This window comes from Haliotis rubra, unplaced genomic scaffold, assembly GCF_003918875.1.
Source record: "Haliotis rubra isolate DU_JTF1 unplaced genomic scaffold, ASM391887v1 Scf321, whole genome shotgun sequence".
Classification (NCBI taxonomy): Eukaryota; Metazoa; Mollusca; class Gastropoda; order Lepetellida; family Haliotidae; genus Haliotis; species Haliotis rubra.
The window spans coordinates 533370-660203 of NW_025766993.1; the positions used below are offsets into that span (position 1 = coordinate 533370).

The window sequence follows — 126834 nt, forward strand, 5'->3', positions numbered from 1 at the left end:
TTGTCCTTTAGTAGTTCTTGTCGTGGCTGCAGTAGTAGAGAAATGACAGCGGTAGAAGAGCGATAGTACTAGTAGCACAACAGGGGCAGTAGTAGACGTAGTAACAACTGTAGTAGTAGAGGTAGTAGTAGCAACAGATGCAGATGCCGTAGCTGTATGGATGACTTACAGGTAACACTATTTAAGTCTTGCCTTTGCGTTAAGGGCAATGCCATGTTTAAACACAGAACCTTTTGGTTTTGCACTCTTTAAACATAAAAGGTAGTTATCAAATAGAATCATAGCCCAAACAGTACATACAGTACAACTAGAAATTATTGAGAATTTAAAGATTTTAATTTTTTAATTTGTTTCACTGTAAATATTAGCAGAACATAACTCCAGATTCAAAGACAGGTGAACAGTTAGGATTTTGTCAAGTCACCATGGGCAGCAATGCAGGCTTCAATGCGGCGGGGCATACTACTGATCAAAGAAGTTAGAAAGTCGTGGTCCATGCTGTCCCAGTATCGGACCACCTCTTCTTTCATTTCAGCAATATTTGTCAGATTTGTCTTATTGACACTTTCCTTCATAAGTCCCCAAACATTTTCTATTGGATTTAGGTCAGGGCTATAGCTTGGCCAATATCTAATAATGTCATATTTTGGGTCCGAAGCCAGGCCTGTGAATGCTTTGAACGATGTTTTGGGTCGTTGTCCTGCTGGAAAATCAAAATATTTCCATAGAACACGTGAGCAGAAGGAAGTAAATGTCCCTCGAGAATATCTGTGTACCGCTAACTGTTCATATTCCCTTCAAATACACAGAGGGACGTTGCTCCTAACACAGATATGCCACCCACCGCGTTAAATTTCGGACTGTACTTTGGGCGCTGATACAAAGGTGTTTCAGTTTGTTTGGTCCAGAATTTCAGTGTATTAGGAAACAGCCAAACAGAACTTTCATCTGAGAAAATAACATTGTCCAAGTTAAAATTTCTATGCTGTAAGCACCAGTTCAACCTTCGCTCCTTTTGTTCAGGTTTCATGATCGGTGATGGAATTCCTCGACTTTTCTGCAAACCCATTGCATGCAGCTCAGTTCTAATTGTCTCATTACAGACAGCCACAGTTGCTCTATCAATTATATCCAGCCTTGAGTTTTCTAACCTCCTTTGTTTGTTTTTAGAAACAAGAATACCAAGCCGCCTCCTGTCACCGACAGTCCCTTTTCTGGGCCTGCCTGCGCCCCCCTGGTGCTCAATGCCATATCCATTTGCAATATTTTTCAAAACACGATAAACAGTGGACAAAGGGATGCCTGTTCTACTTGAAATCACTTTAGCTGATCTGATGTCCTTGTTAGAATACTCTACTCTAACATCAACTTCCTCTTCTCTAAATCATCCATACTGAGGATCACTGAAAACGTCGTCTCCTAGCAAGTAAACAAAGGGGAATAACATCTTCACAAACTAATGAAAAAAGGATTAAAGGAGTTCATTCTCTTGAATGAAACCAAGCACTTGATAGCTGGTCAAGGTTGTTTATACTAGAAATCCAATTAAACATATTCCTAAAATTCTCAATAATGTCTGGTCATACTATATATCACAAGTAACTATTTTATATATTGAAGTATTTTGATTGATATTCACACATTTACCGAGAGTGTTTTTTTTCCAAAGTAAACAAATCATGGTGTGTGCCCCTTGCAATGTGACGTCACTGGTGCAAAATGATAAACGAATGACGTCATTAGACCTTCTTAGATTTTCATTATGCGTGGTATGCATACAGGTGTGTGGTTCTTGTCTCGATGTGCAGCCTGCTGTTTAACCGGCATGGTACCCTACGGCCAGCTGGCTTAAATTGAGTGTGGCTGAAGGGGTTGTCGTCGTACACCCAGGTACGTTTCTGTAAACAGAAATGCACCTTTAACAAAGTCCACATAAAGAAATATATCCTGTTCCTTAAACGTGGACCAGTTCATGTTCTTCAACCCAAAACCGTGTGTTTGTTTCTTGTGTAATGTTTCACTCCAGTATTCCACCTATATGGCGGCGGTCTGTAAATAATCGGGCCAGACAATCCATGGATCAACAGCATTACCATCGATCAACGCAATTGGGATAATGATGACATGAGTCATCCAAGTCAGCGAGCCTGATCGTGACCAGCCGATCCCGTCAGTCGCCTCCTACGACAAGCATGGGTTGCTGAAGATTTTCACGGTTCAACCCAAAACCGAAACCGTAATAGTTGTTCGCGAAACTATTCGTTGGGCCTTATAATGACGTAACATTTCACTTATATAGAGAATTCTACTTTTAATGTGAGAAAAATGTGTGTATATTTTCAAACATTGATATTAACTATTTCTAAAATGCCGTTTCGGTTAACATAAAATATGTGATTTCACATCGTGAACAGTATTCCCCTTTATCCATACTAAATCCTCTGTAATCCTGTATGTCTAAACTTGGAGGGAATACATTGCAGAAACCAGTTTGTTTCCGTTGCTCGTGACCAAGCTGATGGAAATATATTTCTAATAACACATCAACATTGCTTAAAGCCATTGAAAATTACTTCTGCCTTTCACTTGACAGTATTTATGGTATATTGTGAAATGGAGATATATATCACGAACTAAAAATATCTATTAAAACCAAACTTAACCATCATTGTCAGATGTGATTCATGGCGAAAGACAAAATTGGTTTTTTACTATATTCACATTCTGAAAATAGTTGCTTTGGCATTGCTAATTGGGATGCGTTAATAACAATTGTGTACAGGGCTTAGTCATTTCAGATGGTGTGACAGCTGTTTGGCTATTCATCAAACTGATTGAGAGTAATAGATATCTACTGACTGCCGCTGGACACCGAGTTAACATTGTCATTATGGATGGTAATTGGATGTGTGTACTCTTCTGGAAGAATTAGGGATACAGTGCTTTCGAAATATGACACCATTGATGAAGGCTGTATGGTAAATAGAGATAATTACATAAATGTCTGTCAGATATCATTCATCTTAAAATATATGGTATCTGACAGACAAGAGTACAGTAATCTTTTTCTTACATACCATAACATCACCACATTCTAGCTTCGAATTCATTATGTTGCTTGTTTGTATGGGGTTTAACGACATCATGAGCATCGATCTGCGCAATTGGGTACCATGACATGTGTCAACCGGGTCGAGCCTGACCACCCGATCCCGTTAGTCGCCTTTTACGACAAGGATGGGTTGCTGAACACCAATTCTAACCCGGATCTTCACAGGTCAAAGCATTTATACATGTCCTTTGAAATAAGTAACTGAACATCACATGATGAATTTTAAACATGTAAAGATAGGACCGTTCCTACTGTTTTAAGATGGGGTGTATATATACTGAGTCAAAAAAGAAACTTCACATTCTTTCTTCAGGGCACTATAAAAGAACAAGAGATTGTAAGATGGTTAAATTGTTATTATTTCCTTGCTGAGATCTGTGTGATGTACTCGATACACTGACAGTGCCATAATCAGTTCCATTAGGCTACACCGCCGTTCCAAAACAGAATGTCAAGTCAATAAAAAATGCGAAATTTCTCAGTTCAATATCGTGTATGGCCGCCCCGCGCATTCACCACTGCCAAACACCGTCTCCTCATCGACTGCCTGATGCTTGTGAACACGTGGTTGGGGATTCTGCGCCATTGCTCTTGCAAGACAGCGCCAAGTTCCTGCAATTTCTGAGGTTGGTTCCTTAGACAACGAAGCCTTCTCCCAAGTGCATCCTAAACGTGCTCTATTGGATTAAGGTCAGAGGACCTCGATGGCCAGTCCATGACGTTGATTCCAGCGTTTTGCGGTATGCGGCTTAACATTATCATGCTGGAACTGTAGACCTGGGCCATGAACCGCCATGAAAGGAACGAGTTCAGTTCGGTTTCCTCGGATGACGAGAAGTCGGGAACGGTTGTTCCCACAGAAAGTACCCCACACCATGCAACTTCCGCCCCCGAGTCTGTCGACTTCCTATACACAACATTGGTCATACCGTTCACGACGTCGTCTCCAGACTCTATGCCTGCCGTCCGCGAATCTGAGAGTAAACCTAGATTCATCGCTAAAGACGACTCGATTCCAGTCTCTCTGGGTCCATCGGAGGTGACTTTGGGCCCACAGCAGACGTTGACTTTGATGAAACGGCGTCAATATTGGCCCACGATATGGAATGGAGATTGGCAGCCCGCAACCGATTTCGGGTGGTCTGTGAGGACAGTCTTAAACGTTTCAGCCCTGGTTCATGTAGCCGGCAGAAATCTGTCACGTAGGTGACGTAGGACGATTTGACGGTCTTCTGCTCGTGACTTCACACGTGGACGACCCGACCGTGGGCGATCAGGACGGCTGCATCCCATTGCTCTTGCGACGTCAGTAACTGATCTTCCCGCTTGCAACATGCCAACGGCACGTTCACGTTGCATATTTGACAAATGCAATGCAAACACGTGCATATGAAGAAAACTTCGATGCGAAGATCACGTGATCGACTGCACGTGCAAATACTGATTTGGCACTAACGTCATTTGCACGACGAATGGATGGGTTTGAGTGGGTTTTGTTAACGTTATTCTAGAGTCGAAAGATAGGGATCCCATTTCGGATACATAGATGTATTATCAGAGAATAATTATTCATTATTTTTCAAATTACATTTTGTGAAGTTTCTTTCTTGACTCAGTACATATTTGGCATCTTATGTTAAAGAAATAACTTAACTTTTACCAATCGTAAAGAAGAAGTTCCTGAATACCAATTCCACTCATCCCAAAGGTAACCCTCCACAAAAACGAGACAAGTGTACTTCATCAAGGCGATAACGATGATCAAAGAAAAGATGAAAGAAAATGTTATGAACAATTATGCATGTTACGAAGACATGAAAATGCATGTTATGTGTCAGAGGAATATTTGAATGACTAGTGCACCGTGTTTCTAGATGATAGGATTGACTGGATACTACATGTATCCATGCAAACATTTCATGTTGTACAGTGTGTCATGGGCGAAGTTTTACGAATCACGTAGTAGCTCGGGGGCTACTTTCATTAATCAAACCACGGAGCAAATCGATCTCACAATGGACAGGCACTGACGTTATCGTGTCAGGCATTTTTTGGAAGACGATACATGAAACTTGCCGCATCTCCACAGTAAAAGCGCCTGTGTTGTACAATTTGTATGTTCATAGGGAACCACGTTAAAATATGGTACTTGTTGGTCCCTGACTGGCGCTCGGCATTAATGGGTACAACAACGACTGGTCGGCTCGGAGTCAGTATAATGTGTCTGAGTGGGGTATTCATGCTTCACTGCGGCATGGTATCTCAGTGGGCTAGCACTATAAAACCAGCTTCAGTCTGGGCTAGTACAAGCAGCCGCACATACACATACACACGCATGCACGTCGTCATATGAGCGAAATATTCACAAGCACGACGTTAAACCCCACCTCACCTCTCAATTTCACCTCACCTCATAGGGAACCATGCCCTTTGCCAACAACGGCGATAGTCACATACTTGTTTACCCAGGGGTGCATTTATTCAATCCATTTTGAATTGATGACCAGAATCTAAAGTAACAAACGATACGGGAATTAGAAACAAATGGATTCTATTCTAAGTTTGTTTTATTACATAAGTAAATGTTGACGATACAACGGATACAGGTATAAAGGTGTTTGACCCGAGTAACATTAATTGAAGCATGAGTAACGTATCCATGAATTTCAATCAGGAAGTAGTCCTTCACAATCTGACCTTAGGTCATCACCATGGAGTAGACAATCACGGACCTGAAAACAAATCTCAACACATATGTTTGAACACACCAGTTTTTTTGTCATATGGGATTCTCATCCACAGGTGTGTAAGAAATCTAACACTATATCATACTTGCGACCTGTTAAGCTCCGAGTTAGAATAAGTCTTCAGGACTGACTGAGTTTGGTTTTACGCCGCTTTTAGCAATATTCCAGCAACACCACGGCGGGGGACACCAGAAATGGGCTTCACACATTGTACCCATGTGGGGATTCGAACCCGGGTCTTCGGCGTGACGAGCTAACGCTTTAACCATTAGGCTACCCCACCGCCCAAGTCTTCAGGAACCCAAGCTTGCCGTAAGAGGCGACTAACGGAATTAGGTGGTCAGGCGCGCTGGCGTGATAACTGTCATCGTAACTCAGTTGCCTAGATCGATGCTCATGATTTTAATCACTGGATTGTCAGACTCGATTATTTACAGACCAACATCATACAGCTCGAATATTGCTAAGTGCGGCGCTACACAACAGTCGATATTATCTTTGCCTCACGTTATGAAACCAGTCATTTCCACTGATGCCGTCCGATACAAACGGTTCGTTTACAACTAAATCTCATTCCATATAATCTGTGGTATTGTCCACGCAAACGGAGGTCGTTTGTTTGTGAATTCTAGCTTTGTCAAAGTATGAACGGACGTTATATCCGTCAAACCTCAGGTGGCTTTACAACTTAGCACAATGCGTTAAAAATGACACATAAAAACATGACTCTCCATTGTTACCCCTGACCCCCATGGTGAGTGAGTTTAGTTTTTACGCCGCTTTTAGCTATATTCCAGCAATATCACGACGGGGTACACCAGAAATGGGCTTCACACATTGTACCCTTGTGGGGAATCGAACCCTCTTCGGCGTGACGAGCGAACATCTAAACAACTGGGCTACTCCACCGCCCGATACTATAGTAAAATCGTCTATACTATATTCTTTACAGCGAAAACTGTTCATCGCTCTGTTAATCGTGGTCCATCAAAGCACATCGACATATCCGTGTGTGTTTTAAGATAAGCGGAACGCAGTATTAAACTATCGAGAAGGATTCTACCAAACTCATGGGATTACATCGCAAGCGATATACCAGCGTAGACCCAAACGATTACGAGTTGGCAAGGTACCACAGCATCAGTTTCAAAGAGATTAACCAGTTAAGATTATCCATCGGAACAGATCCCTTATTGTCAAAGGCAAAATAGCGATAAAACGTATATCGTATATCACTGAAATCCAGTGTTTTAGCGAAGAGAGGAAGAATAGTCTGCCCTAGAGCTGCAAGTTGGATAAATGTGGAACTCAAATCCAAAATAAAAAAACCTTTTCTAATTAGAGTAAATTACATGCATTAACGCTTTTGTGATATTCATATTTAAACAGACATTGACGCCATGCTCACACAATCCATTCACCGCTAACAAATATTCTATTACCGAAAGGATCACTTGAGTGTCCCATTAACGTGATATTCTATAAATGTGTGCGTGACGTTTATTCGACTGTTTGAATTAATCACCGTCTCCAGCGGCTTGCAGTCTCTGTCCTTTTGAATAAACCATACAGTTTGTGATTTGTCATGGAAGCGAACACATATTAATGGATTCAAATCTGGTCATCCAGAATCCATATATTTTATTCGAACGTTATTTTGAAGCCAGAACAATTGCTGTTATGCAAAGGTTAATAATCAGACACTCGAACCTGTCTAACCTGGTAATATGATATCAATACCGATTGATTCTTTTGTCATGTAGAGCTTTATCAGACCGTATAAAGCCAGAGGGCTTTGTTAACAGAGATACACTACTCTTCAAAACAACCTCCCTTCGATAATCACATTTTTCGATCAGTCGCGGTATAATCACCATGAAATGACCCAAGACTCCCTCTTTCTTTTCAGACTCCCTCTCACCTCAGACGCCCTCTCACCACAGACTCCCTCTCACCCCAGACTCCCTCTCACCCCAGACTCCCTCTCATCTCAGACGCCCTCTCACCCAAGACTCCCTCTCACCCCAGACGCCTTCTCACCCCAGATGTCCTCTCTCCCTCACACCTCAGACGCCCTCTCACCACAAATGCCCTCTCATCTCAGACACCCTCTCATACCAGACGCCCTTTCACCACAGACGCCCTCTCACCCCAGACGCCCTTTCACCACAGAAACCCTCTAGATGTTGACAGAATGATCTGGAAAGTGCTTCAAGGAGCTTATTCCAGAAGCATCTACCTTAGAAAATTATTCAAACTGTGATACAATATTGTTCAGCTGGGTATAGATCCTTACAATACTGACTATTTTGAGTCTCCTTTTCATTTCTGCTGTATAGAGACCAGACAAGTGTTTACCACTCTTTCCTCTCCTGTCACCTTACAGCTCAAGCCGGGTCGGTGGGGTAGCCTAGTGGTTAAACCATTCGCTCGTCACGCCGAAGACCTGGAGTTGGAATCCCCACATGGGTACAATGTGTGAAGCCCACTTCTGGTGTCACCCGCCGTGATATTGCTGGAATATTATTAAAAACTCGCTCATTCGCTACAGCTCAAGCCACAAGAAAATCTACAAATAACAAATTTATATTCAAAATTCTCAGACTAAACCATAGCATCCTCTCGATCCTCTCTCTTCTTGAATTTTAACTCACTCACTTCTTGATGGGGTAGCGTATTCTGAGTTTTATGGACGTATTTATTACATCGACACAATGCTGCGCGACCCTTTACAAGAAGCATCAAATAACCATAGCCAAGTAGTATCCGTTATGACTGAGTGAGTGAGTTTGGTTTTACGCAACTTTTAGCAATATCCGATCAATATGGCGGCTGGAGACACCAGAAACGGGCTTCACACAATGTACGGAATCGAACCCGGGTGTTTAGCGTGACGAGCGAACGCTTTAACCACTAGGCTACCACACAGCCCCTCTACAGTGAATATTGCACAACTCACATATAAAATCCGATTACAACGAACATAAATGAGGTGTTTGGCATGTCGTGATGGAGACTTCGTACACGGGTTTCCTATAGTCAGCATTATAATTTGCACGGACAAGTTGTTTTCATATAAACTACCAGTGAAACTCTAGGTATATGCTTATAACGCTTGATTAGTTGTAAGTCCATGTTCTTACCGTGATGTTGATATTAAAGTCTCTTCAAATATATTCTCTTAAAAGTCTTCTTTACAATTTAACATGAATTCGCTGTTGTGTTTTATACTTTGGGCGTTTCCTGTTTCCTGCCTTTCGTAAACAATTTAAAATGATTTTTTGGACAATGTATATTTAATGACAACGTCAATATTATGTGCATGATAAAAAGGGCACGAAATCTCATCCGTTCGCGGGAAGGTGATTGTGAACACAAAATTATATCGCTTCAGGCAAAGGATACGTCTTGGTATTGTGTTGTCCCAACCTTTATAGCTGTGGTACAATATTGTTCAAGTTATATTGGTATAGAATTTCACAATAATGACGATTTTGAGTTTTCTTTTCATTTCGGCTGTAAACACGTGTTGTTGGTGATCCTTTATATTGTACCCACAGCCCAATATTGATTCGTGACTCAGCAAAAGAGAAGTACGTTCATAGCGGAGGGTCTTTACAATTTCCTTTGCAGCTTTGTGTTATGAAAGTTCTCGGTCAGTTCACAGTACTGCGACGGTACTTAACATAAACTGGGAAGGTACATACGCAGCGAACGTTAGATACACTGCGATAGAACGTAAAATACATTCCAATGGTACCTAAAAGACATTCAGCAACTGTACGAAGTGTATGAGAAACACGCATTCAACGTAATGTAAGATACACTGTGACGGTATGTGAAACACGCTGCGCATTCAACGTAATGTAAGATACACTGCGGCGGTATGTGAAACACGCTGCGCATTCAACGTAAGGTAAGATACACTGCGACGGTATGTGAAACACGCTGCGCATTCAACGTAATGTAAGATACACTGCGACGGTATGTGAAACACGCTGCGCATTCAACGTAATGTAAGATACACTGCGACGGTATGTGAAACACGCTGCGCATTCAACGTAATGTAAGATACACTGCGACGGTATGTGAAACACGCTGCGCATTCAACGTAATGTAAGATACACTGCGACGGTATGTGAAACACGCTGCGCATTCAACGTAATGTAAGATACACTGCGACGGTATGTGAAACACGCTGCGCATTCAACGTAATGTAAGATACACTGCGACGGTATGTGAAACACGCTGCGCATTCAACGTAAGGTAAGATACACTGCGGCGGTATGTGAAACACGCTGCGCATTCAACGTAATGTAAGATACACTGTGACGGTATGTAAATGAAACACGCTGCGTATTCAACGTAATGTAAGATACACTGCGGCGGTATGTGAAACACGTTGCGCATTCAACGTAATGTAAGATACACTGCGGCGGTATGTGAAACACGCTGTGCATTCAACGTAATGTAAGATACACTACGACGGTTCGTGAAACACGCTGCGCATTCAACGTAATGTAAGATACACTACGACGGTTCGTGAAACACGCTGCGCATTCAACGTAAGGTAAGATACACTACGACGGTTCGTGAAACACGCTGCGCATTCAATGTATCGTAAAATACACTAAGCCGCTACGTAACATACATATAGAAATATACAGATTGAATGACATACAATGCAACGGACGTGATATACAATGCGTGTGAAGCGATTCGCACAACATACTGACATTATTCATGTGGCCATATACTGTCGCGATGCCTTGCATACAGTGCAATGGTGACGGTGCATGGAGGAGATACTTTATTCAGTTAGCCACCTGCCCATTACAACATATGTATATACACATAGTTTTATTTCTTTGCACAAGCGTGAACACAATTTCATTTTGGAAGTATGCACAGCTTTCTAAATTTGAAAGCATGGTATATATACATAGCTACATTTTGTATTGTATCAATATTGTACTAAATTAGGCAGTGTACAGTGTTGGTTTGACGGCTTGTGTATATATATTTTTGGGTTTTCATTTCTGTCTTATCTCCCATAAATATTTACAGATCATAAGATAGTGGTATTCATCCACTACATCTCAACATTTGCTTAGCTTACACACCCGTGAAGATTCGGGTTAGAATTGGTCTTCAGTAACCCATGCTTGTCGTAATAAGCGACTAACGGGATGGGGTGGTCAGGCTCGCTGACATGGTTGACACATGTGATCGTATCCTCTATGCGTAGATTGATGCTCATGCGATTGCTCACTGGATTGCCTGGTCCAGATTCGATTATTTACAGACCACCGTCATATAGCTGTAATATTGCTGAGTACGGCGTAAAACTAAACTCACTCACTCAGTTTGAATTGTGTGTAAGAATACAAGATAGCGTCTCCATGCACCTAATATCGCATGCATGTTTTTTCAAAGCCAGCTGTCGGCATCTTTTGCATGCTAAAATTTGTATCTTTTCTACAGTTTCAAATTGTATAAGACCAATATTTCACAGCCATAAGTCAATATTGGAAACATTTTAGTATCCAAATATGGAAAAAAGGTATTACTCTGTAAAACGGTATCCTGACTAAGGACACTTCAAATATTACCAAAAGCCCTTTTCTATTTGTCATTTACAACTGTGAGTTCAGTACTTTTAGAAAGCATTTTTTCTCTAGCTGCTAGTTTTAAGGCTTTTCGGAATACCATTATGTTGGATTGACCCATATTTATATTCTATTACACAACCGATGTTAAAATCTTACAAACAAATACTCATTAAAGATTGAAGCTATTTGTGTCGTTAGCTAGTCCACCTTTGTGTTATGGAGTCATGGTTGTTTCGGACAATTCATCTGTGATACAACCAGACTCAAATATCTTATCAAATATATTCAACAGCAATAATATAAGCAAATCACTGCCTTGTATAAACAATTCTGCAATAAGCTTAATATCATGACCTTTTCATCGAATTTATAGCCTTTCTTATTTCACTTTCAGTTTTAATTAATAAGAGAAAATTGTATTTGCATGAACTTTTACTTAGTCGTTCCAAATGTTTTGCTTAGTTGCCGGATAGACGTTTCAACTCAATCAGGTGAGAAATGAAGAAACCTGAAAAAAAATTAAGACAGCATTTACAGTTCAGCCACCACTCTATTTACCACTCTCCCACAAAACGTCAGCCACCACTAGTCTTGGTCCGGTTTCATGGACAGTCAGGACAGATTCAAAAAGGACTAGGTCCTCAAAAAGGCATTCCCGTTAACGGATAGTGTTTACAGTTCAATGTTTAGATTGATGACATTGTGATGATTGGTTATTAAGTACAGTTTCATGGTCGCTGAGTACAGTTCCATGGCCAGTCAACACAATTTCATAATCGGTGTAGTTCATCGTCAATCAGTGTAGTTTCATGGTCGCTGGGTACAGTTTCATGGTCAGACAATACAGTTTCATGGCCAGTCAACACAATTTCATAATCTGTGTAGTTCATCGTCAATCAGTGCAGTTTCATGGTGGCTGAATACAGTTTCATGGTCAGACAATACAATTCCATGGTCAGTAAACACAATTTCATAATCGGTGTAGTTCATCGTCAATCAGTGTAGTTTCATGGTCGCTGGGTACAGTTTCATGGTCAGACAATACAGTTTCATGGCCAGTAAACACAATTTCATAATCGGTGTAGTTCATCGTCAATCAGTGTAGTTTCATGGTCGCTGAGTACAGCTTCATGGTCAGACAATGCAGTTTCATGGTCAGACAATACATTTTCATGGTCAGACAATACATTTTCATGGTCGCTGAGTAGTTTCATGGTCAGACAATACTGTTTCATTGTGGCCGAGTACAGTTTCATGGTCAGAGATACAGTTTCATGGTCAGACAATGTAGTTTCATGGTCAGACAATACAGTTTCATGGTTAGACAGTACTGTTTCATGGTCAGAGATAGAGTTTCATGGTCAGACAATACAGTTTCATTGTGGCCGAGTACAGTTTCATGGTCAGAGATACAGTTTCATGTGGCCGAGTACAGTTTCATGGTCAGAGATACAGTTTCATGGTGGCCGAGTACAGTTTCATGGTCAGAGATACAGTTTCATGGTCAGACAAAACAGTATCAAGGTCAGACAATACAGTTTCATGGCCGAGTACAGTTTCATGGTCAGAGATACAGTTTCATGGTGGCTATATGCAACTGGTGTACAGGGGAAGATGCTCTCGGCTATAAAATCGCTATACAAGAATGTAGAATGGTGTGTGCAAGTTAACGAGACTAGGACAGAGTTCTTATGTCAACCGAGGACTAAAACAAGGATGTATCTTATCACCACTGCTTTTTAATCTATACATTAATGAAATTTTAGATACTATTACCGCACTGGGAAGAGGCGTACGCGTAGGAAACCAAATACAGTTTCATGGTCAGACAATATGGTTTCATGTAAGACAATACTGTTTCATGGTAAGAGATACAGTTTCATGGTCAGACAATACTGTTTCATGGTGGCCGAGTACAGTTTCATGGTCAGACAATGCAATTCCATGGCCAGTAAACACAATTTCATAATCGGTGTAGTTCATCGTCAATCAGTGTAGTTTCATGGTCGCTGAGTACAGCTTCATGGTCAGACAATACAGTTTCATGGTCAGACAATACAGTTTCATGGTCAGACAATATGGTTTCATGTAAGACAATACTGTTTCATGGTAAGAGATACAGTTTCATGGTCAGACAATACTGTTTCATGGTGGCCGAGTACAGTTTCATGGTCAGACAATGCAATTCCATGGTCAGTAAACACAATTTCATAATCGGTGTAGTTCATCGTCAATCAGTGTAGTTTCATGGTCGCTGAGTACAGCTTCATGGTCAGACAATACAGTTTCATGGTCAGACAATACAGTTTCATGGTCAGACAATACAGTTTGATGGTCAGACAATACATTTTCATGGTCGCTGAGTAGTTTCATGGTCAGACAATACTGTTTTATTGTGGCCGAGTACAGTTTCATGGTCAGAGATACAGTTTCATGGTCAGACAATGTAGTTTCATGGTCAGACAATACAGTTTCATGGTTAGACAGTACTGTTTCATGGTCAGAGATAGAGTTTCATGGTCAGACAATACAGTTTCATTGTGGCCGAGTACAGTTTCATGGTCAGAGATACAGTTTCATGTGGCCGAGTACAGTTTCATGGTCAGAGATACAGTTTCATGGTGGCCGAGTACAGTTTCATGGTCAGAGATACAGTTTCATGGTCAGACAAAACAGTATCAAGGTCAGACAATACAGTTTCATGGCCGAGTACAGTTTCATGGTCAGAGATACAGTTTCATGGTGGCTATATGCAACTGGTGTACAGGGGAAGATGCTCTCGGCTATAAAATCGCTATACAAGAATGTAGAATGGTGTGCAAGTTAACGAGACTAGGACAGAGTTCTTATGTCAACCGAGGACTAAAAAACAAGGATGTATCTTATCACCACTGCTTTTAATCTATACATTAATGAAATTTTAGATACTATTACCGCACTGGGAAGAGGCGTACGCGTAGGAAACCAAATACAGTTTCATGGTCAGACAATATGGTTTCATGTAAGACAATACTGTTTCATGGTAAGAGATACAGTTTCATGGTCAGACAATACTGTTTCATGGTGGCCGAGTACAGTTTCATGGTCAGACAATGCAATTCCATGGCCAGTAAACACAATTTCATAATCGGTGTAGTTCATCGTCAATCAGTGTAGTTTCATGGTCGCTGAGTACAGCTTCATGGTCAGACAATACAGTTTCATGGTCAGACAATACAGTTTCATGGTCAGACAATATGGTTTCATGTAAGACAATACTGTTTCATGGTAAGAGATACAGTTTCATGGTCAGACAATACTGTTTCATGGTGGCCGAGTACAGTTTCATGGTCAGACAATGCAATTCCATGGTCAGTAAACACAATTTCATAATCGGTGTAGTTCATCGTCAATCAGTGTAGTTTCATGGTCGCTGAGTACAGCTTCATGGTCAGACAATACAGTTTCATGGTCAGACAATACAGTTTCATGGTCAGACAATACAGTTTGATGGTCAGACAATACATTTTCATGGTCGCTGAGTAGTTTCATGGTCAGACAATACTGTTTTATTGTGGCCGAGTACAGTTTCATGGTCAGAGATACAGTTTCATGGTCAGACAATACAGTTTCATGGTTAGACAATACAGTTTCATGGTCAGAGATAGAGTTTCATGGTCAGACAATACAGTTTCATTGTGGCCGAGTACAGTTTCATGGTCAGAGATACAGTTTCATGTGGCCGAGTACAGTTTCATGGTCAGAGATACAGTTTCATGGTGGCCGAGTACAGTTTCATGGTCAGAGATACAGTTTCATAGTCAGACAAAAAAAGTTTCAAGGTCAGACAATACAGTTTCATGGCCGAGTACAGTTTCATGGTCAGAGATACAGTTTCATGGTGGCTTTATGCAACTGGTGTACAGGGGGTAGATGCTCTCGGCTATAAAATCGCTATACAAGAATGTAGAAGAGGCGTACACGTAGGAAACGAAGTTATCTCCATCCTCGCCTATGCCGGAGATATTGTGTTAATTGCTGAATCAGAGAATGACCTGAATTTTATGTTATCTATACTACACGGCTGGTGCCATAAGAACACGGTGTCGGTGAACAGGAATAAATAAAAGGTTGTCCACTTCAGAGGACCTTCAGTGCCACAGACTGAAATCGCCTTCAACTTTGAGGGGGGAGAGAACTGGACGTATGTCCTTGGAATCATGCTGTCAGAACATCTGAACTATAACGCAATGGTGAAGTGTGCGGTGAAGTCACCAAACAGAGCCTTAGGTTTACTCACCGCTAAATTCAAGCACCTTGGAGGAATGCCTTTCAATGTATACACTAAGCTTTACGACTCGATGGTTTGGCCGATTCTAGACTACGGTGCGGGGATATGGGGAACCATTTAACATTCTGCAGTCAACGCCCTTCACCACAGAGCGATACGATTTTTTATGGGCGTAGAGAAATACACCTCTAATCTCAGTGTGAACGGTGATTCAGGTTGGACACCCCCAGTTGGGGGACAGTGGACAGCAGTAACCAGAACATCTGCACGGTTAGTCAACATGAACGAAAGAAGGATGAACAAACGCGTATTCATCTGGGCTAAGAACATGAACAGAAAGTGCTGGGCTCGGCGTGTTAGGGAATATCTTGAGGACAATGGAATGGGTCACGTAACAGCCTGTGAAACGTTAGAAAGCCGCCTTTTATCTAAGACAGTTGCAAGAATATCTTTTGAAAACTATACTAGCCACATAAACAAACTGTGCATTGTCAAAATATTATCCCAGTTGATAAGTACGATAACAATGTCAAAGGTACATATAAACTTTAATGGAGGGATCATGAGACCATAACAAGTCGGGAGAATTTCAATTGAAAAGTCAATCACAATGACGTCACGAGTCCAAAAGCGGGACAAGCTCAATAACGGGTATGTCCACCATCGGCATTGAGAACAGCAGTGCATCGACGACGCATAGAGCCTATCAAACGTGCAAGGAAGGCTTGTGGGATGTCACGCCAGATTCTCTCAAGTTCTGTTGCAAGGTCAAGGACGTTATCTGGCGGATGAGGAAGACGGCGTAGACGTCGATCCATCTCGTCCCAAACATGCTCTATCGGGGAGTGATCCGGTGAATTTGCAGAGGGCAGTAAGTCAACGTTGTGGTGTTGCAAGAAATCCATAGCAACCCTTGCCGTATGAGGGCGGGCATTGTCCTGTTGGAATGTTAACCCAGGGCCATGACGTTGCAGAAAAGGAATTGCCACAGGTCGAAGAATCTGATCCATGTAGCCCACACCAGTTAACTTGCCCTGAACAATCACCAAAGGAATTTTTTTTTGGCGTGCTGTTATTCCACCCCAAATCATCACGGAACCACCACCATAGCGATTCCTCTCCAAGACACAGGCCTGTGCATAACGTTCTCCCACGCGTCTATAGGCACGTTGACGTCCATTACTATGGGAAATGTTAAACCTGGACTCATCTGTAAAAACATTTCTCAACCAAAACAAGGGTCTGCGGACATGATTTCGGCACCACATTCGGCGAGCTTGTCGATGACGTTGTGTCAGGATAGGCCGTATGGCGGGACGTCGTGGTCTGATCCCGTGATGACGTAAACGTTGTCGAACTGTGTTGGGGTGGATATGGCCAAGTCCTGGGATGGTTCGGGCAGTCATCACTGCAGTCTGAAACCTGTGACGAAGATGGGTCACCCTTATCCATATGTCCTGTCTTGGTGTGGCCGATCGATGACGTCATTTGTGATCTGGTAGCGTCTCACCAGTGCGGACATGGTGTTCCGGTGGCAGTGGAAATGTGCAGCCACTTGTCGTTGAGACATTCCCCCACGGACCATCCCAATGGCCTCATGACGTTGTGCAGTCGTGAGCCTTGGCATGCTATGCGTTTCAATAGCCGTTTAATTTTTTGAACGATCGCAAGGGCAGGGGTTGAGCTTTCCAAAGTGACAGTATTGTGTGGCATTCATTTGCTCTGTTTCTTATCCCGGAATGCACGTGTAACAACGTATTGCACGTCTCAAGGACGAACCCACTGACGTCACGGAACGTGGCACATGCATGCATGTTGGATACATGTCACTAATCTCTGAGTTTAAATCCTTATGTGTCTACACAGGTTTGATAAATTTAGATTTTAATTTTTTGTATGCACAGTTTCTTTATGTGCCTAGTATATATGTCTAACTGGAGTGATAAACAAAATGCTAATCCTGACCACAACCGTTCATCAACCGGTCTCAGCAATCTTCGACATTAGAGGCAGTTCAAGGAGCAATATCAATATGAGAGCTACCTCACTCACCCTCTACCGAGATCACATAGAGCCGCTCTTGCTAAGTTTAGGTGTGGGGTAGCGCCACTGAGGGTTGAAACAGGACGTTTTGAGAGCCTGCATTTTAACCATAGATACTGTTTTAATTGTGTTAACATTATAGAAGATGAAATGCACGTTTTACTTTTCTGTCCTTTATACGACACCGTTGGGTCTGAACTATTTTTGCCCTGCTGTAGCAAGTTAGAGGGTTTGCATTTTTATCTCCACAGGAACAGTTTTATGCTTTACTTAGCAACCCGGTCCTAACCTTTAATAGTGCCAAGGCCTGCAATAAGATTCTTAATATACGTCGTGATATTTTACACAAATAACGTGTGCATGTATATATATTTTTTATATATTTTATATTATATATGTCTTTAGTTTTTATGCAGAAGTGTCTCTCATAAATCGCTGAGCGATTGGTTGTACAAACAAGTGAGACAAAAATAAAAATATCTGTCTGTCTTCGACATGTGTCTCGCTGAGCCTTCCTCCAATTTAAAACTGGCACACCGTGATATAATTGTTGAAAGGGGTGTTAAACCCAACTCACTCACGCATTCACTCTAATACGATGCGTACTCCTGTTCCATGTTGCATTTATTGTCCTCTGTGTTTGGTTAACCTCAGAACGGCAGGAACGCCTGCTGAAAATCACCAATGTACACTGTACGGCGACAAAATGCAGTCTTGAATGGTCAAATTGCATGGGTCCAACAGTGAAACAATAATACTGGTATCATAAATACGTTAATGGCGTCATTGATTTATTTTTGTAATAATATTTCAGTTGTAACCCATAATGGGTCGAATATCTGATTGTATCCCAATTGTACTGCCGCTATTCTCTGCTACTATGATATTGTTTAACAAGGGCTAGGTTTAGCCGGACGACCAAACAAATGACGGTCGATGACACGGAAAGCTTTAGAACTGGTGCAGCTGATGTTTTACTGATGTGAATAGGGTATAGACTTAATTGTTCCTTATTTCAATCGAGTTACGTCATCAACCAATGACCAATAAGAGTCATTACCACGTTAAGAGATGGAGGTTTTCAACAAGGGTACAACTTTGGAGGCCGGTATCTCGAGTCCCCTGCGGCTATTTTGCTGTAATATTGCTCACAGCTGAATATAACCGTAATACTTTAAGTGAGTGAGTGAGTGAGTTTAGTTTTACGCCGCACTCAGCAATATTCCAGCTATATGGCGGCGGTCTGTAAATAATTGAGTCTGGACCAGACAATCCATTGAACAACAGCATGAGCGTTAATCTGCGCAATTGGGAACCGATAACATGTGTCAACCAAGCCAGCGAGCCTGACCACCCGATCCCGTTAGTCGCCTCTTACGACAAGCATTGGATACTGAAGGCCAATTCTAACCCGGACCTTCACGGGTACGTACTACTTTAAAGTTATAGTAGACGCCATTGCTATGTTATCATTGTATTTAAGGTAAATGCCATTTTTATATAATTATAGTTAAAGTAAACGTCACAGTTTTGTTATCATTATAGTTAAAGTAAACACTATTGTTTTAATTGTATTAAATCAAATGTCAAAATTTTATTATAACTACATTTGTGGTAAACGTCATTGTTTACTTAAAATTGTATGAAATTAAAAGACATAGTCAATATTTCGTTTAACGTTGGCCAACAGTAAAAACATGGTCCATTTGTATTTGAGTTTTTCCCATGCTATATATCAAGTCAATTGGAACCATAATCCGGGTCAGTTGACTGGTACTTGTTCTCAGCTCCGAGACACTGTCGTCAGTATGTTTGTGTAACACGTGCATAACGTGTAAATACATGAAGACATTTGTACAGAATTACATCTTTTCTGGTATTGCAGCAAACCATACAAAGGTTTAGTTCGTGTAAATAGCCCGCTGCAAGCGAAACAGTGAAATATTGATGAGAACATTTTTATGTAAGTTAATGTTTAATTGGTACAGAACGTGAATATGTCAATGAAGTATTGATTTCAAACACGAAACTGGAACTTAAGGTCACAATGACCTCTCTCAACGCTACTAACACTATGCATATGATGTAGACTATCTGTAAGTCAAGACGAAATCGTCTTTTCAGGGATTGTTTTACTTTCATGTGGAGTAAAGTAACGGAAGGTTTCAAATATTTTCAGGAAAATCGTAGGTTTAACGCATTTTACATCCACAAATCAAAATCGGCTGGGGATCACGTTTTGATTATATCAAAATATCATCAAAGAAAAATCTAAGACAATAAGCATTAAACTGTACCGGTACACCATGATTGGGGAACCTCTTAAGGATCTACTCTGAAGGACCTCCTCTGAAGGACCTTACTTTTGAGATGAACGTACGTGGTCATGATTTGCAAAGAGGTCCTTGAAACCTATTTAGATTTATCGTGGCAGAATCGATGCACAGCATTATCAGATAGCACAACAACATTTGCTACTGAGGATTGCAACACCTGGATACACTTATGAACCTTCAGAGACAAAGACGTCGTTTGGCGACAGCAAAATTGGGCAGATGCATAGAAACACCTGTGGAACGCCTGAGACGTTAATGTTTCGGCTCAGACAGTGCGTAATCGTGTGCGAGAGGTGGGTCTGGGATAACGTAGGGCGTGCATTCGCATGCTATTGACCCGACACCACGGACTTGCCAGCTCGTCGTACCCGAATGTGACAAAGACAAGGAGAAACATTTAAGGATTCCTACGTAGCTGAAGTCGGTAACATGGCGGGGACTGAACCATGATGTGGGTGGGATCAGAAGCCTGAAGAACCTATCACCATGTCCGACAGCGGGCACGATACCATGTACAGACGCGTTCTACGCGGACAACAATCTGGTTGTGTCGCGAGAACGTACGATTGTGTATGTGAGAACGTACGGTTGTCTTCGCGAGACCGTACGGTTGTGTGCCTGAGACCGTGTGTTGGAACGCTCGGACTAAGCCTCATCCTCATGGATGACAACGCGCAACCTCATTGCAAAGGGGTCGTTGTTACATACAGGTTTGCTGGTAATAGGTTGGTTGGTTTGTTGTTTAACGACACACTCAGCAACAATAGTCCAGCTATATGGCGGCGGTCGGTAAATAATTGAGTCTGGACTAGACAATCCAATCATCAACAGCATAATCATCGATCTACGCAATTGGGATACGATAACATATGTCAACCAAGTCAGCGAGCGTGACCACCCGATTTAGACAGTCGCCTCTTACGACAAGCATGGGTTGCTGGAGACCAATTCTAACCCAGATCTTCACGGGTCAAAACATTGAAAGATGTCCTTTGAAATATATAACTGAACACCACATGATGTTTTCTAAACATGTAACGATTGGACTATTCTTATTGTTTAAGATGTAGATGTTTGGCATATTCTGTTAAAGAAATAACTGAACTTTATCACATCGTAAAAATAAACTGGCCAGACAAACTGCAAACGCTCTGAAGGACGACATTATACAGAGAGACTTTTACCCGGTGATTCTATTTTAGTCGATACCCGCGTTTGGAGTGCCCATTTGTTGTCTCTTTATAGTATACATGAATTCCATTTAAAATATTCATATCTGCGGAACCATCATTCCGCTCTGTATTACTCTCATCGTTTGTTGATGTAAGTAGGAACAACGACCATTAAGGTTCAGATTTGAATGCAATTTGTACATATGGGATGCTAACATAAAGGATGCTACCAGGTAACGTTCGCAGGAAACAATTAGATATTCTGTAGACATCGATTTCACTGTTCAAATCCTTTTCTCAATTGTTCTCCAGAAACTATTTGTTTTACATATTTGAGTATATTTACACATGGAGTAAGAAAACAAGGCAATCAGATGTTATGTACATACCGTCACAAAAAAACAACATTTTGTAACTTAAAATATTAATGAAATTGGATAATGAAATAAACACGCCGATTCCCTACAGTCTGTTTATTCTCGTAAGGTATGGGACGACACATTGAACTGACACATTGGGTGACAACCATTATTGGCATACTTTAACAAACGAGATTGGGAAGTTTATACTGGTGAGCCAACACGATTAACGGATCCTAAGTAAGAAAGGACAAGTAACTGCAGTTTAAGACGACACCAGACTTGATCTGGCACCTACATGTAGGAATAATAATTTATGCATTACCATAAAATATATTTAACATAAGCTTATTACTTTCTAAAGTCAATCAATATGCCTAGACAGGTTAATAGTTAAAAGGGGTGGTGGGGTAGCCTAGTGGTTAATGCGATCGCTCGCCACGCAGAAGACTCGGGTTCGATTCCCCACATGGGTACTATGTGTGAAGCCCATTTCTGGTGTCCCTCGCCATGATATTGCTGGAATATTTCTAACAGTGGCGTAAAACCATACTCACTCACTCACTGATAGTTAAAAGTTAATGTGCTGCGCCATACCATTCTGTCATTATCATCCATTGGGTAAGCACGGGTAGCCCAGTCGTCTGGGGCAATTCATTATGTAAAGATGAGAGCGCCAAGCATTTAGTGAGTGAGTTTAGTTTTACGCCGCACTCAGCAATATTCCAGCTGCGGTCTGTAAATAATCGAGTCTGGACCAGACAATCCAGTGATCAACAGCATGAGCATCGATCTGCGCAATTGGGAACCAATGACATGTGTCAACCAAGTCAGCGAGCCTGACCACCCGATCCCGTCGTCGCCTCTTACGTCAAGCATAGTTGCCTTTTGTGGCAAGCATGGGTTGCTGAAGACCTATTCTACCCCGGATCTTCACGGGTCGCCAGGCATTTAGGATATGGGTTCGAAACCCGGTTTGCCCCGATTATGTCTATAGGTTTGTCAGCACCAAATCTGTGCATGTGGGTTTCAAAAAAAGTGGTAGATAATTGCGTCACTTCCGGGTTTCCTTCCTTATTCAAATGAAGATGTGATATAACTGGAACAGTATGTAAAGCCGTTAAACGCAACTTTCTCTCTCGCCACGCACACGTGTGAGTGTATTTATAGACAAAGGCCTTCAAACCATTATATTTTGGCACTGTATTCTTTTCACAGTGACTCATTAACAGATGGTCATGTTTTCGTCGGAATGGTACAGCGGACCCTGTTTTAGCAGATATTTCTTGTTATCAGGTAAATGTCAAACCGAAACATGAGTCTCATTAACCTATTCAGACAATGACACGCTGTGACAGAGCACGCTGCACGACGTATTTTCAAGGATTAGAAGAAGCGTAGTGTTGCAATATACAAGTGCTTAGATGTATCAAATAATACTGATTACTTTTTATGTATCCAGTTATATGAATTGGTCTCAAAATTCTGGACTGGTTATTGTTTGTTTGTTTTAAACATATTTTATTCATTCAAGAAAAGGATTGGGCACAAGTTATCCAACTAAGAAAAGCCCTCTCCATCGTTATTGTACTAAGTTGCGCAATAGGACGGGACCCAGTCAGCAGGAAACGAGACTGTTGTGTAATCAATGTTTTGACTTGCGATGTTGTTTGGAAAGACTGACTGACTGACTGAGTTTAGTTTTACGCCGCTTTTAGCAATATTTCAGCAATATCACGGTGGGGGACACCAGAAATGGGCTTAACAACGCTTTAACCTCTAGGCTACCCCATTGCCCGTTGTTTGGAAAGAAACGTATGTAGAGACTATTCCTTAAAGTCATACCAAGAAGTTAGCAAGGGAGTGGCATTGTCCATGTCTGGTCAGGGTTTAAAGCCCAAGTAATAGAAATCTGAGACGTTTAAATTGCCCTGTGATGAAATCAACGATCAGGAACATGGTCTTCAAAAGAGCTCATACAATAGACTATGTTTAGAATTGTGTTCTAGGGTAATGCTTCAGAGTAGATCACACTGTCACCTTATCGTCACACGTGGAATTACAATGTAACATTGTCAAGTCCGAATCCTCGCCATGACTAGACAAATCTTCAATTACTAAGCTCTGAATATATTAGTTCCACTGAGTGAAATACCCTTAATACGTCAGTATTAAATAATTAAACGCAGCAAAGTAGGTTAAAAGGTCTGTCTGCAGTGTGACCATTCACTATTAAATATTTAAAAAACGAAAAATCAATATTAATCTACACAAGAACGTGCTATTAACCACCACCATGTACCTTGGAAGGTACGGAAGGGCGTCCTGTTTACGTCATATAGAAACGGGGCGGTGTGGTAGCCTAGTGGTTAAAGCGTTCGATGGACACGCCGGAGGCCCGGGTTCGATTTCCCACATGCATGCATTGTGTAAAGCCCATTTCTGGTGTCCCACGCCGTGATATTGCTGGAACCTTGCTAAAAGCGGCGTAAAACCATACTCATTCACTCACGCATATAGAAATGGGTTATTTGTCTCTGCGGCACTGGTATGAAATAATTTTATTAATAGAATTTATATTTATATTTACAAATTAATACAAATCCCTACAACGATATTACAGTGGCAGTATATATAAAATTGAGCGGCAGTACGAATTCAAAGGCAGGATAACACAAAAGCAGTGATTATAGCAACAAAGACAATGATGGTGATACTCACCTCACTACAACGATGGTCAAGTTTCCAAAATCAGGCCTCGGCTGAGTATCCAGGGTCAGAATGACCTCCAAACAGTTGCTTGTCTTCTCGTAACTTGAGATGTAATGTGAGATGAGAGGCAGTAATTGGCTCCCCATATAAACATCAGAAAAATAATCAAGAAGATTCTCCATGGGTTAGAATATGGTGGAATGGCATATTGGGTTGTAGTACCCTGGAGTTGTTCAGTCTACACATTCTCCGAAAAGTTCATGATAAGTTCTTTTCTTTTGGGAACGCTTCAAACTTACTATATAGGCTTCTTCAAATACTCAGAACTAATCATTGTGCGCTTCCCGTGATACATGCAGGTGGATATTTAATTTACTTTATTTTTTATCACAACCCGTCCCTTCGCTGACCTGAGCAGTTCTGTCTTGTGCTGATAAATGTTCAATGTGAACAAAACATACAATTGAGCAATAGGTGTTAGCTTGGCCAATCAGTCAGTTGAGCTTCTTGGCATGGGTCAGTCTCTCCCTCTCTCTCTCTCTCTCTGGCGCACGCTAGCGCTAACAGTTATATAAAACTTTGAGCGCAGCGCCATCAAACCCCAATCCATCCATCTATCACTGATAAAATCGTCGTGTCCAAGTGTATATGCAGGTGTTATACAGGTATGGACGCTTGTGCTATACAGATATTTAACATCCGCTTCACTTAGTTCGTATCCTTTCGCTTCAAGCTGGAAGGAAAATCAATCAATAAACACGCCTCCTACAACATACCCATGGTAGTGACTGACTGACTGAGTTTGGTTTTACGCCGCTTTTAGCAATATTCGAGCAATATCACGGCGGGGGACACCAGAAATGGGCTTCACACAATGTACCCATGTGGGGATTCGAACCTGGGTCTTCGGCGTGACGAGCCAACGCTTTAACCACTAGTCACGGAGAAAGCGCAATGGCGTTTTGTGTTCTCAGGCAAACATCCCACTACAGTCATCTCGGTCAATCATCACAGTATAGCCATGGAAGAAAGCGCCATGTACAGCGTTTTGTGTTCTCAGGCAAACATCCCACTACAGTCATCTCGGTCAATCATCACAGTATAGTCATGGAGAAAGCGCAATGGCGTTTTGTGTTCTCAGGCAAACATCCCACTACAGTCATCTCGGTCAATCATCACAGTATAGCCATGAAAGAAAGCGCCATGTACAGCGTTTTGTGTTCTCAGGCAAACATCCCACTACAGTCATCTCGGTCAATCATCACAGTATAGCCATGAAAGAAAGCGCCATGTACAGCGTTTTGTGTTCTCAGGCAAACATCCACTACAGTGATCATCTCGGTCAATCATCACAGTATAGCCATGAAAAGAAAGCGCCATGTACAGCGTTTTGTGTTCCTCAAACAAACATCCCACTCCAGTCATCTCGGTCAATCAAAACAGTATAGTCATGGGAAAGCGCCATGTACAGCGTTTTTGTGTTCTCGAACAAACATCCCCTACAGTCATCTCGGTCAATCATCCCAGTATAGTCATGGAAAGCGTCATGTACAGCGTTTTGTGTTCTCGGGCAAACATCCCACTACAGTCATCTCGGTCAATCATCACAGTATAGTCATGAAAGAAAGCGCCATGTACAGCGTTTTGTGTTCTCAGGCAAACATCCCACTACAGTCATCTCGGTCAATCATCACAGTATAGTCATGGAGAAAGCGCCATGTACAGCGTTTTGTGTTCTCAGGCAAACATCCCACTACAGTCATCTCGGTCAATCATCCCAGTATAGTCATGGAGAAAGCGCCATGTACAGCGTTTTGTGTTCTCAAGCAAACATCCCACTACAGTCATCTCGGTCAATCATCATAGTATAGCCATGAAAGAAAGCGCCATGTACAGCGTTTTGTGTTCTCAGGCAAACATCCCACTCCAGTCATCTCGGTCAATCATCCCAGTATAGTCATGGAGAAAGCGCCATGTACAGCGTTTTGTGTTCTCAAGCAAACATCCCACTCCAGTCATCTCGGTCAATCATCACAGTATAGTCATGGAGAAAGCGCAATGGCGTTTTGTGTTCTCAGGCAAACATCCCACTACAGTCATCTCGGTCAATCATCACAGTATAGTCATGGAGAAAGCGCAATGGCGTTTTGTGTTCTCAGGCAAACATCCCACTACAGTCATCTCGGTCAATCATCCCAGTATAGCCATGAAAGAAAGCGCCATGTACAGCGTTTTGTGTTCTCAAGCAAACATCCCACTCCAGTCATCTCGGTCAATCATCACAGTATAGTCATGGAGAAAGCGCAATGGCGTTTTGTGTTCTCAGGCAAACATCCCACTACAGTCATCTCGGTCAATCATCACAGTATAGCCATGAAAGAAAGCGCCATGTACAGCGTTTTGTGTTCTCAAGCAAACATCCCACTCCAGTCATCTCGGTCAATCATCAGTATAGTCATGGAAGCGCAATGGCGTTTTTGTGTTCTCAGCAAACATCCCACTACAGTCATCTCGGTCAATCATCCCAGTATAGCCATGAAAGAAAGCGCCATGTACAGCGTTTTGTGCGTTTTGTCGGTCATGTTCTCAATAGCGTTTTGTGTGATCTCGCTGCAAACATCCCACTACAGTCATCTCGGTCAATCATCACAGTATATGCATGGAAGCAATACAGCGTCGTGTTCTCAAACTCCAGTCATCTCGGTCAATCAAAACAGAGTCAAGAAAGCGCCATGTACAGCGTTTTGTGTTCTCAGGCAAACATCCCACTACAGTCATCTCGGTCAATCATCCCAGTATAGTCATGGAAGAAAGCGTCATGTACAGCGTTTTGTGTTCTCAGGCAAACATCCCACTACAGTCATCTCGGTCAATCATCACAGTATAGTCATGGATAGCCATGGAGGAAGCGCAATGGCGTTTTGTGTTCTCAGGCAAACATCCCACTACAGTCATCTCGGTCAATCAGCCCAGTATAGTCATGGAGAAAGCATTTTGTTTTCTCAACAATTCTTTTTTAACAAAACAAACTATGTTTTTTAGATTATCAGTATTATTTCGTTGTTTTGATTAACAAGGATGTTTAGAGGAATGCTGAAAAAACCAACAGCGCAGATATTTTATACTCCTGAAGTCCTGGTTCCTCGTCCTGGCAACGTTGAAATGGGCCCTATCAGAACGGAGGTTATCATGAACTGCCTCTGTTAATGTTCAGTTTACCCGATAAATCGCGTTATCCATCGCTGACATAGTGAAACACTGTTGTCTCGGTACACAGTACGAAATTATGTGAAGTCTGGTCTCAGTATACTGATCTCCTTCTTCAAAAATCTTCTAAACTGAAAATAAACGAGTTCTTCTGGTTATATAACTTTCGTTCTCACTTACTGCTGTAGTACGGGTCATGGGGTAGCCTGGATACAATGTGTTAAACCCATTTGTGGTATCCCCTGCTTTGATATTGCTGGGATATTACTAAGACGGCGTAAAAACACACTCACTCACTGAAAGTGTAGGTGAATTATAGGTGTAGGTGAGTTATAGAATGAACCTTCAGTAACCCATGCTTGTCGTAAGAGGTGACTAACGGGATCGGGTCGTCAGGCTCGCTGGCATGACATGTCATCGGTTCCCAATTGCGCAGATCGATGCTCATGCTGTTGATCCCTGGATTGTCTGGTCCAGACTCGACTAGTTACAGACCGCCGCCATATAGCTGGAATATAGCTGGAGTGCGGCGTAAAACTAAACTCACTCACTCATCCGAAACTAATATCTTGCTGCAATACTATTTAAAGTGTCTGTGTTCATGCATGCAACGGTTTGTATCTATTTGAGTGAGAGAGTTTAGTTTCACGCACAAGATTTCGCATGAGACACCAGAAATGGGCTTCAAAGAGTGCCCTTATTTGGAATCAAACCCGGGTCTTCGGCGTGACGAGCAAACGCTTTAACCACTATGCTACCTCCATATGTCCCCTCCCTGATATTGTTGGACTGTTGCAAAAGCGGCGTAAAAATAAATTCACCCATCCCTCCTTTCACAAGGACCGCGTGGAGGAACATGCATGTTGAAACTATTTTAAAGACATTTTTGTGTATATTTTATATCCGATTCAGTTACTTTTTCAAATCTAATCCAAGAAAGGGAACCATGAAGAAGACAAACACAAGAAGAAGGCCCTTTTCCACAAAACGACCGTAGCGACCGCCATAAGTCAATGTTCAAGTATGGGAGTTCCGGTCACCTTAGCTATCATCGCTTATTGGAAAGGCTGGCAGGATCCATGTGTTCCGAAGGCATTTTAACCATTACCACTCACAGAATCTGAGTGAGTGAGTTTAGTTTTACGCCGCGTTTAGCAACATTCCAGCAATATCACGGCGAGGGACACCAGAAATGGGCATCACACATTGTACCATGTGGGGATTCGAACCCGGGTCTACGGCGTCACAGAATCTAAGCACCACAGACATTTGGAAATTGATTTCGAGAAGCGGCTATAAAATATCCTATTCCGGCCAATGGCGCTGTGCTTGACAACGTAGCACCGATTCTGACCGATTAACGAGTTTCACTGCATATACACGCTTGTCCAGAAAACACGCGTGAACGGATTACCGAGGTTCACTGCATATCAGCGTTCGTGGGAAACAAATTGGACGGATTAACGAGGTTAACTGGATATGAGTGTTTGTCAGGAGCGAGAAAAACAATGATTCTAAAACTTTAAAATCCATTAATGGCTCCAAACGACTTGGTAGGTATTTTTCTGAACTCATTAATAGGATAATTAACATATTTTTTACGGACATGTAAAATGTAATTTGAATCCCAAACTGCTGTGGAAATCGTGTGCGATAATCAGTGTGCACGTTGAACTGAAAGTCGACCCAACCTGGTTTAAACCGAGAATTAACTGCATCGTCACATGTTTTCACGTAGTGAGGTAAAACATATCGCGTTTTGGAATCATGAAGTAGTATCATGAAATATGTCAAGCTTATATCATTTCATGCGTTTTTCATCCCCTTGTAAAACTTGTGAGGGAGGAAATGTGCGGAGGAAAATGCGAAAATAAAAATACGAAAAACATTCGGTTTGAATATAACTGAAAAGTCGTCTGCTCTTCATTCGCTGGAATGATTCATAATTTGGCGATTATTATGCTATATTCCACTAGGGGCCACAGCGTCAGTGTTATTGGTGCTTGAAATAAGAGCGTTTACGAAAGGTGGCTGAAAATCCTCGAGCCTGCGTTGAAGGAGGAAGTGGCACCCTGCTATTCAACAGAATCCTCTCACTTCTATTTACCTGGATCCCTCTGATGTGGAAGGATTTTCCTCGTGGTGTAAAAAGTTTTCTATAGCAGAATCACTTCCACAATGCTTGCCTTCAAGTTTGGAAAGAGATATAAAATGCTGAGGGTACCAAATGTGGGCATTACGGGGGATTTGTAATGAATTCAAAACACAGTCATGACTACAAACCTGTGCAGAAGGTGGTTTGTCCTGATGAAATGAGTGTGAGTGAGTGAGTATGGTTTTACGCCACTTTCAGCAATATTCCAGCAATATCACCACGGGTGACACCAGAAATGGACTTCACTTATTGCACCTATGTGGGGAATCGAACCCGGGTCTTCGGCGTGACGAGCCAACGTTTTAACCACCAGGCTACCCCCCACCGCCCCTTTCCTGGAGAGCACGACGCCCTTAGTGACTTTTGCCCTATGTTTAGTCTTTGATTTTCAACTCAGATGCCTAGGCAAATTTGCCATATATGTCACTTATGCTCTACCCTATCGGGAAGTAGGCAGCCATAGAATCATTTACTTATCCCTGAAAATCGGTGGAGCTAGAGTCTCCTCCTTCCAAGAAGGCAAAGTTTTGCATGGTGTTGGCTTCGGATTTCTGGGGTAACTTCTTAAGGTGGCTTTTTTAGCTGGTATGATGAAGAGGAACAATCTTTACGGATAGACAACTTCTATGTTGCAATAGGTGCGACGTTTCGGTGTAGAACCTAACACCTTTAGGATCTACACCGAAGTTGTCTATCCATAAAAAGTGTTCATCATACCAGCTTCTATATGCCACTTAAAGAAGTTATCCCAGAAAGCCGATCTCAACACGATGCCAAACCTTGCCTTCTCGGAAGGATAAGACTTCAGTTGATTTATGTTTCGTCTCAGGTTGATAGTGGTGAACCCAAGACTTAATCGTTGTTAGAAATCTTTTAATGAAACATGTCGGACGTAAGAAATGTCTCGAATATTCTCACGAGACATGGTGAACCCTGAGCATTTCTGACTTTGAGTCAGACTGACTGACTGACTGAGTTTGGTTTTACGCCGCTTTTAGCAATATTCCAGCAACATCACGGCGGGGACACCAGAAATGGGCTTCACACATTGTACCCATACCTTGAGTCAGAAGCTTTAAAAGCACGAGTGATGAAGATTATCTTTTGCACAGTTCTCTATATGACATGTGCTATATTAGAACTGCTATACTGAATATAACATCTCTTTTTCGTGTGGACTAACCCTTTTTCGTTGTTTTTCATTTGTTTCAGTTTCGAAAGTTAACTTGCTCTGATAGTGGGACAACCTAGGGAAGGACCCAGCTGGCGACGTAGTATTCAACGAGCGGGAATCCCAATCATAACTGAAGAGGTCTCTTTTCTATGATTTCGGCCAACTTCGCCCTATTCCGTCCCTCTCCATATCCACAAAGAAACAGCCTCCGTTGCAACAGAGTGTTGCCTTCGGGCAGCAATACTTTCGACCTTCAGTAAATAATCAGTAATGATTTACACAGGCATGTTATTTATGTTTTATTGGGATAGTTATCGATGAAATGCATGTAACGTGTCTGCTTGCATGTCATCGCTGTTTCACGGAAACGATTTTACGATAGCGACAGCTTCTTTATCTTTGTGTTATACAATATTGGGTAATGCAAACATGACTCTCAGTAACATTTCTGTCCGTCTCTTATCCGCATGGAGATACAGGCGATGTGCGGGGGATAAACTTGATGAATGCTATAAAAGCTTATCTTTAAATGCTAACACAGATATACACATGTACATACCCTATCTCAACAACGTGAATCCAAGCTGCACAGCGCGCGGCAATCGTGCATAGTTAACGTACACTGAAGAGCGCCACGATTAGATATGGACAAACTTTATGGATGCATAACTTCTTTATTCTTCTTTATCCAGGTGATGTTCAGGGGAAGTTCTTCAACCATAAAGTGTGTCCTTATCTGACTCTCCAACTGTTAAACATACCACTCAAAGAAGTGACAAGATTGTTATAACACATGAACTGTACAAGACACATACACCAAGCTGGTGCAAAAACCATTTGTTTGATTTAGTTGAGCATTTACACCTTCGGTAATCAGACAGTTGAGAGATGGTTTAAGTATTTGCGAAGGATACGTAGGGTCGAATCCTTATGCAAGCATATTTCAAACAAATGTATAAAAACATATAATCGGCTTAATGGCGGAACGAATTTGACGCTTCTTTATTGTTCACTTTATAAATGATTGTATTAATAATTCACTTGCTGATGTGGAGATAGTTAGATGTCAATTAAAGGAATATATGTAGATATCAAAAGCTCGAATACTGATGCCACAAAATGTTTCATTCATATGTTCCATTACATTCTGATGTCACCTATATTACTCGATATTTTAATGCATCACTAACTAGACACAAAAGTTATAGCAAAGAACTACATCTAATATACTGTTCACACTTTGCTAAGGATCAAATCATGGATTCAACAGAAAACTACGATGTGGGGTCAAATTTGGTTTAAATATCTAAGCTTATTATAGGCATGGATCCTAGGTTTCAGTATGTCATTGCATGTTGTGCATAAGGTTAGATTAAAGTGGCTGTTTGCCTAAAGAGGTGTTACCATATCATTATTTTTCCAGTTTTAAATGGATACAATTTCAAATTATTCATCTACGTTTCAGTTAAGTTGTGAATTTTTGTGATCCTTAGCAAACTGTGAATAGTATATATCACAAGTTACATGTCGAGATTTCATAAATGTTTTAGTTAGATGTTAAACTCAAATTTGCGACATCCCAAAATAATCTATGATACCATTAATTATTTTATGATATATTAAAATCACATTTTGTAAGTAAAATTGGTCCTCTTAACAAGGCGCCAAGCGTTCACGATATTGGAGAGCCTTGTGAGCTGAGAAATATTTGTTTACAGGATAATTTCAGTCTGAGGCCACTGACATTTCAGGAATGGCCATTAAAAGTCTGAACTGGTTTTTTGTCTCTATTCCAAACTAGATGTCAGTCACAATAAATGACTCTGGGTTCAGTAAAGAAGGTAGGTGAGACCCACCGGAGATGGGCCTTAAATGTCATTGCTTTTGTGGGACAACGCCATTTAACGGCATGCTACGTTATCACATTATGACACGGGGAGTAATGAATCACCGTTGTGATCAACTCCATCTCGTTCACTTGTACTGTACATATATATAACGATAAGTGATATATTCAAGGCTGGAAGCAAGAATAAACCAAAACCATACCAAAGGAATAAATTATATCACAAATTCGTATTATATTTTGATATCATATAAAAACATGCATAACGATAAAATTATACCACAAATTGGAAAAATCTAATTTTGATATCACAAAAAGACATGCAAAACGATAAAATTATACCACAAATTAGAATATCTAATTTTGATATCACAAAAAAACATGCAAAACGATATATAATTATCACAAAAACATACACGATAAATTATGCCACAAATTCGAATATATATTTTGGATACCACAAAATGCATTCTTTATAAATCACCAATTTAAAAATAATTATAAAACATAAAATACATTTTACCATATACATGTATATCTTAAAATCGAATTTGTGAGGAAAATAGCACCTCAAAATGGACGCCAAACGCTCACAAAATTGGAGAGCCTTCCATATATAGATGTGCACAGGATGACTTCACTTTAAGACCATTGACATTTCACAAGTAGCCATTAAACGTCTGAACTGTATTAACTTGATATTGCGTTTGATGTGGGTGTAAAAAGGTTGAAGGTGTCTCTGACAATGAACTTGTTTATGAGCCTGCTAAATAGTCAAAGCACACCGCAAGGATGCCGATGTCGACTTCTTGTTAGTCATTTCAAGGGCCGTTCGAAGTTCGCGGAGTGTCGTTCTGGACGTACTGCAGTAAGAAACCCTTACATCTTATTGTGCGGAGGCAGCGAGTACTAAGATCTCAACCCGATAAATATGCATGAGCGGCACAATCAGATTATGTCTGAGGGGTGAAGGGTGTAGATAAGGACATTAGGTACGTATTAGTTTCATTGGGGCAAAGCGCCGTGTTCTGTCATCACTGTAACGGACATTCACTGGCTGGCCTGCTTGTAAGAACGGGCAAGGGTCCTGAGCAGATGTTGAGTCAGTTAGATTGTGCCATGATCAATTTCTTTGCTGCATTCATATATATGTATCTATAAAGAACAATGATGACGATGATGATGATGATGATGATGGCGATGATGACCTTATGCATACGCATACTACTGGAGTTACTGTGCATTATTTGATGTTAGGACATTTTTACTGCAAAATGATGATTTGTGGTGTTGCCCCTAATCACTGTTTAACTCTGTACAGGATAATAAAAAAATCTGTATGCTTTGACATTAGGCATCGTGACACGCCCTTGAAGAGATGTCGTGTCAAAAGTCAGTTCACAAATTCAGTATCCTGTGTGTCCACCATTGGCGTTGATACATGCTTGACAACGACGACGCATAGACGACACAAAGCGATTGCAGAAAGCTTGGGAAATGTTGTTCCATGTCTGAACCAAAGCTTGTCCCAATTCAGATAACGTCAATGGCTGATTCTGGGCTTGACGTAAACGTCTCTCCATTTAATCCCAGTTGTGCTCGATAGGGGACAGGTCCGGAGAAACATCTGGCCAGGGGAGTAGCGGAATCTTCTGCTGTCTAAGGAAATCTGTCACAAGCGACATATGGACGGACATTATCCTGCTCAGTTACGTCTCTGTCCTTGAATGAACGGCTGCACATAAACCCCAATGATCTCATCCCTGTATCGCAGACCTGTCAGATTGTCATTGACAATACAATGTTGTGTCCGACCATTAGATGTGATGTTTCCCCATATCATAACGCTGTTGCCACCAAACTGTCGACGCTGAACAACGCATGCGTCAGCATACCGTTCCCGTCGACGTTTGTACACCCTTGCACTGCCATCTGAGCTGTCCAGATCTCTACTCATCAGTGAACAAAACACCATCCCAATCTTGTCTTCTGTACCGTAGATGTTGTCAGCATCAGGCAAGACGTGCCTGTCGGTGACGTTGAAGCAAAATTGGACGTATTGCAGGCCGTCGGGGCCGGATGTTGTGCTCCCTCAGTCGGTTCCGTACAGTCCTGGAACTGATTGGACGTAAGCCAGGAATGATCCGAGCAGTCCACTGGCAGTCTGGAATCGATTCCTCAGATGGGTCAGCCGAATGTGGTTGTCAAAGTGAAGTCAAAGTCAAAAGAGTTCCTTGTATTTAAGGCCACCGGCCCACATACAAATATACATTTGTAAATAATATACAGATATTATATACAATACACATAATGGAGAGAACAAAATGACAGGCAATTGTAAAATTTCATTTTAGCGTTTTAAATTGTTTAACAGTTGATTTCTTAGTCTCATACTATATTTGATAAATAGTGACAGATTAAGAATAACATTATCATTCTGAGAAGACATTAAGGATGTAAAAGCTAGAGCAGTTGTTTTTGACAAAAACGGGTGTGGGATGTATTTGCTTCTGAGAATGGAGTAGTATGGACAACCTGGCAGTGGATTTCATTCTCAACTGCAGATTTACATAACGGACAAATTCTCCTGTTTTTTTCTATGGATATTTTTCTGCCTTCGTTTATCATTAGATCTAACAAACCAAGTCTAAATTTGATAAATCTTTGGAATATAAAATAAAAAAATATTTTTTCAGGCTGAAGTAATCTTTAAAAAGGCCTCATATCTTGAGTGAGTGAGTGAGTGAGTTTAGTTTTACGCCGCACTCAGCAATATTCCAGCTATATGGCGGCGGTCTGTAAATAATCGAGTCTGGACCAGACAATCCAGTCATCAACAGCATGAGCATCGATCTGCGCAATTGGGAACCGATGACATGTGTCAACCAAGTCAGCGAAACTGACCACCCGATCCCGTTAGTCGCCTCTTACGACAAGATAGTCGCCTTTTTATGGCAAGCACATGGGTTGCTGAAGACCTATTCTACCCCGGATCTTCACGGGTCCATACCTTGAGCAATCATAAAGGTATCAAAATGCCAATCCTGATAGAACATATCAATAGCTTGGTTTTTAAAACTATATAAACAGAGACTGAAATTTCCAATGGTTTTGTTCATCCAAATAAAATCAAAACCATGAGAGAAAATGTTTCTTACATGGGATGCCCATGTTATTTTACCGATGTTGTCTAAATGTAAAAGCATATTAAAATCCAACTTCATGTCTCCAGCAAACCCACGGCTTGGAGACGCTGATTTTCTGTAAGCCATGGTATGACGTACGCACGGTTTAGATTGAAATTAACTCACTGCCTGACTGAGTTTGGTTTTACGCCGCTTTTAGTATTATTCCAGCAACATCACGGCGGGGGACACCAGAAATGGGCTTCACACATTGTACCCATGTGGGGATTCGAAACCGGGTCTTCGGCATTGCGAGCCAACGCTTTAACCACTAGGCTACCCCAGCGCCCCTGAAATTAACGTGTTTTCCACAGCATTCAGAAGCTTGAGAATAACCAACCCTTCTTCAATTTTCAATATCAAGTGCGTGAACTTCAGGTGTCAAAAATCATGCATAAAGTAAGTTCATTGTGCACAAAGTGCACGTGCGACGCTCGATACGTGACGTCAGATCTAATGCAAAGTGCTATGCTACATGTTTATTTAGAGTTAATTTTATAACTTTTCAAGAAACTTTTATTTTATTTTATGTTATCGACTGTTACGTTTTTCCGTTTATATGTAATGCTACAAATCCGCACCTCGGGTATTCTCAAAACGCTTCACAATTACCGCGGTCAAGGGATACATACAAGTCTGCACTTGGGAGAAAATAACCCAAGCAGCGTGTGAGGCGATGGAAGGTGAACAGGTACCAGCTCACCGTCTTGACAGTTTGTCGCTGAATAAATGTTGAAAAGTTGTCTTTATTTAGCAATAGTCGAGCCACAGCTTCCCTTTCCCTGCGGGCGCTTCCAGCAATGCCTTCGTGGCCATACGCACGTGCAGCACGCACCTTTACGAAGAATGATGTCGGCAATAAATGTAGTCCACGTGATCGAATCTAGAGCTCTCATTGGACGAGAAACATGCGCTTCACTTTAATTTCTGTTGTCAATTTAATACATTATTGATGACCGGTCCCTCGACATCGATTTTCATAACCTGTTGAGAACATGATGAGGTATTTTTATTAACTATGTCTTTTTCGACCGTTGGGATTTCAATGCATGGTGAAGCATTTACCAAAGATGAGGACCTCAGCGCAGCAAGCGTTAGTGCTCATGTATTCCATGTTTTTGTTGTGCGGACACATGCTAAAACTGGTTTACGCGCTTTAATGGTGAAAGTCGGTGAAAGTGTTTGGCAATAGTACATCTGTATAACGACAGCGAATGGAATTCGCGAACTGATTTTACTCATGTTTGGAATCAAACAAAGGCCTACTGCGAGACAAGGTTATACGTTGCCCACTGGTTGACCACACCATCTTGGAAATGCATGGCATATATACTCAGCGTCGTTACTGACGGAATGTGATGACCCGGGTTAAAACTAGTCTTCAGTAACCCATGTGTCACAGACCCTTTAACATCCGGGTTAGAATTGCTGACAGAGTTTAGTTCAGTAACCACAAATGGGCTTCACACATTGTGCCCCCGGGTCTTCGGCTTGTCGTACCCCCAAGAGGTGACTAACGGGGTCGGGTGGTCAGGCTCGAGCTTTGGTTGACCCATGTAATCGCAGCACAATGGCGTAGATCGATGCTCATGTTGTTGATCACTGGTTTGTCTGGCCAAAAGTCGATTATTTACAGACCGCCGCCATATAGCTGACGCATTGCTGAGTGCGGCGTAAAACAACAAACAAACAAATGTATAATATACTACCCATCAAAAGTTTAGACTCACTTAAAGCACTCACTATATGTTATGTATATGTATGTGGTTACATCGAAGATGAATTTCTCCACCAACTTGGGGGAACCAACTGAAAACCTTATGCAGATGAATTGCACAAGGATGATGCTTCAAATTGCGAAAGGCATGAGCAAATGTCGTGCATGTGAACAGATTCGTTTTGGTGTAAAGTTTTGTTAAGAATTCGCCAATTTTCACAGATTTTAATCATTTACTGAACTCATGACAATAATCTTTCAATGTTACGAATATGTTTTACAATACACCAGTTCATAACTAAACAGTACCTTTAAACAGTATGGAATATTTTGCAAAAGCTAGTTTAGAACAGTGGACAAGTAAGTGGCTACATTTACACTAGTGAGTCTAAACTTTTTGATGGGTATAATAGTATCACACATTAACATATGCCAACATGTGTCGGGAGGTCGGAATATGTTGACGATATATGGTTTGCAGTTACTGAACACGTTGCGAATGCCTATGTCACACTGATGAGATGTTTTTAAGAAACTGAAGTGATAAACGAAGTTGAAAATGATACGTTTTATTATCTGCGTGACCTTGAATAATAACGCTGAGTTATATATCAATTATTCGACAGTGAGGGTAGCGGGTTTCCATTTTTTTCGTGCAGTTGGTATAGATATTCCTTTCACTAGAGATGGCTATTACGACAAGACTATATTCAGAGATTTGGTTTTACGATCCGCTTTTAGCAAATGTGCTTATTCCAGCAACATCGTAAGAGGCGACTAACGGCGGGGACACTTGGTTGAGAAATGGGCTTCACATGCTCATGCTGTTTACTAGAGATGACTATTACCACAAGACATATATATATTTTCAGTGCGGGTAAAACTCGATCCACAAAGCGTTAGTAATGTTACGAGCTGTCGTAACTATACCGTTTATCATTAGCTTACGAAAGGCGTATTGCTGTAAACACTTTGTGGATCGAACCCCAGACCTATAGTCTTTTCTTTGACTTAAGATAATTATACGGGGAAGAAAGGTACATTGATAAGAACATTTTTCGTACCAGATGATACCAAACCACAGATTTCTATGTCATACGAAAATCAATTAAGCGTAGCAAGATTTCCTTCTTCAAAGGGACATCATTATACTATGGCGTGCTATTTACGAATCATTTGGAGAGTGGCCTATGTTTTATTTTCTTAATTAAATATTTCCCCGAAACACTAGGGGGCAAATTGATTCAATTTTATCAAAAACAAACAGCTTGTCATATGGATGCACAAACGGCAGAGGTGAGGGGAAAAATGAGTAAAACTGTTAGAATTCTCCTCTCGCAGAACAAATACTATATGTTTTGATGAAGTGGTCGGGAAACTATTTTGACCCCAACAACAATACTACACACTCTCCCGAATATTAAAAGGTTGGCTAGATTTCCGGCAAGTAGCTATGTAACCCCACAGTGACCGGAGTTATTACTAATTAGCCAGGTGATGATTGATGGGAGAGTCAGCTGCCCAAAGCAGTTTAGCATTGACAGTAACGATGATCCCGACACCAGGTTTGTAGTCGGGCAGAGTGGCCATCCAAACACGTGGTCACCGCCGCGTGGTTGTACTATACTGGGCTGGTGTGGTCAACTTCAGTCTTTTGTGTTTCTCAGATCTTGCTCATACTGTAAAAGTCAAACTATATATATACGTGATTTCATGTTCTCGGTGCTTTCGCATGTATGCGTGCGTGCGTGTGTGCGTTTTGTGGTTCGTCCGAGCCTGAGCATCCGATCCTGTTAGTCAAACATGGTGTTGAATGTAGTGCTATAGAGGATCGGGCTGTAGCTGTTGAATGTAGTGCAATAGAGGGTCGTGTTGTAGCTGTTGAATGTAGTGCAATAAAGTGTCGTGTTGTAGCTGTTGAATGTAGTGCTATAGAGGGTCGTGCTGTAGCTGTTGAATGTAGTGCTATAGAGGGCCGTGTTGTAGCTGTTGAATGTAGTGCTATAGAGGGTCGTGTTGTAGCTGTTGAATGTAGTGCTATAGAGGGTCGTGTTGTAGCTGTTGAATGTAGTGCAATAGAGGGTCGTGTTGTAGCTGTTGAATGTAGTGCAATAGAGGGTCGTGTTGTAGCTGTTGAATGTAGTGCAATAGAGGGTCGTGTTGTAGCTGTTGAATGTAGTGCTATAGAGGATCGGGCTGTAGCTGTTGAATGTAGTGCAATAGAGGGTCGTGTTGTAGCTGTTGAATGTAGTGCAATAGAGGGTCGGGCTGTAGCTGTTGAATGTAGTGCAATAGAGGGGCTCGTGTTGTAGCTGTTGAATGTAGTGCAATAGAGGTCGTGTTGTAGCTGTTGAATGTAGTGCTATAGAGTCGGGTCGTTGCTGTAGCTGTTGAATGTAGTGCTATAGAGGGTCGTGTTGTAGCTGTTGAATGTAGTGCTATAGAGGGATCGTGTTGTAGCTGTTGAATGTAGTGCTATAGAGGGTCGTGTTGTAGCTGTTGAATGTAGTGCAATAGAGGGTCGTGTTGTAGCTGTTGAATGTAGTGCAATAGAGGGTCGTGTTGTAGCTGTTGAATGTAGTGCTATGAAGAGGTCAATGTTGTAGCTAGCTGTTGAATGTAGTGCTATAGAGGGTCGTGTTGTAGCTGTTGAATGTAGTGCAATAGAGGGTCGTGTTGTAGCTGTTGAATGTAGTGCAATAGAGGGTCGTGCTGTAGCTGTTGAATGAAGTGCAATATAGAGGGTCGTGTTGTAGCTGTTGAATGTAGTGCAATAGAGGGTCGTGTTGTAGCTGTTGAATGTAGTGCTATAGAGGGTCGTGTTGGAGCTGTTGAATGTAGTGCAATAGGGTCGTGTTGTAGCTGTTGAATGTAGTGCAATAGAGGGTCGTGTTGTAGCTGTTGAATGTAGTGCTATAGAGGGTCGTGTTGTAGCTGTTGAATGTAGTGCAATAGAGGGTCGTGTTGTAGCTGTTGAATGTAGTGCTATAGAGGGTCGTGCTGTAGCTGTTGAATGTAGTGCAATAGAGGGTCGTGTTGTAGCTGTTGAATGTAGTGCAATAGAGGGTCGTGTTGTAGCTGTTGAATGTAGTGCAATAGAGGGTCGTGTTGTAGCTGTTGAATGTAGTGCAATAGAGGGTCGTGTTGGAGCTGTTGAATGTAGTGCAATAGAGGGTCGTGTTGTAGCTGTTGAATGTAGTGCTATAGAGGATCGTGTTGTAGCTGTTGAATGTTTATCGTGTTGTAGCTGTTTCGCTCTAGGGGATCGCTCTACCAGCTGTTTTATGTGTGATATAAGGGATCGTGTTGTAGCCCTGAACTAGTATAGTTAAAGCACGAGGACGCTTGCGTCCGAGTGCTTTAACGTTATAATAGTTCAGGGCGAAAATGTGCTTTATTATACTATACATGGAGGTAGAGCGAACTGTATTCCTTTTCTAAGATGCCAAATTTCATGCTTTTTCTAAGGATAATAACAATTAATCTTAGGCAGAAAACAAACGACGGTATTCTTACCAAAGTTAAGAATCCTCGCACAGGGCTAATTGGCGCGCTGTTCTATTGATGTGTCTGTCCCCCTGCGTTAAGACGAACGTTCCCAGAAAAAACAAATGGTAAACAGTTTGATGACGGTTTACGTTCGGATAAAATATCTTCTCTAAATTATTTCAATTACATCTGTGATTAACGTAAACCATATGGGGCAATATGAACTTCGCATTTCTACTACCAACAAAAGTCAGTACAGTACATCCAGATGAAGCTGAGTAGTCAAGCGACATTCAACGATTGCATTGTGGGAATGTAAACATTGCGAACGTTGCCGTGTCGCTGAATACTTGTGAGTCGAATTGAGACATTTTAACCGTCGGAAAACAAAAACGTAATGAATCCACCAGTGATGTTATCTGCGAGAAGCAACTGCAAACCAAGAAACGGGATGCAACGGGGTAGTTTACTGTAGGAGGCTGTACGAAGCGATGACAACTGACTTGCATCGTGACGTCGCTTACATTGTGACGTAATGCAAAAGTGTTCGATTACGAGGGGCAGACTAGAATGGCGCAGTGACGCCAATACATTGTGCCGTTATGCAAAAAGTGCACATTATCGTCTGATAAAGTACTGTCGGCGCCTTTGATCTTTCACCGAAGCATCTTAGAAAGTGTAATAGAGGGTCGTGTTGTAGCTGTTGAATGTAGTGCTATAGAGGGTCGTGTTGGAGCTGTTGAATGTAGTGCTATGGAGGGTCGTGTTGTAGCTGTTGATTATAGTGCTATGGAGGGTCGTGTTGTAGCTGTTGAATGTAGTGCTATAGGGGTCGTGTTGTAGCTGTTGAATGTAGTGCTATAGAGGGTCGTGTTGTAGCTGTTGAATGTAGTGCTATAGAGGGTCGTGTTGTAGCTGTTGAATGTAGTGCTATAGAGGGTCGTGTTGTAGCTGTTGAATGTAGTGCTATAGAGGATCGTGTTGTAGCTGTTGAATGTAGCGCTATAGAGAGTCGTGTTGTAGCTGTTGAATGTAGTGCTATAGAGGATCGTGTTGTAGCTGTTGAATGTAGTGCTATAGAGGATCGTGTTGTAGCTGTTGAATGTAGTGCTATAGAGGATCGTGTTGTAGCGCTGTAGAGAGTCGTGTTGTGGCTGTTGAATGTAGTGCTCTAGGGGTCGTGTTGTAGCTGTTGAATGTAGTGCTATAGAGGGTCGTGTTGTAGCTGTTGAATGTAGTGCAATAGAGGTCGTGTTGTAGCTGTTGAATGTAGTGCTATAGAGGGTCGTGTTGTAGCTGTTGAATGTAGTGCTATAGAGGGTCGTGTTGTAGCTGTTGAATGTAGTGCTATAGAGGGTCGTGTTGTAGCTGTTGAATGTAGTGCTATAGAGGGTCGTGTTGTAGCTGTTGAATGTAGTGCTATAGAGGGTCGTGTTGTAGCTGTTGAATGTAGTGCTATAGAGGTCGTGTTGTAGCTGTTGAATGTAGTGCTATAGAGGGTCGTGTTGTAGCTGTTGAATGTAGTGCTATATAGAGGGTCGTGTTGTAGCTGTTGAATGTAGTGCTATAGAGGGTCGTGTTGTAGCTGTTGAATGTAGTGCTATAGAGGGTCTGTTGTGTTGTAGCTGTTGAATGTAGTGCTATAGAGGGTCGTGTTGTAGCTGTTGAATGTAGTGCTATAGAGGGTCGTGTTGTAGCTGTTGAATGTAGTGCTATAGAGGGTCGTGTTGTAGCTGTTGAATGCAGTGCTGTAGAGGGTCGTGTTGTAGCTGTTGAGTGTAGTGCAATATAGAGGGTCGGTATCGTTAGGTGTTGAATGTAGTGATTTAGGGTCGGGTTGTAGCTGTTGAATGTAGTGCAATATAGGGTCGTATCGTTGGTGTTGAATGTAGTGATATAGGGGTCGGGTTGTAGCTGTTGAATGTAGTGCTATAGGAGGTCGTGTTGTAGCTGTTGAATGTAGTGTTATTATAAAATGTCGATATAACATGAACATGCAATTCGATGCAGCTGTCGAGTGGGGTCACGTAGCTGTAGAATGTTGTGACATGTTGTTGTAATGATGTAATGTAGCAGGACATCGAGATGTACGTTTACTCGAAGTACACAGTTTATTCGTAGTACACTTGTGTACCCACAGAACACCGCCTTATACCCGTAAAAGGCAGCTAACACACAACGCCTGTTCTACGCTGCGGCGAACTTTCAGAACGTCAAGGAATACTAGACTAGTACACATGTACCTGTAAAACCTACGAAGATGCAGAACGATGCAGTGAATAATGCCTTTGTGTTTTTAATAATTTCTACGATGTTGTTCGATATTCGTGAAGTAGCTGCAATAGTACTTTTAAGTAATCCGTTCACTCACAGCACGACAGACCTTTTTTCCATTCCAGCTGGGAGCTATATATGCGTATCATGATCGAAAACAAATGAAGCAAGATTTTCATCCGCCCATCTCATACGAAATGCATGTTAACGACGTCTATTTTCACAGAAATTCATTTACAATCTGATTGTTTCTATTACAGTTTAATTACGCGATAATTGCAGCGTCCATTTCCCGTTGTAGATGTCCCTGGTCTTCATCCTACCCCGGCCCTATCCCCATAGGTATCACACTATGGGGAGGACACACAGAGTCACATTACCCAAGTGCTTTACAGACACTCTTGGAGAGAACTCGGTTTCGGGACAAGGAACTGTGCAGTGAATTATGCATGTATCTCAATGTAAAACCTAAACATGGCTGTCAACGCTCCAATCAGCAGCTTCCGGACCAACGGGGATGTAGGAAGCTATCAAAGAGGTAATGATTGGTGAGATGCAGTATTTACTAGACTGCCACGACATCCTGGCCCTACACGAAGGTTGGTGGACCCGCTCACCCGCCCGTGTGCTCACGGGTAGGACATTATGCAGAGACGTCGGGCTGACTTGTTTCGTCTTTTTGGGGTCATGCAAACGCCCTGTTCGCTATATGGAAAATCGCTGAGGCAAACACTTTCTTTGTAGAGATTTCCAGAGGCTTGCTCACATTTGTATATATTACTTCCATACAATTCAGCTCATACACGACCGCTTCCATGGTGTAGTGGTTAGAGCGTCCGCCCGGACAGCGGAAGGTCGCGGGTTCGATCCCCGACCGCGTCATACCAAAAGACGTTAAAATATGGTACATGTTGGTCCCTGCCTGGCGCTCGGCATTAATGGGTACAACAAGGACTGGTAGGCTCGGAGTCAGTATAATGTGTCTGAGTGGGGTATCCATGCTTCACTGCGGCATGGTATCTCAGTGGGCTAGCACTATAAAACCAGCTTGGTCTAGTACAAGCAGCCGCACATACACATACACACGCATGCACGTCGTCATATGAGCGAAATATTCTCAAGCACGACGTAAAACCCAATTTCACCTCACCTCCATACAACTCAGCTCATGCAGACTTTTCACCTTTGTTGGAGCCCACACAGTTCATGTAGATTCTTCACCTTCACAAAAGTCATTCAGACTCTTCACGTCTGTTGGGCTCCACAAGAGGGCATGCGGACTCTTTATCTCTGTTGGGCTCCACAGAGGGCATGCCGACTCTTCCCCACAAAAAACATGCAGATTCTCAAGCTCTGTTTTGTCCACAGAGGACATATCTAGACTCTTCACCTCTGTAGGGCTCAACGCAAGACATGCAGACTCTTCGCCTCTGTAGACCTCAACGCAAGACATGCAGACTCTTCGCCTCTGTTACGGTTCCACAAACGGCATGCAGAATACTTCACCTCGGTTGGGCTCCACACGAGGCCTGTACCGTGACAGTTCTGCACAAGGAATGTATAATCTTTATCTGTAGAGCTCCACAAAAGTATGCATGCGTTGACTCTGAAGAGCTCCACACAACTCATGCGTTGGCGTTCTAACCGCTGCACACAAAGCATCCTCTCTCTTTCTCCGAAGAGCTGCACACAAGGCATGCACGCTCGCCTTCTACACCGCTGCACACAAGGCATGCGCATGCTCGCACACAAGGGCGTATGCCTCTACTCTTTCTCTCAAGGCATGCGTACTAGCCTTCTACACCGCTGCACAAGGCATGCGTACTCTTAGCCTTCTACACCGCTGCACACAAGGCACACAAGGCATGCTCTCTCTCTCTACACCGCACACAAGGCATGCATGTTGCTCTCTCTCTTCTGAACAGCTGCACACAAGGCATATTCTCTCTTTCTCTGAAGAGCTGCACACAAGGCAAGCTCTCTCTCTACAGCTTCTCTCTAAGGGAAGAGCTGCACACAAGGCATGTTCTCTCTCTCTGAAAGAGCTGCATGTTCTCTCCTTCTCTGAAGAGCTGCACACAAGGCATGCTCTCTTCTCTAGCTCTTTCTCTGAAAAGTTGCACACATGCATGTCCGCCTTCTACACCGCTGCACACAAGGCATGCTCTCTCTTTCTCCGAAGAGCTGCACACAAGGCATGCATATTCGCCTTCTCTACAAGCTGCTGCACACAATATTCTCTCTCTCTCTCTCTCTGACAGAGCCGCACACAAGTCATGCTCTCTCTCTCTCTGTACAGCTGCACACAAAGCATATTCTCTCTTTCTCTGAAGAGCTGCACAAAGGCAAGCTCTCTCTCTTCTCTGAAGAGCTGCACACAAGGGCATGCTCTATCTCTTTCTCTGTAGAGTTGCACACAAGGCATGCTCTATCTTTCAAGGCATGTAGAGTTGCACACAAGGCATGCTCTATCTTTCTCTGTAGAGTTGCACACAAGGCATGCTCTATCTTTCTCTGTCGAGCTGCACACAAGGCATGCTCTCAGGCTCTGCTCTATCTTTCTCTGTAGAGTTGCACACAAGGCATGCTCTATCTTTCTCTGTAGAGTTGCAAACAAGGCATGCTCTATCTTTCTCTGTAGAGTTGCACACAAGGCATGCTCTATCTTTCTCTGTGAAGAGTTGCACACAAGGCGTGCTCTATCTTTCTCTGTAGAGTTGCACACAAGGCATGCTCTCTCCTTCTCTGAAGAGTTGCACACAAGGCATGCTCTATCTTTCTCTGTAGAGTTGCACACAAGGCATGCTCTATCTTTCTCTGTAGAGTTGCACACAAGGCATGCTCTATCTTTCTCTGTAGAGTTGCACACAAGGCATGCATGCTCTATCTTTCTCTGTAGAGTTGCACACAAGGCATGCTCTATCTTTCTCTGTAGAGTTGCACACAAGGCATGCTCTATCTTTCTCTGAAGAGCTGCACACAAGGCATGCTCTATCTTTCTCTGTAAGAGTTGCACACAAGGCATGCTCTATCTTTCTCTGTAGAGCTGCACACAAGGCATGCTCTCTCTTTCTCTGTAGAGTTGCACACAAGGCATGCTGCACACTCTCTCTCCTTCTCTGAAGAGCTGCACACAAGGCATGCTCTATCTTTCTCTGTAGAGTTGCACACAAGGCATGCTCTATCTTTCTCTGTCGAGTTGCACACAAGGCATGCTCTATCTTTCTCTGTAGAGTTGCACACAAGGCATGCTCTCTCTTTCTCTTTAGAGTTGCACACAAAGTATGTTCTCTTCCTCTGTGTGGATCGACTCAAGGTGCACTCTCCTCTTGCAAGGCGCCACACAACGCATACACTTTCTTCCACTGCATTCTAAGGCATTGTTGCTTTACTGTTGTCACTTATAACCCCTCGTCACTATATGGCCACACAAATATTGCCGAGGTGATGTTAAATTCTAACTCACTCACTCACTTATGTGGTGGTAGTGACGTTTGTGAATTATGTGGTTATGTTGGTGATGTTAATAAGTTGTCGCTGTTGATGATATTAATTGTGGTTTTGCTGTTGCTCGCATTTTTAAGACAGCCATCAACTTCCTTCTTCGCTATTACATACTCCATTTTATTTCACCCTGGAACATAACACTGAAGTAGTACAAAAAGGTTCCTTGTACATGAGAAGCTAAACATAGAAAATCAATAGGGTTTCTGATAGTTAATTGAAATCAATACCCTTCAGTTATAACAATATGTTCAAGTACTTCTTTCTCCCCAAGTACATCTGTGCACTAAAGGACATATACATTTTCAGAAGAGTGCAAATCACTTGACTTTGAGGCATCCTAACCCTTAACCCATTGATCCAATGCTTAAACACTGTCTGCAAATACTCTAGATCCAATAAACCAATACAAATATGTCAACCCAATCACAAGCAGTGCACAATCGTTACAAAGACTTTCTGAGAGACCTTAAGGTGTACTGTAAATGGGCGTTCAGCTTTGATCCAGTTCTATTTTTGTGACAGGTATTTTGCAATCCAGCAATGCTAATGTAAGAATCAGTTAATCACCTAGAGTGTTTTAATTATCTTTATCAATGGGTCTACAAATAATATACTCTGGAAATATGTTTGGCATCATGAAAAACACCTGATGATACCAAGAGAACAAAGGCAAGTGTTGACGTAACATGTATAACGGTAAACATCAAACGACAAACGGCAGGTAAAGCTGAACATTAATATTATTTCTGTTCCACCGAACACCAGAACACATCTGATAATTTGCGCGTGCCGCACGTAGTAGCCCCAGTAGCCCTTGTAGCCTTAGTAGCGTTGGGTGTCACTTCAAGGGAAGGTCGATTTATCTCGTTCGCTCATTATTTCTATCAATCCAATACTGCTTATTATACAGTTGCGACTTTCTTAATTTCGTAGGAGGCGGTGGGGTAGCCTAGTGGTTAAGGCATTTACTCGTCACGCTGAAGACCCGGGTTCGATTGTCCACTTGGGCACAATGTGTGAAGCCCATTTCTGGTGTCCCCCGCCGTGATATTGCTGGAATATTGCTAAAGGCGGCGTAAAACCGAACTCACTCACACGTGCACACTCTTTATTTCATTATTTGTGTATGAACTAGCGATGCAGAGTGTCTACGAGCTACTGGCACACTACGGTTGATCTTGACATCCATGAAGTATCCTGGTTTTCTTATTATCTACGGTTATAACGAACTCAATGGAAAACGAATTTTAGTTCGGTGTAGCCGTAGTCGACTAGCATAAACGGCAAGTGTGGTTATAAACGTAATTCATTTTATATGAAACCTATGTGAGACTTTTTTCAGGAGCATAATCCGCCGCACTCAGCAATATTCCAGCTATATTGGTCTGTAAATAATCGAGCATGGACCACACAATCCAGTGATCAACATGAGCATCGATCTACAAAATTGGATACGATGACATGTGTCAACCAAGTCAGCGAACCTGACCACCCGATCCCGTTAGTCGCCTCTTTCGACAGGCATGGGCTGCTGAAGAGCAATTCTAACCCGGATGTTAAAGGGTCTGTGACACATGAGACACAGTAACCCAAGTTCAAACATGGCGCTCGGTGTTGACAGTGGACACGAACACGGGGGAGAACTTATCTTTAATGGTGTCCACTGGAATGTATTCGTTGTGTGCGTGCGTGCGTGCGTGCGTGCGTGTGTGTGTGTGTGTGTGCGTGCGTGTATACCGGTGCTCGCAAATCGATTAAACATTCCCCTTAATTTCAAACAAGCAAAGAAACTAATAAAGTGCTACGACGTCATGCAACAAGATAACCATGCAGTGACGTAGTAGGTTACATTTCGTTGCGACACAGACCCGTGAAGATCTCCGGGCTAGAAGTGATCTTCAGCAACCCATGCTGGTCGTAAGAGGCGACTCTGACTTGGTTGACATATGTCATCGGTTCCCAATTGCGAAGATCAATGCTCATGCTGTTGATCACTGGATTGTCTGGTCCAGACTCGATTATTTACAGACCACCATCATTTAGCTGGAATATTGCTGAGTGCGACGTAAAACAACAAACCAACCAATCGCTGCAACACAACTACCATTCACATTTTCCCCCATGTCTACCATTGGAACTACCTCCCTTTGTTTAAAACATTGCGCCAAATAAATGAGGAACTGACGCCAGTCAACGAATTTCAGTAGCATTCCTTCTAAACAGTGACAGAACTTCTTTAGACCAAACCAAAAACACCGAGTTGCGCATTGAAATACACAAATTTGAAGTCGACCTATTTTCGGACAGTTCTTTCGGTATATCTCAGCTCACGTACAACTTGAATCATTTCATCAAATATAAAAATATTTTTTTTTTTCAACCATGTTTTTGCCAAACTGACCTTCCTCTTCATAATTACCACAACAAGCACTCTGATAACGGTAACATCCTTTCATTAGACTTCCGAAGACATGTCCTCTCCCTATTAACCTTATATCGTTTTACAGTAGTGTCACAGCAGGCGAGTATCGAATGACTAGCTATACGTCATTTCTGTCTACACAAAATGTCCTCAGCGACAATAAACCCTATGAAGCAGGATTCTCTTCCCTCCCTTCCCCATGCGGTCACTCGACTTTGCTCATGTCAGCGCTATTGAGTTCCATCCGACTCCTCATTAAATCCTATCATTTTCACAAGAAGTTTCAGCGCCACAGAGAGTCGCTTTTTTCTAAGCTAGCCGGTGTTGACATTCTTTAGTCCCTATAAAATCAATCACCCTTCTAATTTTTGCATAAACTGTAAGGAATGTACGGTGCACGTTGGGCGAATTTAGACATGACCGTCCCGCTAGACACACACAGATTCTCCACCCTGCATAGCTAGAGGTCGCCCTAATGCAGGCATGACTGGAGATCTGTATTGAGATGATGAAGATCCAATATAGTTAATTTGTCTCCTGCCTGATTGACTTGAGAATGATAAATACGCATATGGGCCAGAAGAGGCCTACCGTTACTCCTTTCTATCGTAATGAGTCTGCGGGAAAATATCATCACTAGGGATACTTCACTCAAGTGCGATACTTTGTCAAATGTTCCGACGCTTGTCAAAAGCCAAGAACTAATGCGCTTTCCGGCGGATTACGGCCGTTCGCTTCCGCAGATGGACAAAAAATCCCGCATCAATATTATGATTGATGCGTTATTGGTGCTACTCTTTGTCAACACTTAACGCACAGACGCCTTACTCGCGATCCTAATTTGTTATTTTCTACCTTTCTCCACAAAAAGACAAGCCCGGTATGGATTTCTTGACTCGCTCACAACCGGAAACCCTCCGATGATTTGCAAATAGTTCGCCCGAACGAATCATGGGGTATTTTGACGGGATTGTCTGATAAATACGCCTAAATATATCCCCATAAATTTGCCTTCATGAACTCAAAGCAAATACAACGATTGAAATATAAGTCAGGTAAACCGGTCATTATCTCTTAATCTACAAATAATAATGGCATTTGTTTCGGAACGGCACTACCAACAAACTCTCGGATGTTAACGTTATATTCTGACACCATGATCAATGGGCAACCGGAGTAACGTTATGACTGCGGCGATTACAGTATTTGCTATAATTCCCTACGACATTTATGGATCCATAACCTTCAGAAGATCATTGAAATTGCGATAATTATAATTTGATGTTGCAGGGGCTTTTCAAACGTCTTCCAAAATAGCAACGGAAAGTTTACGACATCTAACATGTTGAAACAAGCGACTCAGTGTGACCGTATTCCTAGTTAGAGTTTCTTGTCTATCAATGCTTGCAAATTATGCAAAGAAGGCTGTAAGTGTCTGTGTCATAAAAAAATAACTGGAAATGGGGAGAGGGTTTTTATCGCTGTTTAACGACTGGTTTCGCTGGGTCATCGGTCATCGTAAATAAAAAACACTGGTTTTGGCTGGTCCGGATTGGAACACAGATCGAGTAGTAGTGAGTGAGTGAGTATGGTTTTACGCCGCTTTTAGTAATATTGCACCAATATCACGGCTGGGGACACCAGAAATGGACTTCACACATTGTACCCATGTGGGGAATCGAACCCGGGTCTTCGGCGTTACGCGCCAACGCTTTAACCACTAGGCTACCCACCGCCTCTGTTCGAGGAGTAAAGTTGTAACATTGGCATGAACTATCAAGATGCAACACAGGATGACCTGTGCATCATGACTTGTAATATCTTTACTATATGTATTTATACAACCTTCCATGTGGACTTAAATATGTTGAATTGTAACAATAGTAACCCTTCCTGCTCAGATTCCCTAAAATTTACTTTTAACCAAAAATATACTGGTTCAAAATGATGAATGATTTAAAAAAGGTTTTCATCATTACATACTACTCCAAATAACACCTGATCATTTCACATGACTACAGTTAATCTGTCAGGTCGTGACAGATTAACTTTAATCAAATAAAAATAATCTGAATTTCTTTTTAACTTCTTTTGACTATTACACATTTCATTGGCATTTCCGTTGACGGCAAAAAAAGGAAACAATAAAGATAAAATGTCATTTGCATTTTGTATTCAGCTGATCTTTCTTGTGCGATGATAACATGTTCTTTCCGTATCGCCACAGTTCAATATAAACATCTTCCAAAGTTATATGCATTGATATATCCCTATTACACTTAGTTAGTGAATTTGAAAGCATAATTAAACCCGTACTATACCTGTTATCATCACTGTTTCATTGTCATTCATAAACATGCTTTTGATTCAGTTGGAACTACAAGTACAATGGACAGCTGTTAATACAAATATCTGCATATCATATCATGCATATGGAATGGTTTTGATCGTTTTTATATCGAAGTAAAATGGGCAAATACTGTTTTTGCCAAAACAAATCATTTTTCTCACAGCTTCGCTTGAAATTATACTTAAAGATCGTCTGTATTGAATTGAAGTATGTGCGGCTAGGTAGTATGCCATCCCAACGCCAGTTCTCTGAATCAATTACATCTGTCACGTTTTCGTGCAACCAATTTTAATAGTGCTTGTTAACTATTCATTAGTTTGAGTTTGCCGTACCTACCTCTTCATGATATCTGAAGATGTTTGGTAACGTGTACACAACACAGCTCTTGCCACAACTTTCTAACAGGTTACAGAAAAACAATCTGGAGATGGTATGAATACGTTGTGGGATGGTTTGTTGTTCAACTATAATTGACCAATTGATCGCAATGTGTAAAATCAATTTCAAACAAAGTATATAATTATGATGGGGTGTTTTTAGCTAACAATTGATTTCAAACGATTAAAAATGCCAATTCCGTCATATTTCTTCATTATTACTCAAAGCAAATAATTTCTTTCGATTGACATTTTTATCAGAAATCTCGTTTGGAGAAATTGGTTATTTTTGTCATAAGATTTTATCTTTTCTTATGATTAACTGCTCATTAAATAAATGTTTACATGTACTTTTCTGTTTCGAGATAGAAGTTGGTTTGCCACTGACACTATCTCACCTTGGTATCTTAATCATTAATATTCGACCATAAAATTGATATTGATTTTTTTAAGATTTAGTCCTTAGTACTGCATTGTTGTTGTAAGAACAGACTAAGGTGTAGGTCTGGCATTGAAACTGCGACTTCTTTGATTTTACGTCTCCGTATTCGCACGGCGTAATTCGTGGTCATGCTATCAATCATTGGTTGGTCTGTGAGATGCGATTGTTTACAGAATGAAGCTGACATGTTGCTCTCTGTGACATGAATCAAAGGTGAGGTGAGTTGAGGTGAGGTGAAATTGGGTTTAACGTCTTGTTTGAGAATGTTTCGCTCATATGACTACGTGCATGCGTGTGTATGTGTATGTGCGGCTGCTTGTACTAGCCCAGGCTTAAGCTGGTTTTATAGTGCTAGCTCACTGAGATACCATGCCGCAGTGAAGCATGAATACCCCACTCAGACACATTATACTGACTCCGAGCCGACCAGTCCTTGTTGTACCCATTAATGCCGAGCGCCAGGCAGGGACCAACAAGTACCATATTTTAACGTCTTTTGGTATGGTGCGGTCGGGGATCGAACCCGCGACCTTCCGCTCTCCATGAATGAAAGGTACATGCAGCCAACCATGTATATCGGCAAGTAAGTTCACATACAATATATAGATGTTTAACCCCACGAAGGAATGTATACAGCTATTGGTTCACATCAATCACATATTGCTCAAAGAAAATATACACATTACGCATATAGCATTAATGTTCCATTTTGATCATTTTGTTCCCATGTGGCGTCATCATCAAAGTAACAGCAGAAAAACTAGACGTCTGCTTGAAAATAACACATGCAAAAAAAACCCGATCATACAAAATATGCTCATAATAGAATCATGGTTCGGTTTCGTATTATATACATTCAATTTGACTGAGTGAGTGAGTTTAGTTTTACGCCGCCTTTAGCAATATTCCAGCACTATCACGGCGAGGGACCAGAGATGGGCTTCACACATAGTTGTACCTATATATATAGAATAGAACTCAGGTCTTCGGCGTGACGAGCGAACGCTTTAACTACTAGGCTACCCCGTCCCTATATTGATTGGATGAATAACACATTGGTATATGGTATATGCTTGAAAACGGTGTAAGAATCTATACCGAAACGTCGCCATTGTCAAAATAAAGGAGTTCATCCATAAAGTCTTGTCATCTATACCACCAACTCCTAGAATGCCACTCAATCAAAACATCGGGGTACATGTATATATTTGACATGTGTACGTCAAAGAAGTATTTCCTATTAAGAAGTTGCTCTTCGCAATATGATGTCATTGCATCTCTTGATATTGTAACAACGTTTCCTGCTTTTAATGAGAGGAGGATTGACATGCCTTGAGATCTGTTGAAGCGTTCAATGTTGGCAACACGCAACTCTAATTACCGTACGCCAACGCACTGTATCCACGTGCTGTACCCACGCACTGCAGTCCTTCAGTTCAAGCAAACACTCATATGTTCCTAACACAATAAGCTGATCGCAACCTATCCATACAAAACATCAGATCACTTTATTTACATTTTGCACATGCGTTCATTCGTCTGCGTTCATGTATTGCAATAACACATTACCTTCTGGTTTTCTATATTGCACGTGTGTTTTACAGTCTGTTCTCACACATTTAACGTTCTTCAAACTACCTTGATATATGGCATGTTGCTTGGAGCTTTTAACGCTGCCTACGTCTATTACCATGACGTTCTACAATGTACCTTCACGTACATATTGTATGTTGTACACTCTTCAATTACATATTACAATGATGTTTCCGCTGTATAATGTACCTGGTACTATGACACGATGCACGTTCGTTTGGCATTCGCTTATTACAAAGACGTTCTACTCTGTACCTTGTACTATGACAAAAGTCTACGTTCTACGTTCTATATTCAAATCACTAAGACGTTACTATCTTTTGTACAAGTTTTAATGATTACAGCATCGAGGATGAATTTCATGTCTTGTTCGCTTGTTCAAAGTATCCCAGTTTACGAAAGAAGTTGCCATGTCCATATCAAATTAAGAATATGTATACAATGACAAACCTGTTAAACTCAAAAAAATGTAAATACCCTTAAATCTGTTGCAATATTCCTGAAGCATGTGTTTCGTCTAAGATCCATCACATGATTACATATGTATATACTCTCAGATAACTGTACTCTAGGCCATGTGGCAATACCACTGAATATGCGATTGATTGATTGATTGATTGACTGATTGGTTGATTGATTGATTACTTCGTGCGCATACTTCCAACGCTTTGCTCCCAAATACGGAATAATCTTCAACATTCTGTTTGCGTCCTGCAATGTTCATCTTCATACCACAATTACGTATAAGATTTGTTTTCAAAATAGCACTAACTTTCATTTATAGCACTTACCTTTTGATAGCTTTTGAAATTTCATTCTTCGCTCATAAGGCTGCTGTCACATGTTGTGAAGGGTGTGTTGTGTACATATACTTACATGCTATTGACGTACTGGGTCCCGATTCGATATTGCTGGAATATTGCTGAAAGCAGTGTTTGCGGTGGAAACGTACCGATGAATTTCACTTTGAGCAAAAACGTAAATCAAATAAAGTGAAATTAAGATTGCGAATTCTCATAAGTTTAACTCGCCAAATGAACATATAAATCTGAGAATTTTATTCAGCTTGGGATAAAAGTTTCAAACGATCATATACATCCCATCAAAAGTTTAGACTCACTGAAAATACTCACTATATGTTATGCATATATATATGGTTACATCGAAGATTGATTTCTCAACTAACTTGGGGAAACCAACTGCAAACCCAATGCAGATGAATTGTACGAGGATCATGCATCAAATTGCTGAAAAGCATGATTGTGCAAATATCGTGCATGTGAACAGCTGCGTTTTGGTGTAAAGTTTTGTTAAGAATGCGCCAATTTTCACTGATTTTTATCATTTATTGAACTCATGACAATAATCTTTTCAACGTTACGAATTTGTTTTACAATACATCAGTTCATGTGTAAACAGTAACTGTAAACAGTGCGCAATATTTTGCAAAATTTAGTTTAGAACAGTTGCCTGAAGCAAGTGGCTATATTTACACTAGTGAGTTCTAACTTTTGATAGAAGAAGTATAGTTTCAAATCGCTATTATTGGTTTGTATTACAAGGGGGTAGCCGCAGTAGTTGGAACAGTGAAACAAATGCACGTGCGGTACGTGACGAGCGTTAACTTAGACCAACCCTACTTGTTCTCGGTGTTTCATTTAATGCAATCTTAATTTCACTTTTATTTGATTAACATTTTTGTTTAAAGTGAAATTCATCGGGTACGTTTCTCTGCAAACAGACTATAACTCACTCACTCACTCACTTACTACTGATGTACCTTCCTCCTTTCATTTCAAAACTGCGCTTAAACATTGTTTTCCAGTTACACACATAAACTCAGCGTTAAAGGTTAGGGTTCAAATTGAGATGGAGGTTAGGGGGATGGGGCGGGGACTGGGGTAATATTTGATGCAATACATCTCCTTTTGTACAGATTAGATATATCTATATATTTCTGTACCAAAGTGAGTGAGTGAGTTTAGTTTTACGCCAGTGATCAACAGTATGAGCATCAATCTACGCAATTGGGAACCGATGTCAAACAAGTCAGCGAGCTTGAACACCCGATCCCGTCGGTCGCCTCTTACGACAAGCATGGGTTACTGAAGGAGCCTGACCACCCGATCCCGTTAGTCGCCTCTTACGACAAGCATGGGTTACTGAAGGAGCCTGCCCATATTCCCACCCCACCCCCGATCCCGTTAGTCGCGTCTAACGACAACATGGGTTACTGAAGGAGCCTGACCACCAGATCCCGTTAGTCGCCTCTTCCAGTATTAAAGTAAAAGTGTTGGTAGGGACAGGTAAAGCCAACAGTTGATAGTACCGATGTGTGGTTTTGAAAGATTCCTACTTCGGGTTACATATTAGCCTTATAGGGGTGGTGCGGTAGCCCAGTGGTTAAAGCGTTCGCTTGTCACGCCGAAGACCCGGGTTCGATTGCCCACATGGCTACAATGTGTGAAGCCCATTTCTGGTGTTCCCCGTCGTGATGTTGCTGGAATATTGCGTATATCTCAACTCACTCACTATTAGCCTTATGTGGCATTGTTTGATATGCTAATTTTTCGTAGTTATTTCAGCCAACGATCAATCTAACTGTGCTTATATACATAATGACTTTGATATTTGAGGCCTTCTCAGTACGAAAACAGCAATATGTTCCAAGTTGGGCAGCCAGACTGGATGGCAGCTGGCTAGCTGATTGGTTTGTCTTCATCTCTGTTTCCTCCTTATTCAGTTTATGTATACTGCCAATGACAACAACACCCTGTGACCTACTGCATTCCAAACTTCATTCAGGAGGTTCATCTTCTCATCTTGTGTTTGTTTTTTAGATGAATCCGATCAGCATTCAGCAATTGCTGACTACTCTCAAGCGATTCCCCACCTGCGGTTTAATGCCCCCTAAGCATTCAAATGAAGCATAAACTAATTGTAGCCAAGATTCCTGAGAGGCATTTAGAAGTTGATGAATATATAAGACGAGTATATGGATGACAACGTCTTCTTTATTGTATAACACGACGTCTCTGGGCTACTTCTTGCCCCTTCTCAAGGTTCCCGGAACAACGTTCGGATCCTGTCGGCTAACGTGGTGTCTTCGTTTAAAGAACCACTAAACTTTGTTTTTTGTTACTCTTTTTAACCATTACATATGAAAGATTTGTGGTTAGTCTTATGCGGAACACCAAATTTATTCTTTAAAAACTTGTGGTTAATTAATACCGAGCGATTAAAAGTGGCCAAAGAGTCGCCTGCTTCCCTCTCGCCCGCCAACGAAACCACAGACAGGTTACGTAACTATGTCGCCAGAGCGCTGCAGTGACGTCATATGAGGAACGATTGTCAGTTAGTTGTATAGAAAATGTGTAGCACGCTCATCATTTTGATGATTTCTCGACATCAACGATGACATGCCGAATCGTTGCTTTGTCGCCAATTGCTCCTAGGGGTCGGGCGATGGTGTCCCCATGCACAGATTTCCACAGGACCCCGCAGTTCGTGCTAAATCGGTTATGTTTGTGAGTGCGAAGCAAGCGGTGTGGAAGCCTGAAACGATATCTTACTTGTGTTCAGATCGCTTCACTGAAGTTAAAGAATCAAAACTACTTACTAGTTGTTGTAAAATATGCATATGATTGATGACCATAAAGATTTCTATGACACAACTTGTAACATAACGATTTCTTCCTCGGAAGTGAGGTTGTGGTCGAAGTAACAATAATATTGTAAGTAGTATTATATTGACACCCACCTCGCTGCCACGAGAGAAATTGTTATGTTATACGCTATGTCATGCAAAATCCTATTGGCCATCAATAAAATACATATTTTACTACCAGTAGAAAGTAGTTTTGATTTGTAACTCGGTGAAAACAAACCTAAATACCATTTATCCTCAGACTGGCGGATGTTCCCGACAGGGCGCCGCCATTTTTAAAAATAAAAAATCTGTTAGAATTAATGAGATTATAGTTTGTTTTCATCAAGTTAGATAATCAAGACTACTTTCTACTCGTAGTTAAATATGTATTGGAATCATAACCAAACGGATTTTGCATGACACAACTTATAACATAACGATTTCTTCCACGGAAACGAGGTGGGGGTCGAAGTCACAATACTGCGCGATAAGTTTCTTGCTACATTCCCATGGTTAATGTCCACTCACCAGTATGTAGATACTAGTCAAAGTGCGTCTTTATATTTGGTCTTATAATCCTAATTAGTTTATTATCATACTTGTATGCATTTTGAAACTAAATAAAAAGCAGACAATCTGCTGATACTTATAGTGAATTTATAACAGAACTGTAATATCTAGACATTTTATAGTTTGCCAGTGTGAATCATAATTAGCACACACACCCTAGTGCATGTTGTCTGACTCATTACACTTCACGGCGAAAACAATGATTCTGTTGAATGCTACGACAAATGAATAAAATCAAAATGCAAATATTAAAATTAAAACAGATTAAAGTTATAGGAACAATATCAGGCCATTACCTTGTTCGAGGAATGTATCCATCAATATCCACAAAACTGTTCCAAATGATGTGTCTTTTAACAGTTTAATATACGAAAAAGTGATAAATCTTTTCAGGTATTGGTGTATAGTCTCATTGGTCACCCAAGATAGCACACCTGGCAACTAATTGCATAATGTCCGCCTTTCTTTAAAAACAGTAATTTAGTTAGCCAATAATGGGCAATCAATCAATGTATTGCCGGTTAATCCTTTGAAAGAAGGACGTTGTTTTTACTCAGATACCGACACGACAGAGTGTATTCAGTATAGATTAGTAAATCTACATACATAAACACTACCTTTTGACAATTCCGCTGTGTAAGATAAAAGTAATTAATCAATCAGCGTGTTATCGGTTAATCCTTTGATCGATGTTTATAATGTTGAATATTTACTCCAGACACAAGAAATGCCAAATGGGAACCTTTGTCGGGTAATCTGAGTGTGTTACCACTAATTATACCTGTTATAAATTCATTAACTGACCATCAAGTGAATGATGACAAATAACATGTGTAGGTTTATACCACCTAACGCGGGTTACAACAAGGGAGTATTAATTGCTGTATTGCATGTGAAAACTTATGGGCCGACACTGTTTTGAGAATACAAACAGATTTTTACATGACATGATTAAATATCGAGGTAAAAAAACACAGAAATGGGACCGATTTGGATCAGTCATTATACAAATAGGGCCTAACGACACCAAACGATTTTGACAGAATCGTCTATGAAAACAAGTTGTAACTCGGAAACTAGGCAAAGCAGGAGACAAAATTAAATGACAGTAGATTGTGAGAACATATAGCTTTTATTTTCCACAACAATTGTCACGATTTCAGGTTTTACAAGCCTGTAAACAAGATAATTTAACCCCTAAAATGTAGATGAATTCTGCATCGGCCCTCAAAGCTATTCCTCATATGACGTCACAGACGCGCGCCGCTCTGATTGGTTGAAATTTCGTTCGCGGGTGGGAATTGTGCACTGTTGTCAAAAAGGTCGATTTAAGTCAATTAAAGGTCGAAATGAGTAGTTTTGATGACGGGGTTTCATTTATAACGATGCCAGTTAGTGATTTATGTATTTGTACCCCCTAGTGTTTATGTGACCTTTAAGAATCTGTCGATGTAGACAGATTATCACATACAACTATAATTCATCTGAATCCCTTGAGACTACTGAATTACCAAAAAGGGAAGTTTCTCAGAAAAAAATAACAATTCACAAAATACATGAATATTTAAGCGAACTTCTTCATTTCAACATACGTTGAGAGTTTCATGTGGGTTGCACAACGTCCATATCCACCGCGGCGTCGTTGCCATGGCAACATGTCCTCTTTATGAAGGTAACAGTGAACGTAAATCATGACGGCTGTCGTATAAAACGCGATGAAAACCCAATGTGTCCCAGTGCGAACCAATCAGATCGCATTGCGTGGTACATCATATGCAGAAAACAGAAGAAACAAAACCAAGGAGAAATGGTAAATGAATTTCTCAAAACCGAAAATGTACCTACATCACAATATTTACTCACACGGAAAACACATTACCTGTAACCCACTCTTCTAATTTTAGACCCCACTGAACCGTTAAATCACATGCTGGCTTTCTGTGTTCGACATTGGGCCCGAGGGAAATAGAATAAGTAGATACGGCGGTTTGCCGGAACGTGACATGTATCGACATCCGACCCCAATACGTCCTGTTTCGGAACGCATCGTAACTTACGCTGGCTGTCCGTTTTAGAGAAGCGCAACGGAAACCGGATTGTCCACTTACAGGAGGAGCTTAGATTCATTTTATTTTCTTGGAAGATGGACAGGAAAAAGATCAGGCATGTAATACCAGGGTAATGTGTCTACCGTCTACACGAGGACACGGTCGCTTGGGGAGAAGGCGAGCACATAAAGTACGTAGTGTAGTATCAGTTGTCATGGGGTTGTAGAAGGAAGTTGTAGAGCGATGGCGATGTCATTGTCTGCTCTGACCGAGATCTGTCGCCTTCATCAATGATTTGGCTCCCGCGAGATCTCACATTTGTTACAAGAAACTTTTGAGATTACTGAATAGTACTACTGTTTTACGTGCTTTTACCAATATTCCATACTCCCTTTGGAGGATCGAACCCATGATTTCGTGACGAGCGAGCGTTTTAACCACCACGCTACGCCAAACCGCTTAACTACACTCTTCAAAAAAAGAAACGCAAGAATAAGGACATTTATTAAACGTATTTAAGTGTACTTAAGTCGAATAAGCTTGGACATAGATGAAGGAAATTCGACACACGGATGAACATATGTATTGTTGTCATTGTCAGCATTAATTCAGTTCACTCACTGCACATGTGTGGACACAAGGGGGCGTTCAGGTCAGTACCTGGTGACACCACCCCGTGCAAACGTCACTGCTCGACACCGCCTTGTTCGCAAATTCTGCAAACCTCTGAGGACGATGGTGACGTTTACGGACGCGTCGATCAAGTTCGTCCATAGATGCTTGATCGGGTTCAGATCAGGCGATTTGGAAGGCCAGAGAAGGACATTAGCATTTACTATGTGCGAGATTGGCACATGTTACACGAGCTGTGTAGGGTCGAGCGTACGTTGTCGTGTTGAAACAGCTCCCTCTGGCGGTTAAAAAGTGGGAAGAGGTGAGGTCGCAGAAATTGGTCGATGTAGCTATCTGCTACCACTAGCTCTGATCTACCCGTGAAGGACATGGCTCCCCACAACATGACGCTCTCTTCACCAAATCTGTCCACCTGTCGGACGCAGTTCGGCGCAAAACGTTCGTGTTGACGTCGATAGACACGTTGTCACCCATCCTGTCGTTGCAGGAGGAAACGCGATTCATTGCTGAACGAAACGCGTTCCATGCGTTCCCCAGGTTCCATGACGGTACCCTGTTGCACCATTGGACAGGTCGTTGTCGGTGTAGTCGTGTCAGGGGAGGTCTAACTTTTGGACGATATGCTCGAATTCCCACTTCTGTCAGACGATTTCTGATGGTTTGGTCGGAATTCTTCGAAGACCAAGCACCTGTCTTACGGTGTCCATTGCTGTAGCAAATCGGTGACGTAGGTGAAACACACGGATAAATCGGTTCAGAGCAGGAGTAGTCACTATTGGTCTTCCACTTTTGGGACGATATTGGGTCAAATTGAAGCAGGTATATCGATTTCATAATCGAGATATGGTGCTGTGGTGGACGATAAAGTGGCAGACTGGGACTCCCCTGCTACCAAACGTCCAATGGTAATAGTTCGGTCAGTAGCATTCAATCTTGGCATTTTGTATGTTTGTTTACGTTGTACATTTCGTAATGAAATGATGAATTTAGTTTGGCCCCTTTAAGAGTCGATGTGTCCGACATATTGCACGTTCATTCCGTTGAAAACCTTTTCTGCATGCACTTTTCATGTGTCGTTTTCATTTTTTGTGACAAACGTTTACCAACACATTTTGGGATGCGTTTGCGCGCAATACACAACAACCACGAAATGAGTAACGGGATTCAAACATAGGAATTGTCTTAATGATGATTGCTGTCAAAATATATCTAAATGAACTGCTGAAAACGCCAATGCGTTTCTCTTTTGGGAAGAGTGTATTATGATTAAATAAACGCAATAGGCAGTGTGTGGCAGCATGTGGGTTTGGATCAACGTTACTTTTCACTGGTATTTCAGTCATACTGACAGTGTGGGTGGGATAGTCAGGATTTATGCTACATTTACGTTTTAATAAACTTTTAATTGATCTTTCTTTCTTCGCTCTTAAGGCTGTTCTCACGTGTAACGCAAAACACAAATGTAAACATATTTGTAAACATATCATACAAACATTCGGGTAATGTATCAGCCTCATGTGGTATTATAGGTTTCACGGGGTTTTCAGTCATAATGAGAGAATTATGGTGAGCGAGTCGGGATGTACTCAGCATTTAAACATAATTTGGCAATATCATACCAGGTATGCTGGAAATGAGTTTCACACATTCTACACATGCGGTGAATCGAATCCGAGTCTTTGGTGAACGCTTTAACCACTCCGTCATGACACCGCGCTGTAAATGCTTACTGACCACAGAGAATTACCCTGTCCACCAATACGGGTATCTTGCGCATGAACTATGGATCGTAATGGGGTTTATCTGAGATCAGGGCCTCCTTCCACAAAGCACTAAGGTGATGTTAAAGAATGGGTGAGGTTAGGAGGTGAAATTGGGTTTTACGTCGTGCTTGAGAATATTTCGCTAATGTGACGACGTGCATGCGTGTGTATGTGCAGCTGCTTGTACTAGCCCAGACTGAAGCTGGTTTTATAGTGCTAACCCACTGAGATACCAAGCCGCAGTGAAGCAGGAATACCCCACTCAGACACATTATGCTGACTCCGAGCCGACCAGTCCTTGTTGTACCCATTATTGCCGAGCGCCAGGCAGGGACCAACAAGTACCATATTTTAACGTCTTTTGGTATCACGCGGTCGGGGATCGAACTCGCGACCTTCCGCTCTCCGGGCGATCGCTCTAACCACTACACCACGGAGGTCGTTAAAGAATGGGAGTTAAGGTTAACCTTAGTAAAGGTTGCTTCGTGAAAGGATCCCCTGCTCCTCATCCGAGCACCTATGGTATAATGAGACCACATCCATCAATTTTACGTTATTCCGCTATGGTACACAACCGTAACCTAAATGCCCGGATAACCTTGATTCGTGGATCGCGGTAATTATCATGCTATCTCGTAAAAATAAGTCTCGTATGATGTCACGAAGCAGTATTTTTTAAGTAAGTACAATGCCTCGCCTCGCTGACAGAAATGTTCCGAATCTCTACATTACACGTAAATACACTAAATCTAAATAGCCCAAGATCACTAATGCCACTAATACCGAATTTTACTGTTACAAATTGTCATGTAAAACAGATACCGTTACCACCAACCTTCTCACATCTCGTCGTATGCTTTTATAGGTGTCAATACTTACTGCAATGGGCTCTCGTACATAGTGATATAATTGTAACCGACTACGTAATCCACGAAACAAGGTGACGTCACGTTTTATGTGCACACGAATGGGTGATGATTGCAAATGGCTTCGGTAAACAAACGTTTCATTCAAGAGAGGAATATATGGCATTTTCAATTTGCTGAATCAATGAATAAAATAATCAGTGAGCATACAACATGAAATCGTGCATTTGAAATATGATTTTCGCCGCACTTCCCTTATATCCACGAATCAAGGTTACGCGAATGTATTTCCTTATCAAGGTAACGTGATATTCTACAAGATACACTATAAATTATGTCTGAATAGATCCCCGGTGGTGACATACTATTTTATGGAGTTCAGGTGGTCAGGAGTGGTATTGACACAAATAACAAACAAATTATCGCTCCGAATGCGAGATCACTGAAAGTCTCTGTTTTAGTCTCGGACATAACACTGAAATTTCATCACGGCACATTACCTCAACACAACACTACCGTTAAGTATATTGGCTTCCAGCAAAGCATCATAAGAGCATCACGGTGAATCAACACCATCACCCGGTATCATACAATAAAGTATTCCCCGAAATAGAATTAGAGCGACGCGAGTATAATAATCTCACAAAATATGCGTGGGACATTAAAGAGCTTATGACGCTGTCACCGAGTACCATAGTACAGCAAACAATGGCGGGAAACACCATAGTAACTTCCCAGTCCCTCCCCAGTCCCTCCCCAGTCCCAGACCGCACGGAGCGTAATAGAAATCCACGAGTATCATCGTGTTTCATGAAAAGTCCAAATTATTCTCCGGATTATAATAATGGACTTGAATCCAAACTTCTCCTTGCTAATACGTTGGTTTTGTCATCAGTCTATCCTACGTTCAGCGTGACTGTGGTTTCACCACACGTTAACGACCTGCATTATTCGGGCATCATGGTAAGCCAACACTGTCATCGGACATCATGGTAAGCCAACACTATCATCGGACATCATGGTAAGCCAACACTATCATCAGACATCATGGTAAGCCAACACTGTCATCGGACATCATGGTAAGCCAACACTATCATCGGACATCATGGTAAGCCAACACTGTCATCGGACATCATGGTAAGCCAACACTATCATCGGACATCATGGTAAGTAACCCATCACTACCATCATGGTAAAGGTCATCGGACACTAATCATCGTACATCATGGTAAGCCAACACTATCATCGGACATCATGGTAAGGTAAGCATCAACACACTATCATCGGGCATCATGGTAAGCCAACACTGTCATCGGACATCATGGTAAGCCAACACTGTCATCGGGCATCACAGTAACCCATCATATCATCGCATCATCGTATGCCAACATCACTGTCATCGGACATCATGGTCACAACACTGTCATGGACATCAGACTCCATTATATTACAGGACACCGCCAACATATATCATCGGACATCATGGTGCTGATATGCGGCGCCAACACTAATCATCGGACATCGGACATCATGGTAAGCCAACAATATATTGAATCATGGTAGCCAACACTATCATCGGACATCATGGTAAGACAACACTATCATCGGGCATCATGTTAAGCCAACACTGTCATCGGGCATCACAGTAACCCAACACTATCATCGGGCATCATGGTAAGCCAACAATATCACAGGGCATCACAGCAGCCCAACACTATCATGGGGCATCACAGTCAACTCAGTACTACTACTAGACACTACTATTATGGTAACTCATCACTATCATCGACAACATAGTGTTACACAACACTATCATAGGGCACTAAAGTCAACACCAACAACGCTGTTATAGCATCCAACACTACCTTCCGGCATCAACAGTACTACATCCAACGGTACTACGATTACAACTTTAGCAGCGTATTCTGACACAATACTATCTTAGCGTACTAAAGCTTCCCATCACTGTAATCGACAAATACAGTAACAGTACACTATCATGGAACATCATTTAACCCAATGCTACCATCGGACATGTCAGTCTATAAACAGCATAGTAGCCTAACACTACCACCAAGCAGGGCAGTACCATGACGCTATCATGGAGACACACACTATGTCAACGTATGCACGGATCAATATAGTAACCAAACTACAGCAGTAGTAGATCTAAGACAGCGTATGACTTGTTCCAATGCAAGCACGGGACTAAACCGTAGTAAACTGGTCTGATCATTTTCTTCTAATACTCCAAACATTGCGGTATAGGACTTGAGCACAATGGTCATTTCAATACTCACTTGAATCCAGACAATTGTAACCCTCAGCTATAACATGGAATAACATAGTACTCATAGTAAGTCATTAGGACGTATAGAACCACGTTAAACAATTATATATAATAACATAATAATTATTGTAGGGAAAATTAAGCATACAACATATATAGCACGAAGGCTGTGGTACCTAGTTATAGATGGATTTTTATTGTACCCAGCTATTCCAATATATGGAGAATAATAATACTCCGTTATAGCGTGGGTGATACATTATCCATTTAAGCATAGAGAATTAAAGAAAAGAACTTTAGAACGGTAAATTATAGTAGGATACTATAGGTATAGTTTTGATGTTATTGCCTGAAAGGTTGATATATGACAAGATGCTATGAATGGTCCTGGTGTTCACAGCAGCCCAAGTCTGATCTAGGTGACAACTTATGGAATCTGAAGAATAAATGATTCCACCAAATTAGACAAACCACTCTCCTTTTTTCTGAAAATGCTGGCTCGGTTATCAAGCTTACTTAGAAATGATAATTTATTCTAGATGATAAAAACCTAAATCTCTGGGATTGCCTTTTGGCAATTCCGTAATCCTCTTCAAATGGTTCCGTTAATGGTAGAGTAGACTTGTTCTAAGGGATAGCCATAGTTTCAGTAATGTTAGTTAATGATGTAGGCTAATCCCCTGTACGCAAGATTTCACTTCAAAATTGCTCATGTCGGTCCCATAAATTATTGTGTTGTTTTAGAGAAAAACGGGGAAATTCCACATTTAGGCACTGGTGGATTCTGTAAATGTAAGCAGCGGTACTGGGCAACATGATGCGGGTTTAATTGCAGCTGTGAACATTTAGTTGCGTTGTATGTTATTAATAAACGACGAATACAGACACCCCTGTCAAAGTAAAAGGGTTCTACATGTAGGAGCCTGGAATTGGCCTATTCTGGTAAGACGCGACGTCATGAATCGGGCGGCGAATGGTTGACGGCACTTTTTTTTCACTCTAACACCGCCTACTCCAACCTAAAACGTACCGCCGCCGCACTCATCAAGCAGGCCCAGCATATAATATCTGCCAGCAATATCCCAGCTGTATGGCGGCGGTCTATAAATAATCGAGTCTGGACCAGACAATCCAGTGATCAACAGCATGAGCATCGATCTGCGCAATTGGGAACCGATGACATGTGTCAACGAAGTCAGCGAGCCTGACCACCCGATCCCGTTAGTCACCTCTTACGAGAAGCATGGGTTACTGAAGATAAATTCTAACCCGGTTCTTCACGGCTCCAATGCAATACTAAGTAGCATCATCTGGACATACATAATTAAAGCTGATTCAGCACAGAAATATTGCGGCCACGTCCCACTGAGGGCTTGAAACAATTAAAATAAAAATGTGTTTCTTGTTTCCAACAAACCTGTGTGTAGTTACAGTTGGTATTGTCAAGTGCGTAAAGCCTTATATCTGCATCACGTCAGGCCTATCTCCCCGACTGTAAACGTGTTCACAATAAAACACAATATGCATACACTACCTTCAACAGAAAGTCTGTCTTTCGAAAACAACCAGACACTAAAACCTATCTATGTTACATATTGTTTCAGACCAAAAGTAGTGAAATACTAATGATCTAAATTCCTGTGAGTTTTCACCTACCAAGATTGTTCAACGAAAACACGTTCACCAGACCAAGCATCTGATCTAATGACATAAATATATTGCAAATACATTAGAAACATATACCACTAAAACTGAGTGAATATGTCTTTACGCCGCTTTTAGCAATATTCCAACAACATCACTTCGGGGAACACCAGAAATGGGTTTCACACATTGTACCCATGTGGGGAATCGAACCCGGGCCTTCAGTGTGGTGAGCGAACACTTTAACCACTAGAATACCTCACCGCTCTGTACCACTATAAGTCAGATTAAGCATTTCTATTTTGTGACTCGCGATTTTGACTTCTACTAATGTTTAATTTCATTACGTTACAATGGTACATTGTGTGATTGGTAACCAACGCTGATACACTATAGCGTCATTTCTGTAAGATGGCGAACGAGAAACTTAATCAGAAAATATTACAATTATCCTAATGCATTTGTTCAATTTCAATAGTTGATGTTTCTCCACACCACTACAGAAGGAACAAGCGATTAAGCGGATAACGTTAAGATTTCATTATTCATCAAAATGTTATTTTATATCAATGAAAATCAGAAACCATCATTAGGGTTCAAAGTATGTGACCATTAAAATTAATTATTCAGTGCCTAATGAAAATGCAATACAAGGCCATGTTAAAACGTATCGTTTAGTGCGTTCTTGTAGCGGTAGAATCATGGAGGAAGCTGTATGAGATGTGGAAAGGTGGGACTGAAGGTGGGATAGAGACCCAGTGATATTGTCAACTGCTTTCAAACAGTACAACTGCCTTGTCCCAACGGGGAGTGTGTTTTTACAAGCAAATCGTTTGTTGCCATTGAGGACAGCGTTCTCTCTACCACCGCCCCGCGAGGTTCATCAAAGTCGACGTGAATGTAAGAGAAACAGTATCTCTGGATTAGAGTCCTCTTTCGCTGCTTGTGGTACATGGACACTGTGATGTAAAACTTCGTTTTTTCATTGTAGAACACATCGCTCTAGCAAGCTTTTCTCTCGTAGCGCGGAATGCCGCGGGAATAATTAGTATGGAAATTGATTGGCCCGCGCGACAGTGAATGAATTAAGAATTGATTGGTGTAATGCTACAACGGTGGCGACAAGGCGAGCGGGTGACGTTCCGGAGGAGGGAGGGGCGGTTCAAGACATCACTCACAAGGAACGCTGTCATTAACACAACATCAAACAGAACGTTTCCAGGTTCCGCTGACCACTGTCCAGCGAGCGAGCATCAGGTGTCACTTCTCTCAGAAATGATGTGATTCCAAATTACTGCAACCTGTTAATTGACTTGTCGGCCGTGCTGTAAACCGAACGATCTAAGACAACCATTAAGAAACAAGTGCTCGTCATTTTCAACGAAGGATATACCGTTAAGGCAAGAGTGTCATATTAGAACAGTAAGACCAATTCACAGTTCTATGTGAAATGTTAATGGATCCAGTACTGATACGTCTTTTTCTGGGAATAGGACACGAACGTTGGGATCATATGATACACACGAGGGGCGTTGTGGCACCCGCACCCAATCCGACGGCAACGTGTCATATTCGGCCTATGTGATTGCATGTAACCCAGATAGATGCACGTCCAAGTTCAATAGCACAACTGTAAATCCGACAGGAGTCTTACATTACAGCCTTCGATTTTACGCTTGAACTTTCAGAAAGGCCACTTCATGCACAGAGGAGTGTTCTGAAAATTTTATTATTTTTTTTCATTCGTGCAACATGTTGTAAAAATGACTTGATGAACTATTTAGCAGTCTGAATGCATAGAAGTGGATTAAATCTGGCTTGAAGCGAATGTGAGTAGACATAAAATCCCGCATAACTAGCAAGAACGGAACGGCCAATGAACGAAGCCTTTGACGGTATCTCGCCGAAAGCTAAGACTGTGAACTAGTTGCTGGAAGACCATCTCGAAGGTTCAACTTCCTAAACTGATAACGGACAACCGGTCGTACGGGCAAGTGCAGAGAATGGCTAACGTAGATCTACGAGCACTTATCAAACTTTTAGGTGTTCTCCTCGTTTTACCTTTAGTCGCCGATGCAGGTAACGCCACGGAAAAGGCCTGTCCAGTCAAGTTGAGGGAAACTGTTAAATCGGAAGGGTGAGTTTTTTAAACTTTTAACTTTTTTACTCACGCCGCTCAAATTACTCGGTTTTTGAAGGGTGGTTTTGTGTTTAAAATAATGAAGTTTATCATTGTTTTATGTACAGGTTCTCTGTGGGGTCCGACCTTGAGATATTTGCTCGACTTGTATTCATGCTATGTTCTGTAGCCCTGTTTGCATAACATTTCTCAGGAGGCTCTCATTTCAAGGTGACTCACCTTTTCACGTAACCAAGGGTTCATTACTTCACAGCTGTCAAAATAATGACGTCAGTTTTCGGCATGGTGTAACCTTGAAATAAATGTTTCAAGATTGTTGTTTTTCTTCTCTGAAATAAGGTCAAAAACTCAGCTCGCTAATAAGCAACTTGAAAACTAGTACTAAGATTTTATCAAAGATATGACTGCACAGTTAATAGAAAACCGTATTTCGACTAAAATCGGAACCTAAAATTCCACTTTTTCACATAATGAGCATTGGAGTGTCAATGGATGGTGTCCTGTTGCCAAACCTATCAGCCTCATCTGATAGCATAGCCTGTATCCACGAGCAGGTCATAAAGTGGGGACGAGGGGGGCAAGCCAGGTTGATTGTCTCCAACAAGAAACAACGATAGTAATCAGAAATCACCAAGACTGTGCCACTTATCCAGAAAGACGGACACATGAAGTGTAGCCGAAAACCGATAAACGTTAAATGATGGGAGATCTTTCCTCACTCTGTTAACGGGGAATTTTGCCTCTAATTTAATCACTTGGCAATTTACAAGCAACGACTCCATTAAATAGTGAATGAAGGTTACACTCAGCGGTGGCTCCCTTTCCAAGAAAGCATAACAAACCAACTGCTTCTCACGAAAGTTGATTGTTATTTAGTTTTTCGATAATTGCAAATTTCATACAGTAGTTTTTTGGGCCTCGTTAAAGGTCGTTACTTAGAGTGGCGACGACAGTGAAACTAGTTGAGGCTAAAGATAAAAATTCGATACAGGGTTAATGACGGAAGCGTTACGTTTAGTGGTCATTTAATGAGCTGTCGTTAAAACATGTCGGAGGTGGCCCTCGTTGTTCAGGCTGCAATATCGGGTGTGTAATAGAGAGAGATTGTGGTTGTATAGGCTGACATTGATCCTGATTATAAACAGATAGATTTAATTAAGATATTTCTTTTTTTAAATGGAAATTTCTTTTATTCCTTTCAGTGGAATTCATTCTAATGGAACTGGATATCATTGACACATGTTTATCAATTATGTAAGGGTGGTATACAATCTTTACTTCCAGAAGATGTCAAGTGATAGTTGATCTCTTGTGATACATTCAGGAGACAATCCTACATTTCTTTGAACTTTTTTTCAGTTACAGTGCTTTCTGCATGGCATATAGGAAACGTTACTGGCACTGTAGCTCACATTATCATTTGAAACTGTACACAGCAGGCTTTGGAATTTCAGAAAGACAAATTTTGTTTTGAAAGAAGCATAAATCTAAGTATTAGTACGCTCGGGACAATATGTATGGGTGCGGAACATGTATACGATACCACCACCAAATGGAAGTTTTCCATTTTAAGGAATTCATTATTGTCACATAAATTGCAACAGTGAAATCCACTTAACTCGAAGTATAACATCCCAATGAATTGTTCATTACCCTGTATCTGTACGTCCCCGACAGGATCGTTACCGGTAGTCATTATATCCATACTCTTCTCCCCTGCACTACTGATAGCTCGAACTGTATTCATTCTAATAGCAATACATACACTTCCAATGGCTGATATATGTGAGGTACTACCGAGAAAGGATGTTGCTTGAATCTTTCATTGCCATATATCTGTGTAGTCCCCACAGGACCGTAATCGACACTGTCATTGCATCATACTATTCTCTCCTGCACTACGGATAACTCGAACTGTATTCAGCCTAGTAACAATACATACAGTCCCAATGGCTGATATCTGTGAGAGAAGCTGTCGCTTGATTTACGGTGTCTGTAAGCAAACATTGCAACGCACGGACATGTGATTATGTAATGATATAAACGAGCGATTTGACAGATTGATGCAAGGGAGAAAACATACAGCGATATCTTCATTGCAGTACCCACGCCTTCCATATCCCAGGTTAGCATCCTTTTTAAAACAGGTTGCTGGAAGATTTAACTTGCCGTGCTTATGGCAAAAGGAACAAATTCTTCTACCTATCTGGTAGAGTTTGGTGCTTGGGCGTAATTCTAATGTGTTTCCTATTTTCGGTTAGCTAGGGCATTTTTATTCCGTTTCCATGACAATCGTTGAGTTGCCTGTGTGAGTATACAAATACCCTGTATTATGCGTAAAAGTTGTAGTATTGTGTTATGACGTGATTATTGAATGGCTGAAGTATGGATTCCACATGACATATATTCATTATGTAGAGACAGTTGTATGGAAACGTCTACTGTATGGTAAACGATACCATCATATGTTTAATTCACGAAATCGTGTTCACCTAGAAACCAGATTTGTGTACATTTCCAGCCTGCGGTATATACAGCAGAAGCTTAGACTAGAATAGTCAGATAGTTTATATAATATATATGTGGCATTATAAGAATCATTTTGTGTATCGTGAAAGATAAATAATATCCCTATAAAAAGTGGAGTAGTATGTATGTATGCTGTACCGTTATTTCCTATTTTGGGGGCAGTGGGGTTGCCTAGTGGCTAAAGCGTTGCTTCGTCACGCCGAAGACCCGGGTTCGATTCCTCATGTGGGTACAATGTGTGAAGCGCATTTCTGGTGTCCCCCGCCCTGATATTGCTGGAATATTGCTAAACGTGGCATAAAACTAAACTCACTCACTCACTCACTGCTATTTTGGTCTACAGAATTCATTGATAAGCGTGTGTGGTGTTAGTATAACTGGCAGTGAAAATAAAACACCAATGCAGCTGAAGGACTAACACGTCCTGTTAGTAACTTTAATTTCCTGATCCACGGTTAAGGAACCTGGGTGCCGTTGTACAAAGCGATCTTAGCGCTAAGGTGGCCGTAACTCCCATATCTTAACACAGGCTTAAGGTAGCCTTAGTGCTAAGGTTGTTTTGTACAACGGCACCCTGCACATTAGGTGAAATATAGTCTAAACAGCCAGGACCTATGAATGAAGCCGTGATGAGGATGCAATATTCCAGATGAGACGTTATGCAAATCTCTCAATAAATAATAGGCAATAGTTTTTCACCAGAACATTTGACTGTTGAAAGAACACCGGGTGTTAACACGGTGATCATTGATTCCCTTCGTCCCTTCAATGACTGTGTAAGACCCCTAAAAGAGTACATACCGGCTAGAAGACGCTTCGTGAACACCAGGTGTCCATTACGAAAGCTTCCCGTGATATTTGTTTCATTTCGTCACTTACAGTGAGGATAAATGCAACAATACATGGTAAACCGTTACGCAAACACCAGGTTTTAGTTATACCGTTGGATCCATTTTCGTTTTAGTTTGCACTGTACAGAACGTTTTCCTTACCGTGACGATTTTCACCGACTTCCGCTTTGATGACAGCTCTGACCTTTCAGTTTCATGACCATCAGTTTTGTAATTCCATCTGCAGCATCGTTGTCATGGCAAAGAGTCGGACTGTTTCAAAGGCTTGCGCTGTGTTGAGATAATGCCGGTTTGACTGAATGGAATTACTCTCTCACACATCTTCTTTGTAACTAATTGTCTTGATGTGGTTTGTCAGGAACTTTCAAAATAAAATTAATACATTGCCATACAACCTTCCAGGGTGATTATTTAACGACATTCGACCTTAACGAATGACAAACAACAGAACCCCTGATTTATATGCATTACAACAACGAAACTATCCTTACAGCTTCGGTGTATCTCATATTCAGGTAATGATCTGTGAGGCCTCATTTTGCTGTTTCTGGGACGTTTGAAATACTCTGCTATGTGTACACCTGTTCGCGTATATTCTCAAGAATCTGAAAATATGCCTGTAACGTTTCGATCATTTCACTTTGAAGCTTTATCTCAGATTCTAAACCAATGACTGTTCAATGTATAGTGTCCATGAGTTGGATCCATGAGTTGCATTGTTAACAAGTCCTTGTCATAATTACCTGACACAAAGGATATATATTAGTCTAATATAAAACGCCAGAGGATACTGAGTCTCGATTATCCGAAATACATTCCATTGGCCGAAAAAGGTAAAATAACTGTGAAAATGATTTGAATGGATAACTGAAAAATCAGTGATGGCACTAGGGGTTAAGCCAATTTCACTTCTCCGCTGGTACTTCAAACAGCTTGAAATATTTCCTCCGATCTGAAAAACTTCAACTCTGTGAGATTCCATGTTAATGAAAACTAACTCCATCCATTGTAATCATGGCACTAAACAGAACGACTCTGCAATGTAGAACTAGATCTGTGGCATCTTTCTGTGGCGTAAATCAGGAAATCCAAGTCTAGAGTCTCATTCTCGTTCTCTTCCGTGTAGACTTTTTATTGCTACTTTGCGCAACCATTTTAACTAACCGCATGGCCTTAACAGCCCAACAATGGCACCACAGAACTTTGTGCGATGCCACTGGTGCAGAAACAGTGGATTCGTCAGAGCTATTACTCTGCCAGGAACTGTTGACATTACATCCAGTGGATGTTATAAATACTGTGGACTTAACGAGTAATTTGTCCGGAGTGTCACAGTGGTCGTTGGCAAAATGACTTGGAGGGACACTAGCCACCACTGATATGTAAAATGTCCGTGCATTGAGATAGCACCTACTGTTTGTACTCCGAGCGATAATAGGAACACATTTCCGTTACTGTTGCAAACGATTCCCAAGATGGTGATGTATTTCTCAACGGGTTTGGAGGATACGCAATCATTGTCCTCGTAAAATCATGGTGGCCATTTCTGCCGTTTCACTCCATCCTGAACGTGCCTGGTTTTGCTGACTGAAATTCTTGTTGATAATTGCTGGTCATCATACCAGAGCATGCCACAGTTACAATAGCTTTTGTCGATCATCATACCAGAGCATACCACAGTTACAATAGCTTTTGTCGATCATCATACCAGAGCATACCACAGTTACAATAGCTCATGTCGATCATCATATCAGAGCATGCCACAGTTACAATAGCTTTTGTCGATCATCATACCAGAGCATACCACAGTTACAATAGCTCATGTCGATCATCATACCAGAGCATACCACAGTTACAATAGCTCATGTCGATCATCATACCATAGCATACCACAGTTACAATAGCTCTTGTCGATCATCATACCAGAGCATACCACAGTTACAATAGCTTTTGTCGATCATCATACCAGAGCATACCACAGTTACAATAGCTCTTGTCGATCATCATACCATAGCATACCACAGTTACAATAGCTCTTGTCGACCATCATACCAGAGCATACCACAGTTACAATAGCTCATGTCGATCATCATACCAGAGCATACCACAGTTACAATAGCTCTTGTCGATCATCATACCATAGCATACCATAGTTACAATAGCTCTTGTCGATCATCATACCAGAGCATACCATAGTTACAATAGCTCTTGTCATTCCAGCGACAGCTATTTGTCGCCAGAGATCGCTTCACTTCGGTATATATAATATATATCACATGTGGTCCATTAAATCAAAACTTTGCACAAAACATTCTTTAAATCATTATTCTCCTAATTCGTCCTCAATTTGTATTGAAACTATATTCCTTAATTATATGAAGAGAGTGAGTGAGTGTGTTTAGTTTTAGGCCGCTTTTAGCAATATTCCAGCAATATCATGGCGAGGGACACATTGTACCCATGTGGGGAATCGAACCCGGGTCTTCGGCGTGACGAGCGACGCTTTAACCACTAGGCTACCCGCCGCCCTTATATCCTTATATAAAGAGAACAACGTTGGAGAGGTAACACTACACTTTATCTTAAACATCTACATCTAAAACTTACCCTTATGATATGATTCATAATTCTTAAGCAGCTCATCACAATATTTCATCTCACATTGCATTTCTACACTACCAAATTCAAGGAATATTCCGCACCATAAGTTCACGCAGTTCTTTGCTTTTCAGACCTTCAGACCTTCGAACCATGAATTCGACATTTGGAAAATGGGGGTTCATTCCAATTTAATCTACATATCAAATAGGGTTCTATTCTTCTTCAAACATTTTTCAGATCGCAACAATTAAACCCTGTGAAATACGCGAAATAAAAACGTACAATATTAATGAGCACAGTGGGAACGCTAAACCTGCCTACAGACAAGCGCGGTGGTCGCTGGCCTGTGATATTGCTGTTGCGTGAGACAGGACCAAGGACACCGGAACCGCCAAGGTGCCAATCGGAAGAGATGAATATTTTATGACAGGCATTCTGTTCAAGTGACACCTACCTGGTTTAATTCCATGTTGTTTCAGGAACCATTATCAGTGTTAAACTCATTTTGTGATTTCATTTTGTAACATTATCTGGTGTAACATCTCTTCAGGCTGCTGTTTACAATGCTAGAACTCAGCGCCATTTTATATTTACAACCCTAGCGTTGCATTCGTGATGTTTTTTAATTATTTTTTTAAATAACTTTTGTTACAAATTATACATGTTGAAAAGACTTGGTCTGTGCAGTTCTTATTACATAGGGGCGGTGGGGTAGCCTAGTGGTTAAAGCGTTCGCTCGTCACGCCGAAGGCCCAGGTTCGATTCCCCACATAGTTACAATTTGTGAAGCCCATTTCTGGTGTCCCCCGCGGTGATATTGCTGGAATATTGGTAAAAACGGCGTAAAACCATACTCAGTCAGTCAGCCAGTCTTATTACATAACTACATCTTTAACATTATTGTTAGAAAAAGTAGAAGTCTCCCTTAGAGATGGAGTAATGAAGACGTGGTAGTATTTGTTTAATGCGTGATTTTTGAAATAACAGCCCATAGTCTCTGTATACTTAGGTGACTATACATAAATATTTGAATTAGCGCCAAGAAAGTTAAAGGAATGTAACAAAAGCTGATAACTAAATTATTTAGTCATTGGTAACCCATGGATAAACAGGTGTTCAATATAATACAACATATGAAATATCTCAAGAATATATATGAATAAATATAATAGCAATGGTACTAGGAAACGGTTTTGATAACAAGCAATGGTTACAGATTTAGTTTTTGCCTATCTCTTCACTTTGTCCTTTAACTACATTTTCCGGGCATTATGATGAAATAGTAACTAAATAGTCCCGAGTAAAATAAACTTTGCCATAGATAATCTTTCTTCCATGCTCCAGGGAATATCCCCCAAACAGGATATTCCACATGTTCCTTCTGATAACTAATTTATTGACGATTTGTATAGTGATGACTTAAACGTATGTTTCGTGACTTCATCGCATCGCGGATGCAATGTTTCCCACCATACGTTGTTGGCCATTATCCATGTTGTGAGACATCAACTTGGTGAGATATCAGTACAGCTGAACATGCAAAACAAACATACGTTGCCATATTGGATTGACGTGTTCGTATAACGTGGACTCGTGGTTGGCTCTCGGACATCTCGTGCTTTGATATATTATTCTGGGCAAAAGTGAGTGAGTGAGTATGGTTTTACGGCGCGTTTAGCAATATTCCAGCAATATCAAGGCGGAGGTCAATCACTGGATTGTCTTGTCCATTCAGACGCGATTATTTACAGTGCTCGGTCATATAGCTGGAATATTTAAACGTTTTCGTCACGCCGAAGACCCGGGTTCGAATTTGAAGCCCATCATCAACCGTGATGTTGCTGGAATATTGCTAAAAGCGGCGATTACAAGCAGCTGGAATATTTGCTTTTTATATTTTACAAAACTTTGATATCATCAATCATGTGTATGTTGGGATGTTTTGATGCTTCGTGTGAGTGGCTATGTAATGAACTGAAAACTGAGTGGGACGAATCAACAAAAGTGGGTCGAGTTGATACAAATTTGCTCCGACCGTTTGTCTTTGTTTCTTTGTTTGTCAACACCACTTCAAACGCATGTGACCTCTACATCAAGCAGGCCCGTTTTCATATAACTGGAACCCGTCTGCTGTTTAACAATATTCCAGCTGTATGGCGGCAGTCTGTAAATAATCGAGTCTTGAAACAGACAATCCAGTGATCAACAGCATGAGCATCGATGTACGCAATTGGGATACGATGGCATGTCAACCAAGTCAGCGAGACTGACCACCCGATCCCGTTAGTCGCATCTTACGACAAGCATGGGTTGTGAAGACCAATTCTAACACGGGTCTTCATGGTTTGATTAAACATTGGAAATGAACAACATCCGCTCAATCAGACATTTCCAATAACTGGGAAATAATCTTTCAAATTCATCAGATAAAATGAAACATGCACTTTTAAATGAGAAAAACACAGTCACTCAGCCCAAAGAGATTTACGCCCATGTAAGATATTTGCACTCGATGCCCTGTCGACAAAATTATTCTTTAAACAACTTTTTTCTTTTCCGAAGCTTCTTTGATTAAATTCTGTATAGACTTAGCTGGAATGTAATCAGGAGTGTGTCTGAAATATGTAATTTCGTCTTCCTTGGGAATGAAACATCGGAAATGTCAACGGTATCTCAATTCTCAGTCACGTGTTGAGCCGTGCTGCTGCTTGTAGCACCACTGATTACACTGAATAATGAACAGTGCTACAACGTTAACACAGATTAACTCTTTGTTAACTCCAATTGATTCTGTTTAGCGACCGCAGTGATATTAAGGCGCTCCTCCTTTAAGTATGTTCATTTGTGACTGAATATCTGGAAAGCTTGCGCTGAAAAACTATGAGTGAGTGAGTATAGTGTATCGCCGCATTGAACAGTTATCGAGTTGAGTTATTCCAGCATGGAATGAGTGAATGAGTGAGAGAGTGGGAAATCGAACCCAGGTCTTCGTAGTGACGACCTCTAAGCTACCCCACCGCCCCGTTCAGCTTGAAAGTCGAGGTGTGCGTGTGTGTGTGTGTGTGTGTGTGTGTGTGTGCGCGTGCGTGCGTGCAGATATTTAGGACTATGGTAAGACACACGAGTACAGGGATAGCGCTGGCATCCCAGAAATTATATCAGGGCTATCGGTATTTCAATGCTCCACTACCTAGGTTCCACTATCCCAGGTTCAACTACCCCAGGTTCCACTATCCTAGGTTCCACTATCCAACGTCCCACTAACCTAGGTTCAACTACCCCAGGTTCCACTATCCTAGGTTCTACTGTCCAAGGTTCCACTATCCTAGGTTCCTCTATTCTAGGTTCCACTATCCCAGGTTCCACTAGCTCATGTTGCGTGGATCTAATTACACGAATCGGAAAAAGTAATAAAAGAAAATTTGGGTCAATTTCACGTCAACCGGGAAACAAATGCACATTTCTTCTGATACTTGTGTACAAATCACACAATTTCTAATCAAGATACACGTTTTATTCGTCACCGGACACCAGCTATTTCCAAAAGTTCGTTTACTTCGTACACAAAATACTTTTTAAAATTTAATGGATGGGGAAGTTTAATTGCAACTAATGATTTGGGGTTGGAATATTTTAAATCCATTTGGACCATGATAAGTTGAACCATATGGGCATTGCCGCATTACTCGGAAAAGATACAAGCGCTTCTTTGTTGCCGACATGCCCCTACACAGAAGACCACTGTTGGTCATTTATCAATACAATGACACGAAACTTGTAAGGTAATACTCCCCTAACAACTAGTACCACTGCACATGATAGACCAGTAGTCCCGAGTTGAAAGTTCTCAGGGTTAAGCAATCACTATCTCCCTGAAATAAACAATCACCAACTCCCCAAAAACTGTTTTCACAGCGGGGAAATCTGTTGCCTCTCAATACACCGAAGAAGGGGGATTCTATTTAGCTGAATCGCGTGTGTGGTTTATTGATGGCGACAGACTTTCGCCATGGATGTTGTTTTAAAAGAAAGAACACCAGTGTGTAAATAGTCTCATGGCCTTTGTACATTATTTTCTGTTTACCTTAGTCAGTTATGAAAATATTGCCCTATTGCCTTAAAAGACTAATTGTCAATGATTTCCCTTCGTAAATATTAATTTTAAAAATGTCGAGATAATTATCACGTATTTTTTAATTGTTAATTAGAATAGAATTGATAGCAGATTTCATGATATAACTTCAAAGCGTTAGGAATTAGAATTGTTCAGCAAGCCGGTTGCCCTAGTAGTCTAAGATGCAGTAATACACTATGTTAAGTCCTATTGTACTATGTTTGAATCCCAGCTCACCTGATATAGTTATTATTCTTGGTTCGTCACTACCATCCCCGTGCCCTTGCACCAGTAGGTAAATGCCAGTCTGTGAGTGTGTATGGTTTTACACCGCTTTGAGCAATATAGAAGCAATATCAGTAGGTGCGGACATCACAAAGGAGCTTCACACATTTTATTTCTGTAGGGAATCAAACCCGGGCCGTCGGTGTGATGAACAAAAACTGTATCCACTAGGCCACCCTTCTCAGTGACCTTTATTACTTTGGACTTGTTAGTGTGGCGGCCATCCTTGGTCATGACAAAGGAAGACCACAACCAGGACAAGCCTTCATTTTTGTCTCTCATTGTAATGACAGCTCCAATACCGCCATGGTGTATCAGAGGCACTGGCAATGAATGACTTCCACTCTCTCAGTTTGTGATTACTAGAACATTAAAACATCAAAATGACAAAATTAGTCAAACTGATTGCTTCCTTTGAAGTCCGCCAGCAGTCTGTTGAGACGATGAAGATGTTCTTCATGCAAATGTTGCAAATTCAAAAGATAGATGCAGGTTTGGGACTAAAAGCAGAATGTTTAGAATGGTGCCAATATGGTGTTCTCCCATATATGCCTTTCTATCAAAGTGTCGCTTTAAGTCCAGAAGGAAGTCATTCCAGGAAGTTTGTATCGGGCATTCTGAATTTACTACCGATGACGCGTTGCTTGTCAACAAGATGTAGGAAGCTACCCAATACTATGGCCTTCACACTGAGCTTTCACATCAGGAGATAGTCCAGTTCTCGTTTGAAATTTGACAACAAATGTGACGATACATGAAACAAATGTGACGATGCATGAAACAAATGTGACGATGCATGAAACAAATGTGACGATGCATGAAACAAATATGATGCATGAAACAAATGTGACGATGCATGAAACAAATGTTATGATACCTGAAACAAATCTGACGATGCATTAAACAAATGTGACGATGCATGAAACAAATATGATGCATGAAACAAATGTGACGATGCATGAAACAAAAGTGACGATAAATATGTGACGATGCATGAAACAAATGTGAATGATACATGAAACAAATATGATGATACAAGAAACAAATGTGATGATACATGAAACAAATGTGACGATACATGAAACAAATGTGACGATGTATGAAACAAATGTGAATGATACATGAAACAAATGTGACGATGCATCAAACAAATGTGACGATGCATGAAACAAATGTGAACGATACATGAAACAAATGCGACGATGCATGAAACAAATGTGAATCATACATGAAACAAATGTGACGATACATGAAACAAATGTGATGATTCATGAAACAAATGTGACGATGCAAGAAACAAATGTGACGATACATGAAACAAATGTGATGATACATGAAACAAATGTGATGATACATGAAACAAATGTGACGATGCATGAAACAAATGTGATGATACATGAAAGAAATGTGACGATGCAAGAAACAAATGTGAATGATACATGAAACAAATGTGACGATGCAAGAAACAAATGTGAATGATACATGAAACAAATGTGATGATACATGAAACAAATGTGACGATGCATGAAACAAATGTGATAATTCATGAAACAAATGTGACGATGCATGAAACAAATGTGACGATACATGAAACAAATGCGAATGATACAGCAACAGCTGGTACGTAAGATTACAACAGATCCTCGTCACATTAATTTATTTAAAAAGCAATTCATATTTTCAGAAATGCACAAATGTTCGTCGCTTGATGTCTATTCCAGTATCAAAAGTGTATTTTGCATTGAGCCATATTTAACATTATTGAAATCTAAAGATGCGAGGCGTCGAATAACAATGTTACGAATCGGTGCACTTCCAATATATAAAAATACCGGTAGATTTGATGGAGTTCCGAGGCACCAAAGACTATGTAATATTTGTAATGATAATTTTGTAGAAAATGAATTTCATTTCCTATTTGAATGTAAAATTTATCATGATTTGCGCTATAAGTACTTTAAAGCATTACCAAATTACATAGATCGCAATACTTTCTAAACACATTATCCTGTACAAAGTTTTCAACACTAACAAATTGTTCTTCTTACATTAAGGAAGCATTGTCATTGCGTTCTTTATACACATAAACCTGATTGTCAAATGCCACTATCTTATAATTACACATGCTTATTTGTATTGTACGTGGGCCTAAGGCCTTGTTACGAAATAAACTTGATTGATTGAATGTGATGATACAAGAAACAAATGTGATGATACATGAAACAAATGTGAATGATACATGAAACAAATGTGACGATGTATGAAACAAATGTGAATGATACATGAAACAAATGTGACGATGCATGAAACAAATGTGACGATGCGTGAAACAAATGTGAATGATACATGAAACAAATGTGAATGATACATGAAACAAATGTGATGATACATGAAACAAATGCGACGATGCATGAAACAAATGAGACGATGCATGAAACAAATGTGAATGATACATGAAACAAATGTGACGATGCATGAAACAAATGTGATGATACATGAAACAAATGTGACGATGCATGAAACAAATGTGACGATACATGAAACAAATGTGATGATACATGAAACAAATGTGACGATGCAAGAAACAAATGTGATGATACATGAAACAAATGTGACGATGCATGAAACAAATGTGACGATACATGAAAGAAATGTGACGATGTATGAAACAAATGTGATGATACATGAAACAAATGTGACGATGCATGAAACAAATGTGAATGATACATGAAACAAATCTGACGATGCAAGAAACAAATGTGAATGATACATGAAACAAATGTGATGATACATGAAACAAATGTGACGATGCATGAAACAAATGTGATACTTCATGAAACAAATGTGACGATGCATGAAACAAATGTGACGATACATGAAACAAATGCGAATGATACAGCAACAGCTGGTACGTAAGATTACAACAGATCCTCGTCACATTAATTTATTTAAAAAGCCAAACTAGTCACACCGCCAGGGCACCCGATGGAAAAGAGTAGGCAAGATTGTCTGTGGTGTTACTTTCTATATACCGTGACGCGATGTTGAGGACAGTATCTTCATCACAGCGCCAAGGTACCCGATGGAAAAAAGTAAGCTATTTTGTCTTTGGTGTTAATTTTTATATACTCTGACGCAATGTTGAGGAAAGTGTCTTCATCACTCATTTAACGTTCTTCACCATTCTTTGACACATATTCAAAACAATTACAGATCCTTCGATAAAGACACTGTTTATACGTTGCAGTTAAGTGCTTGGTGGACTGCAGTGATGTTTTAGGGTGCACTAGTTTCCTCCGCCGGAAATGAAAACCTAGTACAGATAGCAAATGAGGAAAATATTGCCGAGAACATCGATAACAACCACAGACATTAAATCCAGATTGTGCCGATTTAGTGTCATCCGTGCAAGAGCTCTCTGGAAACGGCATGGCCACGAAGGTCAAGCTTCTTGTTTTATACGTCTTTTCCAGTGTATTAGGTCACACGTTCTCTACCATATCGATGGTCGATACTGTCTCTCGTTGAAGCTTTATTTATTGTGAGTGAGTTTGGGTTTTAACGTCGCTTTGAGTTGTCTTCCAGTTATTGTAGAGGCGGCTGGGTAGCCTAATCGTTAAGGCGTTCGTTTGTCACGCAGAAGACCCGGGTTCACACGCGGCTTTTAGCAACATTCCAGCAATAACAAGGCTGGGGACACCAGAAATAGGCTTCACAATGTACCCATGTGGGGAATCGAACCCGGGTCTTCGGCGTGACGAGCGATCGCTTTAACCACTTGGCTACCCCACCGTCCCTGGGCCCATGTTGTATCAGCCCTAGTAGCTATAGTGCGCTTATCACAGGACTCGGTCGGCAAAGCGGTTTGATTCAGCAATATTCAAGCAATAACTCTGCGGGAGACACCAGAAATAAATAGGCTTCACATGCTGCACCACGTAGAAAATCGAAACGGTTGTCCATTGTGATGAGCGAACGCTTTAACCATTCGGCTACCCAGCCGGGGGCGGTGGGGGTACTGAGATGAGGCTAGCTGTTTTACTTCACCATTGACCTCAGCTTTATCATCCACCGTGAACCAAATCGTGGGCCTCATCGGTAGCTGGGAGAAAAGCGAAGCACTGTGTAATTGTAGCATTATATGCCTAAAATAACTATCACTTACCTCTTAAAACTTAAATCAGTTCCTTATTACCGTCCAACCTCATCAAGCCAGACATTGCTGCATTAGAAATCCGGTCAATCCAACGTGATAATAATTTTCAGTAATTCGCGTATTAAATCAGGATTTCAAGACTGAGCCTAAGAAAATGACAGTTATCTGACAAAGAGCCTTTTTATTACACACAGAAATGTATATATTAGCATTATGTGGGATATACATTGATAATATCGCTCATCTTGACGTGTAGAAACTGGAATCGCCAACTTCAATTTGTAGGCATAGTGTCGGTGAGGCGATCTAGAGACGACTAAATCCCATTCCTCTGATAACAGTGTATACTTAGTCCCAAGAGAGCGCCATGGCATACATTCCTGCTCTCGGAGACCCTCGGAAGTGCCTTTTTACCTCTTTGGCTTCATTCTGTTCTTACAACAAAGTGTTGTTGAAAATAACACAAAGCAAAGAATAAAGACGATTGCTCTATTTGATTTAAAACTGTTTGACAAAAACGAGGTAATTTTCTCGTACTTGGAATGCTAACGAGCTTTACACCCTTATCTATATAAACCTGTTGCGGTCCCCATTCCATAAAGTATGCTCAGCGATGACAAATAAAGTCGTAGAGAGTCCCTTTGAAGATTTATTCACCGATTTGAAATTCAATACGTTAATAACCAATTATAGTGATAGGCTTTTAAATCACAAAGAAGGCTATAACTTTGACAATTGGAACTGATTTGCCATCGTCGGACTGCTCGACCCCTGAGCTACGGCTTATCGGAACTCGGCACATGGTCGTAAGGCGGATGTTGACCTAACAATAACGTTTTGGCCCTTACAACGCCACTTCCCGACGTCACTCATGAAACCAACAAGAGGTTGCGAAGGTTTATAATAGGCTCAGAATGGTTGTACTTCCTCGTAGACGCACTCCAAAGCGCCATCGGCTTTGCCTGAAGATAAACCCCTCTCACCTTCAACAAATTAATTTGTGATAACTTTGTCACCTAATTTGGGCCGCTGCCATCTTTGGAAATTGAACGCTGTGTCTTCAGAAGCCCAGCTTTGTGGATGTCATAACTTAATATGATTGTTGGGCGATATAATGTTCCTTATTATAACTCTGCGTCTTATTCATGCCTGGCTAATAGGGATATCCCAGCTTCACAAATAGAGGAACACATCATTATTGGGCCCGAGTAACGTCAAGCGGCGTTTGAAGCATATGGGTTTAGCAGCTCGCAAAGAGGTTTCAAAAACGACATAGGGCATTGTTTCAAGTTTATTCAAATCAAATTGGCCTTAGTCTTTCAATAACGTTGAACCACGATTGATTTTACATGACAGAGTCTAAATACATATTTTCATAACGATCAAATTTGATTTATCATTATTTTTTTACCTTAGAAGCAGCCACATTTATTATCTATTGCGTTTTTTCATAACGTTGAGCAACGGCTGTGTGGGCGGTATCAGGTGCACTATTGTCTAGCTGTGAAATTGTTTCTTGACAAGGCATTTTGTCTGAAGAAGCTCATTTATCTTTAGCGTGAGTTTTGCTTAGGGCGCATTAACACGCCAGCAGCACGAAAAACGTTATCATGCCGGTAATAGCGTCCTTTTATCTGACTGAACACAAATCACTTGTTATAGTGTCGTTATCCAATTAAGGGCAATCATTCATGCGTTTTCTGTTTTATTTATGTGTAAATAACATTCAAGTACTCCTATTGAATGTTTATGAAGCAAATATCTCATGAACCAGCAATCTGAGTGACAATAGGCGCTTCTAAAGGCCATCGACAATACAAGCTTGGTTTAAAAGTATATATATATATATATATATTCTATAGTGTAATTGTGCGCTATCTGAGTCGCTGAGTTCTTAGGACCGTGTACAGAAAGGTTTGGATCAAACGGGTTAATTTTCAATTGTTTTATATCTGACCTCTCCATTTGGAACGTTCTGAACACCATCTGCAATGCAAGGTCTTGTCAAAGGTTTGAGATGCATTTGTTTGATATATGACTGTTAAGGAAGGGCTAAAGACAAGATCTACAATAAAGATCCACAATACTATGATGAGTCTAAGGTTTATGATAAATGTGTTGGATATCTGACTTTCTCGAAGTTCTTATGGCCATCTTCAATACATTACTGAGTGAAAGGTGTATGACACAACTGTTTGGTTTCTGACTAGACCATCTACACAATATAAACTTGAGTCTAAGGTTTAAGTTGCATTTGAAATTTTTATCTTAGTTGCAGAGTTCTAAAAACTATCAAGATTTAAATAATGGAATTGGTACTGGCTTAAGTCTAGAGTCGGCAGAACTGAAAGTTTTGGTTCTGGAATGTGAAACTTTACAACTGAAATGAATCTTTATAACATATTGTCATTTCTACAATAACTACCTTCAACAAAAGCTCTTTACTTTGCATAATTACGATTAGACATGCTCTTTACATCAATTATACAGCATTGCGTGTCCTTTTAATATAAATTATTTGCTTATTCTTTTACGTAGCAAAGGTTAAATAATAAGGAAGTAACAGCAATCGTAGTGTATGCTCTTTGACCTAAATACACGTGAAGATCGGGTTAGAATGGATTTTCAGCAACCCATGCTTGTCGTAAGAGGCGACTAACGGGATCGGGTGGTCAGGCTCGCTGACTTGGTTGCCACATGCCATCGAATCGATGCTCATGCTTTTGATCACTGGATTGTCTGTCCAGACTCAAGTATTTACAGACTGCCGCCATGTAACTTAAATATAGCTGAGTGCGGTTTAAAACTAAACACACACTCACGTTTGACCAGATACATCTTTTAATCGTGAATTTCAAGTAGATTTATATAATTTTACGAAGAATAAATCCCATGTTGTATATATATTTAATCTACAATTTCATTAAATTTATGGAGAAAACAGAAAACATTGACAAGATCTTAACATCAGCAATTAACATAAATCACAATTAGAAGCGTGCTTTATTTTCTTTGAATCAGAAAATATCGACTTTGTTTTTTAATCTGACTTTTTGTCGCAACAAAACAGATTAAAACCTTTAAATAGCGTTGTATCTTATGTAGACGTTTTGTGCAAACAAACCTTGTTATCCTGGTTATTCAAGAATGCTTGGCGCACGAAACGGATAAAAAAACTGGGTTATACAGATGATTAGTCAATATAGACAAACAGTGAGGCATGTGATTTCACTTGGTAAACTCGGGATGATGGAAAAGCCGAATCAAATAGCGGAAAATGCAGAACTTGTTCAATTTAACTCTTGACAGTCGTTTTTTAGGCTCCGCATTTTTTGCTCCGGTGTTACACAAATGTGTCTGGACTTTTTAACTTTTCAGTTTCACATAAAGATACAGTTCAGTTGTTTGGTTAACTCTGTTTTCCTCCTATCTAATACTTGCAGCGGTATTAAAGTGCGTGTAATATTTTTAAACTTATGGTGCTGTGTATACAAAACAATTATGGTAGGTGATGAAGTATGTTATCCAATAACAACTTGAGACTATAAGAAAAGGTTTAAATCAAAACCAAGATCAATGAAGCCGAGGTAGTAGTTCTTCTCTTGAAGAAAATTAGATGATTTTGACATGGTGTCAGAGAGATGGAAATAGAATTTCAGTGTGACTTGCCCTGTATCATTTCATGCTGAAATTAAAGGACGTTTGCACAAAGTATGAGGTATTTGGAACAATGTTATACTACTGGGACGTGGTACCTTTCATGATGAAACCATGAAAACACTGATGTAATGCACATTTCTTCAACGACTGTAACTGTGACACTATTTAGACAAGCTATCAGTTTATGCTGAATGTTAAATTGTACACACATTTGGCAAAGAGCGCATTATTTATTGTCCAGCAAGACAGAGTATAACCATATTCTGCAGTTGTGTAAGTACTAGTAAATTAAATGTATGCATCCATGTTGCATTTATTTATTTATTCATTCATTCATTCATTCATTTATTCATTTATTCATTCATTCATTCATATAACACAAAGTGGACAAGGTATTATCTTAAGCAAAAATTGTCTGTGTAGAGAGCTTGTTATTTTATGCCAAACAAATTTAGACATAGTACATGTATTTAAGTATTCTTTTACTAAACTGTAACTATTGATACCACTTTATGTTTTAACAACTGAAAAGCGAGGTCCAGTTCATCAAGATCTACAGTGAAACCGATAGTGAGTACAATGTTTTACTCTTACATTGCTTTACAAAGTACCAGTTTAGCTGATACGTCCGATTCTATGAAGAGGAAGCGATAGTTCATGCCGAGAATGTGTAACTATTTAAACGGAACTGTCGCGGCAGTCAATCAATATCCTTTTCTAAGGTTTTCACTTTATCAAATATTTGATCATATAATTTTCACTGCGTCGTTTAAACACTCGACGACCGGACTCTCTTCAAATGACGGGTATGTCCCTCCTTGTGATAGGAAGTCTGTGGGACCTTAAGAAAGATGTCTTAACAGGACATCTCAGCACGTAAGAGCTGATGTGGCGCTCTCTCCGACCTCTTTCAAGAGCCGCCATCTCACGGACAATGGCAAGCAAGTGAATTACCCGCAGTTTGACAGTGCAAAGCTAACGCCTATTTAGAGCTTCATTTAGTCTACCAGTTACAACGGGAACATGGGAACGCCGCTAAAACATGCCAACAAAAGAATTGTCAAATTTGTTTCTGAAATGGCCCTTTTCCGTTGGAGTTATTTTAGCGTTAATTCTCCATCACCGTGAGATGCAGTTAACGTCAAATCTGGAGTAACAAGAGTGTTAAAGCAGTTAATCAACCCAAGACTACACAGCCTTGCCCGATGACAGGAAAAGGCAAGGCCATTCTACAAGTAACATTGGCAGGATTTCCGATAATGGGTCTAACACAAGCAGCTGAGTTTATAGGAGCAAATTCGGATAGCAAAAGGTCTTAACCGGATCGAAAAGGACGACCGCAATTTTTGATTCAGTGCGATCTTAAAATTCCAGCATTATTTGAAATTGACAAATGATTGTCACACGTATCGGCGTCTTTGATGTTAATGTCATCCCCCACCCCAGAGATAGAAGCAAGGGGCTGGATCCGCATTTAAATATGGCCATCAATGCCAGCCAATTTCACTACAGCCTTGGGGATTCCTTCATACTGTGTTTCACCGATAGGAAAATTAATTTAATTGGCTCTGATATTATTCTAAAATTGCCCTTTTCAGACGGTATACAAAATCGATTGTATTACACGTGTAAAAAGCAATTGATACGAGCGGTAGGGAGACGAATTAGATGCATGGTTCTGAGGAAGCTTTGTACTATGACTTGATTGTACGTGCAGCTGCACTGTCAGTTTTCAGCTGTACTATTTATAATGAAATAAAGCAGAATCAAACACTGATACTTGCCTTGAACATATTCATGAATCCTTGATTGCTTTGGCATTTAGAGGAAGATGGCGTGGTCAATGAATCTGAGTCGAACTCCTTTTCAAATCCATCCTTTTGATAATACAGATTCATTTGATGTGAGATCTGTGCGTTCAGAGCTGTCGTTTTTGTCCTTTCATAACGTAATGGTTACTTTTAACGGCAGTTTGACATTTTAAATCTCATTTGACACTGAAGAAGTAAATTAATATATTGGCTTGCATAAAGCAGCTGAAGGCAGAATGTATTTAAGTCTTATCTAGACATGCACATGTTTACAATGTCCTCCAATGTGTATTATTACACTGCAGTCGCAAACTAGTGGTTAAAATAAGTGTTTTAATACGCTGCACTCGCTGCTCAATATTGACATTTGCGGCTAAAGTGCATTTATAAAGATTGATAATGGCATTGCACAAGTATGACAATGAGGAATAACTGTGTTTGATACAATAGCTTCGAGATAAAACGAAATGACAATACAATTAAGCTGTGTGTCATGTTTTGCCTTAACATATTACACATATAACACGTATTGCCTGCATTTTGCTGAATTATAACAGAGACCAAGTCACTAAGCCTGGCCAACAGATCTACATATACTCATGCCAATAATGGTTGTCACCCCCTATTTTAATTGGAGAGGGGGGGGGGTGTAACAACCATTATTGGCATGAGTATATTTGATACATCAAACGTCCTTGTGATATACTAAAGGGCAAAAGAAAGTGTACACATATTTAGTTGCAACAAATACAATCATCAAATGATTGTATGTGATGCATGTGAGCCTGTATCATAATTGTGTAATAGGTGTTAAGTTTGGAGTTTCTGGGATTGATTTCAGCCAAGAACTGTTTTGGTAATGTTTGTTATAATATTTGTGTAAAATCCAGATTTTGAGTCTTTAGTTTCGCTCTCCCGGCACATTTGTGACAAATACAGATAGAATTTATTTATTTTAATGAATACAGATATAATATTCACTGGCACGTCACGATTCTTATAATAACTTATATATTGCCTTTATATGATACAACTGTGTGAATGCTATCTACATTGTATCAATATATTGCATTCGTGTGGCACAGCTGTGACAATAACAGATAACTTGTATCAATATATTGCCTTCGTGTGGCACAGCTGTGACAATAACAGATAAAATGTATCAATATATTGCCTTCGTGTGGCACAGCTGTGACAATAACAGATAAAATGTATCAACATATTGCCTTCGTGTGGCACAGCTGTGAATATATTGCCTTCGTGTAGCATAGCTGTGACAATAACATATAACTTGTATCAATATACATGTATTGCCTTCGTGTGGCACAGCTGTGACAATAACAGATAAATTGTATCAACATATTGCCTTCGTGTGGCACAGCTGTGACAATGACAGATGACATGTATCAATATATTGCCTTCGTGTGGCACACCTGTGACAATAACAGATAACCTGTATCAATACATTGCTTTCGTGTGGCACAACTGTGACAATAACAGATAACCTGTATCAATATATTGCCTTCGTGTAGCACCACTGTGACAATAGCATATAACTTGTATCAATATACATGTATTGCCTTCGTGTGGCACAGCTGTGACAATAACAGATAAATTGTATCAACATATTGCCTTCGTGTGGCACAGCTGTGTCAATAACAGATACATTGTATCAATATATTGCCTTCGTGTATTACACACTGTGACAATAACAGATAACTTGTATCAATATATTGCCTTCGTGTGACACAGCTGTGACAATAACAGATAAAATGTATCAACATATTGCCTTCGTGTGGCACAGCTGTGACAATAACAGATAAAATGTATCAACATATTGCCTTCGTGTGGCATAGCTGTGTGAATAACAGTACTGCACACACTCATCCACTCACTCACTCACTCATCAACTGTGGCTTTCAGATACGTTCTGGTTGTATGCCAAAGTCCACCTACCTGAAATGCCAAATGGTAAGGATGGTAAATGTGTAGTCTGTCGTACAGACCCTGAAGCAAATATATCCAAGAAAGCCCACTAAATCTAGAAAATGTGGCAAGTCTAGATTTCCACAGCTTCAAGAAGAAAGTCAATGTTGGTACATTTTCAATTTAAAAACTTTTATTTTCTGTAAAATATGTTCATTTCAGAGACTAGCTGTTAGTCTAGTAAAGGAGTTAACATCACGTACAAGATTTATGTATTTGACATCGACTCCTATATGTGACATCCCAAAGGGATTACGAGCTGGGTTGACTTGCACTCTACGACGTTTGGTGGGTGTACACGAACATTCCACAACATTGGCACTCACTCATGTAACGTTATTCTTCAATGGTATATTTTCAGGGAAATATTGTTCTGTGGTTACTACATCGATGTTGCGATCTCAAACGCACACGAGACCCGTGAAGATCTGGGTTAGAATTGATCTTCAGTAACCCATGCTTATCGTAAGAGGAGACTAACGGAATCGGGTGGTCCGACTTGGTTGCCACATCACGTCATCCTATTCCAATTGTGTAGATCGATGCTCATGCTGTTGATCACTGGATTGTCTGGTCCAGACTCGATTATTTACAGACCGCCGCTATATAGCTGGAATATTGCTGAGTGCGGCGTTAAACAAACATCCAACAAAACCAACGCACACTAAATATGGCAACAATGACGTCACGTCAAAGACTACTTGTGTCACGTCATATTTTCAACGAAGAGTTCCTGTTTCCTTTTACACCATTTTACAAATCTATTTGGTCCAATTTGATAATAAGGTTATTTATTGAAGTAATAGCATCATTTGAAAAGAATATGAACAATAGTTGGTAGTTCCGTATTGAAGTATTTTTATTCATGAGTTTGGTCATGTCCTCCCAAGCCGAGGAAGTAAGGATAGACGATATTTTCATTATACACCAGACATTCCTTGGGGAGAATGATTCCAATATATTATTTATTATTACAATCTGATTAATGAGTAATGTTTAAACTAGGTGAATGAAATAACTTGTAAATACCGTGTTTAATGGTGTGTATGTTAACAGGAGACATAACAGTAATCCTTTAAATTGAATTGTGGACTTTATAGTGGATTGAAGAAAGGTTGAATATATTTACGTGTTAACCCAGCGGTAACGTGTAACTGTATAATACTTACTGTACCGCGGGCTGTATGTAGTGTGTGGATAATGGTCTCAGCTGAAGTGGCCTGTATGTAGTGTGTGGATAATGATCTCAGCTGAAGTGGCCTGTATGTAGTGTGTGGATAATGATCTCAGCTGAAGTGGCCTGTATGTAGTGTGTGGATAATGATCTCAGCTGAAGTGGCCTGTATGTAGTGTGTGGATAATGGTCTCAGCTGAAGTGGCCTGTATGTAGTGTGTGGATAATGGTCTCAGCTGAAGTGGCCTGTATGTAGTGTGGATAATGATCTCAGCTGAAGTGGCCTGTATGTAGTGTGTGGATAATGATCTCAGCTGAAGTGGCCTGTATGTAGTGTGTGGATAATGATCTCAGCTGAAGTGGCCTGTATGTAGTGTGTGGATAATGATCTCAGCTGAAGTGGCCTGTATGTAGTGTGTGGATAATGATCTCAACTGAAGTAGCCTACAGATACAATACTGAACAGAAGTACAGAATATGCAGCAGTTTTGTTTTATGTATTTGTGTTAACTGTGGAAATATGATGACATTGTATATAACGACCACATCTACATTGGATGGTGAAGTAGTAGTAGTAGTAGTAGTAGCAGCAGCAGCAGCAGCAGTAGTAGTAGTAGTAGTAGTAGTAGCAGCAGCAGTTGTGGTGGTAGTATCAGCAGTAGCAGCAGTAGTAGCAGCAGCAGTAGCAGCAGTTGTGGTGGTAGCATCAGTGTTGTGGTAGTGGTAGTAGTAGTAGCAGTAGCAGTGAATTGGTAGCAGCAGCAGCAGTAGTAGCAGTAGCAGTAGTAGTTGTAATGGTAGCAGTATGCAGTTAGTGGTAGTGGTAGTAGTAGTAGTGGTAGTAGTAGTAGCAGTAGCAGTTGTAGTATCAGTTGTGGTAGTGGTAGTAGTAGTGTGTGCAGCCAGCAGTAGTAGTAGTGGTAGTAGTAGTAGTAGCAGTAGCAGCAGTAGTAGTGGCAGTAGCAGTAGCAGTAGTGGCGTAGTGCAGTTGTAGTGGTAGTAGTAGTAGTAGTACTAGTGGTGGTAGCAGCAGTAGTTGTAGCAGCAGCAGTGATAACAATAGTAGTAGTAGTAGTGGCAGTAGTCAGTAGTGGTGGTAGTAGTAGTAGTAGCAGCAGCAGTAACCAGTGGTAGTGGCAGTAGCAGTAGTAATTGTAGTAGTATCAGTTCAGTGGTGATGGTGAGTAGCAGTAGTAGTAGTAGTAGTAGTAGCAGTGCTGGTAGTAGCAGTAAGTAGCAGTAGCAGTAGCAGTAGTAGTAGTAGCAGTGGCAGCAGTAGCAGTAGCAGTAGTAGTAGTGTTGGTAGTAGCACCAGTGGTGGCAGCAGCAGTAATTGTAGTAGTATCAGTTGTGGTGATAACAAAGTAGTAGTAGTAGCAGTGTTGGCAGAAGTAGTAGCAGCAGTGGTAGTAGTAGTAGCAGTAGCAGTAGTAGTAGCAGCAGTAGTAGCAGTAGTAAGTGGTATCAGGTAGTAGCAGTAGTAGTGTAGTAGTGGTAGAGTAGTAGTAGTAGCAGCAGCAGTAGCAGTGCAGTAGTAGTAGCAGTAGCGGTGGTAGTAGCAGTGGTGGTAGTAGTAGTAGTAGTGGTAGTAGTAGTAGTAGTAGTGGTAGTAGTAGTAGTAGTAGTAGTGGTGGTAGTAGTAGTGTTGGTAGTAGAAGTAGTAGTGGTAACAGTCTTAATGGCAGTAATAGTAGTGTCAGTAGCGGTCTTAGTAGCGGCAATAAAGATATGATTTGTGTAAGTGGTAGCAGCTGTAGTAGTACTAGTAGTATATGTTGTAGTGTCATCAGTAGCCGATGTAGAAGTACAAGTAACAAAGGCATCTGTTTCAGTTGTAGTTGTAGCAGCTGTTGTAGCGTTAGTATTGTTGCAGAGGCCGTAGTAATTGTAGCTGAAGTGGTAGTTGTGAAAAGCAGAAATTAGAATCGAAACTACACTAGACTCCCCAACCGTCCCAGTAGTAGTAGTAGCAGCAGTAGCAGCTGTTGTTGTTGTCGTTGTTGTTGTTGTTGTTATTGTAGCAGCAGCGGCAATAGTAGCTGCAGTAGATGCTGTAGTAGCAGAACCTTACATTTTGGAACATTGAGGTCGTATTTCATGACCACATTGCACGCCGCTGTAGACATGACCGTCGGCGTCTTCAACTCTGAGGCCTTCATTATTACTGTCATTGAGAGTTATCCCGCTTGTTTTGCAGGGTGAAGGCTGTTCTGGAGAAGCATGACACGGCGTTACTGATGCTGTTAGGCTTTGGCGGTTTTTCTGTCATCCTGGCACTCATCCATAACGCAGTAAGGAAATACGTGTTTCACGATGAGCATAACCTCGACACGACGTTTGACGCCGGTGGCAACGTTTCTCTCAGCCTTACTGCAGTCACCGTCGCCTCTCAGCTTTTCTGGCCTGGGGATATCTTGCACAGCGCAACTTTGGCAACAAAGGTAATTTTGTAATATCTTATTAACATACGTTTTCTCTTTGATTAAGGATTGTGGTAAAACATTGCATTTACTGTCTTATAGTGAAATTGTGCTCGAAATATACATCTGAGGTGCCTTGGGCAAGTCAGTAACCTGTGATAGAGTGTTTGAATTATGTTTCTATGCACCGTGGGTTTCACCAAAGCATATTTTGTGAAATTATTTTTTCTTTTTATATTTTACATCGGTCTTCGTGATGTTAGTTAAAAGCAGTTCACCCACTCTAATCAAACACACCCACTCTAATTACCTGCTACACAGATGGTGACCATAATATGTCATCGCTTTCAGGGCATTGGTTGGTTGTATATGGTGGCGGTTTGTAAATAATAGAATCTGGACCAGACAATCCAGTGATCAACAACATGAGCATCCACCCAGTTGAGATACGATTGGGATACGATGACATGTGTTAACCAAGTCAGCGAGCCTGGCTTACTGAAGACCAATTCTAACCCGGCTCTTCACGGGTTCCTGGTCATTGATATTTCTCTCTTCAGTAAAGCTGTCACGTTGATTTCTTGTGATCTGAATATCTGAAAGTGTGATGTTGACGCTATTATTGAGAAGTCTAATATTTATCGCCGTCTCTGTGAACCGGGATACATTAAACTACATTTACAACGAACACGCTAATAACGAACTGATGTATATTACGAACCGACGGATATAACGAACTGACGGCTATAACGAACTGATGTATATAACGAACTGACGGATATAACGAACTGATGTATATAACGAACTGACGGATATAACGAACTGACGGATATAACGAACTGATGCATATAACGAACTGGCGGATATAACGAACTGACGTATATCACGAACTGATATATATAACGAACTGACGGATATAACGAACTGATGTATATAACGAACTGACGGATATAACGAACTGACGTATATCACGAACTGACGGATATAACGAACTGATGTATATAACGAACTGACGGATATAACGAACTGACGTATATCACGAACTGATGTATATAACGAACTGACGGATATAACGAACTGACGTATATAACGAACTGACGGATATAACGAACTGATGTATATAACGAACTGACGGATGTAACGAACTGACGGATATAACGAACTGACGGATATAACGAACTAACGGATATAACTAAATATTTTTCCCCGGCCATTTGCTGTACATTTTATTCGAAATGTGTGTAATGAACTACGGTTATAACGAACTAACATTAGTGATCCGTTCGATGGCTAAATACAGTGTCGTTTGGAAGATTCTGACCATATCATAAGCAAGTGTTTATGGATCACGAACAATTAATGATGATGTTAGGTGTTCGCGAAACGACCAGCAGAATATTGGCTTTCTTGTTGGTTGGTTAGTTGTTTAACGCCGCACTCAGCAATATTCCAGCTATATGGCGGCGGTCTGTAAATAATAGAATCTGGACCAGACAATCCAGTGATCAACAGCATGAGCATCGATCTACGCAGTTTGGATACGATGACGTGTGTCAACCAAGTCAGCGAGCCTGACCACCCGATCCCGTTAGTCGCCTCTGACGACAGGCATGGGTTACTGAAGACCAATTCTAACCCACTTCTTGGCTTTCTCCTCCATCAAGCTGACATACTTGACACAAGTCATCGTTTAACGAAAATTTCTGTATTTAATCGACAGCCATCGTGACAGGAGTTAACAAGAATTCGCCATATTTTGGAACAGATAGAGTACACTCGACCCACAATGTGGCAGCTTAAAAATAAGATATTCGGGCCCAACAAATGACGCTGAAAAAAACACAACTTGGCCCCGAACCGACGGTTCAGTATGCGTACCTCACTAAGTATGCCCCCAAACTGATCATAACTGAACTGTTTCTATCGATTTCTGTAATTTTGTCACAAATATGTCACTGATGCCTACCAATTTACATTCCCCCACCTTCAGGTAAAACCATAGTATTCCATTATAGACATGGGCGGCTAATAAGGACAGCGACTTGAGCTAATCATGCACACGGCACTCTGTCCGAGAAGCTTCTAAGAATTAAGTCTACTTAGCCTGGCAATTGAGGCCCATCCAGCTTGCTTTCGTACGACTAATCCTGATTAATAGCGCCTGCCAGTGAAATACACCTAAAAGATTTCTCCCATTCCTCAGCTATCACTTGAGGAAATGACCGCTTTAAGCTTCTGCAAATACACAATCGTACCAGGTTCATGCATTATGAACTGAATAAGCACGAGCATGTTTGAGACAAAGCGTTTACTAGCTCGTCTCACATTTAGCACGAGCATGCCGTTAAGGGGAATTCCCGATTTCTCTGACGTGCTATCGGCTTTTTTAGAAATGTTTAGGCGTTTTCATTACATCGATAGAGATCGTATTGCCGAATAACGCATTTGGTCGTTCTTCGACGGTCACTTTGGTTCAACTCTATATCTTGACAAAAGTATACCTTTCATAAATCGATACCAAGGCAATGTTCCTCCATTGCCATGTGTCATAGCGTTGCCTTTAGTCCTGATTCTGTAGAAAAAGTAGAATGGTTACCTTATCCGATGTTTGAAGACATTTGCAGACCTCACGGATTGTTACTCGTGTCTTTTATTTGGTGAAAGTATTGGGATTCTCTTATTTTGTTAGCCCTGTGTAAGATATCATATGGTGTTTTACACTGGTTTAGCAATATGTCAAGTATAGCATGGAAAAGGCATGGAATTCTATTTGCATTAAATCATATACACGATCTTCATTGTTCGAAACTTTGGCTATACTTTTCCTACAGTCTCAGGGTAAAATGCGTCGTTTCCATGACAATTGTGAACATATTTTGCGTGAAGAACAATGAGTCCTGAAACACTTGTATAAAGACGTAATAACTTAATGTTTGATCAAGAATTATCAAATTGTATCAGAAATTCTCTAAAACAAATACTTTTGTCATTATTAATTTGTCACTTCAAGTTTATTTACATTTTTAAATAAATCTAGGTATTCACTCCGATTGGATACCTCTCACGATCTGTCATTGTAGGTAAATTATAATTTGTGAGTTTTTGCTCAATCTCTACTTGTATGTTTAATCACATCCTCATCTTCCTAAAAGAGCGTTTGGGTTGCTTGGTGGTTAAAGCGTTGGACCCGTGTTCGATTGCCAACATAAGTATATTGTGTGAAGCCTATCTCTGTCTCTGCTGGAATATTACTGAAAGCGGCGTAAAATCATACTCACTCTGAAAGGATCGTGTACAGTTCTTACGGTGACATCCTGCCCAGCATAGTGAGTGAGTGGGTGAGTTTAGTTTTACGCCGTTTTTAGCCATATTCCAGCAATATCACGGCGGGGGACACCAGAAATGTGGGGAATCGAACCCGGGTCTTGGGCGTGACGATCGAACGATTTAACCTCAAGGCTACCCCCACCTCCCCGCCCAGCATGGAACCACCCCGATGACAAAACCAAACAAAGCCATACCAATGATAAGCAAGGGTGTCATACCACCAAGAAGTTTCATTCGACCCGACACCAGCCATTCTTACAAAATAATTGACCCAACAGCATCTTCATCAGCACAATCTGGATGTTATCAAATGCATTAACCCATATGACCCTCATCACGATGCTCCGTATCAGGCCTAATCTTGCTGCCCCCAATTGCACCCGGCGTACCTAAACATTAGGTGGGCACATTGTGCAATCTCAGCACGTGTTGCCGAGCCGGCTACGCCATTGAGGGAGCAAATTTCAGATAATTTCTGGTTATCTTCCACCTTTATCTCGATTCAGCTTTTTGTCGTAACCACAGGTGCCGTTTCCCACTGTAATTGTCATGACACGCTGTGTTCTGTTATTGCCAAGATTCATTTTCCGGATTAAGGGAACGTGGGGTGGTTAGGGAATTGCTGGCAATCCTAGGATGATATTCACATCAGAAATGCTTGCTAATTGTCTGATATAAATTCATAGTGTCTTTACGAACTGAATAAGGATAGTTTACTGCCGGTAAAAACACACCAAATATTAATGCAATTTCTTTTAAGTGTTTTTCGTCGAATTTGGGGTTAAGGATTTAGGAATTTCATTAATATTACGATATAAATAGTGGGAATAAAGGGTATAGACTATGATTGATTGTAATGAAGAACTAAAAGTTGTTAGAAGAAAGAATATAAAGAAAATTTATAAGTTGAAAATTCCATCAATAGTTCAAAGTATCCTCTTCATCAAGCGATTGTGGTCATTGTGTGTCGTGATCATGACCAGACGAAGATGATAGTATTAGTCAGAAAACAGCCAGATATTTGTTACAATTGCTCACCTTATACATATAAACGTCAGTGCATGAACTAACGGATTTCCAACGAAACAGAAAAATATCATTTTTTTGGCGTAAAATAGGTGGCAAAAGTACTTGAATGTGTCCCTGAAAATCAGTCATGACACCAGGTGTTCGCTAAACGGGAACCACGGATCTGACTTTTCAGATGATAATTGGCGGCGGTTTGTAAATAATCGAGTCTGACCAGACAATCCAGTGATCAACAGCATGAGCATCGTTCTGCGCAATTGGGAACCGATGACATGTGTCAACCAAGTCAGCGAGCCTGACCACGCGATCCCGTTAGTCGCATCTTACGACAAGCATAGTCGCCTTTTGTGGCAAGCATTGGTTGCTGAAGACCTATTCTACCCCGAATCTCCACGGGTTGCGAGGTGATGAGAGTTCGGGTAGAGAATAACATACATATAAATACCATATTAGTTTGTTTGTTATTTAGTGTGGTCCTGTTTCTATATGGAAGATAACCCATGGTTCTAATACAGGTATAGAGGCTGTAATTAGTGGGAGTTGACAGAGTTATTTAAACATTGTAGGTTGGTGATTTACAACGAGGCGACTAACGGGATCGGGTGGTCAGACTCGCTTACTTGGTTGACACGTATCCCAACTGTGTAGATCGACGCTCATGATGTTGATCACTGGATTGTCTGACTCGATTATTTACAGACCGCCGCCATATAGCTGGAATATTGCTGAGTGCGGCGTAAAACTAAACTCACTCACGAACACTCTTAGATGATATTATTATGATTATGATGTTGATGTTGCATATTGTACGCAGAATGTAAGCTTATCGAAGCCGGGTGTGCATACCCCTTCCGCGAACAACTGTTGTTGTCGATGATCTGCTCATGTTATTTTCACTACTATACTCCCGTTTACGCCAACTAGAATCTCGTTCGGCAGGTAATCGGGACTGTTTGTTGTCTTATATAGTTTTTAAGCTTTATATTTACTCTACTCAAGTGGACAATCAAATTGGTCATCTGTTGTTATGCAATAACACAAACATCCGTATACATATACACTTTCAAGACCCGTGAAGATCCGGGTTAGAATAGGTCTTCAGCAACCCATACTTGTCGTAAGGGGCGACTAACGGGATCGGGTGGTCAGACTCGCTGACGTAATTGATTGACACATGTCATCGTATCCCATTTGCGTAGATCAGTGCTCATGCTGTTGATCACTGGATTGCCTAGTCAAGTCGCCGCCATATAGCTTAAATATTGCTGTGTGTGGCGTTAAACAACAAATAAACATGTTTGTAAACATACGTTCATCAAATTTGAGATTTGTGTCTTCTTGGATAAGCCTACAGAAGAAATGTTGCTTTATGAGCATCGGTGTAGGTATGAATAAATCATGCTGGAATAACTTGACAAGCTACTATGGCTACTTTATCCTAGTGTTGGGAATTGGTTAAAGTCTCATAACTGATAACTGGTTCTTTACAGCTGATCAATCATCGAAAATAATTGGTTAGCGTCATTTGTCAAATTCTCTTGGTTATGTTTGTTAATGCATAAAACAAAGAAAAAACATGTAGTTCTTTCAGGGTTTTTGGCAAATTGCACACAATGCATTTGCAAATTTCACATTTTTACAGGATGACTGATATGTTAGGAACATAAATTACCTGGACTCTTTAAGATAAATTCAATCATGACTTGGAACGAGCCAGTAGTGCTTATGAAATGTAACAGACAAAACAAACCTTGTGAAAAATATTGTTATTGCTAACAAGTGTTCCAAAATTATTTGTGTTCGATTATGAGAAAACATGATCGATTGCTTGGTCGTTTAGTCATTGCGACCAATCTTCGATTATTTCAATTAATCGGACCACAACTACTTTATTCCCATCCCTTTAATGCAAGGCCCTATATCCATCGATGAGCATCAGGTCTTAAACACAGCGCTGGTCCTCAGAGCAGGGGCAAGAACGCCTTTAACATCATTTCGTTATTGAATGACACGTCATTAAATGATTGAACTGTTACAAACGAAATCACACAGATGAATTATTTCCATCGCTTTATACGTTACTAATTGTATCAAGGAAGCTTTTAAAAATTGAATTCAACACTAATGTTGACTTTGATCCTGATTTCAATATCTCACTGCAAAACGGCTTCAAAAAACATAATCAAGCTAGGCGCCATAGCTGTTTCTACAAACAGCCTTTCGTCTTACCGTGCCGTGTCAGAGCCTATCGCTTTTCGTGTTTATTTGTATCACATTGAAAGCATGAGTGGAACAGAGGGCCTGGCTGTACGTCACAGATCGCTGATAATTCTCTGTTAAATGAGAGCGTAATTAACGCTAGACAGTTGTGTGAGCCTCTAGATTGGCAGAAGGGATCGATGGAGAATGTTCACCATATAATCAGCTGAGACGCGTATCGCGGGGCCACTCAAAGTGCCAACTTATCAACGTCTTCATTGTGTCCGCGTTGTTCCTCACAACGCCACGTTGTGCTGCTGTCACTGACATTGTAGCCTCTCGCCGTATCAGACAGTCGGGACAATCACACATGGCGGTGTGCTTGATGATTTTGTGAATTACGAATTTATTACCTCTATTTACAATTAATTTGCCGGCATTGTCGGTGTCTGATTCCAAGACAGACTGGCATTTGTGAATGTGTTATTATCTTAGTGAAGATGTAAAATAATAGAAGGCAAATACCAAAATAAAATACCAGAATAATGTGGTGATTTGGGTTCACTTTTAAAGGTTCCATATTATGAGAAAAAAAATGAATAGTTGGTATTTTTCCATCACACTGTACAGATCCTTGCCTGCTAATTAAATGGAGATATTGAAGACTATCACGTCCCAGCCTCAGGCTTTGTAGACACCATTGTAAATTAGAGATATTCAAGTTAAAGTCAATGAGGAAAAATGTGGGTTTGTTCAATCAATAGCTGGTGCAATGGCCTGTATTTGTATTAAATCAACTCCATTTCTGAACATTAAATCTGTGTGCAATATATAGTTAAGAAGACAGTACGTGTCTATTGTCCCATGGGATATTTTAGACGTCAGTTTATAGAAATAATGAGTAACCATTTACAAAACAATTATATATGTAATACATTTGTAGAGCGCCTAATATCCACCTCAAAGATATTCAGTGGCGCTAAGGATAAATTCTTACCCGGGTTAACACAAGCTGCATGTGAGACCATCTTATCCGACCGGGTACCCATTCGCTGCTTGGTGAACAAAGGCGATTTTGAATAAACTCACTTGCCTAAGATGAGACCACATGTGTCGCATGTGCTACGTGGTGGGGCAGGACTGAAGTCCCAGAAACTCTCAGGAGTCAAACTAGCAGAGACGGTCACCCATCCAAGGGTAGGAGTGTGTTCGCTGTATCAGGGCAGATATACTGTCCATCGAGGATATTGAATCTGAATTTAAACAAAAGACCTTAGATAATGTCCGGAAAAGACTTCCCCGGGGCCATTGAGTGATCCAACTGACCATTAAGATAGTTGATTGTTGTATGGGGGTTTTGTATGACATCTTCCCAGTGCAATGTATGCACCGTTTTGATACGACAAGCATGGGTTACTGAAGATCAATATTCTAACCCCGACCATCACGGGTAGACACTAGGATAAACCGAAATAATCTTCAGAGTAGAGTTCTCTAGAATATAATATACGATTGCCAGAGAAAAATAAAGACTTGATAATCCGATGAAAAATTATGTCCAGCGTAAAAGGTGAAACAGTGATAAAAAATTATATTTATGTCTTGTTAAAAATCGAGCGGTTGGGCAGCCTAGTGGTTAAAGCGTTCGCTCGTCACGCCGAAGACCCGGGTTCGATTCCCCACATGGGTACAATATGTGAAGCCCATTTCTGGTGTCCCTCGCCGTGATATAGCTGGAATATGGTTAAAAGCGGCGTAAAACTGAACTCACTCACTTGTTAAAAATCAGTGAAGACTTCTAGTCTTCGCGAAAAAGGATAAGCATGATCTGTACCGGTGACACCAAGCATTCACACAATTTGCATTTACAAGTATGCCCATGTTGCCTGACGCCTCACGGTTAAGACTCATTAAAGTATTTGAAACTAATTCAACAAGGGAACGCACAAGTATCAAAGGAGCCATTAAGTCACTAAAGGTGATGAGAACACGCTGGTAGCGAGGTGACCGTGTTATATATAAATGCTCTTGTGTCTGTAAGAGAGACAGACTCTAGGAGTGTGTAACACATGCTCGGAGAGCTGTAATTGTCCTTAGTTAATATACGGTAATAAACTATTTCTGATATGTTTCCAGAATGGCATCGCTGGACCTTTCTGGTATGCAGTTGGCATCATGGCGAACATCTTCGTGTTCCCAATGTTGTCTGTACAGTTCAAAACAAGAGCCCCGGGTGCCAAGACGTACTTGCAGGTGAGGATCTTTCATACCGTATTGCAGTAGTTATATCTCTCACTGTCTATAATAGTCCTATATCTCCTATATTTATGTTTTGTTATATCTTTCACTTTCCGTATTGTGTCTCCCACTTATAGTGCTATATCTCACATAATGCTATATCTCACACATATTTTGTTATGTCTCACTTTCCGTGTTGTGTCTCCCACTTATAGTGCTATATCTCACACATACTATATGCTATATGTCTCACTTTCCATGTTTTGTCTCCCACTTATAGTCCTTTCATAACTATATCTCCGTTATATTGTATTGTCTCCCACTTATAGTGCTATATCTCACATAATGCTATATCTCACACGTTTTGTTATATCTTTCACTTTCCGTATTGTGTCTCCCTCTTATAGTGCTATATCTCACATAATGCTATATCTCACACATATTTTGTTATATCTTTCACTTTCCGTATTGTGTCTCCCTCTTATAGTGCTATATCTCACATAATGCTATATCTCACACATATTTTGTTATATCTTTCACTTTCCGTATTGTGTCTCCCTCCTATAGTGCTACATCTCACAAAATGCTATATCTCACACATATTTTGTTATGTCTCTCTTTCCGTGTTGTGTCTTCCACTTATAGTCCTATATCTCACATAATGCTGTATCTCACACATATTTTGTTATGTCTCTCTTTCCGTGTTATGACGTCGTCATATGAGCGAAATATTCTCAAGCACGACGTTAAGCCCAATTTCACCTCACCTCACCTCCGTGTTGTGTCTCCCTTTTATAGTGCTATATCTCACATAATGCTATATCTCACACATATTTTGTTATGTCTCTCCTTCCGTGTTGTGTCTCCCACTTATAGTGCTATATCTCACATAATGCTATATCTCACACATAATTTGTTATGTCTCTCTTTCCGTGTTGGGTCTCTTACTTAAAATGGGGGCGGTGGGACAGTGGTTAAAGCGTCTGCTCGTCACACTGAAGACCCGAGTTCAATTTCCCACATGGGCACAATGTGTAAAGCCCATTTCTGGTGTCTCCGCTGCGATATTGCTTGAATATTACTAAAAGCGGCTTAAAACCATACTCACTCACTCACTCAGTAGTATAACTCTACACTATATATTGTATGTCGCCCACAGTAAACTACACATGCACCTCTCCATACTGTAACACACCCTTCCTGTATCATATACCCACCTCCCTATTATATGTCTCACACTTACTGTATGTCAAACACATCCCTTACGTTTCTTCATCTGGCGGTATATTTCCGACATACTATGTATCTGTACTATGTGTGCCTAAGTCCTTCTATTGCGTCTAGGGGCGGTGGGGTAGCCTAGTGGTTAAAGCTTTCGCTCGTCACGCTGAAGACCCGGGTTCGATTCCCCACGTCGGCACACTGTGTGAAGCCCATTTCTGGAGTCCCCGCATTGATACTGCTAAAAGCGGCGTAAAACCAAACTCGCTCGCTCGCTCTATTGCGTCTAAGAAATGGCCCTGGTCAACATGATCTGACTTGATACAATACCGACAGTACTACCTACACCTGAACCAGGACACCATGAAGATCGATAAGGCTTTGTATTTTCATGAGACTGTAGAGCTTGAATCTCCAGTCCAGGAAATAACAAATGTCCTTAGGAGACATTTAGACACTTAGAGTAACTGAAACGTTGGGAATACGTCTTCACAAAACATAGACTTTAAAGTTCGTATGTATGCATACTTTACCCTCTTCCAAGTCGCAGTTCCATTGCAGTTTATACGAGGCCTTAACTCGAAGGGCTGGATCTGTAGAAATGTAATTACACTAAATTTTACTACAGGGTAATGATGCCTTTGATCCAGCGGTCAATACTTTCGTGACAAGAGTATTGGAATATACAAGAGCGAGACACGGATCTACTGCAACCCCGTCGGGTATAGTTAACTGAACAAGGCAAAGTACAAAACACTTCATTTGCTCTGGGACAATTAATCGATTGCAGCCTTTCATAATTGAGTGACACACAAATCTGGTTTCTTGAAGAGGGACGACCTGGTGCAGTAACCTTCCACTTGTAAGACAGCCAGTTGTTAGTTGGACGACTTGAAAACATTTCCAGATGGGAACACATTTAAGTAGCCACCTGTTACAGTAGCGAGGTAATGAGTGAGTGAGTGAGTTTAGCTTTACGCCGCACTCAGCAATATTGGCGGCGGTTTGTAAATAATCGAGTCTGACCAGACAATCCAGTGATCAACAGCATGAGCATCGATCTGCGCAATTGGGAACCGATGACATGTGTCAACCAAGTCAGCGAGCCTGACCACCCGATCCCGTTAGTCGCCTCTTACGACAAGCATATATAGTCGCCTTTTGTGGCAAGCATTGGTTGCTGAAGACCTATTCTACCCCGGATCTTCACGGGTTGCGAGGTGATTAGAGTTCGGGTAGAGAATAACATACAGATAAATACCATATTAGTTTGTTTGTTGTTTATTGTGGTCCTGGTTCTATATGGGAGATAACCCATGGTTCTAATACAGGTATAGAGGCTGTAATTAGTGGGAGTTGACAGAGTTATTTAAACATTGTAGGTTGGTGATTTACAACGAAGCGACTAACGGGATCGGGTGGTCAAGCTCGCTGACTGGGTTGACACATGTCATCGTATCCCAATTGCGTAGATCGATGTTCATGCTGTTTATCCCTGGATTGTCTGGTCCAGATCCGATTATTTACAGACCGCCGCCATATAGCTGGAATATTGCTGAGTGCGTCGTAAAACTGAACTCACTCACTGACTCCATTTACAGCGCGACTAAAACGAAGAACCAGATTATTTACAGACCGTCGCCATAAAGCTGGAATATTGCTGAGTGCGGCGTTACTCAACAAACTAAATAGCATGTTACCCTCAGCCGATTTCTACCTACCCCAATTCAAGAGACTCAGAAACAACTACCAGCATCTGCTACATAAACCAGGCATAGAGACTGTGAATCGTTGTATATTTTCGATTCGGAGCAACCGGTATAAAGTATAAATCCATTTCAGGTGTACCCAATTGGGCTAGAATATTGCGGCGAAAATCCTTAGTTTGCATTTAAGGGACGCTCGGCTAACCAGGCGGTAAAAGCGTTCGTTCGTCAAGCCGAAGTCCCGGATTCGACTGCCCAAATATGATCTGTGCTGTGATATTGCTGAAACAGTGCTAAAAGCGTCCCAGAACCAAAACTCACTCGCATATTGTGTATGAAAGGATTAAGTAGTAGCCTAAATAATTCAAATTATTAAATTCCCAAACGTATTGAGTCTGGAGCCCACAGCATTAAAGCACCTTCAGACCCATACCTCTAATGCTGGAAAAGGCACGGACAAATCAAAGCTTAAACATTCCTGCGGTCGTACTCTGAGAAATACTGATGACTTTCTTGCGCCTAATGTATTTCACATGTCAATCGTTTACTTGATGACATCAAAGACGAACTTTTATGAATCCTGTGATGATGACTTTCTTCTGTCCCACTCCGAACAAAGCACCAACCTGCAGTCATGACACGTGCCAATATAATGGCGCTTTCACTTCCCATCAGCTGACCTTGAAGGCCAGTAGGTCAGGTTTGTGACGCACTGATGCCGTCTCGTCCATCTATTGCCTCCAACATAGTGATATCATCGTTAATATTCTTTTTTATCATCTATTTTCCAGCGCACCGTGTTTTGTGTTAATCATATCAGGTTTATGTTCTTTTTATATTTGTAATCCAAGATAGATCAGTCTTGCGTGAGTGAGACCCATCCGTTAACACGTTATTGTCAGGCTTCATACTTCGCGGAATAGGCGATATACTGTATTGTATTATGTGTGTGTGCTGAATTTGATAATCTGAAGCGACAAAACCCAAAGAGCCCTTCCTTTATCCTAAGTTACCCATAAGAGTCCGTTGTACGATATCCACTACATCATGAGTACATAGATCTTATTATCTGCGGACAAGGCGGATGAAAGACAAGTACATGTATTTCATATGCCATACGGTGTCCATATTGAAATTCTATAATTATGTGTTTTGTAAGTTTTGTTTCCTGGTGGGGTTTTTCGTTTTGCGATTAAGCAATATGCAATCTATTTGTCGGCGGTCTGTAATTAATCGAGGCTGGACAAGACAATCCAGTGATTGACATCATGAGCATCGATCCATGCATCTGGTTTCAACCACATTCACGAGCCTGACAACACCGTTTCATTTCATCATCTCTAATGACTGGTATATTTTGATGAGGATCAATATTCTTATCAGGCCCAGTTAATTATGCAAGTAAATGACATTCTATAATCGCTTTAAACCTCTATATTGTGCAATTAATTTGCCTCTATGGTTTTGAAAGTTGCATTTGTATGAAAAACATCTGCAAAAATCTCATCAGTGATGAATGATACGAAAACGACTGTGTATTACATGAATGTAAGAAGATACCTGGTACCAGTCAAAGAAACGCATCAGCCATTTATAAGTGCCAGGGACAAAGTTCTTATGCGATATTCTGTTGAGGTGTTCAATCACTCAAGATGTGACATGTTTTGCAGATATAGTTAAAAATTAACCGAGAAGTATTTTTCCTTTCACCTAAGAACAGGAAGATTCAAATATGGCCAGAGAATCAAATTCACTATTTAGAGAAACCAGGGTCCTCAGATGGCTCGTCTGGATCGTCACAGCAAGACGGGAGCGGCGGGTAGCCTAGTGGTTAAAGCGTTTGGTCGTGACGCCGAAGACCCGGGTTCGAGTCCCCACATGAGATGCCCATTTCTGGTGTCCCCCGTTGTGATATTGCAGGAGTATTGCTAAAAGCGGCGTAAAACTAAGTTCACTCACTCACTCACAGCAGGACATTCCAGTACCATTTGCTTAAGAAACTGGCGTCATTAAACAGCAAAATCTTGATTTCATACTCGACAACAACAGTAGTCCATGAAATGATCGGAGTTAAACATTTCAAAGCTGCCGAGTGTACGGGGCAATTACATTTACCTTAAAGGCAAAAACAAATCTGCCACATCTCTGTTCAACAATCGGCAACCACATCTCTTCTAAGATGAGCCATATAGGATAGACTTCGTATATGAAGTCCTCTTGCATCACCGAAAGGAAGAACCCTGTGAAGAACCAATACTTGTCGACTAACTTGGCTAACGTGGTCAGACTCGCTGACTTGACTGATACACTTCATCGCATCCCAGTTGCTGGAATATTGCTGAGAGCACAAATATACAACACACACACAAATAAACAAAGCAAGAAGAAAATCCTCCTTTACAGCATCTGAAATAAACTTCCTCACGGGATGCAGTTTTGTCTTTTAACCCTAACGAAATCCCAACCCCAAAGGATCATTCAGCACAACTGCCAGAAAGCCCACGTTACCGAGCCTTCTCGTCTTGAAAACATACGGATCTAAGAACAAACGTCAGCCACAGTAAAAACTGGTCTGATGAGTTGCCGCAAACCAAAACCACGTCATCCATGGGGATATGGACCACAAAGTAACATCAAAGGTATCACGAAAAGAAAACTCGGTGAAACCATCCACATCCCAGACGTACGATATTTATCATCCTGGATGAGGAATACATCATGTCCTGCGTCTGTAGTGAACCCATGCATCATTTTGTGCCGTAACCATTGGATTAAAAACACATTTCAGTGTCGAGGTTATAAACGTGAAAGGGTAAATATGCTCCGCGTTTGGAACCCATCGACAGTTGGAACCAATACTGTAGTTAGTGTCCTGTATGGAGCTGAGACTGTCACTGTGTCATTATAAGTAAGTGAGCCAAACTATGATTTTAAGGAGAATTGAGCAATATTCCATTAAGGGACAGTTACAACACCGTTGCCCCGTGCAGAAAGTGAATTCCTTGTTAACGTATATGTCACGTGTTACTCGTTCAGACTTGGGTATCATTCGATGTGTTCCTTTAATCTTGTCATCAATGTGCAAAAATCTGCTTCGAAGTGTAGCCTCTGTCGACAGGATAATGAACCGAAGAATGTCTGTTGTTTCAATAGATTTCCTTTCCTTTCCTAACTACTACCTTAGACATTTTCCTGTTTGGTACATTTCACTGATTGTACGATCGAGACATTAAATGAGCGCAAGACTTTTTAGATTAGGTTAGTGTTTATTACACTTGATTTGCCTTTGCGTCTGTTTGCAAATACTCTTTTGGCAGGATAAGCTCAACGTTTTGCGAACTTCCTAAACCCAGGCCCAAGACATGACATAGTCACAATGGTACAAAGGACTCTGCTTTTATCGGAGATTTCTTTTGATTTTAGAAAGAATATTGTTGATTTTTTTTTGGAAGCACCAAAATACCAATTTTAAATCTGAAGAGATCTGAGCGGATGTTTGACCTCATTTTTTGCAATAAACTATCAATATTACCACGGAGACACCAAAAATAGGCTGCACATATTACGCCAATATGAAAAACAAACCCAGTTTTTCGTTTTGACTACAAACACTTTAACCCCGAGGGAAGGCAACTGCACTTGAAAACTCGTAACAGCGTTTTTGCTTTATAATAAACGACACGACAACCTTGCAGATGTCGTCATCAATGGACGATTAAATGAATAACGTAGGTTACTAGTCCCTTTACACTTTCTTATCGATCTGGAACCGCTTCGTGAAAAATAATAAATAAGGAACAAAATGTAACTGAATGTGTCATTTAAGGTCTGGTATTTACTGTTGGTTGGGAAAATCATCATTCGTTTGAGTAGTTTACAATATGGCGATAAATCTGGAAAGGAAATCTTAGAACAAATCACTTTCAGATCGATACCTTTGTTGCTTCGATGTTGAAACACCGTATCCTAATTATAGACCAGCAGGAAAGTAGTTTTGTTTGCTGTCAAATTGATAGACAGTGGGAATTGATCGTCATATCTCTTTATTACACGTATAATATGCTAGTAAGTGCCAAAACTCGCGAGATCTCGTTCAGGCGTCAAAGACGCCATGTTTGTTTGTCTGCGGGGCGCAAAGTGCAAACAGAAATCGGAAACACGGTTTGATAATCAATCTTCTCTGCCCACTTCACATTCACTTCAATATGGAGTTTCTTTGAAATATGCCTCTTATTGTTAGCAATTAATGGGAGTTGACACGTCAATGGCGAGGAAGAGGTAAGGCAGTTATCGACCGTGATGGCGAAGTGATAGGCGCTGCTTGTCGCCATGGCTTTGAGATTCTCTATTCACTGTAGTCAAGATTCGACTTAATAACAGATGAACTTTGATTGAGCATAGACTCCATATGGCCTCAAGACTGACGCAGATGTACATTATGAAGGCATTAGTTCCTTACCTTTGATTTCATCGTGGATCAATTAAGAACTGAGTATATTCATGGTAGTATGACCGTTAGGCGTCGTAGCCACAAAATATCACTTGCTTTTTAAGTGAAACGCACCTAGTCTGTATTTATTATCTCTTTTCGATAAAAAGAAGGTAACTTAAACTCTCAAGCCTATTCAAGAATATAATACTTCATTGACTTGTCAGGTTTAGGTACTATTTATAATTCTTTAAAATGACGTTCCGAAACAATCCAGTTGTTTATTGAATTAATGTAAAGTCTTTGCATCCTTTGCTCCGTCATTAATTGGAAAAAATCTTGAATGCTATTTTAAAGATTTTATTTTTCTATCTTTCTGACGTGAATATCGATTTGGCTTTCGAAGTGGCAGTTGCTATTATTCATAAGTCATACCAGTCTCTTTGATGAGATGACTACTTTGCTTGTCGCATACAATTAATGGGTGCCTCTTCAATATGGCTAGAAGATGTAACGATTTATTTTCCCTTTAATAGCTGCAAATCGCGATTAAAGATATTTGTAGCGGGATACATTTAGATACAAGTTGTTGTTTAAAATTATCGTGAAATATGGTGCTGGAAAATATGAGGACGTGTAAAGGATGGTCTTATCAAACTTCAAAAAATAGATTTTCATCCGGCTGTGTGATGATTAATGTTTAAAGCCAGAGACAAGCAGTTCTTACAGTATATGATTCAAGACAAACTCTCTCTGAAAGAAAGCGCCAAACAACATTTGGCGACCAATAACACATTTATTTTTATGAAATCCAGTGAACAAATAATTTTTCAACCGGATCCAAAAGTAGTTTTCCAACATTTTTCAAACCAAATTCCTGTGTTCATCCCTGACATCTCCAATGGTCTCCTCATTTAACCCTTGCTTCTACGTTAATGAATGTTTTTCTTTATTGAAAGTATTTATTGAATGTTTTACGTTATATATTAGTTTAAAATTATTTATTGAATGTTCTACGTCATATGTGAAAGTAGTTTTTAATGTTTTATGTTATTTATTAAAATATTTATTGTTTATTCACAGATTATTCACGCACGGTTCGGCTCTTCGGCCCACAAGGTGTTCTGCGTGTTTGCTCTCCTCACCAACCTCGTCATCACCATCGGCATCATCCTCGCGGGACAGGCAGTCATTCAGTCCCTCACGAAGAACACCTCCGACGAATTTACAGTCCTTATCATGGCGACCCTCTTCGGCTCCTACTCCCTCATCGGCGGCCTCGGCACCACCTTCTACGTGTCCTACTTCAACGCCTGCCTCGTCTTCATCCTTCTCATCGTCTTCGTCGTCAAAATACTGCACAACTCCGAATCCCAATACGACAGCGTAGGAAACGTAGAGAAGATGTACGAGGCGGTGTCGTGCATCAAGGCGTCCGACGACACCGAGTACGGCTACCTCTCCTTCAGGTCGATGTCGGCGTTCCTGTACGGCATCATCGAGGTGTTCGTGTCCTCGGCTGTCACATACTGTGACCAGGCTTCCTGGCAGAGCAGGATCGCAGCCAAGCCCGTGCAGGGAGTGTGGGGTTTCATCCTGGCTGGCTTTATGTGGTTCTCCATCCCGTCAACGATGGCGACGACGACTGGGATGGCCTACCTCGCCATTAGCTCCACCAACGGCAGCCACATGCTCCTTCCGGGAGAGATAGATGAAGGTGAAAATATGGTGCAATTTTGTAATGAAATTGATACAACACCGGGTATTTATAGAGAAACGCCCATTGTATTCAACTTTGAGAATGCTATGAGGTATGGCTCATCCAATCCACTTAAATGGGGTGTCTTTACCAAACCATGCTTGTCATAACAGGCGACTAACGGGATCGGGTGGTCAGGCTCGCGACTTGGTTGACACATGTCATCGTATCCCAATTGTGTAGATCGATGCTCATGATGTTAATCACTGGATTGTGTGATCCAGATTCGATTATTTACTGACCGTCGCCATATAACTGGAATAGTGTGTGTGGTGTAAACAACAAACAAACAATCTTAAATGGGGACAAAACCTGTGATTTTGTGGTTGCAATGGCTGTTTTATATGAGCATTTTTTGGTGTCTCCTCAAGAGAAGGCTATTCATAGATAGATAGGACTTCACAGTGTGAAGTGAAGTAATAATGGCAAACTATATCACTTATTACAAGGTTCTTTGATAACGTATCCATAAAACTCTCCACTAGACTGTAAAGAGACATCCCAATAGTCAACTCTCCCTTTGTGGGAGCAATATTACAACACCTCATCCCTTTGGTGAATACTGTCAGTGAAACCCTCGTAGTAACAGCAATCGGGCATGCTCTTTCTACGAATGTTTCACAGAGCATCATACAACTCTTTCTCAAAGGCATCGGTAAAGAAGAACGTTTTATGGCAGACACGTTGAGGACCTTGACAAATTTACACATTCAGTTACAAATATCCTACATGTACCATTTGTGGTACCATTTACTTGTGACGAATAACGCTCAACATTTTACTAATTCCTAACACCATCATTTTCTATGGTGATTCTTGAATGCTTAGGGTTAATTTTTATTACTTGGTTTACGGATCCGCCGACCAGAAATGTGAAGAAAGTGAGAAAAAAAATTAGAACTGTTTTTACATTTTTATTTATTTCTTTTTCTTTAAATTTTGCTATTATATGCCGCCGACCTGATAAAAAAGCAAAGAAATTGAAAAAAAGAAAAATAGAAAAATAGCAATTATTCCCTGACACAGTTCAAGGTAATGCCCAGGCTGAAACAGCTGGCATGCCGCACCTGGCATACATGATATAAAGTGTTCAAATAAAAGGGCGGTGGGGTAGCCTAGTGGTTAAAGCGTTGGCTCGCGAAGACCCGGGTTCGAATCCCCACATGGGTACAATGTGTGAAGCCCATTTCTGTGTCCCCGCCATGATGTTGCTGGAATATTGCTAAAAGCGGCGTAAAACCAAACTCATAACATCAGTTCAAATAACATCTCCACATTCCCTTTCTTTTTTATTTTTTCCTCCCTACCGACCTAATAATGTGGTTTTTTTAAATTCGTAAAGCAAGTAATTAAAAAGGCCTTATGATGAAATCGTGCATCGGACTCTTCTTTTAGCAAATGATTCTTGAAGATTTTAAAATATATTTGGACGCTTTTAACAATTGACGAAATTAGCTACGCTTTTTGAAATTGGCCATTGATGGGTCAGTATATGACAGATGATTTTACGTATGGATGACCATGAGGACAACAGTACATCAACATTCATAATAGTAAAGATCAGTATAGAACTATCATTAGCTGGAAAACAGCATTTTCAAGTTTTTAATTTTGTAAATTTCTCCTGACCTCTTCACTGAGTTCAATGTATTTTATCCAATCCAACCATTTTTCCGAAATAGATCATCGAAATTATTGGAAGGTTAAGGCTTATGAAGGTATTTCTATCAATTTAAATGCTTTTCGACCGGTGAAAGTAAGTCAGAATAACAACAAAGTATATTGCTAAAAATGAACCTTCACTTAAAGTGAACACAAGAATTACTTCCTACGCTCAGTAAACTATGCCAACGCAACGTGCAGTGTATTGTCAGATCCTAGACATATAATTTATATGACAATGGTCACCTGCAGGTCTGGTTACGCCACTGATCGCGGAGAAGATTCTGGGGTCGGCGGGAGGAATTCTTGTCTTGACTATGGGTGCTATGGCGTTGATGTCAACAGGGTCGGGAGAGGTGATGGCCATCTCTTCCATCATCGTCTACGACATCTACCAGACATACATCAACCCCTTCAGGTCAGTGCGACATCGTCCAAGTAGATTAAACTTTGTCTCGAGTTCCATCCCTCATGTATGGCCGCCATGTTTCCGACCGCTGATATCCCCAGGTGAGATAGGGACGGAGATATGTCCTTGTACTTTCGGTAATGGGCTATTTTATGCATTATGGTTCCTTCGGTGACTATGTTATGGATCAGTTTTAAATAGCTATGGTCAAAATTTGACGTTATCGCGTGAGGTTGATGATTTGACGTTATAAATTGTGACGGCGGTAGTTTGAAAATGCATCGGCGGCATCAAAGTGTAAATCTTACATGTTTCGTGAACACCCGGTGTCATCGCGAATTTTTCAGTGATCTGTTGTATTCATATAATGTCTCCCCTTTCTGCGTTTTACTCAAACTCATCCCCAAAGTGTTGTCTGATTCTTCTGAAATTCCTTCGTTTTCCCCTTCCCTTAACGTCTTATATTTATATATGTAGCAATGGTATTAGATATTTCGAAATTTGCTGACAGGCCATGATGACGTTGCACAATAATGACAATTGTTTGATGAAAAGAATTATTCGAACCAGAGATGGAATTTTCACCTTTCAAATATTCTCTGTCCTGAAAAAGTTTAGTTCTTCGTTACAATCAGTCATAGCCATAACTCTTATCCCCACTATTTATATCGGAACATTAATATAATACCTAAACCCTAAAGCTCATTTATTTTCGGCAGTGAACTATCCTTATTCAGTTCGTGAAGACACTATGAATATATATCAGACAATTAGCAAGCATTTCTGATGTGAATATCATCCTAGGATTGCCAGCAATTCCCTAGCCACCCAACGTTCCTTAATTAATCCGCAATATGGATCTTGGCAATAACAGAACACAGCGTGTCATGACAACAACAAAGGAAAACTGTTTAAGCGCTTAATCGAGACTGGTTATTGTCTGGCCTTGACGTAGCATATAGAATTTTGAATATTCGCCCCGAGCATACGAGGCATGACACATGAATATAGTGCATTATATGTTACGTTTATAGCAAAACACTTTACAGTATTGATTATTAGTCATTCATTCAATTATCTATATCTAAATTACAGGTATCATCTGAAAAGTGTGCATTGCATATTGTGCGGACGAGTGAAACGAGAAGCCGTGACTCAGCAGAATAATGACGAGGGGGATTTCTGCGCATGCGTTGACGCAACACGTTGCCACCATTGTGTGACGGACCTGCAGAAATACAGCAGCAAAAAGTCCTACTCGGCGACCGAGGGGTATAAATGCCCAACACACGGCAAGTACCGCGAATATCAGGACTACCTCATTAACTTCAAGAATATGTGCATTGTCTGGGTCACCATTGGAATCATTCCCCTTGGACTCGTTGTGTTCGAATCAGGCATGGATCTGAACTGGATCTTCTACTCGGGCGCCATTGCAACCATCCCGTGTTTCCCGCCGGTACTGTTGTCCATTCTGTGGGTCAAAGCCACGGGGAAAGGGCTTATTGCAGGTAATAGCAAATTATATCGTCTTCAAATAAACGTTGAGGTATATGAGTGAGTGAGTATGGTTTTACGCCGATTTTAGCAACGTTCCAGCAAAATCACGGCGGGAGACACCAGAAATGGGCTTCACTCATTGTATCCATGTGGGGATCGAACCCGGGTCTTCAGCGTTACGAGCGAACGCTTTAACCACTAGGCTACCCCACCGCCCCTTGAGGTATTTGAGATGGTGATAAAAAGCGTTACTCTGTTTGCAAAAATATTATCAGCTTATTTCACCAATTTGAAACAGTCATACACCATATGCCGAAAAACACACACATGGGTAACCAACTTCAAGCATAAATGTGACCGGTTGTCTGATGAAACAGTTTGGGTCTTTTTGGTAATTTCTTATGGCTAGGGAAATGTCGGGTTGAGACTTACATCAAATCTTCCCAATAAAAACACAACCGTCCGCTAACCCATGTCTGTCATAAGAGGTCACTAACGTGATCAATGGTCAGGCTTGGTTAATCATATCCTAGTGGTGTAGCTTACTGCTGATGTTAATCACTGGATTGTCTGGTCCATATTCGAGTGTTTTACTGTCATATGGTCGGAGTATTGCTTTGTCGAACCCAAAATCAAGATTGGCAGATGAATACTAGTGTTAATGTATAGAATAATTATTGAATTTCCTGTGACATGATTGGTAACAGACAATAAAATGGTCTGGAAGTATTGACATCACAGTGATATTAAGGATTTATGCAGCAAATAACTCACGTAACACTTCAGCCGTCAAAACAAATTGTTTAGTTATTAAATGTATTTATTGATCTATTTCATCATTCTCTCACAACCTCGTACTAAAGTCGGTTCCTGTTTTCTGTCCAAAGGGAGTATATGCGGGCTGGTGTGTGGAATCAGCGCTACTCTGATAGCCGCATCTTTCTACGAGGGAGGTCTCAACAAGTTCCTCCTCAACACTGTCCAGGACTACGCCATCTTAGCAGGAACATCCAGCAGCTTTGGCGTCAGCCTCATCGTCTGCATCCTGGGCTCTCTGATGACGCACAAGATCACGTCCTCCGAGGACGAGAGTCACGAATGGTACAAGATGTACGACATCGACAACCCCTTGAACCCCTGGGAGTTGAACTACCGCGAGGATCTGAAGGGATACGAGTATCAAGGGAGACCATCCTTCGACCAGATGTTCAGCGCGTTCAAGTCGGCCAAAACCACAGCCTATATAGCCGGGAGCTGCGCCATTGCCCTGTTTGCGCTGGTGATTCCTTGCATTATGGCCAGTTTTCCCAATATGGATTTTACCCAGTTTTCAATGTGGGTGACATTCACTCAGATCTGGGCCATTGTCATGGCAATAATTGTCATCATTGCACCCCCAGCGGAGGAGATCTCTCGGATCGTTAAGCAGTGTAGGAAAAACAAGGGCATGGATACTCAGGTGATAAAGAGCCCTATACCAGAATGCAACGAACTTATTGTAAAGGATAACAACATTGTGGGCAACAGCGACCAACCAACGCATGTATGAACCTGTAGACCGCGGAACATGGCAATGGCTAATTGTTTTGTTCCAATTCTTGGTTGTGACTTAGATGCATTTTGGAGGTGGGACTAGAACCTCACAACCTCTTTCGTAAGTGCGGGTTATGGTTTCCATCGAAATCAGATGCGGAGCGGTTAACGCGTAAGTGAATGAATATTCTCCAAAAACCAAAATGGCTGCCAGAGCCGGACTTCAGCCACCGGAAGCGACGACATCACGCATGCCAAAACATGGTACTGTTTGTAAACGAATACTGCGTTAAGACTGGGGTCTCTACATCTCCAACCAAGACAGTGGTGAGACAGGATGAGGGTTATACGCTGATACACCCTACAAAGCTAGATAAGATCGTAGTTTAGCAATGTACACGTGGTAACTATACGAGTGTATTCCATAGCAATGAAGTTGATATGTGTTCGTATCAACGTACACGTGAATACGTAGGCGTCTTGACGTTTTGTTAGGTAAGTCCGTAGAAATAGAGTCATATTCAACTATTCCATGTATATCTCTGGCGATCTTTCAAGTAATCAGACAGACTAGAAATTTCGCATAGATCGTGTAACTGTGTATGTTGATCCTAGAGGACGACACTGTGAAAGGATTTTTATTGTGAAGCTTATTTCGTACGTTCATATTTTGATATTGATTTGTTTTTCTAGACTCATCATGGATGTAATTTGGATGTAACCAGTTTGTGTGTAACTAGGAACTTAGAGTTCATGAACATAACATTTCAACGATCCATTGGGATGCGTCAGTCATTCATACGTTCAAACCATGACATATCAACATTTCATGACATAGTTAATACTGTTTTCATTGTGTACCATACGGAAAGGTATGCATACGTTCGGGCTGAAAGATCATACGTCAAGGCAGAAACTGATCAGACAATGTGAAGGTACCGTACGTCAAGCTAGGGATGATTTTCGTCGGGTTTGCAAAACCATTCGTCAAGGTAGAAATGTATTTCTTCGTTATTTCTCCATTCGTACGTCAAGGAAAACAGAGTATATCGTGGGAATTTTATAAGATTGACATGGTAGAATCGCCGTATCCCTGGTGAATTCATCATAGAAATATATGACGTCATATTGATTCAATGTACGCCAGGAGGAAACACGTTTTGTCAAATTTAAACGGCCGTGTGTCAACAAATTCAGTGGGATGTGTTTGGAAACTGCAATCTTAAGATTAGTCTAAGTGAACATTATATGTATGAAAAGGCCTGTGATTCCATTTAAAACTATGGACATTTTTTTCTTACCGAGCATGCGTAATTTTACGATCTGGGCGCACGTACTACATAGAATCCAATAGACATTGGTTTAATAAGACTAACTTCTACCTTTATGATTTGGATATCAGACAGATTACTGTACAAACAATTCAATAATATACCTTTGAAATTTCTCCGTAAACTTTTGCTGAAAATGGAGAATGTCTCCCTGTTGATCAGATTTCACACTTTAATTGAATCGCCAATGAGGGGTTCTTTTGAAACGAACGTAATTCACTGAAATAAACCTATAAGCTTTGAATGTCCACTCAGTTTAGTTAATTACCCCGATACCAGGGGAATGGGCAGCACTCGTTGCTTAATAAAGGGACTTTGGCAGAGCGTCACCCATTATCGGGGATTAAAGTAAATATTAATCCGCGATTCGGCGGTTCCCTGAATTACGCACAACCTATATAATTCAGCACCATCCTAAACAATATCATTCTAAATAGTACTTGTGAACATCATTATTAATTTAAATTTGGTGTTCATCTCGATGAAAGGTGTCTAGAAAATCAATGCCCTTTTTGTACCGGACTTACCGTACTATGAATATCAAGGTCAATATCAATTTGCATTTTGATATACGTATAGTAAACCTAAGGTATGTTACATTAGCCTTTTCGGAGCTCCTTTCATACCGAAGGTTAACGAGTGTTACCGGAGATTACCGACATCGATATAGACAACGGAAGAACGTGTTCAAAATGCTGTCAAAGTTTAGTAGACAGTGTACTGGCATAAGTCAGTTGTTAATATAGAAACATGTATTCTCAGTCTATAGAACCGTTCTTGTAAAGTTAGCACAAAATATACGATAGTGGTCGAAATGGACGTGCCAAATGCCATCCGCATTTCAAAATATTGCTAACAATACGTGATGAAAATATATGACTTAATGTCTTCATCGGGCAAACTGTTTAAAGCTTACATTATGTATGTTTCCGTTAAAACACGAGTATTTTTAAGGAACAAGCAGGCAGTCGGACGAGCCAAAGCCCTTTATCATTTCGAAACGGAATGTATAATTAACTACACCATTAATACAATATTATTCTGAAGTCCTTCTTAATCTATATATATGTGTACAGTGCGTGTGCGCTGCTCGTTAACATACATAACTTCATACCGAATTCGATTGGTCATTTAGAATAGGTGACCAAGTATCGAGGTCTTTTTCCAAAACGATTTTCTCTAGGCCAAGAGGGGAGAGGACGTAAAGGAAACGAAGCTTTGGTTTCAGCAGACCAGGGCCCCGTTCCACAAATTAAGCGATCGTAGAGCTGAGGTGATCGTAACTCCCATGCTTAAACATAGACTTACGACAGTCGTAGCGCTACGATCGTTTTGAGGAACGGGGCCCTGAGGAAGCATTTTATTCGGAATTTGACTGACATTGACGGACTCTCCTTCGGAAGAGTGTTATTTTATTATCCCTGTTCTCATTGGTGAAGGATTTTATAACAAATGTTTGCTGTGGATATATGCAATGTTGTTCAGATGTGACGTTATTTAATACTGTTTCTCATATGACTAGTTTAGGTAAATAAAGTACAAATAAACGTCTCCTGAGGTAATTGTTGATGTTGATGGTATAGTAGAAATGTTGATTTCATCTAGCAATAAAGTTGTTGGATACGATTATGGTTTTTATCATTTATATACTATTGAAGACTATCCATTGAAAAGACACTACAAGGCTAGGATGTATATCGATATAATGGGGTGGTCATTGAAGAAAAGAATGAAGGTGAATCCCTAGGAACTGAGGACAATACAATGATGTGACACGTGGTATTTGGTTGTTGGTGGAGAAATTTGTGAGTGAGTGAGTATGTTTTCACGCCGAATTTAGCAATATTCCAACAACATCACTGCGGGGAACACCAGTAATGGGCTTCACACATCGTACCCATGTGGGGAATCGAACCCGGGTCTTCGGCGTGACGAGCAACCACTTTAACCACTAGGCTACCCCACCGCCCCTACCACTTCTTGAAATATTATTTATATACTCATGCCAATAATGGTTGTCACCCCCTTTAAATTTTTAATTGAGGGGTGGGTGGGGAGGGGGTGACAACCATTATTGGCATGGGTATATTTGTGAACTCTGGATCCTTCACACCGAAGATTCGGGTTAGAACTGGCACTCAACAACCCATGACTGTCGTAAAGGGATCGGGTGGGCAGGCTCTCTGGCTTCGGCGATGCATGTCATCGTATCCTAAATGCGCAGATCGATGCTTTTGATGTCAATCACTGGATTGTCAAGACTATTATTACACACCCTCATATATCTGGAATATTGGTGAGTGCGGCGTTAAACACCAAGCAAACTATACCTCACACCACGGCGCCCATTTTGTAGAAGTTGGGAAATACAACATTATTACCCATACGGGCTAGGATACACAGGTGATTATTTTTGTGATAATCGCACATGTGCTTTTCAGTGATTCTCAGCGTTGATTCTCAACGTTTTCTCTTGTTTGTAAACAAACGCGCATATTCATAATAGGAAGAGACTGGCCTTACGCAAGCTTTTCGGCGCGCTTTTCACAATGATTTACATTGTTACAAACATATTCTTCCACAACGACAGTAACGTTTATGACAGTACATATTTAGATATCAAACTGGTTGCATCGTTTGCTCTCCGTCAGCTTCGATGACAGCACGTGGAGCCGTACAACCTATGTAAACAAAGGATCGGTACGCAAATCGAAATAGTGTTACACGTTTTAGGATATTTTCTCAGTGAAACTAAAGCATTCTATCAAAAATGTTTAATTAGATGTGTAGACTCGTCAAAAATAAAAGAGTTAAGAAATCTGTACATTATATTGAATGGACGGTGCAAGATGTGACGAATCGTCACATCTTTTTGGCCTGTGGCAGAGGTACTATGCTGGCTTGCCGCATGGAACTCTGGGTAGGAGAGTGACCCCCGATCAAGGTCCGAAAACGTCTCATCCAGACCCTCTCTGACAATGGTGTACCAGCACATCAAATCAGGTTCAATCAATAAACAGTTACTCTTCAATTAATGAAAGACAACATCAGTCCATCAAAAAATTGTTGTCAAAACCTTGTAACTCCACCGCTCTGTCCACTCAGCCTCAGGCTGCTACCATGACGTCACAGTCTTTGCCGCATGCCGTAATTCTTCATACACTATTCTTAGGTCCAATTTATGGTGGTGTATTCCACTTCAACATCTCCGAATGACTCCTCTGTCAGTCGACCATCTGCTCCAAAGAGGCGCATTCTTCCTATTGACTCGGATTCCGACTAGAGTTATCCTTCTTGAAACTGCTATACTCCACTGGGACCAATGACGTGACTGTAACACACCTTCCACAGAACAAAATGTTGTTATATCTTCAAACTTGTTGAGTTTCTTGACAGAAATCTTTTTCTAGATGTATTCGTGGATGGTTGTCTTTTAGATTTCCCAACTATTCACCGTTGACTTTCCAAAAAATTGACAGGTTTTTGCCACAGTGTGTTTCAACACTACACCGTCACCCGTCACTAGACACACGTCAGTCGTGAATGAACGATGTTCCGTCGCACTGACTTGATCAAATATATGTTTAGCTGTTATTAAGTTCAATGATATATTTAAAAGATCATTTTTATCATATTAACAAATGTTAATTAATTATTCCAGACATTATATTTTTGTTGTATTTTAAAGCGATTTTACGAGGTACAATTGTCCATAGCGTAGTTATGTTATTACCGCTGGAGAAGTTAGGTTTAATACGTGCATGAATGCGAAACAGCTGTTTGAGGTCACAAGTCCTGTCTCCGGGTGGTTTGTATTTCATGGTTCTTCTTTTTAAATTACATTATGGGTAATAAATAGAATAACCAACTCGGTACGAGTGATTACGGGAAATATGCCCTCGTTAAAATAATGTTCAGTGCCTCGCCAAGGCTCGGCACTGGGAACATATTTCAACTCGGGCATATTTCCCGTAATCACTCGTACCTCGTTGGTTATTCTCTAAGTATCTCACTATACTGACACAGTGTATATACATCGATCATATACATAGCACAGAAGCCGCTTTACCCAAGTGATGTCTCACGCGTGGTAGTGTTCTGAGTGTATGATGCTTTAAAGTGTTAAAGTTCCATCACAGCAGGTCAGCTTAATAGTGAGTGAGTGAGTATATTTTTACGCCGCTTTTAGCAATATTCCAGCAATATCACCAGGGGAACACCAGAAATGAGCTTCACACATTGTGCCCTTATGGGGAATCGAACCCGGGTCTTCGACGTGACGAGTCAACGCTTTAATCATTAGGCTACCACGCCGCCCGAGCTTAATAAGGGAGGAAATCCGAAGTGATACTACTCTAAAACCCCATTCACGACGAAGTTTTGCATATATGCAGATTTGGTCATGTAAGCAAATTGACACACATGAGAAAAAGCACAGGTGCGTGTCACGCTTAGAAACAGCGTTAGAATGACATATAGGTATATAGACCCTGCCCTAGTACTATATAATATAGTACTAGGGTAGTGTCTATATTCCTATATTCGTGACACGCCCCTGTGAGTAACAGTATATATGCTACGCGTTCATACGAGGTTAGCGTCACATATAAGCAAAAAAGAAAAAATCATTGAACAACATTTATTTCTGACATAACAATGGACAGGGTAAGACTGCAGATGCACGGCAGAAAAAGACAGCTGCCATTTGACCTCAGTGTTGGTTTGATCCTTGGATGTACCACTGACAGGAGCATGAGAAGAAACCCTAGATCAACACAGTGGTATGATAGCATCGTTTTACATCGATATAACGAAACAGATTGGTTTGAAAACTTCAGAATGAGAAAAGAAACGTTCCATCTGATATGTAATATACTGAAAGATGATCTGTCTCTCTCGCCAAATACAGTTGAGGAACCACTTGACGTCCACAAAAAAGTTGCGATTGCAATCTATTGGATGACATCATTGGCTGAATACATGACAATTGGAAATTTCTTTGGTGTAGGAAAATCAACGGTATGTGTTTTGTATTCGTCAAGTGTGTGAAGCAATCATGAAATATCTTTTTGCCGAGTATGTCAAATCCCTGAAGGAGAATCACTGCCCCTGAACATTCACATGGAGACTACTTGAATAGAAAAGGATTTTATTCCTTCATTCTGCAGGGTGTATGTGACCACAAATACATGGTCACAGACATTAACATTGGTTGGCCACAGTGTGCGAAATAGCCACTGGCCCGCTAGCCCGTGGCTACTAAATATCCAGTCGGGCCAGTAAATCTCCACAGTCACTGGCCCGACTGGCTACTGAATTTTCATGGGGTAATTTTGTAAATATATCACTCTCTCCGACTCGTTAAGTTATAATACACTTTTAAACCATGTAAGATTATGGCCTGATAAAAATGTTCATCATATTAGCAGCTAAATGATGAAACCCGTGTCATGCCGATAATATCTCATTCTCATCTATTTTTGTAATGTTTTGCTTAGTTCCTACATTCAAATTCCGGGCTAGTGAATCATTACCTGTGGACAGGTAACTTTGAGCCATAACTAGCCCGACAGGCTAGCAAAATTTGGAAACTATTTCGCACACTGGTTGGCCAGGTCGCGATCCCGACGGTTTTCACATTCAGAGACAGACAATCCTCAACCCAAAAGCTTTTACTTATACCATGTAGCAAATTTGCACCTAGTGCTGGCTAGGTGTAAATTTACATATGAGTGTAAAATTTGCATATAAGCAAATGCGTTCATACGACCAAAATTACTCACATAAGTATAATATCTACATATGTGTAAAGTATAGTCATGTGAGCAAATGTGGTCGTATGAATGGGGTCATGTAGTGATATAACTACGGCGAAACAGCTTACGAACAGACAATAACAGATTTCCGGAACACCTAAGAAACTGAACTCAGGGCAGCGAATTGTTGACCCTTGTTGAATGAGTGGGTAGGAGTGTTAGCGTTTAAGCTATTCAGATTAGCATTTCAGCTGTAACACATCGTATCAGATGGATGTTGGCGGGATATGGCAGTCGGACTAATTAAGATAAACCTTCTAGACATGGCACTGACAGTTCAAGGATAATAATCAGGGGGTACTGTTTGCAGCTGAGAGGACCTGCACCTGATCTACTGGGCCACGCTTAGACTAACGCTTAGCTTATGAATATATATAATTTGGATGGTAACAAATAAACCCATTTAAATTGAAAAGCAGAAATTCCTGAACCTGAGGAAATCTAGAGTTGCTTCATTTAGGGCTTTAGCATTGCAAGGAGGGCTCGACAGTAAGGAAAACAATGCGGTTCAGGGACTGTGAGAGAGACTATGCCACGCTCTCCTTCCTTGATTTGTGTCAACTGCCGATAGTGGTTGTCACTACGGGTAGACAAGTTTAATATTTATTTATTGATTGATTGAAGACATTTTAGTTTTGGTTTTCAAATTATGTAGTACTATATGTAGATATTTCTCACGTATTCATGGTTATTTTGGCTACCTTACGAATTGCACATATCTGTTTATTGTTTATTGGTATGGTTAGTTAGGCTTTATTTTGGTACCTACTCTTGTTTTTTGTTATTTTAGAAAAACTAAATTCCCTGGGGCATGTAGAACACCTTGGTTGCTGTCACCGACATCCGTGCGCTGGGTGTAAAACCTTGACATTTTCAGGCGTAAAACCGTAGCACTTTCAGGCTTAGAACCATGACCCTTTAAAGCCATCGTCGGGCATTGCGAGCCCCTTCAGGGTCCTACTGTTAATGGGTGGTCAGGCTGAAACGTTTAGTTTTCGACGTGACGAGCGAACGCTTTAACCACAAGGCTTCCCCGCCGACCCTGACACCGACGAGGCAGTAAAGGCGCACTAACGACACCAGACGATTAAGACACTGTGTCAACCAAAGATCGACTTAATTTGACTAGCTTTACAGACTGGTTCTAGTCCTCTGTTCTTGGCCCTCTGTTCTCATCCTTTAATTGTTCTATGAGGTTGAGTTCTGGACAAAAGGCCAGCCATAGCCATTTTGGATGTCTTGTTGACATGAGGTCATGAGTGTTGGCCTGCTGTAAGTAACGTCTTCACAAACGATGTTTTTGTGTTTCGTTGACCATTTTAAGTCTCATTGGCAACTTCGTCTTGTGCCATTCCTGTCAGCAGCATACATATGGAGCGAAGTC

At 40.9% G+C, this 126834-nt stretch overlaps 1 protein-coding gene and 1 long non-coding RNA gene across 2 annotated transcripts; one reads left to right on the plus strand and one right to left on the minus strand.

The window, feature by feature from the left end:
- Nucleotides 1–40985: 40985 nt before the first annotated feature.
- Nucleotides 40986–58516, minus strand: LOC124283787. Its single transcript, XR_006900403.1, has 3 exons — nt 58505–58516; nt 51746–51751; nt 40986–41071 (listed from the first exon to the last, which is right to left on the minus strand). It is a non-coding gene; the product is annotated as an uncharacterized LOC124283787 (long non-coding RNA).
- A 10156-nt stretch (nt 58517–68672) lies between these two features.
- Nucleotides 68673–119388, plus strand: LOC124283786 (urea-proton symporter DUR3-like). The gene is made up of 7 exons (XM_046719810.1): nt 68673–69701; nt 95069–95312; nt 103983–104099; nt 112524–113157; nt 115114–115279; nt 116366–116781; nt 117658–119388. Exons 1-7 carry the CDS (start codon nt 69568–69570, stop codon nt 118317–118319), a joined length of 2373 nt encoding a protein of 790 aa, XP_046575766.1. The 5' UTR covers nt 68673–69567; the 3' UTR covers nt 118320–119388.
- Nucleotides 119389–126834: the final 7446 nt, after the last annotated feature.

Bases quoted from the DNA above. Each gene is read 5' to 3' on its own strand.
- LOC124283786 (XM_046719810.1), top strand. From the start codon at position 69,568: ATGGCTAACGTAGATCTACGAGCACTTATCAAACTTTTAGGTGTTCTC. The intron at 104,100-112,523 runs GTGAGGATCTTT...GTTTATTCACAG, and splicing joins GTGCCAAGACGTACTTGCAG to ATTATTCACGCACGGTTCGG. The intron at 113,158-115,113 runs GTGAAAATATGG...GGTCACCTGCAG, and splicing joins TCCGGGAGAGATAGATGAAG to GTCTGGTTACGCCACTGATC.